Consider the following 144,179-nt stretch of genomic DNA (forward strand, 5'->3'; position numbering starts at 1 on the left):
CTCACCTCTTCTGCACCCATGGACAAGCCTCACCTCCTCTGCACCCCTGGACAGGCCTCTCCTCCTCTGCACCGCTAGACAGGCCTCACCTTCTCTGCACCGCTAGACAGGACTCACCTCATCTGCACCCCTGGACAGGCCTCTCCCCCTCTGTACCCCTGGACACGGGCCTCACCTCCTGTGCACCCCTGGACAAGCCTCACCTCCTCTGACCCCTGGACAGGCCTCGTCTCCTCCGCACCCTGGACAGGCCTCACCTCCTCTGCACCCCCTGACAGGCCTCACCTCCTCTGCACCCCAGGCCTCACCTCCTCTGCACCCCAGGCCTCACCTCCTCTGCTCCCCTGGACAGGCCTCTCCACCTCTGCACCCCTGGACAGGCCTCTCCTCCTCTGCACGGCTAGAAAGGCCTCACCTCCTCTGCACCCCTGGACAGGCCTCTCCTCCTCTGCACTCCTGGATAGGCCTCTCCTCCTCTGCACCCCTAGACAGGCCTCTCCTCCTCTGCACCCCTGGACAGGCCTCACCTCCTCTGCACCCCTTGACACGCCTCACCCCCTCTGCACCCCAGGCCTCACCTCCTCTGCTCCCCTGGACAGGCCTCTCCGCCTCTGCACCCCTGGAAAGGCCTCTCCTCCTCTGCACCTCTGGACAGGCCCCCCCTCCTCTGCACCCCTGGACAGGCATCCCCTCCTCTGCACCCCTGGACAGGCCTCTCCTCCTCTGCCCCCCTGGACAGGCCTCACCTCCTATGCACCTCTGGACAGGCCTCTCCTTCTCTGCACCGCTGGACGGGCCTTGCCTCCTATGCACCCTGGACAGGCCACTCCTCCTCTGCATTCTTGGGCAGGCCTCACCTCCTCTTCACCCCTGGACAGGCCTCGTCTCCTCTGGGCCTCTGGACAGGCCTCACCTCCTCTTTACCCCCTGGACAGGCCTCTGCACACCTGGACAGGCCTCTCCTCCTCTGCACCCCTGGACAGGCCTCGCCTCCTCTGCACCCCTGGACAGGCCTCTCCTCCTCTGCACCCTCCAGACAGGCCTCACCTCCTCTGCACCCCTGGACAGGCCTCACCTCCTCTGCACCCTGGACAGACCTCTCCTCCTCTGCACCCTCCAGACAGGCCTCACCTCCTCTGCACCCCTGGGCAGGCCTCACCTCCTCTGCACCCCTGGACAGGCCTCGCCTCCTCTGCACCCCTGGACAGGCCTCGCCTCCTCTGCACCCTGGACAGACCTCTCCTCCTCTGCACCCTCCAGACAGGCCTCACCTCCTCTGCACCCCTGGACAGGTCTCTCCTCCTCTGCACCCTGGACAGGCCTCTCCTCCTCTGCACCCCTGGACAGGCCTCGCCTCCTCTGCACCCCTGGACAGGCCTCGCCTCCTCTTTACCCCCTGGACAGGCCTCTCCTCCTTTGCCCCCCTGGACAGGCCTCTCCTCCTCTGCACCCCTGGACAGGCCTCACCTCCGCTGCACCCCTGGACAGGCCTCACCTTCTCTGCACCCCTGGACGGCCTCACCTCCTCTGCACCCCTTGACAGGCCTCACCTCCTCTGCAACCCAGGACAGGCCTCTGCACCCCTGGACAGGCCTCACCTCCTCTGTACCCCTAGACAGGCCTCTCCTCCTCTGTACCCCTGAACAGGCCTCACCTCCTCTGCACCCCTGGACAGGCCTCTCCTCCTCTGCACCCCTGGACAGGCCTCACCTCCTGAGCTCTCTCTTCCTCCTGGGTCTGGGGGGAGGTCTGGGGGGGGGGGGGGTGTCTTTGTGGGTCTGAAGATGGAGGTAACTGCAAACACAGACAGGGCTCCTTCCTCCTCTGCAACAGGCTGGACACAGAGCACAAGGAGGAAGTGATGTCAGCACTTGCTGCTGGTGCTGTCTCTGCCACCGCTGACCCGGAAGAGGAAACCCTTCTCACTTTCATCCAATGTAAAGCTCAGTTGGTTTCATCATCAGACAAGGTGCGCCCTCTGGTGGCTGCTGACAGAACCGCCACCTCCAGGCTCTAGGAGTGAATACATTTCACACAAACAAGCAATGGTGCCTGTAAAGACCTGGGATTTCAGGTGTCACAGACGGGAATGTTTTTAAGGGTCAGACAGTTCAAGTACAGGGCCTCACACTTGGCCGCTGTAAAAAAGCATTTATAGCTTCACTTCAGATGAGCATCTTCCAAACACTGATGTAAAGGACTTAAGAGTATTTACAGAAAGGTGACAACTGGAAGTGGCAGTCTGTATTTCAAATCATTATATATCAATCTGTATTTCAATAATATATCTGTATTTCAATTAATATATAGGTATATGGGTCAGTTTTGCAATTAAGCTGGGCAGCTTATTTATTCTTTTAAAAAATGTATTTGCAGTTTTTCAAATCCACAACGTGCTAGATAGCAAAGTAAACAGAGGTTAATACCATGGAGTTTAAGACACCAGATCAGTGACCATGAGACATAGGTCATGTGTCTAAGCGACAATTGAAGGAACAGCTTATTTCCTGTGCCTGTGGCTTATTCCTTATATTTAATACTGTTTTATATCCTTGAACAAGACTGAATTGTAGGTTCTAATTAGGTTTTGACTTTCTGGTTCAAGAGCACAACGGTCTCCTAAAATATTAGGATAGCGGTCTCTTGCAGGCTTTGTTTTTTTTGTTTACAGTAACCACCATCCTCTCTCAACAAAGATTCACTGACAAAAATAAAGCAATATATCTTTAAAACAATTAATTCCTAAGATAGGGCAACCGAGTATGAACAAGAAATTTCTATTTTCTATTTCTATTTCTAGGTTTGGTGAAGCGCAGCAGCTACCCCAGCAATGGGGCGTCCCGGCGCTATGAGACAAGCACACACCAGTAGGACAGAAAAAGAGAGGGGGAGGGGGTAAGGGGGGCCTAGAGAGCAGGGAAGAGGTAGGTCTTGATAGCTTTACGGAAGGCTGAGAGGCAGTCTAGGGAACGAATGCTGAGGGGGAGATCGTTCCATAATTTGGGACCAAGGACGCTAAAGGAGCGGCCTCCAGTTCGGCAAAGCCTAATCCTGGGGACGGTCAGAAGAAGTTGATTGGAAGAACGGAGTGCACGTCCTGGGACATAAGGTCGGGCCAGATTCCGCAGCAGAGGGGGATTTCCTTGTTTAACGATCTTAAAGATCGTGGTAAGAGCCTTAAATTTGACTCGGTGTTCCACGGGCAGCCAGTGGAGCTTACGGATAGTAGCTCTGGCAGAGCATCTACGTGGCAGGCCAACCAACGTTCTGGCCGCCGCATTCTGGATACGTTGGAACCTAGCTGTTTCCGCTTTGTTTGCTCCCAGAAGGAGGACGTTAGCGTAATCCAGGCGTGATAAGATGGTAGCCTGGATAATTAGCTGGCGGGCTTTGGAGTCGAAGAGCCCAAGTATAGGCCTGAGATTCCTTAGGAGACCTATGCAGGTGGCTGCCACCTTTTTAGTGTGGGACTGGAAGCTGAGGTTGGCATCCATCCAGACTCCCAGATTTTTAACACAATTTTTAGGGAGTGGAGTGGCGCCCAGGGATGACGGCCACCAGTGCTCATTCCATAGGCTGGTGTTTCGGCCAAGGAGGAGTACCTCGGTTTTTCCGGCGTTAAGTTGGAGGTAGTTGTCCGTCATCCATTGTGCCACTGCTGCCATACCCTCTTTAAACTTGGATGCCGCTATGGACGGGCTTTCCGAGAGGGTGACAACCAGCTGGGTGTCGTCGGCGTATGAGACCAGCGTGAGCCCCCACTCTTTTGCCACGTCAGTAAGTGGCTGGACGTAGAGATTAAAGAGGGATGGGCTCAACGCTGAACCCTGGGGGACACCTTGAGCTATGGGATGGGATTTAGAGAGAAATGGGGGGGCCGACACCTTGAAGGATCTATCCTTGAGAAAGGATTGAAACCATGCGAGAGCGAGGCCAGTCACACCGGCCATCTCCAGACGTTTCAGAAGGATGTCATGGGATACCGTGTCAAAGGCTGCGCTGAGATCTAGGAGAATCAGCGCAGCACTTTGACCGGAGTCTAAAATCGTCCGGAGATGTTCTGTGGTGGCCAATAGGGCAGACTCAGTGCTATGGCCTGCGCGAAAGCCATTTTGGGAAGGGTCTAGTATTCCGTGATGATCCACATGTTTCGAGAGGATACCATTGACATGGGCCTCAGCTATCTTGGAGATCCAGGGGAGGAGGGATATTGGCCGGAAGTTTTCCGGTTTAGAAGGGTCGAGGGTGGGTTTTTTAATTATCGGTGATACCCACGCTTGCTTCCAAGCTATGGGTACAGATCCAGAGGTGAAGGAAAGATTAAGGATGTTCAGCATGGGGGATAGAAAAAAATCAATTGAGTCCAGGAAATGAGAGGGGCTCATGGGGTCAGCTGGGGAGCCGGACTTCACTTTCTTACACAGGTTGGTCAGGTCAGCAGCAGTGATGGCAGGAATTTTGGAAAGTGGAGTGAACTTAGAGGCTGGGGTCTTAGGTACTCCAAAGGGAGGAGGGATCTGCGGAAAGGTTGCGTAGATTTTTTGGACCTTTTCAACGAAATATGTTGCAAGCTGCTCACATTGTTCGTTGGAAGAAATTTTAGGTGGGGGCACCCTAGGGTTTTGGAGTTCTTTCACTAATTTGAAGATGGTTTTAGTTGGATTCGGGTTGGAGCTAATTTTGTTGGCATAAAAAGAGGCACGGGAAGATCTAATGGCTTGATGATAGATTTTAAGCCTGGATAGATAGTTTGCCTTGTCCTGGTTGTTATAGTTTTTTCTCCACAGGCGCTCAGCTATTTTACACTCCTTACGCATTGATTTAAGGGTATCGTCAAACCACGGATTGGAAGGTGTATTACGTCCTTTGGTCAGTTTAGCCGGAATGAGAGTGTCAAGGCCATTGCTGATCCATGTAGTGAACAAGGTGTAGGTCGCGTCTATATCCTGGTTAGCTTCGAATTGAAACTCTCCAAGGGTTTCATGAAGAGCAGGGGAGGAGAGTTTATGCCAAGGTCTTTTTAAACGCTGGTTGGATTCAGTTTTATACTGACGTTGTGGAGTCGGAACCATCAGTTTAATAAGGTGGTGGTCTGTCCATCCCATCGGGGTGGGGGTATCTGTAACTGCCTCCTGAATGTTAGTAAAAATTGGATAAAGGGTATGGCCTGCTATGTGGGTAGAAGTATGGACTAAAGAGTTAAGTTGTAATGCCGCGAGGTCTGCAAGAAGGTTGGTGATTGTATGGTCACCAGTCGCATCAAAGTGTAGGTTGAGATCACCTAAAATGGTGAAGTTAGCGAATTTGGTAGTAAGCGCTGTGGCCGTTTCGAGGAGGGCGTCAATAAACCTAGTGGCCTGGCCAGGTGGGCGATAAATATATAGGCCGGATAGCGTAAATTGAGGGGTCACGCTGATTTTAAATTGTGCGCATTCACAGTCTAGGAGCGGTTCTTTGGTAAAAGAGCAGGTTAGATGCTTTTTATAGATAATTGCTATGCCACCACCACGAGAGTCACGGTTAATGGCGACCAGTTGGAACTCGTCTGGGAGCGTTAGGTTAGGGATGGTAGTTATGCCGTCTCGAAACCAAGTTTCGCACAGAAATAGGACGTCAGGATTTTCCTCCTGAAGAAGCAAGTTCACCTCAAGGTGGTGTTTAGAGAGGGATCTGCAGTTAAGTTGTAGTATCTTCAGCGGCGGGGTTGTTGTATTGAGACGGTCACCCCACACGCGGGTGGGCGTGTTGGTGGAGAAATGGCAACGGTTGCAGTTGAGTTGCGTGAGACCTAAGATGCCAGTAGCATCAGAACATCTTTGGGTAGGGTTCAAGTGTAAGAGTTCCTTACCGTCATAGCGTATAAGTGGGTATGACCTGGAAGGACCAGGGGGACTGGCGAGAGGCGATGGTCTGGCGATGACGGGCGCAGACGGGCTTGCCTTAGGTGCGCCTTCGGCGCGCAAACGGCGCTCCCGCTGCGCTCGTCCGCTGCACTTCCGGTGACAGCACATGATGTAGGCGGTAAAGGGGGCGTGGCCTGCGAGGTGGGCGTGGCCCAAGGAGTCGCCGATTGGTGTCTGTCAGGTCGAGCGTTGCAGCCGGCGCTGAAGAGCGTTCCTCGGCTGTTTGAGGTGAGCAAGTTACAATAATAACACAGATCAGGTCACAAGAAATCAATACATTTTTTAAAAAGGTGCTAAAAGCGCTCCCGGAGAGATTGCCTGCGGAGTGTAGTACAGGTCTGTGTGGCGCTTCTCACACGGTTTACATTGTGTTAATGTTAATGTTAATGTTATGGGTGTCTTATATAGCGCTCGGCTACTCCATGGAGTGTCCCGGCGCTTTTTTCCAACTCACAACAGACTACAGAAAAGAATGGCAGAAAGGAAGAGGGAAAAGGGGCAGGTTACTGTCCATACAGCCATGTCTTCAAGTCCTTTTTGAAAACCAGCAGACTAGAAGTACATCGAAGTGACAGAGGAAGGCTGTTCCATAACTGGGGAGCCAGGCATTTGAAGGAGCGTCCCCCAATCCTAGCCTTCCTGACAATGGGGACAGCGGCAAGGCCAAGGGAAGCGGATCTAAAGGATCTAGTAGGCTTGTAAAAAACAAGACGCTTTTGAATGTACTCTGCTCCCATAGCATTCAGTGCCTTATGTGCCAGTGTCAATGTTTTAAAAACAATCCGCTTGCGAATAGGCAACCAATGTAAGGAGTTTAGCAGGGCCGAAGCTCTTGCTCGGCGGGGAAGGCAAAAATTCGCCCGTGCCGCTGAGTTTTGGTCCACCTGAAGTTTTCGAAGTAAATAGTCAGGGAGGCCCAAATAGAGAACATTGGAATAGTCCAGCCTAGAACAGATCAGAGACTGGACAGTTGTTTTCCTATGCACTATTGGAAGCAAGGGAAGAAACTTGCGTAGCATTTTGAGCAAACTATAGCAAGTACCAGTCAGACCCAGAATCTGGGACTTAAATGAAAGGCTATTGTCAATTTTGACCCCCAGATTCTTAGCAACTAACAAGGAGGATGCAGGAGGACACATGTTGATAGTCCACCAATCCTACCACTTCGGGTCCGCGTGACATCCAAAAAAAAGCACTTTTGACTTGTCAGGGTTGCATTTAAGGCTATTTCGTTGAAACCATTCGAACACAGCCCGAGGCAGCTCCGAATGCTCTCACCGTCAAACTCTGCTCCCTTATGACAGGTGAAAAGGAGCTGGGTGTCATCGGCGTAGGATATGATCTGAGCACCAAAAGACTCAGCCAGTACCGCCAGAGGGGTCATAAAGATATTAAAAAGAGTCGGGCTCAGGACCGAGCCCTGAGGGACTCCGACCTCCAGAGGCGGCACTGCGGCTGAGTAAGGGGGGGCCCAGACCACCTGTCGGCGACCTGCTAGATAAGATTGAAACCAGCTCAACACCGTCCCTCTCAGACCGATCTCGTAAAGTCTGCCGAGAAGAGCCTCATGAGGGACGGTGTCGAAGGCCGCCGACAGGTCCAACATAACCAACATAGCCCTTCCTCCTGCATCCAACACATCTTTTATGGCCTCATTGACCTCCAGGAGTGCTGTCTCGGTACTAAGATTGGATCGGAAACCCAACTGAGTGGAATGCAGCAGACTATGGGTTTCATAAAAATGAGTGGGTGTTACTGGTCTGAAGAACAGGGGAGGGGCATTTCATTACTCGAAAATATTCTACTCTTTCACATAGGCTCTTATATCACAGTACGCTTGTCATCAATACACCATTGATTACTGAGTGCGCATAGCTGCCAAGGTTTCAGATTGCCTTGTGTGACATTTTCATAACTTCAGTGTAATTATGAGTGACATTTCAAGAACTATGACTGACACTTTCCCATGAGGAAAATCAAGTAAGGAAGTCTAGGGAAACACATAAATATATGAAATGACATCCTTTTGAGCAAGGTAGCGCTAAGATCTTGCCCTAAGAATACATTGCCCTACATAGAATATGGAAACCTCAGTGTTATAAGCGTGGTCGGTCTCTTCACTTATGAGTATTGTGTAATACTTGTCAAATCAGCCGATCTTCATGTACTCCGCTCTGTTACCAACAACTTGTAACTAAAAATCCCTCTATTGCGCACTTGTTTTGGAAGACCATTGCTGGTTTGTACTGGGGTTTCTACATACATTTTTACAGAGCATAAATGCATACAATGTTGGCAACTTTGATATTCTTTATTCTTCAGTGTGGTATTTTAATGTGGATCCTTACTCTGACAATATGCAAATGCTCCACTGCACTGTAGTCCTTTGAATTTTTACTGGTGCTTTGTTACCCTGCAGCTTGAATATTTGTTTGTGTTTTTGAGTGTACGTGGCACAGCTGTATTTCCTTGAATTAAGGAGTAGTAGAAACACTTCCGATTTTGTTTGTTTTAAAATACTAAACCCATTTGCTTTACATTCTTTATTGTTCTTTCTCATTTTGGCCACATGACCCGCAGATGCTAAGGGTCGCAAGGACAGTGCCAGGGGTCGCAAAAGACACATCAGGGGTCACAGATACGACCATTTTGTGACCCGTAAATGGCATCCATGCACACACTGCGGTATTTGTTTAATCTGTCTCGGAAGAATGAAAGGGTATTCATTTTAGAGATCTTAGCAGGATGAAATGCGGAGCTATACACAGCAGAATGTCACGATATGAGGACTGAAGTAGCCTCAAACAAATGCTAAAAAATCCATGATCCAGACGACTTCTCACGACACAATGCTTCCTGTAGGAACAGAATTAGCAGTGAAGACAGCAAAAACACAAGTAAACAAACACAATCAAACACTATAGAAAGGCTCCTGCTTCTTCACTTCCACACTTTAAAACCGGACGTGCAAAAATGAGAGAGTAGGAGGAAGAGGACGACCACAAAAAATGAAGGATGTTGGAGACGGCTTCAAGAGGACGCTGCATAAGAGGTGGAATACGAGGAAAGAGTTTCGGTAGGAGAGACAGAGGTTACCAGCTGCTCTAAGAGAGCTTTCTGAAGCTCGCCCAGAGGGTGTTGTTAGTGTTTTGCTTCAGTTCAAAAGAGCGTAAAAACAGCCCTGGGTGTGGTAACGGTCTTGTTGTTCCCAACTAGCGCCGGAACCAGACCACCTGAACAGGAACCGGAAGGTGGCCATCTTGTGAGGCGCCGACCGGCTCAATGAGAGTCACGCAAACCCGGCGCTCCGGGAAATAAAGTACATCTCGAATACACACCTGGCTCCGAGTTTCCTTTACAAGAAGGGTTCCCACAATGGCGACGAGGCGGGACACGAGCCAGTGCTGGGCATAACAAAAAAAATGCACATGCACGGAGCATCAGGCGCCAATCCCGGAGCGCGGCAGAGGGCGAATGACGGCGCAACGACCGACTGAATTGAAAGTACCCGCTACGCTCAGCGACGCAGGGGAGGTACAAGGAGGCGCTGTGCCAAGGCACAAGGGCACAGAGCGACCAGTGGGCGGCCCATAAGGGAAAGCGCGGGAAGAGAGTGCGCAACGCGCTACGCGAGATCAACGTAGCGAGCCCAGTACCACGCACAGTAGGAGAGGGAAGCACAGCCCGACACGCACTCACCCTCTGGCCACGGCAAGCTGGTGGAACAGCAGAGACGAGGTGAGGGGTCAAGCGAAGTGGACAGGGGCAGACCGCGAGCGAACCCAACAACTGAGGGGGCAACAGGAGGTGCAGAAAGCAGGGGGAACAGTGAGGAAGACGGAGACGAAAGACAAGCGCCAGGCAGCCCGCCCAACCGCACAGTTCCCGCACAGGCAGGCCTGAGGGGCGACAGAAGGATGGCTACACCGTCTACTTCCCTCACCCACATGGTGCCATTCCTCCCAAAAAGAGGAGAGCCCACGATGCCCTGGGAAGATTGGAAACGGTACTTCCTAAATTATTTAGAGGCATTAGAAGAAGGTGAAGCGGCTTACTCGAGCCCGAGGAGAAGGAAGATACTGTTACACACCTGGTCCCAGAGGGTCTGAGAGTATTTGACACCATCGTCAAAGGTCCGAGGGACGCGACGGATGTGTTTAGACATGCCATAGAGGACTTGGATGCGCACTACAGAGCGGTAGTGTGCGTAGCCATAGACAGACACAATTTTTTCCAGAGGAAAGAAGAGAGCAGAGAGACGGTCGATGAGTACGTGGCGGCTCTACAGAAGTTGGCACTGACGTGCAAATTCGGGACCCTCCAGGACGAGCTGGTGAGGGACCAGATCATAATGTACACGTCAAGCACACACATCCAGGAAAAACTATGGGTAAACGGCGATGCTCCCCTGAAGGAGGTATGGGCCTTAGTGAAAAAGGCTGAGATGTCCAAACGATGTGCCCAGGCGGCCAGGCAAGACACAGGAGGAACACAAACGGTCTGTAGAGTCATGACGCACAACAAGAGTGACAAGACCAGACAAAGGGAACCACCCAGGGGCCAAGACACCAGGAGGGGCCCACAGACAGGGGGGGCAACCCCGAAGACAGGAAGAGCAGGACGACCAAGCTGTTACAGATGTGGAAGTACATCGCACCTGGGCAACGACAAGGTGTGTCCGGCGTTTAGTGTGCATTCTGCGGAGTATTTGGCCATTATGAAAAGGTGTGCCGCCGGAAACCCAAGAGCGCCGCCGTCAGATACATAGACCAGGGAAACACGGAAGAAGACAATACACAGGTGGAGGAAGAGGACCTCGAGGAAGTCCTCTACATTGATGCCCAAGTCCTGGACGTAGGATGTAAAGAGTCAGACAAACCAAGACTCAACATGCACATCGGAGGAGTACCGATTGAAATAATAGCAGACTCAGGAGCCCCCATCACCATTGTTCAAAGGCAGGTATGGGAAGAAAAGTTTGTGACTAAAATAAAGGATGAACTGCGTCCCATGGACGTGAGACCAGTTACTTACACTGGCCAGAGAATACCCATGCTGGGCTATTGCCCATTGCTTTTCGAATTCAAAGGGCGTCAAGCCAACTGCAAACTGTACATCGCAGAGAAGGGGCCATCTGTGCTCAGCTGGAAGGATCAAGGTGCGCTGGGAATCCATCTTAACCCAGGAGGAATAGAAAAGGTGCTACTGATGAAAATGGAGGAAGGAAGCGAAGATGAGGCCTGGCACAGAAAATACCCGAAGGTGTTCAATGGACAGATAGGAGAATTGGCCAAGTACAAGCACCTGATACGGTTGAAGGAAGGAGCTAAACCGGTCATCCACAAGGTGCGAAACATCCCTTTCCGATGCAGAGAGGTAGTGCAAGCGGAACTCGACAGATTGGAGAAAATTGGGGTGATACAGGCCATAGAGAGTGCGGAGTGGCTCTCACCCTTGGTGGTAGCTTAAAAGCCGAACAGAAAGGTGAGGCTGTTCGTCGACCTCAGGGAACTTAACAAAAACATCTTGATAGATAAGTTTCCTCTTCCGCGCATAAATGAGAATTTGGCCAGGACAAAAGGAATTAAAACGTTCTCTATAGTGGACTTGTCATCAGTCTACCATCAGGTAAAACTCCATCCATCCAGCAGTCATCTTACATCCTTCATAACATCTTTCGGGTGTTACAAGTTCCTGAGAATGCCGTTTGGGTTGGCATCGGCCGCTGCCATCGTTCAAAAACTGATGCACAGACTCTTTCAGAAGGTGGAAGGAGTTCAGTTCTTCCAAGACGACATCCTTGTCATGGGCAAATCCAAACAGGAGCACAATGAGAAACTGCATACCGTGCTACACACATTACAAGAAAACGGACTCACTGCAGAGTGGAAAAAATGCAAATTTGGTGTACCGTCAGTGACCTACCTCGGTCATGAGGTTATAGAGAAGGGAATAGAGCCAAAGAGAGCCAACATGAAAGCGATAATGGATGCACCAGCCCCAGGGAAGAAAGAAGACGTTAGGTCATTCTTGGGCATGGCCGAATTCTATAGTAAATTCATTCCCAACTTTGCCACCAAGACGCACCACCTACGCCAACTACTTAAAGAGAGAAATGGGTTCAAATGGAACAAGGAAGAGCAAGAGGAATTTGAGACCCTAAAGCAGGAAATGGGCGAAGCCATACCGCTGAAAGGATTTGACCCAGACGCACAATCCGTACTCACCACCAATGCCAGTGACAGGGGCCTGGGGGCAGTGTCAATGCAGAAGTCAGACAATGGTGAAACATCGACAGTCAGCTTCACATCCCGATCCCTGGCGCCCAACGAGGAGAAATTCAGCGTCCTCGAAAAGGTAATGTTAGCTGTGGTGTGGGCGATGGAGCGCTTCAGACAACACTTGTGGGGGAGCCAAGTTCCTAGTCCGCACAGACAATAAGCCCCTGATAAATGTTTTAACATCAAATGGTCATGCACATGCCACTCCGAGAATTGCAAAAATGACATTAAGGCTGCTAGACTTCGTGTACGAAGTGGAGTTCATACCGGGGCCCCAGAACAAAGTAGCAGACTTTCTAAGTAGAGCGGAGGCCAAAGAAGAAGCGGACAAACAAGAGACACCAGGTGGGAAGGCTACATGGTGGCGACGGTACAAGACATGGAGCAAGTGATCAGTGCGCAAGAGTGGACAGAGGCCTACAGACTAGATGAGGACCTGGAGGCGGTAAAGGGATACATTATCCACAGGTGGCCGGATAAGAGGCACCTGAAAGAAACCTTGAGGAGGTATAGGGAAGTGAGGGAGGAACTGTCGCTCGGGGAAAATCCCCTATTCCTGCTAAGGGGCGACAAGGTCATCCCCCCCAGGGACTCATAGACCACTTGATGGTGTTGTTACATGAAGGACACCAGGGGATCACAAAGACCAAAGCCCTAGCTAGACAAGCGTACTGGTGGCCGGCTATTGATGCACAAGTGGAAAGGTATGTGAGACTATGCGACTCTTGCTCCAAGGCGGATAAATCCCAGTCTGTGCTGAGGCCACAGTTAGGGAAGTTCCCGTGCCTGAAGGACCTTGGGAGATGGTGTCTATCGACATCATTGGACCCATCCTGAACACGGAAGGCATACAGAAGTATGCTATAGTATTGATTGACAGATACTCCAAGTGGCCGGAGGTGGAAGTGAAAGACACAGTGGACACTGAAGCGGTCATAACGTTCCTGAACACCATATTTATAAAGGAAGGAATCCCCAAGGTCATAACATGTGACAGTGGACCACAATTCACCTCGGCCAAATGGGAGGCTTTCATGTCCAGGAATGGGATAGAGGTTAAGCACACCCCCGTATACCACCCAGTGGGAAATGGACAGGTGGAATGTTTTAACAAGGTAATAATGGGGACAGTCCAAGCAGCTATAAACGACGGGCAAGATTGGGAGAAGGATTTGCCCAAGATGTTATGGGCCTACCGCATTACGCCAGGCAGCACAGGCTACAGCCCCTTTAAGGTGCTGAGGGGAAGAGAGCCATTCTCTAAAGACAATGTCGCGTGGAGGCAAATGGTGGTGCAGAGCAAATGGTCACCAGCGATAGTAAGAAGAAATCTAGAGAAAGCGCAAGAGACGTACACTGAACATTTCAACAGGAGACGCAACGCGCAAGGAGTGTCACTAGAGAAGGGTGATTGGGTGAGAGTGAAGGTAGCGACCATGAGAAGGGAAGGTGGGAGCAAATTCACGCCGCCCCTGCAAGTTCTAGATCCATATGCCAGATCGGCATTACTCAGCGATGGCAAGGTGTGGTCGCAGGACAGAATGGCAGGATGCAGCAAAATCCTGAAGTGGGGAGCGGAAACAGGTGAAGAAGCGGGAGAGTATGTAGAGATGGCGAGTGAGGAATGTCGAGGAAGGAGACAAGAGCAGGTAGAAGAAGGAACGCAGCAAGTAGAGGAGCGAGAACGCACAGGATGGGAGTAACAGTGAAGGAGAGAATGGATATAACACAAGTAGGAAAGGAAGTGAGAAAGAGAGACCAGAAGGGATAAAGGAAGGAACTGAGACAAAGGGTATGGTAGCAGTACCAGAAGCACAAAGAAGCGAGATGGATGAAGGTGTGGTGAAAACGAGAGCAGGAAGAACTGTAAGAACTCCCAAGAGGTTCAAAGACTTTAATATGGACATTAAGTAAGATGTTTATTCCTGTTTTATGTTGTCAGTTGGATGAAGGGGGGAGATATGTGATAACGGTCTAGTTGTTCTCAACTAGCGCTGGAACAGGAACACCTGAACAGGAACCGGAAGGCGGCCATCTTGTGAGGCGCCGACTGGCTTAATGAGAGTCACACAAACCCGGCGCTCCCGGAAATAAAGTACATCTCGAATACACGCCTAGCTCCGAGTTTCCTTTACGAGAAGGGTTCCCACACTGGGCAGAAAAACGTCACCTAATTATCCGACCCGCAATGCAGGCAGCAGATAGCGTGCTGCCACTAAAAAGCTAATTTAATTAACACAATCGTCAGGTGCACTCACTAAGTTGCGAGGCTGCAAGCCACAGCAATGGGCCCAGACCTGGCTGCTGCAACGTCACCACAGCAAATTCAAACAGAATATCGTCTCACATGTGCAAATCACGAAAATAATTACGTCAAGTTTATAAAACAATTTCAACCACAAATTAATAAAACATTATTTCCTAACATTTTTTGAAGTTTTTGCTCACCTCAGTGTGCAGGAGGACCGCAGGAGATCACATCCGATAAGGGGCAGGCCTCGGCGTCCTGTTGAGTGTGGGCTGTGTGTCAGTTTCACAGCCTGCCGCGTGGTGCCGCGGGCGGGACGGGAACATTAATTAAGGCTGCCTGGCAGGCGCGGCTGAGGCCGCAAATTGTAACAAATGTAGCTAGCGCACTTCCAGCCAGAGCTGCAATCCTTAACTGTTTATGAGCCAGAGAGCGCTCAGCGGCCTGGCGGCAAGTGACTGTTCTGGAAGCAACAGAGCTGTGGTGTGCTAGTAGTAGCACCCAAGACAGTGGAATTAAAATGCGTGACAAAACATTTCAGTGCGGTGAGGCGGAACACCGCACTGAAATGCGTTAGTGTCACACATGATGCATGATACTTGGCAGGACTGAGTGCGTCAACTCTTTGTAGCATTGTCATACAAGCAACCTTGAGTGCCTCAACAGTGACATTAGTTCGGAGATGCATACATCAGAGCCCTCAAGCCTCACTCATCACGAGTGACACTGACACATTTGGAGGTCGGTCTGAAGTCTCACTCAAACCTGGCCCATTCTTCAAAACTATGGGGATTAACTAGAACTTCACAAGTGACTACTCGGCACAGAGCAGGCCCTCTGTCCCACATTTTGGTGGCAAAACCTTTCTCATATTTGACCATGAGTACTGCACACAGTTCAGTGGAATGTTACATTGAATGTCTATTTTAGTGAGACTTGGTTGTAATTTTATCACTTTACATGTGTTCTGATCATGTCTATAAATTCAGTAAGGTCTCTTCCTTTGGAATTGTCAAAGTCAAATGTTAAGTAACACCACTTCCTGTGTCTTTTTTTATATACATTAATTCTCTATTGATTTTTAATATACAATGAGCATTTACAGGGATGGAAGTTTATTGATTCAGCAAGATACTGTGTAAACTAGTACTTGTGAGAAGACATTGATAACAGGAAAAACAATAAATGAAATAACCCCTCTAGATAGAGATGATGTGGCTCAGAAGATCCCGCAGATGACCAGGGAAGGAGGATGAGGGAGAACACGAGGGGAAGGGACATGGGAACAGGAAAAAAAATATGTTAGGGTGCCAGGCCCAAAGGTCGCCACCAAAAAAGATAACTCCCACTATGAAGGCCATAGCCAGCTGACTCTTACAGTGGTTGGTAAATCCTGGAATACTGACATTTTGTGAAGTAAGTTCAGACGGGCGATCAATTGCGGTGCCACCCCTAGGTTGGTTATCAAGGTATCCCAAACTGAGCCCAAGTAGCACAAAGTACTGTACAGTCTGCAGGAAATGTAAAATATCACAGGCGAGTGCGCCACACCTTCAGCACCTCCGGCACTTGGAATCCTCCACTATATGTGCTTTATAGATCCACTCCGGCGTCCAGTTCCAGTGGTATAGGAAGTTGAAATAACTGAATTTCAACCTGACCTCCTGGAGGAAACTGCCATGGTCTTTCCAAAGGTCGTACCCGTCCTGCTCAGACAGTGAGAGGCCCAGCCTCTGCTCCCACAAACAAAGTGTGGGCAGTGGTGCTTGAAAAAGGCTGTCCATAGTGGTAACATATAATCCCACCATAGTCTCCTTGAATCTTTTCCACATCAGAGTATAACTCAACATTGGGGCAGTCTTAAGATCATAAGGGGGAGCACCCAGCATGTGTCACAGGCTCTGCATGAGCTGTCGGTACTGTCAGTGATGCGATTGTGGCAGCGCATAATCACGCATGAGAGTAGCAAAGGGGGCCAACTCAACGTCCCCTACTATTTAGTCAACAGATCGTATCCCTCTGGCCCTCCACTGTGTAATCGGAAATCAGATCATACTTGGCTCCAAGCAGCTCCTTGAGAAGAGCAGGGATCAGCAATGCGTTATACGTCTGAGCCAGGTGAAACGTGAGGCCAGTCAACCAACACTGTTATGCCTCACAGCGGCACTTATAGGCAGCAAAATCATTCATCGGCCTTCCTGCCCTCTCACAGCACCTGTGCAGAGGAGATGTACCCAGCATTCTCTTCCAAGTACTGACTCAGATATTGGAACCGTCTGTGTTTGTTTTCAGGGGCTTTATACCATGCCGTATACATTCTCCAATGGGCCTGAAGGGTTTACAACAGTCGAAGATTATGGTCGAGTTGCAGAAGATCATGATCAGAGGTACTGTTTGCGAGGATCAAGGCGTAAACGTTTACAATGGACGCAGGAGGTGAAAGTATAGTCCACGTCCCTCAGGTGCGTCAATCACCATGGATCCATCAAGGCATGATCATCAATAATGTCAGAGAGGATGAACCGGTCTCGGGGCTGCCTGGTCGTTTGGTTTCTGGACTTGTCAAGGTGCCATATTCCAGCACCCCCCCTCATGAATACCCCGGCTGTCCTGAAGGAGAGCAGGAGTTTGGTCAACCGCCGGGTCATAGATAAAGCCCACACACGAAGACTCATTGAGAATCTGAACCTTGGCAAAAATATATCTGCCCAGGGTGGTCCCACCATGTCCGCAGTGTGCAAACCCCCAGGGATTTGTGAAAACAAATGTCCAACCCACTCTACCCATGTTCCAAAGGAGTAGTTGGCTGTGGAAGGGTAGTCAGGATCCTGCTAGCATGTAGTACCCTACTCATCCAATCCCTTCTGAATGTATCATGTTCACTAGGTGACAGGTGTGTGTCCTGGAGCAATGCTACATCAAGGAGGTGCATCTTCTGAAATGAGAGGGTTTTCTGTCTCTTTATAAAATAGGTCAGGCTGCTGTCATTAAGGGGCATATTTACAAGGAAGTGGTGGAGCACGGCATTGTCCCGCCACTCTCTCCACTTCTGAAATGCAGGACTACACCGTATTTACAAGAATACGGTGCAGCCCTGCATTTCTCCCTGTGCTGGTGCTGAATTTAGCTGCCTAGCGTCAATGCAGACAACCTTGCACCATAGTGCAAGGGTGCCTGCGTTGAAGGGAACAGGCCTGACAAGTACCACGCATCAGGGGTTAGAGTAACACATTTCAATGTGGTGGTCCGCATCACCGTATTGAAATACAAAGTCACACATTTTTATGGCTTCCTGAGCTGTCAAGTGCTGAAGCGCTGCTATAATAATTAGAAGTCAAACTGAGCAAAGTTGGCAACGCACGTTTAGGGGTTCTGGTTTAGCTACATTCAGGCATGTTATGTATTTTGTTATGTTAAGTTAATTTCTATAGCGCATGACTCACCCGGGAGCATCTCAGCGCTCGCTTAGAAATTTGGCCCGAGGACTGAAAGTCAGAACAGAGTTAGAACAGGAATGCTTTTAGTTGTTTCCTAAAGGTGCTGTATATAGAATTTGTTTAGGGACAGCAGTAGTTTATTCCAGTATCTTGTGGCCAGATACGAAAAAGCTTTTCCACCAGTCTGACTCAAACGTAGACGAGGAACCTGTAGAAGGCCTAGAGTACTGGATCTGAGATCTCTGTTCGGTGTATGAAAGGTGAGTTTCTTTTGTAGATAGTAAGGGCCTCTGCCATTCAGCGCATTGTAAGTGAGACAACAGATTTTGAAAAAGGATCTCTTCCTTACAGGGAACCAATGCAGCTCTCTCAGCAAGGGAGCAGAAGGGACGCCAGCAGGGCGGCTCAGTAACCAATGCAGCTCTCTCAGCAAGGGAGCAGAAGGGGCGCCAGCAGGGCGGTTCAGTAACCAATGCAGCTCTCTCAGCAAGGGAGCAGAAGGGGAGCCAGCAGGGCGGCTCAGTAACCAATGCAGCTCTCTCAGCAAGGGAGCAGAAGGGGAGCCAGCAGGGCGGGTCAGTAACCAATGCAGCTCTCTCAGCAAGGGAGCAGAAGGGGAGCCAGCAGGGCGGCTCAGTAACCAATGCAGGTCGCTCAGCAAGGGAGCAGAAGGGGCGCCAGCAGGGCGGTTCAGTAACCAATGCAGCTCTCTCAGCAAGGGAGCAGAAGGGGCGCCAGCAGGGCGGTTCAGTAACCAATGCAGCTCTCTCAGCAAGGGAGCAGAAGGGGAGCCAGCAGGGTGGTTCAGTAACCATTGCAGCGCTCTCAGCAAGGGAGCAGAAGGGGAGCCAGCAGGGCGGTTCAGTAACCAATGCAGCTCTCTCAGCAAGGGAGCAGAAGGGGAGCCAGCAGGGCGGCTCAGTAACCAATGCAGCTCTCTCAGCAAGGGAGCAGAAGGGGCGCCAGCAGGGCGGTTCAGTAACCAATGCAGCGCTCTCAGCAAGGGAGCAGAAGGGGCGCCAGCAGGGCGGCTCAGTAACCAATGCAGCTCTCTCAGCAAGGGAGCAAAAGGGGAGCCAGCAGGGCGGTTCAGTAACCAATGCAGCTCTCTCAGCAAGGGAGCAGAAGGGGAGCCAGCAGGGCGGCTCAGTAACCAATGCAGCTCTCTCAGCAAGGGAGCAGAAGGGAGCCAGCAGGGCGGGTCAGTAACCATTGCAGCTCTCTCAGCAAGGGAGCAGAAGGGGAGCCAGCAGGGTGGTTCAGTAACCAATGCAGCTCTCTCAGCAAGGGAGCAGAAGGGGAGCCAGCAGGGCGGTTCAGTAACCAATGCAGCTCTCTCAGCAAGGGAGCAGAAGGGGCGCCAGCAGGGCGGCTCAGTAACCAATGCAGCTCTCTCAGCAAGGGATCAAATAGGGGCGCCAGCAGGGCGGCTCAGTAACCATTGCAGCTCTCTCAGCAAGGGAGCAGAAAGGGAGCCAGCAGGGCGGCTCAGTAACCAATGCAGCTCTATCAGCAAGGGAGCAGAAGGGGAGCCAGCAGGGCGGCTCAGTAACCAATGCAGCTCTCTCAGCAAGGGAGCAGAAGGGGAGCCAGCAGGGCGGCTCAGTAACCAATGCAGGTCTCTCAGCAAGGGAGCAGAAGGGGCGCCAGCAGGGCGGCTCAGTAACCAATGCAGCTCTCTCAGCAAGGGAGCAGAAGGGGCGCCAGCAGGGCGGCTCAGTAACCAATGCAGCTCTCTCAGCAAGGGAGCAGAAGGGGAGCCAGCAGGGCGGCTCAGTAACCAATGCAGCTCTCTCAGCAAGGGAGCAGAAGGGGCGCCAGCAGGGCGGCTCAGTAACCAATGCAGCTCTCTCAGCAAGGGAGCAGAAGGGGAGCCAGCAGGGCGGGTCAGGAACCAATGCAACTCTCTCAACAAGGGAGCAGAAGGGGAGCCAGCAGGGCGGGTCAGTAACCATTGCAGCTCTCTCAGCAAGGGAGCAGAAGGGGCGCCAGCAGGGCGGTTCAGTAACCAATGCAGCTCTCTCAGCAAGGGAGCAGAAGGGGAGCCAGCAGGGCGGTTCAGTAACCATTGCAGCTCTCTCAGCGAGGGAGCAGAAGGGGAGCCAGCAGGGCGGCTCAGTAACCAATGCAGCTCTCTCAGCAAGGGAGCAGAAGGGGAGCCAGCAGGGCGGTTCAGTAACATTCTGGCCGCCGTGTTCTGAATCACTTGTAATTTAGTAAGCAGGGTCTCTCCCACTTCCGCCAACGGAGCATTACCATAGTCTAATCGGCTGATGACCATGGCTTGAACTGAGGTTCTGCGGTGATTAGTGGGCAAGTAGGGAAGAATTTTGCGGAGTAAACGCATACTATAGTAGCAGGAGCTAGTAGTGGCAGCAATGTGGTCTTTCATGGCTAATGACTGATCTAATTTTAGGCCTAGATTTTTAACACATTTTTTAGGAACAGGAGCTGGTCCCAATTGTGAGGGCCACCATTCATCAGACCAGCGAGCTGAGGCTTTCCCCGTTAGCATGACCTTGATTTTTCCAGGATTCATATGGAGGCAGTTCTGTCATCCAGCTAGAGATTACAAGCATTCTGCTGAAGAACCATTATTTCTCTGCTTCTATCTTTGGGCCAATAGTAAATATAAGCTGAGTATCACCAGCATATGAAATTATCTTAAAACCTAGCTGTTCTACAATTTTTGCCAAAGGTGCCATATATATGTTAAATAATGTTGGGCTTAGGCAGGAGCCCTGGGTTATGCCCCTGCCTAGATGATTGTTTTTCTGACAGATATGGCCCTAGCATGATAGTTTGCATTCTGTCTGACACAAAGTTCTGCAACCACTTCAAGGCTGTCCCTTGAATGCCACAGGAAGCTAGTCTCTCCGCGAGCACTAAATGTGAGATGGTATCAAAAGCCGCGGAGTGATCTAGAAGGATCAGATCCTCCAATGTCTATTTTCTGTCTGAGCAAGTCAGTTACAGCTAGCGTGGCAGTCTCGGTACTGAAGCCCGGTTGAAACTCGGATTGTGATGGATCCAGAATTTCGTTGGACTCCAGGTATAGACTTAGTTGTTTGTTAATTATACTTTCCAGCAGCTTGCCCAATAAGGGTACCAAAGAAATAGGGTGGTAGTTTCTGAGTTCTCGGGGATCCGCAGTCGGTTTCTTCAATATTGGACGTACGAACGCTTCCTTCCATGTTATTGGAATGGTACCTGATTGTATTGAATAAATATTGATATTTAGAATTGCTGGCACGCAACGAGTGGCTAATAGGGCCATTGTCTTCGGAGGACAAAGATCTTGGGGTGAGCCATATTTTGAGAAGGAGAGAGCATTGGAAACTTCCTCAAGCGTGGTTAACTCGAAACAATCTAAGGTGCTAGCTGCCACTTTTTCTAAGCCCTCTGTTCTAGTAGAGGCTTCAAGGTCTTGAGAGGTGATCGATGAAAAGTTAGCATAAATATCAATTATCATTTCTTGAAAATAGATTGCTAACGAATTACAAAAATCTTGTGTTTCCATAGGCAATTGTCTACAGACATGAAGAGATACGAAGTCTTTTACTATATGGAAAAGGGCCTTTGGGACATTACTGGCACGTTCAATTTGGTTAACAATAAATAGACGTCTGGCTTATTTTAAATTCAGATTACAGCTAGACAAGAATTGTTTAAACCGTAGTTTGTTTTGTGGGTCTTTACTAACTCGCCAAAGTCTCTCCAATCTCTTGCATTTGTATTTTTCAATCTTTAGCTCCGAAGTGCACCAGGGGGCTGATGGTGGACAATAGGGAGAATGAAAAACTGTCACAAAGGCGGTATTAAATTCTTCCAACGTCGTAGGAGCATCCTTATCCTTCTTTGGTGATTCCAGGTGAACATCCTCATTAAAGGCTTCTACAGAAAGATTTCGCCACGGTCTTGCGCCACTTGTTTTTTCCCTGCACTTAAGTGAGCTCTTAGGGCATGGCTGTTGGATAGAGAACTTAATCATTGAATGATCAGTCCAAGTGAGAGAGTCTGGGAGGTTACAGGTTAGATGATCAATATTAGAAAAGATTAGGTCTAGCGAGTGGCCAGCTGGATGAGTTGGGCCTGTAACTCTTTGGGTGAGTTCAATCATGTCAAGAGTAGAGAGGAGTTTATTAACCTCAGGGTTCGTATGATTTTCACCATGAAAATTAAAATTCCCCAACAAAAGAAATGTATTTGAGGAGAGCACATGTATAGCAATTAGATCTATCAGTTGGTCCGTGAAATTGGTCTTAGGAGAGCTCTTCCGGGGAACCCTCCCTGCTCCCGGGACCGACGTTACAGAGCCTAACAGCAACCTAGGTCTGATGCCGATGCCAGACACAATTCTGCCCTCCTGCTGCTGGGCCATGGCCGAGCAGGGGAAGGTAGTACAATAGGTTTCCTGTCACAGGGAGGTCGCTCCCCACACTGCAACAGCACCACCTGTCTGCCCGTGTCTCCCAGCTCCCTGCTGTTGCCTCGGACACAAGTTCAAGGCCCTCCTCCACCCGCAAGCTACCACCTGTGCCTCATCCCTGGTGGCCAGTGGTAGGTTGCTTTCTGCAATTGTATTGCTTGGTGTATTGTTTATTTTGTTTGCTTCATTTCCCGTTACCTCTTGCGCTACTTCTGTGTCATGTGCCCTTCTGCCTTCTCGCCGTTCCTCCTGTGGTTTCCCCGCCGCTGCGTCCCCTGCGGCCCTGCCCCCCGCTCGCTACACTTCACCTTAATTTATTTTGTTGGATTGTTAGTTGTTTTCCTTTCCGTTCCTCCTTTTCCTCTTGTGCCATTTCTGTGCCCTTTTTGCCTTCTGTACACTTGCCGTTCCCCGTTTTCCCACCGCTGCATCCCCTGCGGCCCCAACCCCCCGCTCGCCCATTCATGCGCCCCCACCTCCCAGATTCTCCTCCCTCCCATCTTCCCTTCTTATGGCGGCTGCTGCACGGTGAGGAGTACGACCCTTGACCCTTTCACAGGCAGGTGGCTCCCCACGCCGCAACAGCACCACCTGTCTGCCCGTGTCTCCCAGCTCCCTGCAGCTACCTTGGACGCGAGTTCAGGCCCTCCTCCACCTGCAGGCTACCACCTGTGCCCCATCCCTGGTAACCAGTGGTAGGTTGCTTTGTGTAATTGTATTGCTTGTTGTATTGTTAATTTTGTTTGTTTCATTCCCCCTGTTGCCTCTTGCGCTACTTCTGTGCCCAGTGCCCTTCTGCCTTCTCGCCGTTCCTCCCATGGTTCGAAGAGATTGATCTTGAGAACACAATTTGTCACAAGGGTAGGCTGAGAATTAAGAAAAACAACAAATCTCCTGCTTTTATGGATGCCATCTTGTTTTTTAGTGGATGTCACTGTCTATGATGGTGAGACCGGGACTGTTCTTATCATGGAAATGCCACCGAGCTGCCCAGACTTTACACTATTTTGGCAAAGAGGTGAAGCCACAAATAAATGAGTGAGGTTTGTGGCTGCCCAAATCAGTGAACACCTTGTTGGGGGGAGGGAGATTCACAAGGATTTTTTTAAAGCACTCGCTACTTTAACAGAGCCAGTTTCCAAGCAATCAAAGTGTTTACCGACAAGAGACTAAGGGCCAGATGTAGGAAGCTAAATACTGGTCGGTAATGACCAAAAATTGGTGAATTTTCCGTTACAGACCGGTATTTAGCCCTTTCCAATGTAGGAGGCTGTAAATAAGGATTCAGTAATTTACCGATTCGTTATTTTAAGGAATCAGTAAAATACTGATTCCTTATTTTAAGGAATCAGTAAATTACCGAATCCTTAAAACCTATGTAGGTAGCACTTAAGTGAGTGCACTTTTGCTTTAAGGATTCTCTAATTACCACCAACTACAAGTTGGTGGTAAATACCGAATACCTTTAAAAAGCAATTATTTGCTTTTTTCAAAGTGCCATATGGCAGACATACATGCCCTTAGGGCATGTATGTGCGCCACATGTGCACACAGTATCAAAAAACGTGGGAGAACCCAATAGACCCTTGTAGGCTTGGGCAATGAGTGGTTAGTGTAGATGTCCAAAAGGGATTTGTTTTATACGCAATTTCTTAAATCAATATCTGTTATTAACAAGTTCATTCACAAAATTGAACTCAATGTTTCCTTAGGATTACTTGAAGCATTAGTCAGCAGTTAATCAGAACAATGATAACAATCAATGTAAAAGAGAATAGACACACAAAAAGTTGATCAAGACCTCTATGCCTTCAGCATAGAGGTCTTGATCAACTTTTTGTAATTTTGATACATTCAAGATCTAATTAGCGTCTCATCAATAGGATGCAACACACACAGCAGCATTTTTAGGTTAGATTTGTAGGTTTACTTGTAGAGGAGTAGTTGATGCTTTTATTTTGTTTTGATTGATGCATCAACTAATTGCATCTAATTGTCTTTATATAGGGGTTTTTTATTTGATGAAAATTAGTCCTGATGATGGTCTTACAGATGAATACCCACAAGACCGAAACGTCGACATAAAACATCAACTCCTCAGCCTAGTTTTTGTTACATCGAAAGGATACCACACTTCATTTATTTGTTTGGGTCCCCTCATGAAGTTATGGAGCTGATGTAATGTGATGAACTGACGATTGAATTTATATGTATCGCTTTTCATGACTTTTTATCTATTGATTTGTTTCATTTGCCATCCCCATGTAATTTTATTCTGATTTGTGTCAATACAATTTATCTTCAAACATAACCTTTTCTGCTGTGTGTCTATTCTCTTTTACATTGATTGTTATCATTGTTCTGATATAACTGCTGACTAATGCTAAGGATAAATTGAGTTCAATTTTGTGAATGAACTTGTTAATAACTGATATTGATTTAAGAAATTGCGTATAAACAAATCCCTTGTAGACATCTACACTAACCACATGTGCACACATGCACGATTCAGGGGTGTAACAGGGTGTCAATGTGACACCCTGCCACCCTTGAATATGCTCCCACTATTACCAATTCGGTATTTACCGAATCGGTAATAGTGAATGGCTTCCTATTCATTCCAGGGCCATAGGAATAAATGGGAAGGTATTCCTCATAACCAAATTGGTATTACTGATTCGGTAATAAGGAATATTACCGAATCAGTAAATTTTACCTATTTTTTTACCTACATCATATTTACCGATTCTTAAATACCGAATCGGTTAAATTCGGTATTTAAGAATCAGTAAATTGAGATTACCTACATCAGGCCCTAAAGGTATAATAAGGAGATAGCGATGCCTAAGATCTTATTTCATACCAATCAAGTTACTTCCTGTGTAGACTTGGCTCACCAAATGCAGCAATAGCAGGCAGAAAAGGCTTACTTTAAGGTCCAGTACTGTCTAATCTATGTTTCTTCTAAACACTAAGGGATTCAACAAACTTTATGCGGTTTTAAAAATGGAAAAAACCATAAAAGTCATAGAGAGGATGCTTTTTTGCAGCAGGCTGCTGGGGTTCTGGACAAGGAGATTGAACTGGCTATTAGACAATTATCTCGCTCACCTTCCCACCCTTCCCTAGGGGTTTCTTCTGTTGCTCCATATGCTGGTTCCCATACTCAGTCCCCTCAAGTAGGCTCGGTGGACATTCCTCAAGATATGCCTCAAGACCAGGCTGGGGGTATCGTCCCCCTTACACCAGTTGTTGTCACACGGGTCGGTGCCCAGTCTCCTATTTTTAGGTCAGCCCCTGACATGACCCCTGGCAATGGGTGGGGCCCAGGAGGCGCTAAGAGGAAGCGCCCCTCAGTTGGGGGCCCTTGTAAACGAAAAAAAACATTGGATCACAGTCATCTTCAGCAGTCCACCCAGAAGTGCCTAACCTGGATGCTATTCCGTTAGACATGCTCGAAGCAGCCTTGCTGTCAGCATTTGGAACTAAATTGGACTCCATCCTACTCCGACTTTCTGCACTGGAAAGCAACCTGTCTGCACTGATAGCTACTTGCAAAGGGACCGTCTCCTTCTCTCCACAAGTATCCCTCCTAAAAGGCCTACGATCTCGACCACCATTTCCAGTCCCAGTAGTAGTGGCACAGAAGCAGGAGACAGAGCAGTGTCTATCACGAAGAAGCCTAGTCACATGGTAGGAGATACAACGGCACCTATTGCCCAGGACTGACCCTCAGCACCGTCTAGCCAACCGGAGGGGGGCACGGGGCACCCAGAACACAGTATATTTTCAGTCTCTGCAATCTCATGGTTTCAAAGTGGGGGATTGTATAGTTCCGATGATAGGTGGGAAGGGCTGGAAGCCATGCCCCCGGGGACTAGAATAACTATTATCCTAGCTTGGGCTCTATTCATCTCCTACCAGAGTCCACAACGCTTGTTGTGGTGTTAGCAAGAGTACCATGCCTCAACCAAGGAAGACTTTTACCAGCTGAACAATAAGGTGGTGCACTGGCTCAATTAAAACATTGCCCCTGGGCTTAGGGTGGAAAACCAAATTCTCATGGTGCGCCAGACACAGTGGGTTGGTAGCGCCAAGAAATCCTGGCTGGGGGACTGCATTATCATCAATTTTAACAATCCAGTCATGGTAAACCGAATATTAAGCACGATTGCCCAGTCTAACTACAGGTGTCGGAACTCAACAATCTTGACACTCCCGCTGGGATACTTCTACAGACCCAATTATTACCAACTACGGTCCCAGCGCGAGCGGCTCCAAGAGGTGAGTCACAGGGGTCGTGCAGAGAGGATTATAGTGGTAAGCACAGCAAATAGGTTTACTCCTCTGAGCTCATAGGAAGATTGCGATTGATGATGTGTGTGTCCCTCGGACCCTGTGGCACCCGCATCCCAGGGAAATGTATCACCCCCGGAACAGGTATCGAGTGTGAATGGAGGGTGTAAATTTCTTGGAATATCGCAGGGCTAGAGAGTAAGATTGAGAACACCGAATGGTTGGCCCTTGTTAAGAGTTTTGATGTGATATGCCTCCAGGAAACGTGGGCTGGAGACATTAATTAGCACCTGGATGGCTATAAAACACTCTTTGTTCCAGCTACCCCATCCAGGTCAGGGAGAGCCAAGAGGGGGCTTATCACATTTGTTTTTCTAGCTGTCTTTGGCTTCTCTGCTCCCTGTAGGAAGGAAAATGCTACTTACCAGTGTGCATCTGTTCGTGGCATGTAGAGCTGCAGATTCACACTCTGTGCATAGATCGCCATCTGGTGTGGGGCTCGGATGCTTGCACCTTGTTGTCTTGGAAGAAGTCTTTTTAGTCACAAGATAGGTGACTTCTCCTTTGGACGATAGTGCGCATGGGCATCAACTCCATCCTCAGATTGTTTTTCGCCATGTGAGTTTGTAAGAAACAGAGATGTCCATGAAAATGTATCTAAGATAACACTGGAACAGATACAGGTTCCGTGGAGGTGGGGGAGCGTGTGAATCTCTGCAGCTATACATGCCAAGAACAGATGCATACTGGTAAGTAGCATTTTCCGTTCGAGGCATATGAGTTGCAGAATTCACACTCTGTGCATAGACTGTACAGCCGTGTCTCCCCTAGCGGTGGTTGCCTGTATCTGTTGCAGTGGTTTGAAAAAGTGTTTGCCTGCACATCTACACAATAGTGTTTGGTGAAGGTGTATGTAGTAGAACATGTTACAAATGTCTTCTAGGGGAATGTTCCCTAAGAATGCCATGGAAGCCCCTAGATGGCGTGTTGAGTGCGCTCTAGGGGGAATTGTTAACATGCATTTTGCTTTCTGTTAGCATATTTGAATACATTTTACTATCCACCTGGCAATTCCAGCATTGGAAATTGGGTTGCCTTTATGAGGTGGTGAGAAAGCCACAAACAGTTCTTTTGTTTTCCTAAAGGCTTTAGTCCTGTCTATGTAATAAAGTAAAGCTCTTTTGACATCAAGCGTGTGAAGACCTCTTTCTGCTACAGAATCAGGGTTTTGGAAAAATACTGGTAACTCTACTGATTGATTAGGATGGAATGGAGAAATCACCTTTGGAAGAACTGTTGGGTTTGTTCTAAGAACCACTTTGTTGCAATGTATTTGTAAAAATGGTTCTTGTACTGTTAAAGCCGGAATCTCACTTACTCTCCTGAGAGAGGTGATTGCGACAAGGAAAGCTACTTTCCATGTAAGGAATTGTAATTTGTATTTGTGTAAAGGCTCAAACGGGGGACCCATGAGCCTAGTAAGAACATGGTTTAGGTTCCACACTGGAGATGGTGGCAGTCTGGTTGGAATTATTCATTTAAGGCCTTCCATGAAGGCTTTGATAGCAGGTACCCTAAACAATGACAAATGTTGCCTGTTTTGTAAGTAGGCTGCAAGAACAGCTAGATGTAATCGGATTGATGAGTATGAAAGATTTCATCTTTGTAGATGTAGTAAATAGCAAATAATGTTCTGAATTGAAGCATCGAATGGGTCAATTGTGTTGTTATTGTAGTAAATGACAAATCTTTTCCATTTAGCTGCATAGCAAGCTCTAGTTGTGGGGCGTTTGGCTTCTTTAATAATATTCATACAGGTCGTGGGAGGTTCAGGTAACCGAACTCCAAGATTTCAGGAGCCAGATTGCTAGATTCAGTTGTGCTGGATCTGGGTGCCTTATCTCTCCATGGTTCTGCGTCAGCAGTTTTGGGGACAGATGTAGTTTTTGGTGTGGAACTATTAAGAGTTCAAGGAGTGTTGTGAACCATGGTTGCCGTGCCTATGTGGGAGCAACCAGGATCCTCTTGAGAGCCTGTTTGAGCTTGCGTACTACTAGTGGGATAAGTGGGAGTCGCGGAAAAGCGTACGCAAATCTCCCTGACCAGTTCATCCATATTGCATTGCCCTTGGACAATGGGTTTGGGAACCTGGCAGCGAAGGTGTGGCATTTTGCATCTGAGTGTGTGGCGAACAGATCTATGTCTGGTTGGCCCCACATTTGGAAGAAAGGTTGAAGGACTTGTGGATGAAGTTCCCATTCGTGTATTTGTTAAGTCTGACGACTTAACAGATCCACTATCTGATTGTTTACTCCTGGAAGATGTTCTGCTAGGAGATATGTTTTGTGTAATGGCCCACCTTCATATACTTTGCGCTAGGTGAGACAGCTGCAAATAATGTGTTCCTGCTTGCTTTTGTATGTAGCATGTTGCTATCATATTGTCCATCCGGACTAAGGTTGAGAAGATGTACTTGGAACTAGAAATATTGCCAGTGGTTCTAGGTGATTGATGTGGAGCGCTTTTTGTTGAGTGGTCCACTTGCCCTGAATTTTGTGATTTAGGAGATGGGCTCCCCAGCTGGTGAGTGATGCGTCTGTTGTTAGCACTATTTTTGACACTGGCTCTAGGAACGGCCGTCCTTTGGAAAGGTTTTGCTACATTATTGTGTGCCATGCCCACAAATCACTGCCCTGGCATACATCAGTCACCCCTCTTGCTGGGTGCCCTATGCCAGTGGTGAGTGTACAAGTGCATGAGCCCTATATCCCTACAGTGCCCAAGTCTATTCCTGGGCACTGTAAGTGCAGTGCTGCCATTAAGAGTAGATGGTGCTGTGAGTTTGTCATTACGAACTCCACAGCACCATAATGGCTACACTGAAGACTGGGAAGTTTGGTATCAAAGTTCTCAGCACATTAAACCCACACTGATGCCAGTGTGGTATTTAATGTAAAATGCACAACAGAGGGCATCTTAGAGATGCCCCCTGAAACTCGACCAACTCCTAGTGACCTGAGTGGCTGCTTAGGCTGCCACCACTAGACATGTTTCTGGATGCCTGGGTCGAGAGCTTGCTGCTCTTGGGGGCCGGAAACAATACACATCCTGGGAAGAGGTGCCAAGCCTCCTCCCCCAGGGTTCACAAAGGGGAAGCATGCCACCTTTGTGAGACTCTCCAGACCATTTGTCGCTTTCAGCAATGGGTCCCCACTGTTTCTACCCCCCACTTTGGGTGGGAGAACTGGCAGGAAAAACAAGTGAGGAAGAGAGGTGTGCCCACCTCTACCAACTCCACCCCTAAGGTGGGGAAGGCGAGGTGAAGCACAACCTCGAGTCCCCACCATCTTGAGAATGGGGGGACCCAGTCAACTAGGGACAGGCTCCTGCCCCCTCCCACTGGAGAGTGACATAATAGGGGGTGTACCCACCCCAGGGAAGGGACCCATTGGTCCCTGTCCTTTACCTACCTGTAACGCCCCTAAATGTAGTATTTAGTGGCAGCCTGAACCTTCCTTCCTCAGATCCAGCAACAACAAGAAAAGAAGGATGAGAAGCTGTGCAGAGCTAACAAGAGGACGACGCCCACTGACTTGGCCCCAGCCCTACAATCCTGTCTCCCCTTGATATCAAACAAGGGAGGGGAGAGGGTCAGAGGGACATACAAATATTTAAAGACCACTCCTGGTTCGAGTCCCCAAATGAATACATAATACAACAGGAGAACACAGGGGGTCTAATGCAACACACTGGGTGGCAGTATCCTGGACTCCAAAAACATGTAGCCACTAGGGAGTTTGTAGAGATAAAGAAGTCCAGTAGACAGCTCTTGTACTTGTAGTTTATTCCTTAAGTTACAGCTTAGTAAGTTCCAATATAGTCTTAATGTAAGTTCCTAATATATGCCCCACCAGGAGCGGCCTCCTGGCTGCTCAGCCCATCATCTCCAACTGCTCCCACTTCAACTACAAATATCCCAACATTCTAAATGACATCACATAGCTAGAGCATCAAGGCCAGGGAGATTCATTACATAAGAAGGAGATTACTACAGAGTTGGTGCCCTAGTCAACCAGGATAACCTGAAACGTGAAGAACAAAATGACCGTGGGTCTGAGTGCATGAACTACCGTACATACAGTGCCGATTAACTCGATCCCGGAGGCTCATAAGTGGATCACCATCAAAATTAACTTCCTGATCAGTCCTATCATCTGGCTCTCCAATCACACGTGGATAGTCCCTTCTTCATCGAGACCCAAAGCCCACGGAGTTGTGCATCGAGCAAAGATGAGTCCATAGGCACTTATGGACGGTCATTCTGCGGCTGATCATTGATGGTTACTGAATAAGTGAATACGCAGTGCAAACAAACATGTGGTGAGTGTAAAATAGAGTGGTATGTCCTGACTGTTTCTCCTGTGAACAACGGACGCGTTTAAACTGCAGCTTCTGGTGCCAGCCAGAAACCGACAATCCAGCCCACTCCACACCCGCCGAACCCGACCCGAACTAGAGTGGAAAAACACCCCAAGGAGGTCCCCCCGGCGATCCTGACCCGAGATCCGGTGACCCACGACTTTCCTCAAGCCTCCAGAAGACGTCTGTATCCTCAATCCAGAGGAACCCCCTACCGTGACCGGAGCGGGTAAGAAAATCCGATGTCCAAAGGCACCCCTACATCCGACGCCCCACGGCCTTGTGTGCCCAACCCAGCTGTGCCTAACCAACCTACAAGATCCCAACTTACCACTCGAAGTGGTGGTCGCTCCTGGAAGATCCTCGTCCACAAGCCTGCAGTGTTTCTTTGTCCCGGAGAATCTCCATTGAAATCAACAGGGCACCCGACCTCAAAACAGCCCCTGCGCCCAGCCGCCCTAGTGCCGCTGAGGGTGCACCTTTGGTCCCCAACTTGCCCTGAGCTAAACCCTATGAGCTTTGCTCCCACAATCCTGTGGCCTGCTTGCCAGCCGCCACCAAACGAAGCTCCCCTATCTTCCATAGGATAACATTGGGCCTCAACACTCTGCACCCGGCCGTCCTAGTGCCGCTGAGGGTGCAACAACAGTGCATCACTGACCCTAGGAGACCCCCTGAGTCTAACCCCAGAACCTTAACTCCCACAGTCAATTACTTACCTGAGAACCGTTAACCTGTTTTCCCTTCAAAGGATAACATGGACACTTTTTCTCCAAAATGTTTCGAAGTGTGGAGTTTTGAAATCTAAAAATATTTTTTTAAATTGCACAAATAACCAAAACGTGTTTACTTACCTGTTTCAAGGGAATGTCCCAGTGCTGAATCTAGGTATCCAAAGTGATACAAAAGGGGATGATGGACGGAGCGTTTGAGCAAATCAAACCCTCACCCCCAGTCAACTGATCTGGGTTTAATCCATCACCATTCTTTAGCTCACGCCGCTACCCCAGTTCAGACATGGCCATATGCAAATCAGTGTGACCCTGTGCCTCATGGGAACAGTCCAGCCCGAACTGCCAAGCCATGTCTTCCCTGGACTGGAAACAAGTATCCTTGGACCGGTTTCGGGTTCATAACCCTCATCAGCCAGGCTATCTTGAATCCAGTGGCAATGTGAGCAAGGGCCTCACGTCTGAGCATACCCTGCCAACTTAGGGCGAACAAATCGATACAAAAGGGGATGATGGACGGAATCTAGGAATCCAGCACGGAGTTAGAAAAGTAACACGAAAAGTAACTTACCTGCAATTTATTGTAGAAGCCCATTCATTTCAATGTACTGCTCCAAAAAGTTTACAAGTGTGGAGTTTTGAAAACTGAAAATATTCTTTAAAAATCATGCGAATAACCAAAACGTAATTACTTAGCTGTTTCTAGGAAATGTACCAGTGCTGAGTCTAGGTATCCAGCACGGAGATAGAAAAGTAAAGCAAAAAGTAACTTACCTGCAATTTAGTGAAAAAGCCTATTCATATCAATGTACTGTATTTGCTAAGTGTTGCATACTACTTCTTCCCTGTAAATCAAACAAAGTACAATTTCTACTGCATAATTGAACTGTGTTCATACAAGTAAATGATTACCGCAAAGTATTTCTATGCTTACCTGTGCCAGGCTTGAGTGGTTCTAGAAATAAAACAGTATTGCCCACATGCATCAAACTTTTTTTGCGATTCCTAATTTGCGAAATTTACCGAATCGCAAATTCCGAATCGCAAAATGGTTTGCATCATTTCTCGCAATTTTTTTGCGATTCGGTAAAAATCGCAATTTTTACCGAATCGCAAGAAAAATGCGATTTTTTCATTGCGAATTCGCAATTTGCGATATCGCAAATTACGAAATCGCATTTTGATGCATACCAATGAGGACACACCCAGGAAGCCAGTACACTGATTACACACAGCTCAAGCCCAGTTCAAACTGCAGGAGTGGCTTTTGGCAGTTGGAGCTCTGCTTGCAGCTACAGGATGAGTGTGTTTGGTGTGCTCTTGAAGGAGTAATGGCTACTGAAAGTGCTGTGGAAGACCTGCATGCCAGAAAACGAAAATTAAAGTTTAGTGACCAGGAACTTGAAATATTAATAGAAGAGGTCACTCTGAGGCATGATCAGCTTTTTGGCAAGGATTCCTTGAAGGTCCCCGAAGGAGTGAAGAGAAGACTGTGGCTGGCCATTCAATCCAAAGTGAATGCTGTGGGGGTTGCCCACAGAGACATAACAAATCTTCAAAAACGCTGGTATGATTTACGCAGCCGTGCGAAGGACAAAATTACGTGCAGGATTAAAAGTGCAAAAAAAACAGGTGGAGGACCCCCAAAGGATAAACCAAACACCCCACTGGAGGACATGGTTGAGGGCACCCTGCTCACTGAAGCAGTGGTAGGAGTGACCAACATAGACCCCTCTGAACAGCCTGGTACTTCGCAAGGTAAGTGTGTAATCGTTTAATGTAGCTCTGTAAATATGTAACAGATATTTGCCTTATGATTCAACCTCAAATGATATAAGTTATCCCCAGCATCTACTCTCAAACACACACAAAAAGGTCATAGTAATTACTAAGATTCTGCATTGAAGCATTGCATTGTGGGAGATGTAGTTTTTAGGAACATTTGTAAAACAAAGTTTATGAAGTAAATGATTTCCAAATACTAAATAAGTCATACCATATGTGAATACACTAATTTTTTCTCACACAACATGTTTATTTTGATTCACAAATGTAATTTTGCACAATTAGAAGGAAATTCACAGACATTTTAAAAAGTAAACTATACATATATTTTCCTTTTGTAGATTTACTGAAAGAGGGTGAAACCATGGATTTGGACAACACAGTTAATACTGACATAGAGGACACGCAAGTCCAAAATGAAAATATATCCTCACCAACAGTTGTTAAAAAAAAAACTAGTAAAAGGGTTCAGCAACTGCAAGACTCTGATACCGATAAAGAGATAAATACACATGCACATTTGCAACAAGCAGTTGAAAGTAATGTCAATGCAAAAAAAAATGTAAATCAACGCAGCAGACTGCAACAATTTTTCAGAAGAAGGTCGCGTCCTGCAAACCAGAGAATATCCTCACAAGATGAGTGCCAGGCCAGTGTAGTGGAGAAGAAGCTCCTCAAAGTGCAAAGGCTGCAAGGCAAAGATATCAGGGTCATGAAAGGCCAACTAAACCACATTAATAACAACATCAGCACCATGAGTGACAGCCTTGTGAGAATGACTAATGTGATGGAAAATGCACATATGGCCTCAAGTACTAAACTGGAGCGCATGGCAACAGCCATGGAAAGAATGTGTGACGCAATAGAGGCACAGAACATTGCTAATGCCAATAGGCACTTAGGATTATTTTCAAGCATACACACTTATACCAGAGCTATACATCGCTTGTGCAATACCAATGCCAAAATGATAACAACTACACTGTGCATGCAAAAGGATTTAAGGAAATGTTGCAATGCCCTGTCTGAAGAATGCTTGCCAACACAACTTCCAAGGATGTCATGCAGGAAGACATGAGTGTGCGTCCATCAATACATGGGGACAATGCAAACGAAGGTGCTGAAGCAACTTGTGCATCCAAATCAGAAACAGTGGTTGGACGATGCAGCACAAGACATGTCACACTGCAAAGCAACACATCTTCAGCTCTGAGGAATACTAAAAGCAAAGCTTTAGGTGTGAGAGGGAGGAAATAAATGGATAGGCTATTGAAGGATTGACATCTTGCCAATACTGGCCTGACACAGCTGAAAATTAAAAGCTACTTGTTGATTTCATTTCTACATCTTTTGATTTCATGTTACCTTGGTATAGCATTACTCCTCTTTTCATTATGAATAAATGTCAATCTGAATTACTGAATGTAACCTGGCTTCTTACCTCTTTTAAAAATAATGCTCTGTGATTTCTGCTCATATTTACAACAAGGGGTGGTGAGGGACAGAGTCTCTGAATTAAGCAGAAAGCTCTCACCCAGTCAAGAGATCAGGGCTAGATCCAACACCGTTTTTTAGCTCACTGTACCATCCCAGTTTCAGAACCTGGCTGTATGCAAATTAGTCTGTTCCTGTCCCAGTGCATGATGGGAACAGGGCAAACCAAACTACAAAAGCCAATTCTTACACTGGGAAGGAAACAAGCTCCCGGGGACCGGTTTCTGGCATTACAGCCGTCTTCGGCCCGGTTTGCTTGAATCCTGATGGTGCAATGAGCAAGGGTCTCACATCTGAGAATACCCTTCCACGCTTAGGGTGGACAAAAATATTTACAACAAGGGGTGGTGAGGGACAGAGTCTCTGAATTAAGCAGAAAGCTCTCACCCAGTCAAGCGATCAGGGCTAGATCCAACACCGTTTTTTAGCTCACTGCACCATCCCAGTTTCAGAACCTGGCTGTATGCAAATTAGTCTGTTCCTGTCCCAGTGCATGATGGGAACAGGGCAAACCAAACTACAAAAGCCAATTCTTACACTGGGAAGGAAACAAGCTCCCGGGGACCGGTTTCTGGCATTACAGCTGTCTTCGGCCCGGTTTGCTTGAATCCTGATGGTGCAATGAGCAAGGGTCTCACATCTGAGAATACCCTTCCACGCTTAGGGTGGACAAAAATATTTACAACAAGGGGTGGTGAGGGACAGAGTCTCTGAATTAAGCAGAAAGCTCTCACCCAGTCAAGAGATCAGGGCTAGATCCAACACCGTTTTTTAGCTCACTGCACCATCCCAGTTTCAGAACCTGGCTGTATGCAAATTAGTCTGTTCCTGTCCCAGTGCATGATGGGAACAGGGCAAACCAAACTACAAAAGCCAATTCTTACACTGGGAAGGAAACAAGCTCCCGGGGACCGGTTTCTGGCATTACAGCCGTCTTCGGCCCGGTTTGCTTGAATCCTGATGGTGCAATGAGCAAGGGTCTCACATCTGAGAATACCCTTCCACGCTTAGGGTGGACAAAAATATTTACAACAAGGGGTGGTGAGGGACAGAGTCTCTGAATTAAGCAGAAAGCTCTCACCCAGTCAAGAGATCAGGGCTAGATCCAACACCGTTTTTTTGCTCACTGCACCATCCCAGTTTCAGAACCTGGCTGTATGCAAATTAGTCTGGTCCTGTCCCAGTGCATGATGGGAACAGGGCAAACCACACTACAAAAGCCAATTCTTACACTGGGAAGGAAACAAGCTCCCGGGGACCGGTTTCTGGCATTACAGCCGTCTTCGGCCCGGTTTGCTTGAATCCTGATGGTGCAATGAGCAAGGGTCTCACATCTGAGAATACCCTTCCACGCTTAGGGTGGACAAAAATATTTACAACAAGGGGTGGTGAGGGACAGAGTCTCTGAATTAAGCAGAAAGCTCTCACCCAGTCAAGAGATCAGGGCTAGATCCAACACCGTTTTTTAGCTCACTGCACCATCCCAGTTTCAGAACCTGGCTGTATGCAAATTAGTCTGTTCCTGTCCCAGTGCATAATGGGAACAGGGCAAACCAAACTACAAAAGCCAATTCTTACACTGGGAAGGAAACAAGCTCCCGGGGACCGGTTTCTGGCATTACAGCCGTCTTCGGCCCGGTTTGCTTGAATCCTGATGGTGCAATGAGCAAGGGTCTCACATCTGAGAATACCCTTCCACGCTTAGGGTGGACAAAAATATTTACAACAAGGGGTGGTGAGGGACAGAGTCTCTGAATTAAGCAGAAAGCTCTCACCCAGTCAAGAGATCAGGGCTAGATCCAACACCGTTTTTTAGCTCACTGCACCATCCCAGTTTCAGAACCTGGCTGTATGCAAATTAGTCTGTTCCTGTCCCAGTGCATGATGGGAACAGGGCAAACCAAACTACAAAAGCCAATTCTTACACTGGGAAGGAAACAAGCTCCCGGGGACCGGTTTCTGGCATTACAGCCGTCTTCGGCCCGGTTTGCTTGAATCCTGATGGTGCAATGAGCAAGGGTCTCACATCTGAGAATACCCTTCCACGCTTAGGGTGGACAAAAATATTTACAACAAGGGGTGGTGAGGGACAGAGTCTCTGAATTAAGCAGAAAGCTCTCACCCAGTCAAGAGATCAGGGCTAGATCCAACACCGTTTTTTAGCTCACTGCACCATCCCAGTTTCAGAACCTGGCTGTATGCAAATTAGTCTGTTCCTGTCCCAGTGCATGATGGGAACAGGGCAAACCAAACTACAAAAGCCAATTCTTACACTGGGAAGGAAACAAGCTCCCGGGGACCGGTTTCTGGCATTACAGCCGTCTTCGGCCCGGTTTGCTTGAATCCTGATGGTGCAATGAGCAAGGGTCTCACATCTGAGAATACCCTTCCACGCTTAGGGTGGACAAAAATATTTACAACAAGGGGTGGTGAGGGACAGAGTCTCTGAATTAAGCAGAAAGCTCTCACCCAGTCAAGAGATCAGGGCTAGATCCAACACTGTTTTTTAGCTCACTGCACCATCCCAGTTTCAGAACCTGGCTGTATGCAAATTAGTCTGTTCCTGTCCCAGTGCATGATGGGAACAGGGCAAACCAAACTACAAAAGCCAATTCTTACACTGGGAAGGAAACAAGCTCCCGGGGACCGGTTTCTGGCATTACAGCCGTCTTCGGCCCGGTTTGCTTGAATCCTGATGGTACAATGAGCAAGGGTCTCACATCTGAGAATACCCTTCCACGCTTAGGGTGGACACAAATATTTACAACAAGGGGTGGTGAGGGACAGAGTCTCTGAATTAAGCAGAAAGCTCTCACCCAGTCAAGAGATCAGGGCTAGATCCAACACCGTTTTTTAGCTCACTGCACCATCCCAGTTTCAGAACCTGGCTGTATGCAAATTAGTCTGTTCCTGTCCCAGTGCATGATGGGAACAGGGCAAACCAAACTACAAAAGCCAATTCTTACACTCGGAAGGAAACAAGCTCCCGGGGACCGGTTTCTGGCATTACAGCCGTCTTCGGCCCGGTTTGCTTGAATCCTGATGGTGCAATGAGCAAGGGTCTCACATCTGAGAATACCCTTCCACGCTTAGGGTGGACAAAAATATTTACAACAAGGGGTGGTGATTTCTGCTCGCCTTCGCCTTCCTTCAGCTGCATCTGGTCCATGCATTCTTGCATGTGGTTGTTGTGGCTGGTTGTCATTGTTTGGTAGAATGTCATCTACATCCAGTTCCAAGCCTCTCCGTGTGGCAATGTTGTGCAGGATGGCACATGTCACTACTATTTTGCAGCACAAATCAGGGCGATATTGCAGTGCTCCACCGGTTTTGTGCAGTATCCGGAACCTAGACTTCATGACCGCTCTACTACATTTCTAGTGGAAATATGGGCATGGTTGTAGTTTTGCTGTTTACGGGTTGTTGGATTGAGGTATGGTGTAAGTATATATGATCTCACACCATATGCACTCTCTCCTATGGGTGTGTAAAAAAATAGAATGGAAGTTAAGTTATCATGCAACAGAATGTGATTGAAATGTACTTTGGAAAACAGAGCATTATTTACCAAGCAAATATCCATCTCCAAATTCACCAGACAACAGTCGCCCATTGATGGCACTATGTTTGAAAATATAGGAGTCATGGGCACTCCCAGGGTAAATTGCAACTAAGTCTTTGATTATTGTTTTGGAATTACAAATTACTTGGATGTTTAAAGAGTGATACTTGTTTCTGTTCCGAAAAATATACTCATTTGTAGATGGGGGACAGATGGGAATATGGGTTCCATCTATGCAACCTATAACATGAGGGAAATTAGCCATGTTATAGAAGTCCAACTTTGTTTCCAACAACTCTTGTGGATTTCTAGGGAAATGAATGTGATGCTGTATCAGCGGCGGCTGGTGACATTTGAAAGTGGTGCGGCGTAAAATGATAATCATACTGCACCGTAGCGAGCGAGCGTAGCGAGCGAGCCCAAACCCCCTAAGGAGGGTTCGGGGGGAATCCCCCCCCCCCCCCCCCCGAGAAAATTTTGAAAAAATAGCGGAAAAATGGTGCATTTTCAAGCAAATTTGAGAAAGCAGAAAGGTTAATAAAGCAATTGTGGAAGTGCAGGTATTACATTATTAAAAGAGATGTCATATAACATAGGTAGCTGCTTATTCAGTATAACCACAGAGCTTCATAACAGACTTATTCCTATAGTAATCTGTTCTCAATCTCACTATGCCAGGATTAAGGCGTTGGATAATTTTTAATGGTGGTGAGGTTCCGTGAATTCTGAACCTGGGTCATAAAGGTCGTGGTTCTGTTACGATTTTGGTAACAGTGAACCGTAAACAGTGAGTTCAGCAAGTATGAGTGTTTTCATCATGTTACACCGATGGATTTACTGTGTATTTGAAGATTTTGTTCTGAACCATGGGTTCCATTTTGTGCATGGCAGCCATTTTGTAGGTGCCCTCACATAGGCTGATGACTTTAGCTGACTGCTGGATGACCTGAGTGAACTGGCCCTGTTGCCTGAAGCTGACCTTGTTAGACCAGTTTCTTGCCCAGTAGCTGATCAAGATTAAGGATCAGAGCACAGGAGATTGTAAAGTTTGGTATACACATGCACACCCAGTATCCTACCTCTCATCTGTTTCTGTTCCTTCTTTTTATGACCTGTTTACGATATGGGTTTGTCCAGCTTGTGTAAGAAGGAATGTTGGAGTTTTTGCATGCTTGCAAAAGCTAGGACTGCCCTTTACTTTTGTGCTGAGTCATGTAACCCTAAAACATATAAAAGGCCTCTGTCCTCTGTATTCCTCAGACTACCTCATTCAGTTACTACGGTTTCTGTGTGACGTGGCCTCATTTATTAAATTTAATAAAGATGTCGTTTCATATTTCAGCTTCTGTGCCAAGTTCTTTATTGATATTAGGAAGACCCCTGAGAATGGAGATTTCGGATTTCCTCAGCGCTGCCATTTCTTTAATGGGGCTGTGAAAGTCCCACTGGGGTCCCACTGTGTCTGCCTGTGTGTTTATATTGGTGTATATATATATTAAACACTATTAAAAAATCAAGCTTGTTTTCATCAAAAAACACTCACTTCCTCCTATTTGTGAGAATATTTAAATGAATGGATTAGCACGACTGGCTGCTTCTGGTCACAATGCCTTTGCAATGCAATCACATCGGCCTTGTTTCACTAGATCATGGGTACTCACAAACTTTCTCTCGGGGGCCAAATTTACAGTGTGGTTTGTGTCTGAGGGCGGCACTGGTGGGGGGGGTCAGTGGGGGAGGGGGCGGGCTAGAGGGAAAAAAACTGACCATGAGGTTGATCACAGGTCCCTGCAGCGGACGCCTTCGTCCACTGAGCCACCAGACCCGGCATACATACATTTCTCTCTCTCTCTCTCATTCTTTCTCTGTCACTCTCTCGCTCTCTGTCTCCCTCCCTCCCTCTCTCTCTCCCTCCCTCTCTCCCTCTCTCTACCTCTCTCTCCCTCTGTGTCCCTCTGCCTCACTCACTCTGACTGTCTCACTCACTCTGACTGTCTCACTCTCTGTCTCCCTCTCTCTCTCTCTGTGTTTCCCTCTCCCTCTGTTTCCCTCTCCCTCTCTCTGTTTCCCTCTACTTTCCTCTATTTCTTTCCCCCTCTCTATCCTTCCCTCTTCCTCCTCCCCTCTCTTTCCCTCACCCTCCTTCCCTCTCCCTCCCTCCCTCTCCTTCCCTCTCTGTCTCCCTCTCTCTCCTTCCCCCTCCCTCACTCCGAGGTCTCCCTCACTCCGATGTCTCCCTCACTCCGATGTCTCCCTCACTCCGATGTCTCCCTCACTCTGATGTCTCCCTCACTCTGATGTCTCCCTCACTCCGATGTCTCCCTCACTCCGATGTCTCCCTCACTCTGATGTCTCCCTCACTCTGATGTCTCCCTCACTCTGATGTCTCCCTCACTCTGATGTCTCCCTCACTCTGATGTCTCCCTCACTCTGATGTCTCCCTCACTCTGATGTCTCCCTCACTCTGAGGGCTCCCTCACTCTGAGGGCTCCCTCACTCTGAGGGCTCCCTCACTCACTCTGAGGTCTCCCTCACTCACTCTGAGGTCTCCCTCACTCACTCTGAGGGCTCCCTCACTCACTCGGAGGTCTCCCTCACTCACTCTGAGGTCTCCCTCACTCACTCTGAGGTCTCCCTCACTTGCTCTGTCTCCCTCCCTCGCTCTTTCTTTCCCTCGCTCTACCTCTGTCTGCTCTGTCTCCCTCCCTCGCTCTTTCTTTCCCTCGCTCTCCCTCTGTCTGCCTGTCTACCTCCCTCGCTCTCCCTCTGTCTGCCTGACTCCCTCCCTCGCTCTCCCTATGTCTCCATCGCTATGCCTCCCTCGCTCTCCCTCACTCTGCTTCCCTCGCTCTCCCGCTGTCTCCCTCGCTCTCCCTCTGTCTGCCTCTGTCTCCCTCCCTCGCTCTCCCTCTGTCTGCCTGTCTCCCTCCCTCCCTCTCCCTTTAGCTGCCTCCGTCTCCCTCTCCCTATGTCTCCCTCGCTATACCTCCCTCGCTCTGCCTCCGTCTCCCTCGCTCTCTCTCACTCTGCCTCCCTCGCTCTCCCTCTGTCTCCCTTGCTCTCCCTCCCTCTGCCTCCCTCGCTCTCCCTATGTCTGCCTGTCTCCCTCCCTCGCTCTCCCTCTGTCTGCATGTCTCCCTCCCTCACTCTCCCTCGCTCTCCCTGTCTGCCTCAGTCTCCCTCGCTCTCCCTCGCGCTGCCTCCCTCGCTCTCCCTCTGTCTGTCTCCCTCCCTCGCTCTGTCTGTCTGTCTCGGTCTCCTTCCTCCCTCCCTCTCCCTCTTCATCTCATCATGCCTGTGTGTGCCCGGGCTGACACTTCTTCTGGGCACACACACACTCAGCCAGCCAGCCGCACCCGAGCACTTCACACCTCTTTAAGAGACCATTTGCATGCTAATGAGGCTTTGTTCAGCTCCTAGGCCCCTGCAGCCCCACTCTGACGGAAATCGCCCAGCCCTCACAGAGAGTCTCTGCAGCGCGCTGCCGCAGGGGTGTTTGCTGAGATTCTTAAAAAAAAAAAAAAAAAAACACGGGTACGATGTCTCGGCGGGCCGCCAGGGAAGGCTTGCCGGGCCGGCCCTGGCCCGCGGGCCGTACTATGAGTACCCGTGCACTAGATGAACCTATGGTCATGGACTCCAATTGCAGTGGCGTCACTCAGTCTTTAATCCTTCATAAATCAGCAAAACAAGCATAAGTGCAGGAACACAACGAGTCAGTTATCACCGCAAACTTACTTCATGTTCTATACAGTTTCAATTAAGTCGCTCTCATTGCAACATCCTTTCACATTTACTCAGTCTGACAGTAATCTGCACCTTTCATTCTTGGATGCATAGTCTCCTCGTCTACCCAGGTTTCAGACTACGAATCACCACAAAGTGAGCTGGAACTGGGGAGACAGCTAACGGAAAAGGAATGGGGCAAGATATATTTCAGAGCTAGATAATTGAGAATACTGAAATATACTAAAAATACTGTAATACTGAATATTTAAAATAAATATTTCATTTCAGAACCGGAGTGTTGGACTTGGACCCCTGAGCCCGTAATATAAGCACACTGTGACTCACTGCACAAGAGCACGTTGCAACTTACTTGGCCTGATATATTTTTAAAAGGGCTGCGATCAGTCTCTTAGACAACTTGGAGGCAAAATTAACAAGCATTGAAATGCAATAGGTCGCGCCTTTGATTAAGTTAAAGCCATTTGCTGGTATTTTATAGCAAAGCAAATGGCTTTAACTTAATCAAAGGCCTATATTAATGCTGCTGTGCAAGCTGCAAGGGTGTACAGTGCGCCCCTCTATTAATTTTACATGTAAGGTAATGAATGATTCTAATGCTGCCTTGCATGCTGTGCATTAGTACACACTGCTTCTTCATCAATATAAAAGTTAAACTAATGGATGAATGATTATTAATGCTGCTCTGCAAGCAATGGAGGGCCCCTCCAATAATATTCCGATGGGGCGTGTGGGGAATCGAGATATGGTAGGGTGCCATGCTGAGGCATGGTAAGCTGAGAGTGTGGTGAGAGAGAGTCTGAGCCAGGGAGTGTGAGTGTTTGTGGAGGCGAAACTGCCTGTAAGAGAATGGAGCAGTGTCTGAAAGCATGTGTGTTAGACCTGGCACCTTGGCGTGAGTCTCCCTTCCACTTTTTGCTGATGTGCCTCCGATGTTTTGCTGGTTTTCCGATACTCAGGGCACTGCGCCACGGCTGATCCGTGCCGCAGTGCAAGTGCTCCCTACTGTAAACTGTACATACGATTGGTATCCATGATTGGTGCATTGGATTTACTGTTAGTCCCCAGTAAAGCGCACGAGAGAGTGCCGGGGCGTGTAGATGCCGATACTGCTGGTGGGCTTGCAGCGCTGGTTGCGCCACCCACCCGAGCAGCCGTAAACTTGTGTCTGGGAACTGCGACCGCAGAACCCGCGTGCGGTCTCGTACTGTCACGCTAGCTGGGCAAGTGTCCCCACTTGCCAGCCCCGACCCTTCCCTTGACTACATATTAGTCACCCCTATGGTAGGCCTGCGGGCAGGGTGCATTGTAGGTGCGAGGTAGGACAAGCCCTGATGTGCGTGGCATGTCCTGGTAGTGACTTACAACGAAGACCGTATTTCACTACTGAAGGCTACCTGCTCCATTAGGCCAGACTGAGCTGCGAGGATTATTACAACCTATAACCCCCGCAGGCTCAAGGAGCATGGTAGTGAGTCATGTTTAGTATGCCTGGACTCAGGATGATGAGATATTTCTTGTAGCCAAGTTTATTTCGTTATCCTGGGTTTGCAAATGCTACTTTTAGAAAGTTAGCATTTGCTTGCCTAACCATTTCAGTTGCCTCTGCCAGTATGTGTATCCGACTGTCTGGGATGTGTGAGTGACAGGGCTGGAGGGATGACAGGTGGTGAATGCGCAGATTACACCTTAGTGGGAGGTAGGAGTGCCTCTTGACTCGAACTGTCACTGTGCTCGGCCACCACAATGCTGGCTCCACCCTCCTGGGGAGCGGCGGATGACTCTGCCGGCACCTGGCCCAGGAAGGGCGAAGCCCCATCAACAAGGTACTCTGGCCACTCCTGTCCGGACAATGCTGGCTCCACCTCCTGTGGGGCGTCTGATGCGCCTGCCCCTCACACTGAAAGCAGAAGCCGGAGTACACCCGCCGGGGTACTCCAGAACTGAGAGTGGCTATGCAAAGGCCCCCCTGGCCTGCGAGAACAAAAGAATTGGCCTATAAAAGATGGAGCCCTGCTCCTTGAAAGTTAGATCCAGTTTGGGCCACAGAACGACTCTGCCCTACGAGAAGGACCGCGAGAAGACAAGGAAGGGTGCTGACTCTTGCCTGTGTCTGGTGCCTTGCTGCTGAAGGAGAGGAAGACAAAACGACGAAACGACTTTTGTGCTACTTTGTGCCAAACTCTGCAAAGAGATCTCCGAGGGCTTGGAAACTGAACTTGCCCCCTGACCAGCGTCCCAGGACCAGTGGACGCTAAACCCCCCTTGGAAGAAAGCGACTGCGGGTGCTGACCATCGCCGCAGTACCGACAAAGAGGAAGCTCCTCTAAGGCATCTACTCCCTCCCGACCACCGTGACCGGGGCCCAAAGCTACAGCGGAAGCACAGTGAGGACCAGCCGCCGCTGGCCCGAACATCGTGACCACACCTGCGCTGGGAAGCCCGAGAGCAAAGCGAAGGAGGACCCGTCTGGTCCGAGCTATCGAGGCGACTGCATAGCGAGCCGTCCCTCACCTGCAAGGACAGACTATTGCCCTGCGAGAATCCACAAGGTCGGTAACCTGCCCGACAGCCCAGCTGTGAGCCCACAGCTGCACCGACATTTGGCCGGGTACGTCCTGCACTTGAGGACCGTACTGCCACTTGTCACCGCCACACAGCCGCCGACTCCAAGGTCGGAGCAGACGACGAAGAGAGGACCGTGCCGCCACAGAGCACCGCTGCCCCGGACGACCAGTGACCTGCTCGGCCGAAGAGCCGCAACGATCAGCGACACCGGGAAGGCAACGCGACGTGGGACAGATCCCCTGGAAGCCGCTGGCTCCACCAAGAACTTTGTTTAACGCCGGCCTACGGGCCTCACAAGAACTACGATAAGAACTGTGGTAACCTAAAGCTAATATCCTGCAACCGTATCCGTAAAGTTATTGACTGTATTCACAAGCCTGCGTAAAGTTTATATAAAGAGATATATTTTTACAAGAATACAGTCTGGTCTCGTTGTGTGGGGGGTTGGTTGTGAAGGTGTACTGTTGCAAGTGTTTAACCCTATGTGCCCCAAAGATTAGCCTAAGACTGCTTAAGCCACACTACCTAGAGGGTAAGCAGAGGTTGTCTGGAAGGTAACCCTCAGCCCTGACGAGGAAGAGAGAGTCCCTGCTTGTCGCTAGTGCTTGCACTGCGCCAACTAGAGTCTCCCCCTTCCTACATTGGACGCAGCGGTGAGGATTTTCGAATTTACACTTGCGATAGTTATACCTGAGCTTCTGACCGCTACACAAGGATTACGGTACGGTTACTAAACCACAGACTTTGCTTTTTGAAAAGAAGATTCCGAGTGCAGAAACCATGCCGGGCACAAAGAGCCTGGATGGAGCGGAGTCCACGACCTCCGAGGTTTTGGAGGTAGAGTGGGACCCCGCCAAAGTGGATAAATATTCCAGGGACGAACTGAAATTCTTTTGCAAGAAACTCAAAGTTCCGCACGCTGGCTGCAAAAACAAAACGCAGCTCTCCAAGGCCCTGAAAGCCTGGATAGAGTCCCGAAAGACCCCGGAAGAGCAAGACGTCCTCGCCGAGCAGAACGCAACGGAGGAGCAGAATGCGCTTGGGGATCTGATCGATCTCGAGCGGCAGGACAGCGAACACAGCTTTGGAAAAGGCCTGTCGCCAGAGGAGCTGGCGGACAGGAAGGAAACCCGGAATCACGAAAGAAAGTTGGCAGAATTGAAAATCCAGCTGGAGCTTGAAACGAAAAGAATGGCGCTGGAAGAGCGAAAGCACCAGATGGATTATGAGGTGAAAATGAGGGAGATAAGTCTCAAGGAAAGAGGCTTGGATCATCCTCCCTCTGGTGGCAGCACATCGCCAGTGCAGGTAGAGTCAAGAGTGCATATCCCGAAGGACGTAGTCAAGGAGTTCTTTAAGGGGGATGATATAGGACAATGGTTTAGGGCATATGAGGTAGCCATGTCCTCCCACCGGGTCCCTGAGAAGGATTGGGGAGCGGGGTTGTGGGGAAGGTTCCTTAGCGAAGGGAGAGATACCTTGCTAGATTTGCCCGTCGAGAATCAGAGGTCCTATACCCACATGAAAGAAGCTTTGTTGAGCAGGTACGGGCTTACCCCTGAAATGTATAGACAGAAGTTTAGGGGATGTACTAAGCGGCCTGGGAATACGTATGTGGAATATGTGACTTACTTTTGCAGAGCACTGGATGGTTGGGTGAAAGGTAACAAAGTGAATGATTTTCAAGGTCTCTTTGATTTAATTGCATGGGAGCACTTGTCTGATCACTGTTTTCCTGAGTTACGCCAACATCTGATCGATAGCAAGCTGTCCAACCCGAGGAAGCTTGCTGAGGAGGCGGACCGCTGGCTCAGCACCAGGGTCCACAAGGGTCCCGTGGGAGATTCCGCCAAGAGTGGGCAGGGTCCCCAGCAGAAGAGTGGGGGGGACAAGGGGGGAAAACAGAAAGGGTTCCAAAAAGGCCCCCAAAGTAGTTCCCAAGGGAATCCGCAGCAGGGTTCTCAGCCTCCCCCACCCCCGAAGCAGAATGGGGCCCCGACAGGTAAACCTGTTCCAAAGGGGCCCTTCAATTGTTTCAAATGTGGCGAGCCTGGGCACATATCGAGTGACCCCAAGTGTCGCCTATTTGGAAAACCCGCACCCACTGGTGCTCCGCCCCGACAAGTGACTAGCGTTCACCTGGGAGAAGAAATGATGGTCCCGGGGGGTGGAGATCCCGTTCACATGACCCTGGTCTCGTTAGGAGACAGCGAGATGATCCCTACGAACTACCTGCCCTCTAACACTAAAAAATATGGGCAGGTGGTGATCATCAATGGTAAGGAAGCCGAGGCTCTTAGAGACACAGGAGCCAGTGTGACTGCAGTGAGGCAGCACCTGGTGTCTCAAGAGCAGGTTGTACCCCATGCCTACTGTAGGGTTATCAACGCTGATAATTCTGAGAGTCAGTGTCCGATGGCTCAAGTTCCCTTCGAGTGGGGGGGGGGTCTCTGGTACTCTGCAGGTCTGTGTGAGAAAAACCATGCCTGTTGACTGTTTGCTAGGGAACGACTTGGAGCACTCCCCTTGGGAAAAGGTGGAGAAAACGACTCACCTGCGGATGGTGGGTCTGCCTGACTGGGCGTGCGTGACCACACGGTCGATGGCAGCCAGTAAGGGTGATCGAGAGGTCCTGGGGCCTGATGGAGAGGCCCAGGAACCGGCCTTAGGGAGAAGGCGCAGGGGGCGCGGGAAACCGGCCCCTGAAGTTCCTACGGTCCAGGAGGAGGCAGACCTTGAGGGGGATGCCCTGGAGCCTACAGGGGAACAGATCGCTGAACTGGGGGACCTGCCTGAGCTGACCCATTGGCAGCAAGAAGGAGGACCCTCCAGGGAAGAATTCTGCAGGGAGCAGAAAGAATGCCCTTCTCTCGTAGGTATGCGGCAGCAGGCTGCAGACCAGGCCAATGGTGTTCAGGCCAAAACACATTACGTGTACTGGGAGAACGACCTCCTGTATTCGGAGCCTAAGGCTGCTGAACCTGGGTCAGCCCGTGTGCTGGTGGTACCCCAGAAGTTCAGAGCCTTCCTACTGGGTCTGGCTCATGATGTGCCTTTAGCAGGACATTTGGGGATGGACAAGACCTATGACAGGCTTGTCACCCACTTTTACTGGCCCCAAATGCATAAGAGTTCCGATACTTATTGCAGAACCTGTCCGACTTGCCAGGCAAGTGGGAAGACGGGAGGGAAGAACAAGGCTCCCCTCCAACCCTTCCCTGTCGTCGGTACGCCATTCCAGCGAGTGGGTATTGACATCGTCGGGCCTCTGGACCCCAAGACAGCCATGGGCAACAGGTTCATCCTGGTCTTGGTGGACCATGCCACCCGGTACCCTGAAGCCATACCTCTGAGGACAGTGACGGCTCCCGTGGTGGGGCGTGCACTGATGGGAATTTTCTCACGAGTAGGATTCCCTCTAGAGGTAGTGAGCGACAGGGGGACCAATTTCATATCGAAATATATGAAATCCCTTTGGCAAGAGTGTGGCGTAACGTACAAGTTCACCACACCTTACCATCCCCAAGGTAACGGGTTGGTTGAAAGATTCAACCGAACCCTCAAAGGCATGATCATGGGCCTGGAAGGTCCGATGAGGCGTAAGTGGGACGTCCTCTTACCATGCCTACTGTTTGCATATCGCGAGGTGCCACAGAAGTCCCTAGGGTTCAGTCCCTTTGAACTGCTGTACGGCCACCCCGTGAGAGGACCGCTGAGTTTGGTAAAGGAAGGCTGGGAGCAATCTCCCAGGAAACCTCCCCAGAATGTATATAGCTACATGCTGGCCTTCAGAAACCAGACCAGGCGCTTCAGACAACTTGCCGAGGCAAATCTGGAAGCGAGCCAGGAAGAAATGAAGCGGTGGTACGATCAGAATGCCACTCTGGTCGAGCTTCAGCCTGGACAAGAGGTGTATGTCCTGGCCCCGGTGGAGCCCTGTGCCCTTCAAGATAAGTGGACAGGACCATTCGAGGTTGTGGAGCGGAAAAGCCCCGTGACATACTTGGTGGACATGAAGACGGCCAGGAACCCTTTGCGGGTCCTACATGTCAACCGCCTCAAGCCCCACTTGCGAAGGTCCGAAGTGGGCATGTTGTTGGCAACCGATGACGGAATGGAGGAGGAGTCAGAGCCTCTACCGGACCTCTTGGTGGCCTGTGAGAAGGATGGGTCAGTGGATGGAGTTAACCTCTCACCCTCCCTGACCGCCGAACAACAGGAGGATTGCCGCCAGTTGCTGGGGCAGTTTCCAGACCTGTTTTCCCTGGTTCCGAGTGTCACAGATTGGTGCGTCCATGATGTGGACACTGGAGACAGCTTGCCGGTGAAGCATAAGGCTTACCGAGTGACTGACAGGGTACGGGCCTGCATCAAGGAGGAGGTCTCCAAGATGCTTGCCCTCGGGGTGGTTGAGTCTTCCAGCAGTCCTTGGTCCAGCCCCGTGGTCTTGGTTCCGAAGGCTGCTGCGCCGGGAGCCACACCCGAACTCCGGTTCTGTGTGGACTACAGAGGACTCAATTCAGTCACGAAGACTGACGCGCACCCCATCCCCAGAGCTGACGAGCTCATCGATCGGCTAGGGGCTGCCCGGTTTCTCAGCACGTTTGATCTGACGTCTGGGTACTGGCAGATCGCCTTGACCGATGGGGCAAAGGAGAGGTCAGCATTCTCTACACCAGATGGGCATTTCCAGTTCCGGGTCATGCCATTTGGAATGAAGAATGCCCCTGCCACCTTTCAGAGATTGGTCAACCAGGTGTTGGCTGGGCTGGACGAGTTCAGTGCCGCCTACCTGGATGACATCGCGGTGTTCAGCGGCACCTGGCCCGAACACCTGCGACACCTCTGGGAAGTGTTGATGGCCCTGCGCAGAGCAGGCCTCACAATCAAGGCAAGCAAGTGCCAGATTGGGCAGGGTTCCGTGGTGTACTTGGGACACCAAGTTGGGAGTGGCAAGGTAGCCCCCTTGCAGCCCAAAATCGAAACCATCCTGGCTTGGGAACCCCCCAAGACCCAGACTGCAGTGAGAGCCTTCCTGGGGCTCACTGGGTATTACAGGAGGTTTGTCAAGGGCTATGGCACGATCGTGACCCCCTTGACAGAGCTGACTTCGAAAAAGCAGCCCAGGAATGTGATTTGGACTGACACCTGTCAGAAAGCTTTCGACACCCTGAAGACTGCCATGTGCACGGCGCCCGTGCTCCTGGCCCCTGATTTCTCCAAAGAGTTCATTGTGCAAACAGACGCTTCAGAGCATGGTGTAGGGGCTGTTCTTTCACAGATGACTGAGGAGGGCTTTGACCAACCCGTAGCCTTCATAAGTCGGAGGTTACTTCCACGGGAAAGTAGGTGGAGTGCAATAGAGCGTGAAGCATTTGCTGTGGTCTGGGCACTGAAGAAGCTAAGACCCTACCTGTTTGGGTCTCACTTCCGAGTTCAGACGGACCACAGGCCCCTCAGATGGTTGATGCAAATGAGGGGTGAGAACCCGAAACTGTTGAGGTGGTCCATTTCTCTACAGAGTATGGACTTTACGGTGGAACACCGCCCTGGCACCGATCACGCCAACGCTGACGGTCTGTCCAGATTTTTCCGCCTTAGTGATGTGGAACTCCCTGGGGAAGGGTAGTTCCCCCCACATTTCAGCTGGAGGGGACACATGTTAGACCTGGCACCTTGGCGTGAGTCTCCCTTCCACTTTTTGCTGATGTGCCTCCGATGTTTTGCTGGTTTTCCGATACTCAGGGCACTGCGCCACGGCTGATCCGTGCCGCAGTGCAAGTGCTCCCTACTGTAAACTGTACATACGATTGGTATCCATGATTGGTGCATTGGATTTACTGTTAGTCCCCAGTAAAGCGCACGAGAGAGTGCCGGGGCGTGTAGATGCCGATACTGCTGGTGGGCTTGCAGCGCTGGTTGCGCCACCCACCCGAGCAGCCGTAAACTTGTGTCTGGGAACTGCGACCGCAGAACCCGCGTGCGGTCTCGTACTGTCACGCTAGCTGGGCAAGTGTCCCCACTTGCCAGCCCCGACCCTTCCCTTGACTACATATTAGTCACCCCTATGGTAGGCCTGCGGGCAGGGTGCATTGTAGGTGCGAGGTAGGACAAGCCCTGATGTGCGTGGCATGTCCTGGTAGTGACTTACAACGAAGACCGTATTTCACTACTGAAGGCTACCTGCTCCATTAGGCCAGACTGAGCTGCGAGGATTATTACAACCTATAACCCCCGCAGGCTCAAGGAGCATGGTAGTGAGTCATGTTTAGTATGCCTGGACTCAGGATGATGAGATATTTCTTGTAGCCAAGTTTATTTCGTTATCCTGGGTTTGCAAATGCTACTTTTAGAAAGTTAGCATTTGCTTGCCTAACCATTTCAGTTGCCTCTGCCAGTATGTGTATCCGACTGTCTGGGATGTGTGAGTGACAGGGCTGGAGGGATGACAGGTGGTGAATGCGCAGATTACACCTTAGTGGGAGGTAGGAGTGCCTCTTGACTCGAACTGTCACTGTGCTCGGCCACCACAATGCTGGCTCCACCCTCCTGGGGAGCGGCGGATGACTCTGCCGGCACCTGGCCCAGGAAGGGCGAAGCCCCATCAACAAGGTACTCTGGCCACTCCTGTCCGGACAATGCTGGCTCCACCTCCTGTGGGGCGTCTGATGCGCCTGCCCCTCACACTGAAAGCAGAAGCCGGAGTACACCCGCCGGGGTACTCCAGAACTGAGAGTGGCTATGCAAAGGTCCCCCTGGCCTGCGAGAACAAAAGAATTGGCCTATAAAAGATGGAGCCCTGCTCCTTGAAAGTTAGATCCAGTTTGGGCCACAGAACGACTCTGCCCTACGAGAAGGACCGCGAGAAGACAAGGAAGGGTGCTGACTCTTGCCTGTGTCTGGTGCCTTGCTGCTGAAGGAGAGGAAGACAAAACGACGAAACGACTTTTGTGCTACTTTGTGCCAAACTCTGCAAAGAGATCTCCGAGGGCTTGGAAACTGAACTTGCCCCCTGACCAGCGTCCCAGGACCAGTGGACGCTAAACCCCCCTTGGAAGAAAGCGACTGCGGGTGCTGACCATCGCCGCAGTACCGACAAAGAGGAAGCTCCTCTAAGGCATCTACTCCCTCCCGACCACCGTGACCGGGGCCCAAAGCTACAGCGGAAGCACAGTGAGGACCAGCCGCCGCTGGCCCGAACATCGTGACCACACCTGCGCTGGGAAGCCCGAGAGCAAAGCGAAGGAGGACCCGTCTGGTCCGAGCTATCGAGGCGACTGCATAGCGAGCCGTCCCTCACCTGCAAGGACAGACTATTGCCCTGCGAGAATCCACAAGGTCGGTAACCTGCCCGACAGCCCAGCTGTGAGCCCACAGCTGCACCGACATTTGGCCGGGTACGTCCTGCACTTGAGGACCGTACTGCCATTTGTCACCGCCACACAGCCGCCGACTCCAAGGTCGGAGCAGACGACGAAGAGAGGACCGTGCCGCCACAGAGCACCGCTGCCCCGGACGACCAGTGACCTGCTCGGCCGAAGAGCCGCAACGATCAGCGACACCGGGAAGGCAACGCGACGTGGGACAGATCCCCTGGAAGCCGCTGGCTCCACCAAGAACTTTGTTTAACGCCGGCCTACGGGCCTCACAAGAACTACGATAAGAACTGTGGTAACCTAAAGCTAATATCCTGCAACCGTATCCGTAAAGTTATTGACTGTATTCACAAGCCTGCGTAAAGTTTATATAAAGAGATATATTTTTACAAGAATACAGTCTGGTCTCGTTGTGTGGGGGGTTGGTTGTGAAGGTGTACTGTTGCAAGTGTTTAACCCTATGTGCCCCAAAGATTAGCCTAAGACTGCTTAAGCCACACTACCTAGAGGGTAAGCAGAGGTTGTCTGGAAGGTAACCCTCAGCCCTGACGAGGAAGAGAGAGTCCCTGCTTGTCGCTAGTGCTTGCACTGCGCCAACTAGAGTCTCCCCCTTCCTACAATGTGTGAAAGAGAAATGTGTGTGTGCAAGAATGTGTGTGTGATAGGCTATTTTAGAAAAAGTTTATGAGTGTGTGTGAGTGCTCATGCAAAAACTGCGGAACCGCCTCACCATACACATGCACCCCAATGCTGCTAAGTCATAGCCGTCCACCCCCTCACAAGATAATTGTGATGCTCCTTGGTTAAGAGCGGGTGGCAGTTACAAGTCGTTGGCGCCACTTCTGGAGTCTTAGCTGAGGAGCCAATAATCCTGTATTAGCAGGTGCTCAGTATCTGCCCCTAGGGGTGGCAGTACTTTAATTATTAAAGTACTGCCAACTCTAAGGGCAGATACTGAGCACCTGCTGTAGGGCGCTGCTGTCACCCTTTCACAAGACCTGGCGTGGTTATCAGGGGGCAAGGGTCAGGGAGTGGGGGTAGTTGAAGGGCAAGATGCACTGACAGTGCACACAAGGGTGTTCAGCTGTCCTCTCAGCCTTCGGCACTGCATGGTTGGAAACATAGTATCACTGAGAAGAAAAGAAAAACGAAGGAGCACTGATAATAAGTATTAAAGATGAAATGTTGAGCAGTGAAGGCGAGGGGTGTGAGGCACACGCATCTCATTGGAGAGACTGAACTAATACCTGCTTAATAGCATGTATGTGAGATTGGGCTCAATTCGGTTTTTCCCCACTGATTTTCTGTTCCAAATGTAATTATCCGAACTTGTTTAATTCTGTGTTCAATGAATACCAGGTGTTGTTATTGCCCTTATGTTCATTCATATATAATGACTCACAATACCATGCCCCTGTTGCCGCTAATGGAGAACCACAATCTATTAATATTAAGTATCATATTGCTTTCCTAACAGTCAAATCATGAAGGAGATTCTGCCTCACAACGCAATACTTGACTTAGGTAATTAGTTCCTCTGTGACCTAAAACACGGTCATTTAAATATTGGCTCTTGGGGTTGGGGGGCGATGAAGGGATCTCTTCAGTTTTGCTATTCTGATGATTAAAATGCTGCTGTCACAAGTGTCATCTTCTCAACATTCTCTCGAGCTCTTACGTCACCACATCGTTAGAAGGGGTATGAGCATTCTCACGAATTATCCCTGAGCGTGCAACATTTCTTTTAATATTGTCACATAACGATACGAAAAGAAAGGCACGCACGCCGCCAGCTGCACCTCGCATAAACCTAAAGCGTTTCCCAGACTTGACCGGTGGTGGTGGATGTGTTGTGTAGGTACAGCCCCCCCACCCCTTCTGTCTGTATTGGCCAGGCCACATCTGGTAACAGCAGCTCGTGGCTTTGCCATTCATCAGTCTAAAAAACCACAAAGTGACCTGCCTTGAGGAGGCCTGGCCGAGACACCCGGTCAACCAATGCCTGCTGTCAGTAACAAACTCGCCCCAGTCACGCAAAATACTGCCTGCTGTCGGGGTGGATTATGCCAGTCTTTTAAATTTATGCCGCCGGTATTGCATACCGTCGAAGGTATTAGGCCAGCAGCACGTTATCCTTTCATTGCACTTGTCACGAAATTCACCAGTGACCCTAACATGGACAAGTGTATGTTAAGGGGCAGATGTGATAAATAAAGGCGGGGGCTTACCGTGCGTGTTCCAGTGTGGTATTGCCCTGGCCCAGTGCTCGCTCAGAAAAATCCCTGGATCATTCATCGGCACGAAGCAAGGGAATCCCAAGCAGCCTCCTGCAACTCCACCCCACCCCTTCCCAGGTCATCAGAGGGTGGGGTCAGTGACGCTTACCGACCCCACCTCATCCTATGACGACATGGGAAAGGGTGGGACGGTGATGCAGTCTCAGCAATGATTGACAAGAAGCTCCGGGAAGTACAGGGCTGATGCCCTGCACGCCCGGGCTGCTTCTAAAATGTGGCGCTGCTGCGCGTCATAATTGGGTGGTCCCAGAGGACCCTAATTACAGCAGACCAGGGCCTGCGCTAGGTCCGCCCTGCGTAGCCAAAAAAACTAAGAAGTTTGTCGGGCACATGCGCACAGCGTGCATGTGTCACACTGGAAAATGGCCTGGTTGCCTGACCCTGCAGTTTGTGAGAGTCAGAGTGATAGAAAGGTAGGCACGGCGGAACTGATTTGTTTTGTTAGGCATGTGGATGGATGGTAATTGCTTTTGCTTTAAGCAGTTAGAACATCCACATGCTTCACAAAATTAGGAGGGCGGAGCCCAGACGCCCAGGCACAGGAACCGCCACTGTGCTGTATCCTTAGCAGCATTGCATTAAGGAAATCATGGAAAAATCTAGAAAGTGCACTCTGTGAAACCCCCCCAGCAATTGCTATTAGTCCCTGGAAGGAACCTGAGGCTAGAAGGTGTAGACAACATAAGACCTGCACATGGGTGGGTATGGCTAGGGTCATACGTGTATCTCTGTGTAAAATTGGGTCTAATTCAGCAATGAGATCTATTATGGAGTCGGCATTCAGCCTATACTTGTCATATATTTCTGCCTGTGTCTGACCAAACAAAGTGATGCGCAATCTAAATATCCTTTCACTGAGCATCCTCCTTCTCCTTCCTGCTGCTCTCAACCTCCAGCGACGTGCCAGGACAATGGCTGCTGCCATCCTCAAAGAGGTCTACTGCAACTGTGGAACCCCTTAAGTACCCTACTAATTGGTTTCACATGTTTCCCTTAAAAAAAAAAAAATTACCACCTGCTCCCACTACTTCTAAATTCAGGAATTCCTAAATGCGATTCCTTAAAATCGCAATTAGCGATTTTTGATGCATACACTTTTTTGAGAATTTTTTGCGATTCCTTAAAAATGCGACTTTTTAAGGAATCGCAAAAACAATTGCGAATTCGCAAAATGCGAAAATTAAATTTCTTCTTGATGCATCTCAAAATATATTTTTTTATACAAAAACAATTGGCCTAGAGTTCAGTTCTTGAGTGTGTGAATTCTTTTGCTGACTGAGTGTGTACATCAAATGCTTAACACTGTCCTCTTATACTGCCTTACTGCTCGACCAAGCTACCACTTTAGAGAGTAAGGTTCTATCTAACTTTAACCTCTGCCTACCTCTGGAGACCCTTGGACTCTATACACACTATACCCCACTTTGGTGCAGTATACAGATCAAGTTTCTTACAATACCTCATTGTATGTCTCTCTCAATTTACATGTGATGTTGCCCAGTGGAAGGAGCAAGCTGCTCTGGTAACTTCTTCAATGCTGGAGTTACACACCCGCATGAGGGAAATATAACTGCTGGGGTCTGTACTTCAGCATAGCATCTTAAAAGGTCAGAGTTATCAGAGGAATTTAACACTCATGTGTAGGGACATCATGCAAGGAGGAGTGGAAGCTATGGGCTGTGCACGACAAGCAGGCTTACACATGGAACATACTCCCAAGGGTGTTGAGCTTAACTTCATCTTGCTTGATCTAACATCTGTAATAAATAAGCTGCCTCCGGGGAAAACAGACATTACTCCCACCTTTATTGAGAGAGGGTGTGAGACCGTTATTGATTTCACCTTTGTATCTACCCCCTTTTACTCTCTGGTTACCGCTTTTCCAGTGCAGGCGAGTGAATGCAGTGACCACAACCCCATTTGTGTCTCAACTTGCTGGACCCTAACACTAGGACAAACCAAGATGGGCACGGGGCTGGTGTCCCCCTTAAAGAGGTGGAAGCGGGAAGGAGCGTAAAGTGGGGGTGTATTGTCCCAGAGCTACTCAACGAGTCCCTTTTAACTCGGTGTTGCAGCGAGTTTGCCACCTGCCTCGACGATGAGGCAAGTGCTCCAGACATCATGGGTGCATTTGGATCCAGGTCTACTGTCATAAGGAACTTTCTACGGGGCCTGTTAGAAACCAGGTTCACGATGGTTTGACTTGGCGTGCTCCCAGGCTTCGAGGAACCTGAGAAAGGCCTTGGGTGTTAAGCCCCGAGACTGGGTGGCGGTCAAAGGACTACGAAGAGCATATAAGGCACCTCTAGCAACTCGCGAGTCTGTCCTGAAGGAGGAGGCCTGGATCAATTTAGTGGAGGCTAGTACACTGCGTAATAGCTCAAAGTTCTGGGGCATTATTAACAGCCCATTTCTATCTGGAAATAATGCTAATTTACTGGATGCCCAAATCACAGAGGATGATTGGGTACATAATTTCGAGGGTATCTTTCAGTCGGGTACCCCTCCAATTGAGGGGCAGGAAAGGGTAGAAGGCAAGTCGGAACGTATTTTCACCACGCAAGAGGTGAGTGCCGGTATTCTGGGTCTATCTAAAAACAAGGCCCCCGAGCCAGATGGGATCCCAACAGATCTCTACATCGCCCACTTAAAAACCTGGGTGCCTGTCCTCACAGCTGTCATCAATACTGCAGTCCAGATTGGCCGCACAAATTCTTGGGCTTTATCGATTATAGTCCCTGCATTTGAAAAGGGATTAACGGGACAGTACCTATTGTTATAGGCCCATTTCCCTGCTGGACTCTGTGGTGAAGGTGATGGGCCGCATGGTACTTGACACACTTGTATTATGGTTTAGGTTCTCTCTTTGTTTAGAGGACTACACCGTGCGGGAGGCTGGATTATCCCAAGCCAAGTTAGGGAGACCTTGGTCCCGAATACTCAACACCTCCCCACTACCGAATATCTTAGGGAAGGACTTTAAGCTTGGCAGCTCAGCGGAAAAGAGCTACACTCTCTTTAGCCAGTCCATCTCGAGCTCGTTGGATAAGTTGGCACCCCTCCGGAAGTCACGAGGGAGGGTGAACCGAGCTAGCCCTTGGTATACGAGCGAACTACGCCAGCTTAAACTTGGCTGCAAACGCGCAGAAAGAGCGTGGAGGAAACAGTATTTAGACTCGGAGAAAACTGTGTTCCGGACCGCTTTACAAAAATATAAGGCACAGATTAAGATGGCTAAAGCGGCCTATCTTGAATCCACCTTGAACCAGGCCCCAAACAAGGCACAGGCCCTCTTTAAGATCGTCAGGGACCTCGCCCACCCTATGTGTGCGGCCAACACCGTCCCCACATCGCAAGCTCTATGTGATTCGCTTGCTGATGCTTTTGAGGAGAAAATCTGCAAAATCCTGGAGGGTTTGCAGGATCCAGTCAATCCTACTACTGGCTTGGGAGCTCCGGAGGCGATGGCCAGTCGACCCCTGCAGAGGGTTTCTCACCTCTGTTTGGAAGCTCCGGCCACGCCTTCCAGTCGACCCCGACCAGAGGATCATGCACTCAGCCTGGGAGCTCCGGCGATAGAGTCCAGTCGACCCCAGCTGAGTAGCTTTCCCCTCCCCTCCTTGGAGGAGTTTGGCAGCCTGGCTCTCACGATCTCATCTGGCTCGCCTCTTGATCCTTTCCCTCCAAAATTCTGGAGGGTGTTTCAGGAGGAACTTTTCCAGCCTCTGCACTCCATCTGCTGCCAGTCGTTTGAAACAGGGACTGTACCGGACTGCTGGAAGAAGGCAGTGGTATCTCCGCTCCTAAAAAAATCTACGCTTGACCCCGCTTGTCTTTCCAACTATCGGCCAATTTCCCTGCTTCCTTTTCCAGTTAAAATCATGGAAAAACTGGTCACCCGCACTCTGTCCGGCTTCTTAGAAGGTAACACCTGGTTGGATGAGACGCAATTCGGTTTTCGCCCAGCTCATGGGACGGAATCCGCGCTAGTGACCGTGTTAGACAATCTGCGGGCGCGAGTCGACAGTGGTCGGGCAGCCTTTCTGGTGCTGCTCGACATGTCGGCCGCGTTTGACACGGTCAGCCATCCTACCTTGATCATGAGGCTGGAAGAGTGCGGGGTCAAAGATAAGGCCAGGGACTGGCTGATTTCGTATCTGGACAACCGTCAGCAAAAGGTATCGCTCCCTCCCTTCAGCTCAGAGGAGCGGAGAGTAGGACAAGGAGTACCCCAGGGCTCAGCCATCAGCCCCATACTCTTTAATATTTACCTCCGCCCTCTGGTCCAGCTTATTAAATCATTTGGGATCTCCGCATTTAACTATGCGGACGATACCCAGCTGGTCTTTTCACTGGAGGGACAGGATGCAGTCCCATTGGAAACCTTCCACCGGTGCATGCAGGCTACAGCGGAATGGCTCCGATTGAACTCGCTGCAGTTTAATGGGACTAAGACAGAGGTCCTGTACTGTTCCAACGACAGAGTCCCCCGGGATCTCCCAGACGACTTCTGGCCTTTGTCATTTTCAGAGACGGTGTCAGCTGCACAATCGGCGCGCAACTTGGGTGTCATTTTCGGGCCCAACTTGCAGCTAGATCTGCACGTAAATAAGACCACCTCAACGTGCATGATGCTGATCCGCATGCTGCGCAAAGTTTTGCCCCTCCTCCCTGAGCAAGCCAGACCCGAAGTAGTGCGGAGTACCATTTTAAGTCGTCTCGACTATTGTAACGCACTACTTCTGGAGGCCCCGATAACACTACTGGGCAAGCTCCAAAGGGTGCAAAACATGGCTGCCAAACTCGCCCTCTCCCGCCCCTACCATAGCTCATCCACGGCAGCGCTACAGGAACTTCACTGGCTGCCGGTCCATCTACGCGTTCGCTACAAAGCAGCTTGCATTGTGTTCAGGGCCATTCATGGCCTGGACCCGGTCCCCTTGCGGAAAATGTTCGCCTGGTACCTTCCACCCGAGCCTTACGCTCTTCTTCATCCAGGCTACTTGTAGTACCGCGTTTTCAGAGAGTGAGGATGGGCGGCCGATCGTTCAGAGTAGCGGCGGCCAAACTCTGGAACTCCCTGCCGATATCTCTAAGGAGTCTTGAGGATCTCTCAGCCTTTAGGAAGGTGTTAAAAACCCACCTTTTCCCCAGGATAGGCTAAGTCGCTGAAATTGTTGGCTCATCGTTCGAAGCGCCAGGATGCCCTTGGGGTGACAGGTCTGCGCTCTACAAATATACCACGATACAATACGATTTGAGGAAAACAACTTTTTATCCGATATCCAAAACGGCATTCACCCAGGTTGTTCCATTGTGGAAGTGTTTAAACCTGTACATGGTTCTGAACAAATACACTGTGGCTCGTTCCAGCCCCATATACCTAGCCTTCATGGACCTGTCGTCAGCATTCAACTGTGTTAATAGGTCCAAGCTGTGGCAGTTGATGTCCTCCATTGGCATTGACAGTAAGATCATTTTATTCACCGTGATTAAACTGTGGTTGTCCGCTATTCAAAGGACCTGAACGTGTCCTGTCAGCTTGACATCAAGAGAGGGGTGCATCAGGGGTGCATTTTAGCACCCTTTCTTTTTAACCTATATATTAATTCCTTAGAGAAGGCCCTTTTGGCCACAAATGCGGATTGTCCCCAGGTAGGCAAGCATAGCCTGCCAGTCCTCCTATATGCTGACAACGCAGTCCTCTTGGCGAGGACAGCTAAGGGCCTGCAACTTCTTCTGAATTCTTTTGCCCTTTTAATGGAGGACTTGGACCTGTTTCATCATGCCAAGTCGTTCATTATGCAGGTGGGACCTCGTAAAGCTAAGCAGTTCACTTTTAAACTCGGACTTTCATTAATACCGAAGACCAATGTTTTCTCCTATTTGGGAGTTGTGTTTGGCGATTCCTTGAGTTGGTGCCCTTTGCTTACTTGGAAGAAAGGGGATCTAGTGAAAGCTTTTGCAGCTGTTTTTAACTTTGCCAGCAGAGGGGGAGGGAAGCCAATAGGGGCTCTTTTGAAGACATATGAAGACAAATATATCTCAAAGGTTAGTTATGGGAGTGAGACTTTGGGCCACATTGGGGTAGGAGCAGTGCAAAGTACTGAAAACTCTTTCCGGCAAAGGGCCCTTTCTGTCCCACAAAGCACTTCGTTTTATGTCGTGCACAAAGAGTTGGGAATGCCTTTCCTCTCAAATGTACTGGCTTTCCGTCCCCTGGCTTTGTGGCTTAATATTTGGGCTAAGCAAGAAAATACACTTAGCAAAGACATCCTACGGGAATGCCTTTCACTTGACAGTGTCTCACGCATCCGATGGCTTCAGTATATAAGAGTTGGCCTCTCCAGGGTAGGTGGGAACTATTCGCTAACCCTGAGCGCAGATGTAAGAGTGACTTTTCACAGGTCAAAGAATGTTTTTAGGAATGAGCCACTGTGATAGAGAGGGAAATGAGCTGTGTAAGCCTAGTGCGCGTATGTACATCGTGTTAAAAACCGTACCAACCAGCGAACCTTATCTTCTAGGGCTTAGAAGTATCCATAATAATTTTCAATGACCCGGTTTCGGCTCAACCTCTTCCATTACCTTATGGCACACCCCCGTGGCTTCCACAGAGGCCAGGGCCTCATGCCCTGTAGCTGCAACAGTGAGTCTCGTCAGGACATGATGCACTTTATAAAGTTTTGTAGTTTTTATGCTGTCTCTAGAAAGTTATTTATTATTCCCATTCTCAAAAAAACAGGTTTTAGGAGAGTGAGACCAGCTCTTATCTTTTTACAACTCCTCTCTAAAGACACTGTTTTAGATATGCTTTGCGTTTTACGGTTCACTGTTAGACTCAGGTCAAGCTGCGATTAACTTCGGTACTGTAATTCATTAATTTTTATCTTGTGTTTTGATTAACTTGTACATATTATATGTGTCAATCTGTAACTTGGAAAATGTTTTATCATTTTATGTATGACTTTTATGGTTTTCTTTTATAAAACAGAATAAAGTTTGATGATAATAATCACTAGGGGATTCATTTACAGGGTGGAGTGGTATACCTCACAATAACTCCAGGAGTCACAGTCCACACAATGTACATGTGTTATTCCCCCTGCTTCCAACTTTACATGTATCCCCAATCACCTGCCCAAACCTCTCCCTCGTGATGCCAATGTGGTACTCCGTCAACCCGCAGACTCTATTTTTGGCCTTTTTGAAAGTGCCCATACGATAAAAATGCTGCAGTTGTAAATACATATCAACTACCATTTGCTGTGTTTGAAACATTTTATTGAATAATAAAACCTAATAAACATAAGCTGATTATTAAAGCAAAACAGAACATCAGTTGCCATACACATAAGAGACGAAAGTTGTACATAAAAATCAACAAACTGTAACACAGCAAAGTTATGTAGAGCACAATTCTTAATTTCGGGCAATCTTTAAAGTTCAACAATTGAAACATTCATACATAACAGGTTCAGGAAAGAAAGAAGGTGGGATACAGTGGTTTCATTAATGTAATGTTTCCTACATATAAAAAACAAATACTAATTATTTTCCTTAAGCAATAAAGTCCTCACATTAAAATACTAAGAGAAATATATTGAACAATGAACATTTCATGTGTAATTAGAATTCAATTTGAATATTGTAACCTTCTCAGCATTATTTGACTCATGATTACAACCTGAATGCTTTCTGGAAAGGAACCGCCTCATGGGGTTCAAAATCATATATTTTGCAACAATAGGATTCAAATGATAAACTTGAATTTCAATTTGATTTATTGATTTAGGCCTTCTTGGAGATCAACAATTTTAAATATATACAAAATCCATACACTTTTGTAAAATTGTCACCTAAACTTGAATTCAATCCACCTTTTGATCAAACACTTCCCATTCCAGCAAGCATCACAGGACCACTTGTTATTATCTTCCCAATTAGTGATAATGTGTCAGATGGCAACCACAATAAATATGTTTAGAATTTTACCTCCGAAAGCAAAACCATGCCATTTCTGAATATGGTGCACAATAAAATGTAGGAACAGAAGGGCATCTTTAGGTATAGCATTCATTAAGGTTTGACCAGGCTTGAAACTAGAATTCCTGAACTTTTGGACATTTAAATGTCATTTTAAAAGAATTCACACAGACCCAGCATGAGCTCCGTGAAAAATTGAAGATGATTGAATTGTACTTAGACAACATGTGCGGATTAGTAATCTATTGATGTAAAATACAGTGGTCAGGCAATGCTTGTGGATTTAATCTATTCATATTTTAACTCCATAGTTTGTTCAATAAATTGACTGAGCATAATACTTGAAGTCCATCTCTCAGATCAGTTCTATTACAGTTTCATTTGCGATAACAATAAAAGAGATCAATGATAAATAGGTTTTAAAAGCCATGGGTGGAATTGATCCTTGGTCTAAATCTAGATCATTGTCTGCAATAGAAACCAGTACAAACAGATCAAATTTAAAAGCATTGAATATGTTTATTATAGTGGTTTAAAGTAAACACAGATGACACATTGTTGCTGAAACTCAGAAAATGTATCGAAAGATTATGATTACAACCTATTTTATGTCCAGAGACCGGTTTAGATGCTTTCCTGTTTAAGTGACAACATTTGCAAATATATTTAACAAAACATTAAAGATGGATGTCAGAAATTCTGTCTTTAAGCATTGTGCAAGAGTTATGTGTGATGGTTTTTATTTGATCTGAAGCAACACTAAATAGGTACGTGCACCGGTTATCATTTAACTAACATTAGGGAGTCACAGTCCACACAATGTACATGTGTTATTCCCCCTACTTCCAACTTTACATGTATCCCCAATCACCTGCCCAAACCTCTCCCTCGTGATGCCAATGTGGTACTCCGTCAACCCGCAGACTCTATTTTTGGCCTTTTTGAAAGTGCCCATACATTATAAAAGCAAACTTAATTTGGAGGGAATTGAGAAATATTGACTCATGTACCAAGGGTTTTATTGTTAAAAAATCCACTGGTTCGGTAATTCACAGAGTTTGCAAATGTCTTTTTGAAATGTACTAAGCCCATTTAACAGTTAAGAATTTGGAAGGGGAATGTTAATAGTGTACCTTCTAAATACGTTATACCTCCTTAAGGTATGTATTAAGCTTTGAAACCATACGTGGGCTGAAAAACAGTAACAGGAGGTAGTAACCATAGGGGGCATTCGTGAATCTGAAAGTAAAATGGGGTGCATTAAAAAAGCTATCACAGACACAGTAGTGTGCTGACTCCACAAGCAACCACTTTTACCAAATGGATTATTAATACATGAACCTCAGTATTTCCTATATTGCTGAAATGTAGTCTCTAATATTTTTGTCGTGTGGTGTAAATATTTGTTTCTATTATTTTATTTCCCATTTCAATATTGTCATGAAATGTACCTATTCTTTTTGTCAAACATATTGAAATATCTTTATCACAATTTTTGGGGCATTCTAAAAAGTGTTTTCACTCTCTAACTTAAAGCTTTCTAAGAAAAATACTGATGTGCAGACCTGGTTTCTTCTAGATCATTTAGCTTTCTAACTAAACCGAGCACAATATTGATTTGAGAGAGGTGGTTATTGTAGTCATACGCACTGGGGTTAGTTTAGAAAAGACAAATATAGAACTTCCTTTATCTTTAGAAATAATACTTGCAAAAGTTTGTTCAATAATTTCAGATCATTTACTGATAAAGATATCAGATAAAGATCCCCTAATTTCTTATACCTTGTGGTATCAAAAATCTGCTAGAATTAACAGACTTCTCTTCTAGATAAATCCAGGTATGAGAAGGTATTTTCTGTTTCCGGAACTGGTCTACCAACAAAAACTCATCATAAGCCGACAGCTAAAAATAATCTACTTGAGTTCAGCAGCTTCCATCCCCGCCCTCTGAAGGAGAATCTTCCCTATGGGCAATATCTTAGGCTGAGAAGAAATTGCAGTAAACTAACAGACTTCAAAGAACAGTCCTCTGGTCTAACTGAAAAACTGAGAGATAGGGGGTACCCAGCGTCTACCCTTAGCAATGGCTTCAAGAGAGCAAGAAACCAGCCAAGACAGGCGCTACTGGAAGAAAAAAACAATAACCGAGAAGCAACACCACTCGCGTGTGTAACCACATATAACAGCCTTTCCAACCTCATGAAGAAAACAATAAATAAACATTGGAAGATCATAACATCTTCTAAAGAGGATTGGGAAAAACCTCTCTTCTCCTTCGAAAAGGGTCGGAGTCTGAAGGATGCCTTAGTTCACACCTGTCCAAAAGAAAAGCCACCCCCCAAAGTCCCTACAGTCACTGCGGCATGGGGTTTGCCTCAAATCACCGGGCACTACCCCTGCTCTGATTGTAGCGTGTGCCACATAACGGAGGCTTCAAAAACACTTTAGTTGGAACAAGGTAAAACCTGGACACAGAATGCACACACTAACTGCAATTCAACGAATGTGGTTATTTAATCACATGTCCTTGTTCTTTACGTTATGTTGGCATGACTACACGCAAAGTGAAACAACGTATCTGTGAACACCGGAGTAATATCAGGTGCAAAAAAGTAACAACAAAGTTGAGTCGTCACTTTCTGGATTGCAATCATACAACCAATGATATGAGATGGACAATTATTGAGGCAATCACTGGCACAACTAACGTAACTAGCAGGCTCTTTGAAAAGGAGAAGCGCTGGGTGTACCGTTTAGGTACCAACACCGTTGGGCTGAATGATGACATCCCGTGGAATACGGTCCTGGCTTAACAATGTGGTCACCAATACCCTATAGTCTCTATTATGTTCATGTACAAACTACATCTGCAAACCAGACTCAGTACCTCTTTCAACATTCATGTGTGACTACCCCACCACTGTACTGTTACACTGTCTGTGTGATTATGCACTCTGTTATTGTGTGTGGGCAACTATGGCCATGTTCATGGTAATCTACACCAGCCTGGCACAGTACTTCACCCTAAGTGACTTTTGTTTGAATGTCCATTGACAACTAAAGGTTTCCTTTTTATAAAAAGCTCTCACTGAAAAACAGCTTCAGTGGCACAAGACTGTAACTTTGGATGTAATCCATGTCATTACTCATGCTCTGGGCAATTGTGATACTCATGGGAACCCCTATTAGCCTCTATACCCCGAAGGCTTTATAACTATGCTTATTGCATTTTCTAAACAATTCATACCTTGCAGCCTCACCCAACTGGCTGACGATAAGCGGATTAGTGCTTGTTTACTTTGTGATCGGAGAATGTTCCTTTACATAAAGCTTCCGATCATCATTGAAGCCGTTTAGGCTCCCCATTGGCCATTAAATTCAAGCCTCTTTGTGAACAACAGCCGCGCCCCTACTTCCAGGGCCGGCGCGTTCCAAGCCTCTCCTTGGCTATGGACACGCCCACCCGGAAGAGCGCGGCAGAACAAACAAACGCTTTTAAACTCATTTACCGGCCCCGCTCGCCATCGTCGGGGTCCGGTTTTGAGGTTATGCACAGGTGCAAAAGCGGGCTGAGAGTGTTGAGGGCGTAAGTGACACCACCATCACGATCGGCCAGCATCTACAAAATCAAGCTAAGTTAAAACCCGATCCTGGGTATTTTAAGCCTCTTCTTTCTAATTTCAGGATGTGCCAGGTACGCTCCAACCCCCCTCCCGAGACCCATGGTGCCAGTAGCGCCACATTGTAAAGTGAGATATGATTTGTAATTAACCGTTCAAGGGGGTCACAGACCTTTGGTCCATTGATCCCTTCAAAAGGAGTACATGTATCGTGTTTTTAACCCTTGCTACTATGTACGTTTTAGAACACCTTTTCCACTTCACTCCCCAGAGTTAGTGGTATCATCCCTATAGGGCTATATGGAGGGTGTTAAATTTAGTGTTTATATGGGAACACTATCTATGCCACAACTATGGAGCCCCCTGAACAAACGCAATGACCTATATTTACAATTAATTGTGTGTATGTCTTCTGTGTTTGTCTGTGTTATTTACTTTACAGGTGCAGAAACACTCGGCAATTTGGAGTATTTTTGGAATGAGCAATTTGCTCTTCCCCCTTTTTTATGCACTTTATCACCTTTTTTGACTTTTCACTTTCACGTCCCCAGGTTAGGGTGGACGATTAGAGAGTCCATACCGCCGGGGTATAATTCTGTCCTGATGAATGCCTAGGTAAATTTAAACCACCTCTAAGGCTGAAACATGTTGACTGACTTAATTATTTTCTGAATTAAACCAATCCATAACCTTGGCAGTAAAATTCAGACACATAACTCTTTTATCTGTGTCCTAGGGATCAATCATTAAACATTTTTTAGATACCCATCAGGCACCTTTAATTTTAAACCTCACAGCACGCCCTTCTCACACAACCAGCTCCGCAGTCTTTCTGGTGTTGTAGCACACCAAAGAGCACTCGGCCTCTTTGGTGGGGCCCTATGATGAAGCATGACACTGACTAGGTCGGTGTGAGGGCTTTCTTATCCACCCAAAGTGGGTGTGTGATTCCCAGTTGTTTCGCTCCGTCTCTGTGGCTTTTTGAGACTGATTTGACCTCTCTTTTCTTGTTTATTCTCAAATGAATTAGTCCATAGGGAAGTGGGCTTAAACTACGTCAAGGATCTAATTGCCTTGCGCCCGCTTGCCCTGTGGCGATCGATCTGGTCAAAAGAGGAAACAAAATTTACACAGGACGTGATTAATGACTGTTTAAGACTTGACCATCGCTCCAGTATACCTTGGCTCTGCCCTATTCAATTGTGGTATAAAACACTTTATGAAATTGACATCTTCATGGAACCTGAAATGGGTGCGGGAATATCAAAAAAAGAGCTTAAAGTTTCATTCCTGAAACATAAAAGAAGTACTAGACTGATTGAATGTGCAAAACAAAGTATGTTTAACTTTTATCAGGAGCATAATGTTAGTGAAGGCTTCCAAATGTACCTTACTGTTGTTAGCAGAAGCTCTCATCGCTTTGTTTTAACTCGTTTACGTCTAGGAATTGCACATCATTTAGTAGCATTCCCATTGCCTAAGCAGCATGGTACATGTTTATGTCCCTGTGATGGTATTTCTAAGCAGAGTAGCTCCCATTTTATGCTGTTTTGTAAATATTATATCCCTTTTAGGAAATTTTATTTAAAGCCCATCTTTTTCAAATATGATACTCGTAGCACTAAGATAGCGATGCAGCTGATGTTTAACCTAGGGAGCCCAGATGTATGTTTTTATGTGGCTACATATATTTTAAAATGCATTTTTGCACGGAAATCGATAATTATATGAACTTATCGTATGGTTTAACATAAATGCACTTTATTATTATTGCCAATTGCACATGTATCAAAAGAGGAAGGTGTACATTGAATTTTTACTCAAATGCACTTTGTTACTGCCAAATTTGCACATGCACAGGAAGATTAAGATTGCACTTTGCGATTGCCAATTTTGCACATTGTTTATTAGTTACCGTTACCATGTATTTTAATAAGGATTATTGTTGCCCTATATTGAATTGTTATCATATGTTACTTTTAAGAATTAAGTTTGTATAATGTGTAATTTAGAACTAAAATGGAGTTAATCCCTGCTCGTACCTGTTACTTGTCAAATTAGGATGTGATGTAAATTAACGATGTACATGTAATTTTCTTTGTTGCTATATGGTTATATTTATATATACCGAATAAAGCACTTTTGAATCAAAACCGACTTTAGACACTAAGCTCAGGGGGAGCAGGAAGACTACGCCAGTGTCTGTGCAAACAGCCACGTTTTAAGTAGTTGCCTGAACTGGAGAAGGGATGTGGAAAAACGAATATCCAAGGTAAGGGTATTCCACAACTTGGTGACAATTGTGGCAAACCTGCGTCCTCCCATACGTTGGAGCCTAAAGCGAGGAACGGTCAAGAGAACTTGGGAAGCAGACCGAAGATTGCGTGAGGGTATGTATTTGGGCAAAAGTTCCTGAATGAACCTGGGGCTACGTGCAAAAAGGGCTTTAAACGTCATGCAAGCGACCTTGAAAAGGGTATGTTGTGCAACAGGAAGCCAATGAAGTTGCCTGAGCAATGGTCTGGCAGATTGCCAGCGAGGAAGACGGTAGATAAGTCTAGCTGCTTGGTTTTGTGCCAGCTGCAGACATTTGCTCAGAACAGCCGGTAGGCCCAGGTAGATGGCGTTGGCATAGTCTAAATGCTACAGCACCAGGGCCATTACAACCTGGGTCAGAGCAGAGTGGGTGAGCAATCGGCTGATCTTTATTTTCCGAAGTTGGAAAAAGCACGATGACACCACAGTATTGACTTGAGGCTTCAATGATAGCTCATCATCAATGAGTACCACAGGCTCATCACCGATTTGGAGGGGTTAGGAGGTGAACCAAGTTTGGGAGGCCAGAAAAGCTTACTTTTACTGAAGAGAACCAACTCTGTCTTTCCGGGATTCAATTTGAGATGATTACTGCCCATCCAGTGACCTATGAAAAGCATGGTAGATTGGAATTGGTGGACAGATTCTGGGGAGTCGTCAATAGTGAAGGTGAGTTGCAGATCGACTGCGTAATTAAAGGTGGTGACTTTAAATGATTTTAATGATTGTAGCAGGGGGAGCATGTAAATGTTAAACAAGATAGGAGATAAAGAGGAGCCCTGAGGGACCCCACAAGTAGTGAGTAATTTGGGCGCGGAGAAAGGGGGAAGACCTACTGCCTGGGAGCGATCACTTGAGAAGGACCTAACCCACTCATGGGCAGGGCCCCGTATTCCGGCTGATTTGACATGGTCGAGAAGGATGTCATGGTCGACTGTGTCAAATGCCGCCGACAAATGGAGCAGGACCAGGGCTTGAGGGACGCCCAGGTCCGCATGATGGCGTAGGGAGTCCAGGACAGCAGTAATGACTGCCTCAGTAGAATGAGCTGGACGAAATCCAGCTTGAGCAGGGTCCAAAAAATCCGACTGCTCAATAAAGTTGGAAAGGTGCGTGGTGACATGGGCCTCCAGGACCTTGGCCAGATAGGGCAGTAGCGAAATAGGTCTATAGTTCGACAGAATGGTAGAGTCCACTCCCGTTTTTTTTGCAGGGGTATTACCACAACCTCCTTATATGAGCTTGGTACCCTGCCTGATGTCAAAGAGTTATTGAGAAAATTCAGCATGGGCAAAGGAAAGGCAGTGACTACCTTTTTAAAGATATGAGGAGGGCAGCAGTCACGAGGGGAGCCTGACTTAAACCTAACCATGAGAGCAAGCAAGGCTGAGGCATCCAGGGGGGGGGAGGGAAGAGGTCAAGGGAGGACTTATTAAGGGAAAGGGTGTTATCAAGAGGAATGGGAGAGGTAACAGGGATACTAGTCTTGATGAGCCTAATCTTGTCTTGAAAATAATTATTAAGGGTATTGCAGAAATCTTGAGTAGCTTTGGGTCTGGGCTGAGTTCTTGCAGGATTAGTAAGCCTATCCACAGTGGAAAATATATCCTTTGACTTATTAACAGAGTTTTCAATGGTGTTGGAGAAAAACTGCTTTGGCCAAAAGAATAGCCTTCATGTAGGCAGAACGAGCAGTCCGATATTGGGTCTTTCCGATGGGATCGTAGTTCCTTCTCCACTCACGTTCCTTCTGGCTAACTGCAAGTTTCTTGGCCCGGAGGTCCGAAGAAACCCATTTATGAGCGTCAGATTGGCGCAGTGTTTTTGATGTTTTCAAAGGGGCATGTATATTGCTAGCTTTTACAAGCCATTCGGAAATATCCGCTGCAGATTGATCAAGATCGTCATTAAAGACGGGGATAGAATTCTGCAAGCTGTTAAGGAAGGCTGGGGTGTCCAGGGATCCCCACTTCCTAATCATGCCTTTCCTAGTATCAGTAGTCCTGATAGGCTTGGAGATGGAAATATAGAATTGAACCAGAAAATGATCGGACCATATGCACGGCGAGATCATGGGCACGGAGACGCTAAGGTTGGAGCTCCAAATCTGGTCCAACGTGTGCCCTTTAATATGGGTGGCTGAGTCAATATGGTGATTAAAGTTAAGCCCTGTGAGAAGGTCCCCAAGTTCGCTTGCTGACGGGTCTCTGGTCCTGTTGTCCAGCCAGTAGTTGAAGTCACCGATCAGCAAGATCCTAGTTTAATCGGTGACCAGCGTGGCTAACTGGTCGCATAAGGAGAATGGGAAAGAAGTTATGGTCTGGGGGGGTCTGTACATCAGAACACAAATAAATGTACCTGGACCGGAGTCAAACCTAATTACCATGTTTTCGGCTGCTGAGAGGTCGAGTGACGTCAGTTTAGTGAATGCTAATTGTTTGTTAATAATGGCAGCAACCCCACTACCTATTTTGCCTGGGGCACGGTCTACCTGTAAAATATAGTAGTTCTCAGGGAGCGCCGCGAGGACATCTGGTGAAGTCTGCATTGAGCCATGTTTCCATGAGCAGAAGGATATCAGGCTTATGATCCGTTAATAGAAGGAAGATATCCAATTGGTGTTTTATTAACGATCTCGTATTGAGATAGAGGATTTGTAATTGTTGAGTGTCCATAGTGATTTGGCTAGGTGAGGGAGGTCTATGAGACGTAATAGAGAGATGGTTGGTAAATGCCAAGTCGCCTAAGGTGATTAGTAGTGGGGGGGGGCTGAGGGGTCCAGCAGTGCTGCGAATCTTCAGCAGGTCACTTGAGGGGTAATTTAGGAAAGACGTATAAACAAAAGAAGAGAGGTTAAATAGGTCTCAAAAAGCCACAGAGACGGAGCGATGCAACAGGGGAATCACACACCCACTTTGAGTGGATAAGAAAGCCCTCACACACCGACCTAGTCAGTGTCATGCTTCATCATAGGGCCCCACCAAAGAGGCCGAATGCCTCTTTGGTGTGCTACGACGCCAGAAGACTGCGGAGCTGGTGGTGTGAAAAGGGCGTGCAGTGAGGTATAAAAGTAAAAGTGCCTAAAGGGTAGCTGCAAATATTATTTTAATGGTTGATCCCTAGGACACGATTAAAAGGGTTATGTGTCTGAATTTGCTGCCAAATGTAATGGATTGGTTAATTCAGAATTTTAGTTAGTCAGTCAACATGTTTCAGCCTTTACAGTGGTTTAAATTTACCTAGGCATTCATCAGGACTAGTGTATACCCCGGCGGTATGGACTCTCTAATCGTCCACCCTGCCCTGGGGGCGTGAAAGTGAAAAAATCAAAAATGTGATAAAGTGCATAAAAAAGGGGGGAAGAGCAGGTCGCTCATTCCAAAAATACTCCTAATTTAGGAGTGTTTCTGCACCTGTAAAACAAATAACACAGACAAACAAAGAAGAAATACACACAATTAGTTGCATGTATAGGTCATTGCGTTTGTCCAGGGTGCTCCATAGTTGTGGCAAAGGTAGTGTTCCCAAATAAACACTAAAGTTAACACCATCCGAACAGCCCTATAGGGATGATACCACTAACTCTAGGAAGTGAAGTGGAAATAAGTGCTTAAAACACGCAAAGTAGCTAGAAGGGGTTAAAAACACAATAAAAAGCACTCCATAGGAGGGATTAATGGACCAAAGGTCTGTGACCCCACCGAATAGTTCATAAATTCAAATAGATATCTCACTTTAGATTATAGCGCTAACTGCACCTTGGGTCTCGGGAGGGGGGTAGGAGCGTACCTGGCACATCCTGTAAGTAGAACGCAAAGGCTTGAAATACATTGGATCGGGTTTTACTTAGCTCGATCGCGTCGATGAAGTCAAATCGTGGTGGTTCAGCAACTCACGCCCTCAACGCTCGCAACCCGTTTTTGCACCTAGCATAACCTCAGGACCGGACCCAGACGATGGGGAGCGGGCCGGTTTCTGAGTTTAAAAGTGTTTCCTCGTTGTTTCTCGCTCTTCCGGGTGGGCGTGTCCCGCATCAGAGCGAGGCTTGCAACGCGCCGGCCCGGGTTAGATGGGCGTGGAACGTCTCAAAGGGAGGCTTGGATTCAGTGGCCAATGGGAGCGGGCATGTTTCCACGGCAGCCCGGCGGTTTCAATGTTCGGAATGAAAACTGTAAGCGATCCATAAGCCGCCCAACTTACACCGCAAGCAGCGATGCAATGATGAAATAAGCCATAAGTCAATTGCGGGGCAGACTGCCCAGAGTGTAAAAGGATAGTAAGAGTTGCCAAGTCATCCAAGTACATAAGCTAAGGCACGGGGCATAAGTATGCAATCAGTGTGACATCAAAGCTACACAGGGGTGGGGGTGTCACTGAATTGAGAGTAAAAGATAGGTAGTATCAAGGGAGGAGAAACCTCTTAAGTGAAAAAATGGTGGTGGAGAAAACCACTGCATTTGGTATGCAAAAACTGTTGTACACGAGCCCAACAAAGACTACAGGGTAAATAATGGTGACAGCTGCTGTAACATGTGTCATGGACCACCTTGTTACCCCAGGACTGTATTCCACGGGATGTCATCATTCAACCCAACAGTATTGGTACCCAAACGATAAACCCAGCGCTGTTCTTTTTCAAACAGCCTGCTCGTAATGTTAGTGGTACCAGTGATTGCTTCTATAATTGTCCATTTCATGTCATTGGTGGTGTGATTGCAATACAGAAAGTAACGACTCAGCTTCGTCGTTGCTTTTTTGCACCTGATATTACTTCGGTGCTCAGATATGCTGTTTCACTTTGCGTGTGGTCATGCCAACATAGCGTAAGGCACAGGGACACGTGATTAGATACACCACATTGGTTGAGTTGCAGTTCGTATGTGCTACCTGGGTCCAGATTTTTCCTTGCTCCAACGAGAGTGTTTTTGATGCCTCCGTTAGGTGGCACACGCTGCAATCCGAGCAGGGGTAGTGCCCTGTGATTTGAGGTAAACCCCATGCCGCCGTGACTGTAGGGATTTTAGGGGGTGTCTTTTCTTTTGGGCGGGTGTGAACTAAGGCATCCTTCAGACTTCGACCCTTCTTGAAAGAAAAGAAAGGCTTTTCCCAATCCTCTTTTGAGGATTTTATGATACTCCAATGCTTGTTTATTGTCTTTTTCATGAGGTTAGACAGGCTATTGAAGGTAGTTACACAAGTGAGTGGTATTGTTTCTTGGTTACTGGTTTTCTCTTCCAACAAGGCCTCTCTCGGCTGGTTTCGTGCTCTCTTGAAACCCTGGTTTAAGGTTGATGTTGGGTAACCCCTATCTTTCAGTTTCTCAGTTAGCCCAGAGGACTGTTCTTTGAAATCCGCCAGAGTACTGCAATTCCTTCTCAGTCTTAAATATTGACCATATGGAAGATTCTCCTTCAGAGGGCGGGGATGGAAACTACTGAACTCTAGTAGATTATTCTTGGCTGTTGGTTTGTGATGAGTTTTTGTGGTTAGACCTGTGCCAGAGACTGAGATTACTACATCGAGAAAGACAATGTCAGTTTTGCTGGTGGTGTGAGTGAACCTAAGGTTGTGGTCAAGGGTGTTGATCCATACCAGGAATGACTCAAGGTCACTGTCACTGCCTGTCCATAGAAGCAAAATATCGTCAATGTAGCGCTTCCATAAAAGCATGGAAGGCGAGAATTCTGCGGATGGCGGCAAGATGTATTTTGCTTCAAAATCAGCCACATAGAGTCCAGCCACACTAGGGGCAAAAGTGCTGCCCATAGATGTACCTGAGCATTGGAGAACAACTTGTTCTTGAAGGAGAAATAATTCTCTTTGAGTGCTATAGTAGCACACTTGATGATGAATGATTTGGGTGTCTGATATTTCCACTCAATTGAGTTCAGTGACTCTCCCAGGACTTTGATTGTGTCGTCCTGGGGGATGCTCGTGTAGAGACTTTCAACATCCAGCGTCACCAAAGTGACTGAGTTTTCCGCGAAGGTGATGTCTGAGAGGAGCCGTAATAGGCTTAGTATCTCTTAGATAAGTCGGGGTGGACTGCACCAGTGGTGACGCTGGATGTTGAAAGTCTCTACACGAGCATCCCCCAGGACGACACAATCAAAGTCCTGGGAGAGTCACTGAACTCAATTGAGTGGAAATATCAGACACCCAAATCATGTATTAGCGTGTTCCTACCAGTGACGGGGAGTAGGTCCAAGGTTTTACGAAGTCTTTTTAGAATGCTATAGCACTTGCCTGCAACCCCTCTGATATGATGTTCAAAGGAAAGATTGGCGTCCAGTCGTACACCAAGGTTTTTCACCTGCTCAGAGGGGTTGCGAGTGGGCCCTAATTCGGGTGGCCACCATGCTGAAGACCAGATTGACGGTGTTTCCCCATCACTAGAAGCTCGGTTTTGCTCCCATTGAGGCGGAGGTAGTTGTTATTCATCCAGCCTGCTAATTCCCCTAGACAGGCGCCGCCTCTTCCGGGAGTTGGATAGGGTCATCACCAGCTGAGTGATGACCCTATCCCAGGACCCAAGCTGTACCCTCCCATGACAAGAGTGGCAAAATCCCTGTTTGAAGAGAGGGCTGCGTAGGTCTTCCTACTGCAAGCCTACAAATGGGCAAGCAGCATACAAAACAAGCCAGGGTCATAGTGGAACTGGAATCTTGCAGCAGCCCCACCCCATCACCCACCCTTCGGGGGAGCCTTGCTGCACGGAGAGTTGGCCCTCGCCTTGAAGAAAATTCCAGTAGAACTGTGATTGGACCCTGCTCTTGCCCTGATGACAGAGGACAAGGTGATCTGACCCCAGAAACACCACTAGGACCCAGAGTTGGCTTGAACTTCAATAGAACTAACGCCCTACACTGCCAGTGTCGGTGTTGGTGTCAAGGCTGCCGTCCACAGGAGATGAGTGAAGCTTGTGTTGGGAAACTGTTGAGCTGCAGCGATTCCAATGGCGTCCTCTGCTGTTGGCTCAGCAGATCTGTGGGGTGTCTGCGAGGGAGAGGGAAGCTGATCAAAGCTGTCTGGTCGGTTGGTGGAAGGTCAGGCGTTTGTTGAGGTATGCTGGTCCTTCGTTGCGCAAGGTCTTGAGGCATGAGTCAGCATCTTCCACTGGCATCTCTTCTGAATTGGGAGCCAGTGTAGTTTCTTGAGATGTGACGTGTGTCATTCTGGGAGGTTGAGTATGAGTCTTACCACTGAGTTCTGTATTGTCTGGAGAATCATCTGGAGGCATGCAGTGATTCTTACGCAGAATGGGTTTCCAGTGTTCAGTCTGCTAGTGATGAGGGCTTGCATGATGGTCCTTCTGGTATTTGCCGGGAGCCACCTGAAGCTCTTGTGGAGCATGCGAAGGGTGTGGCAGCAGGTGGATGAGACTGCATGGACTTGTTTCTTCATGGATAGCTTGCTATCCAGAATAATGCAGAGGTTGTGGGCATGGTATGTTGATACGGGGGATGGGTGCCGAGATCCATGGGCACCATGGGTCATTCCATGGTGAGGTGTTGTTCCCAAAAGTGAGGACTTCCATCTTGTCTGTGTTGAGTTTGAGACAGGTGTACTTCATCCAAGCCCTTGATACAAGCCCTGGCAACGCTGAGTATATGGGGTGGGAACTTTAATTCTGCCCATGACACCTCCCTAGAGAGATCCTTCCACCCACCACAAACCGGGAATGCAATCAGAATGACCCATGTATTGTGGACGGGCTTATGCTTACTCAGATGTGCAACATCTGGTGACAGATGAATCCTTGTACACAAGAATACTAATTGTTCTCATCAGTACACTAACTGCCCACCAGAATCGGCTTGCTCCTTGTAATCCCTCTGTGGCTTCCTTGGTCTTGTGACCTGAATGTCTAGGCCACACATTTTTGGACCACAACCACCTCAAAATGATGATTCAGTGGGGCAGATGACATGCACCAGTACCTACTAGGAGGCTGTATGCCCCGGCCCTACAGGACAGAGTCTTCTGTGATACTGAAGGTACACATATCGCCATCTTTCAGGAGAATGAAGGGACTGCCTCTATGACAGTGATAGAGTGGGATACCTTTAAGGGTCTCACATAAGGCCTGTGCATCAAGATGTAGCACGGTGTAAAACATACCTTGCGAGACAGACCCTCTCCTTTGAACAAACAATATGAATAACGGAAATATATCTGGGGTAGCTGCATGAAACTAGACCAGAATCAACCCTCTCCAAAAGGAGTAAAGTGAGGCGGTGGTCAGACTAGGAACACTACACTATCAAACACTAGCATGGCTTCTAAGCTTGTTGACCCCAAAGACCTCCAGAATAGCCAGTAGATCCCCGGTGGGAGAGATATTGAATGTACAAACAGATATAAACCAGGCTTTCCTGTAGTACCAGACGTCTGTATACCAGGCTGTGTTGGGAGTGCAATCTCAATTAGATGAGTATTTGAATAGACTGACGATCCCCAGACTTAACCCCCTTCAGGGACATACACCAGTTGAAACTCTGACCACTGAGGAAATTGGCTTAATTATTGACTAGATCACATGCAACAAAACTCCTGGGATGGACAGGTTCCCGTTGGACTTTTACTTCACCTACAGAGCAACTCTCGCTCTAAAACTACTTCAAATGTACCAACCAGCCCAGCAGGAGGGCACACTGCTGGGATCCCTATGGGAGGCTATGATATTGGTCCTGCCTAAGCCCAACAGGGACCCCCTGGAGCTACGCTCCTACTGGCCACTGTACACCGACCACAAAATTCGCAGGAAGGTCCTTGCAAACAGGTTGCTCCCCTGTCTCTCTACATTGGCTCCAATGCCAGAATGGTTTCGTACCTGGGAGAACAACGTGTCTAAACCTATGGCGCCTCTCCGGATGATGGGAAAGAATCTTCATGAATTTGTCTCCATAAACAGCACTCGCACTAGATATAAAGAAGGCCTTCAACACCCTGAGGTAGTTTTACTTAACGAAAGTGCTGATGTGCATGATACTAGGTGCAGAAATACTGCACTGAATAAATCTCCTCTACACCAACCCACTGGCCCACATCCGGACAGGCAGAGATCTCAGTTTCTTTTGAAGGATGTGGCAAAGATGCCCGCTGCCAATTACTTTCGCCCTAGTCATGGACCTTTGTCTGTAAGAAAACTTTATCAATCAGTGACACTTATAAAGCGCGCTACATACCCGTAGGGTCTCAAGCCGCTGGGTGGGGGGGGGGGGGGGGGGGGGGGAGCCGCTACTGCTCGAACAGCCAGGTCTTCAGCTTCTTCCTGAAGGAGAGGTGGTCTTGGGTCAGGCGCAGGTCGTTGGGAGGGAGTTCCAGGTCTTGGCGGCCAGGTAGGAGAAGGACCTTCCTCCTGTAGTCGCTCTTCGGATGCGGGGGACGGCGGCGAGGGCGTGGTTGGCTGATCGGAGGTGGCGTTTGGGAGCGTAGAAGTTGACTCGGCTGTTGAGGTAGCTCGGGCCTTGGTCGTGTAGGGCTTTGTGTGCGTGGGTGAGGAGGCGGAAGGTGATTCTTTTGTTGACGGGGAGCCAGTGAAGGTCTCTCAGATGTCCGGAGATGTGGCTGGTTCGTGGGATGTCGAGGATGAGTCTGGCTGAGGCGTTCTGGATCCGCTGGAGTCTCTTCTGGAGCTTGGCGGTGGTACCGGCGTAGAGGGCGTTGCCGTAGTCCAGTCGGCTGGTGACGAGGGCCTGGGTGACGGTCTTCCTGGTCTCGGTGGGGATCCACCAGAAGATCTTCCGTAGCATGCGTAGGATGTTGAAGCATGCCGAGGAGACGTTGTTGACTTGCCTGGTCATGGAGAGGGAGGAGTCCAGGATGAAGCCCAGGTTGCGTGCATGGTCTGTCGGTTTGGGTGCGGTGCCCAGGGCAGGAGGCCACCAGGAGTCGTCCCAGGCGGAGGGAGAGGAGCCCAGGATGAGGACCTCCGTCTTGTCCGAGTTCAGTTTCAGGCGGCTGGTCGTCATCCACTCGGCTACCTCTTTCATCCCTTCGTGCAGGTTGGCTCTGGCGGCGGCGGGGTCGTTGGTCAGGGAGAGGATCAGCTGGGTGTCGTCGGCGTAGGAGATTATGCTGAGGTTGTGTTTGCGTACGATGGCCGCGAGGGGGCTCATGTAGACGTTGAAGAGGGTGGGGCTCAGAGATGATCCTTGGGGGACGCCGCAGATGACTTCGGTGGCCTCTGACTTGTACGGTGGTAGGCGGACTCTCTGTGTTCTTCCGTCGAGGAAGGAGATGATCCATTCCAGCGCCTTGTCCTGGATTCCGACGTTGCTGAGGCGCCGTATTAGGGTGCGGTGGCAGACCGTGTCGAATGCCGCGGAGAGGTCTAGGAGGATGAGGGCCGCTGTTTCTCCGTTGTCCATCAGGGCTCGGATGTCATCGGTGGCGGCGATGAGGGCGGTCTCGGTGCTGTGGTTGGCTCGGAAGCCGGACTGTGAGGGGTCGAGGGATCCGTTCGTCTCGAGGAAAGCGGCCATCTGCTTGTTGACGGTCTTCTCGATGACTTTGGCTGGAAACGGGAGGAGCGAGATGGGGCGGTAATTCTTGAGGTCGGTGGGGTCCGCTGTTGGTTTCTTGAGTAGAGCGCTGAGTTCGGCGTGTTTCCAGCTCTCAGGGAAGATGGTGGTGTCGAAGGATGTGTTGATGATGTCTCGCAGGTGGGGTGCGATGACAGCGTCGGCCTTGTTGAAGACGTGGTGAGGGCAGGGGTCGGTCGGTGATCCGGAGTGGATGGAGTTCATCGTGCGGATGGTGTCTTCGGTGCTGATCGGGGTACAGGAGTGGAGGGTGGTGGTGGGGGGTGGTTGTTCGGTCATGGTGTGCGTTGGTTGGTTGTTGAAGCTGTTGTGTATGTCCGCGATCTTGTTGTGGAAGTATGAAGCGAGGGAGTTGCAGAGGTCTTGCGATGGGGTGATGTCGTTGTTTCCTGCGCTGGGGTTGGAAAGCTCTTTCACGATGTTGAAGAGTTCCTTGCAGTTGTGTGCGTTGTTGTCCAACCGGTCCTTGAATGCTGTTTTCTTGGCGGCGCGGATCAGCTGGTGGTGTTTCCGGGTGGCAAGTTTGAAGGAGGTCCTGTTGTCCGGTGTCGGTTCCCTTCTCCAGACTTTCTCGAGGGCTCGGCAGTTCTTCTTGGAGCTCTTGAGTTCGTCGGTGAACCATGGGGCTTTCTTGCTGCCGGGTCTGCTGGGCGGGGTCCTCAGTGGGGCGAGTTCGTCCGCGCAGTTGCTGATCCACTTCGTGAGGTTGTCGGCGGCCTGGCTGGGGTTCGCTTTGGTTAATTACAACCTTAAAAGTATACCCTATACATAAAATTACTGTTAAAACTTGAACAAGATCCTATTAAAAACATGGCATTTGTACTTCCCATAAAATAGTACATTCCTTCGTACTAAATACAAAAATACCCATAGGGGTAATTAAGTCAGGTAATTTCCATCAGCATCAAATCAATTCCAAAGGTTCCAAATCATAACGTTAACCTTTACATGTACAGGCTCATCCTCCCCCCATGAGCGCCGCCTAAGATATTTACTCTGAACACTTTAGAAACAACTTGACTTTACACAAAAATTTCCCCATAGCACAAGCAATATCTAGATACCTCATTTCAGCTATAAAGCTAGCAGCTTGCATCCTATTTCTGATCCTGTATTTTTTAAAAATCGGGCATAAAATTTCTTTTCGTAAATCTAAAAACATCATACAATCTAATAAAATGTGTACAATATCGCAGTGGGTACCCAACCCACAAGTACAGGTTTCAATATTATTCAACATAAAATTTTTGGCGTCCTTGTAGTCATGGACCTGTTCACTGGCCTGTTTCGTTCGCAGGACTCAGCAATCTGTATACAGAGTGGGCCAAATTGGGAGGTCATTTCACTGTATGCTGATGATAAATTTGTGTGCCTCAGGAACGTGCATTCGTATCTACCGCAGGTGATGGAGGTTCTAGACTATTTTGGTAGAGCTCCTAGACTAAGGCTAAATTGGACCAAATCCAGCTTATATCCCATGCGCCAACTCACAACTTAGAACAGGAAGTGCTGCCCCAATTAGCACTGGGGTGGCACCCTGACATCTTGAGGTATTTAGGGGTGAACTTACTACACCGAACAACAACTTATACAGGGCAACTTAGGTGATGTCCAATGTTAGCAGATCCCTGTAGTTTTGGGGCTCCCTGCCACTATCAACCCATGGGTAGAGTGGCAGTTGCAAAAATGCTGTTAATACATTTATACTGCCTCTCGACCCCTCTAGTTTACCTGCCTCAGCACTTCTTCAGGAAATTGGACTCAGTTTCTGTTCTTATGGACTTAATCTGGGGAGCGGGCCACAAGAGAGTCGCACTTCGCAAACTATACTCTACCTTGGAACGGGATAGGGGGATGTACATTTAAAAGACTAGTAAAGAACTACAAACTACTGTGTGACTTGGAAGATGATTATTTCACAATACAGCCCTTGTTTGTGATCTCGTTACCGTTCTCACATTATCACAGCACTAGAAGAAATGGGAGCCTGGGGTGTCTGATCACAGAAACTCATTTACATACAAAGGGGGTGAAAGCCTGTTCACAACGCACAGCACAACTTGTTTATGTAGCAGGTAAAGGGATTCAGGTAACAGTGGGTGTGTTGTATGGCAGGAGCAAGCAGTCTTAGTTGCTGAGACATGAATCTCTGGCGGGTGCATTATTAGCTCTTTCAACTGTTTGAGAGAGGGCGGCAGTCTCAAATTCTGGGGGCACAGATACCAACAGCTTCCCTCATAATCTTTGCTTTTTGCATCGACAGGTGGTGCAGATGCCACCTAACAAAGTAACCTTAGTGTGCTTTCTGGAGTCAGCCTGCTTTGCTTTTCCCAAACTTTGGTCAGCAAAGGTAAATGTCTCTTCTCCTAAAGTGTTCTTAGCTCGCTTTTGGTACCGTGGCTTGAGCAGTATGGCCTAAGGCACGCTCGAAGGTAAAGCAAAACAGTGGAAGTCAAAACCAAACAAAAAGGAAAATGAATTAAAAAAAAGAGCAGATCCACTGAATCAATCAGGAAGTCACCTACAAAATTGTAGCTGACTTTGGTAGCTATGCTCGAGGGGACAAAGGTAAGTTTAGTCTCTGGTGATGATTAACACTGGAATTTGATGCAAGGTTTTTGGCTGAATCAGTATCAGAAGGTGACGAGCTGCACAGAAGTGGCTTGAAGTGCAAAATTCCCACTGAGTAGAGTTGGGTTATCAAGTTGAACCTGAATCCACGGCCATCAAAATGTGGGAAACTTCAAGCTGTGAAGTCTTCGGAGCTTCCAAGTTATGGAGATGGTTCAAGGTTGATGATAGGAGCCAAAGCATGGAACCTGGCAGGCCTGAGGCATGGTTAAAGGGATAGCAGGTTCTATTTGAAACAAAAAGAAGATTGAAAGAGGCCACTCGTGTGGATCTTTGTAATACGAGTATGTGTGAGTAAAATACCCAGGCAAATTTTTGGAACCAGCTAACACATAAAAGGTGGCTTAGACCACGTAGAGAAATGATATTCCACTACTGTTTGTACACATTAGGATACAAATGTAATACTTATTACACTAACATGATATTTGATAAAATTGATACATAATTGTACACAAAAGATAAAAAAGTTTTTTGTAGCATTACATCATATGCAAAACTTCAATCATTCAAATAATTCATAAATATAAAAACTGTTGGATGGTTTCCTGTCTCCTGTCTACGCGTTTCAACACTATTTAAGTGCCTTCCTCAGGACTGTACCATCGTGCTGTAAAAGATATTTATAAAAAATATATTTTTACAATATTATATTTCTGTGTACAAAACAGCTAGTGTTCTGGCTTTTATAACATGTGCTAGATACTGGTTATCAACACGATTTGATAATACCGCTTCCAAACATAATAGTGTCTATCCTATACATAGTTGCCATGGACTACACAATTCACGAAATGTAACCATATCTTTCTTTTACACATAGACAACAGTTCTTCAGTTGCAACTTATTTCATTTGGATAATAGCATACTGTTCATCTCATTTACTGGTTGTGATATATATATAGACAACCTAACTCTGACAGAATAAAACAGAGGATAAAGGGGAAAAAAGAATTACATAACCAGGGTAAACAGCCAGGTTAATAAGAAAGACAACAGAAAAAGATATAAGTGTAGTAAGGTTGGGTATTTGGCTCGCAAAATGGCTGTTCACTAGAAATCATTAGCTATTATTGCTTTCCTTGATTACTATGTTAAGATATTAGCCTAATATCAGTTGCACTACATGCAATATAAATTGTTGTACCTAAGTTCATTTTTAGCATACTGTCAGGGTGTAAAGAGTCTCTTTCACATTTATTAAGATTTTAGTATGGACCTTTTATACTAATCATTCATGTCTAAAGGCATCAGATAAGCTTACCTATTTTAAGGACAGAACAGGATAGATATCAAGGGTCAGGACAGAATAAATGCCAAGATACCGTGGAGATTAATATGAGTATCGATGAAGGCCAAATCTGCAATGTGAGAACATTATTCACTGATTATATGCTGAGACTAAATAGTAGTAATCATTTGTCAAATTAATTGAATATGCTTACCCGACTTTTAAGGAAGCTCAGATTGACTTGGATTTCAAACTCTGTATGTAGATATAGTGGTCACCTAGACTCGCTAAACATCCAGTAGGCTACTTCATTCGCGGCACGGGATTGTTATAGTCAGGCCAAAATATTAAGATCACTGTAAGTGAATCAGGTGAACCTCATTATTCAACAGGCAGTATTTTTATAAGTTTATTTTATTAAGGCAGGTATTACTTATTTATAATTTCTAACATAAACTTTGACTTACTACCTCTGATTACCCTATTCATATTTGTCCACTCATATATGGTTGGTTTTACATTTCCTATCATTACTAGAGGCACAGAAACGAATACCTGCCACTACAAAAGTAACTGATCTGAAAACTCTATTTAATACAGTACATGCTCTGTAAAAATACCACTGTTTTAGCTTTTATATTACAGTTTTAGTCTATAGAGCCGCTGGTAGTATTGCAGTAGGTAAAGTTTGGTTTTATACTGCATGCGTTTTATTTATCTGAAGCATAAGTTATAATAAAGCACATTGATTACTTGTTTACTGTTTGCATATACATGTCCTTAATCAAACCACATCCTTTCCTTACCGCGTTTACCAGAAAATCCTTAGTTTTCGCTGTTTTTAGGTGCCATACTCTGTATGTATCCGATACGAATTAAAAATACATGTGGTCATACATCTATAAAGAAAAAAGATTTTGTTCACCGGTCATATTAAATCTTTGAGGTATGTTACGGTTTTACTATTCAAAGGTGACTCTATTGTTTACCTAAATCGTCTCTCGGGGTGGACGACCTGCTGCGATAAATGCCAATGGTTAATCCCAGCATTTATACGGCATATGTGGTCTGAAATGGCAAAGCGAATGCAGCAAACGTTATATCATGGCCAGCATATTTACAACTAAGAAAAGCTTAACGCGTTTGGTGCAGAGCTGCAGAAGTTTTACCTGTGTTTGTATTATCTGAAACAGACCGGCTAAGGCGGCGTCCTGGTGGTATCTGATGTTCGGGCAAAGAGTTTGTTTAGCCCTTTCTTATTGGTCTAATATCAAGGCAGCTGAAACGATAAAAACGAACGTAGCTAACGTTATATCGTGGCCAGCCTGTTTAAACTAAGGAAAGCTTTACGCGTTTGGTGCAAGGCTGCAAAAGTTTTACCTGTGTTCCTGTTATATGAGACGGACCGGCTTGAGCGGTGTCCCGGCGGTTCCGATATTCGGGCAAAGGATTTGTTTGGCGCTTTCTTATTGGTCTATTTATCAAGGCAGCTAATTGGTTCACCTGGTTTTCTCGTGCATCTTAAAGCGACAAGACTTCATATCGCTAGATGCCCAGTATTGACCAGTCATGAGTATTTAGCTTTTCTAATGTTTATTTTTGATTTGTTTACTGTTTATTTATCAAAGAAAAAATGAAAAATGAATAAGTGAGTACCGTAAATAAGATGGGTATGCCTACTGCTGGTGTCATATATGGAAAGGTCTTATTATACGGGGGACTATATATTATTTGACTAATCCTATCATTTGCCCAAATTAAAGAGATATAAAGACAGAGGCATCAATCTTTCTTGTTATAAGATAGCATTTATCCACGGTAGGTCATTATTTAAGCCATGGGTAAATGTATTAAGAGTAAAGATCCAATAAAGCTCTCTTTTTTTCCTAATTTTATCTCCGCCGTTGTTGTTGGCTATATGAATCTTTTCTAGGATGCACCAACGGATCTGAGACGGAGAATGATGGAACTCAGAAAAATGGGATGCCAGTGGTGCTGTCAATTTTTTTGTTTTAATCGCAGATCTATGCTCCGTTACGCGGAGTTTCATAGTTCTTGCGGTTTCTCCAACGTAACCTAAATTACATGGACACAATATCAAATAAACAATATTGGTTGTATTGCATGTCCATAGTTCCTTAGCCTGTATTTGTACTTTGTTGAATGTGAATGTCTTACCTGATATTATGCCATCGCAAGATTGGCATGTGCCACATCTGGAGGTGCCCTTAATGGCATTTTCTCCATTTAGTGATTTCTGTACAAAAGGGACAATATTGGTAGTTCCACTGAAACGTGATCTAACCACTAGATCTTTCAGATTTTTGTTGCTTCGATGCGCAAACATGGGTTTTGGTAGTTTTGGTTGTGTCGGTTCTATATTTAATAGATGCCAGTTTGAGTTGATGATCTGTCTGACTGTGGCATTTAGAGGAGAGTGCTTTGTTATGCAGACCAACTTTTGTTCTTTCTGTTGTTTATTTGAATTCAGAAGAGCATCGCGATCAAAGTATCTTGCTCGCTTATATGCCTCACGTATTAAACGATTCGGATATCCGCGAGCAAGAAATTTCTCTTTCATTTTTACAGCCTGAATATCATAATCTTTAATGTTTGTGCAGTTTCGCCGCACTCTCAAAAACTGCGAAAATGGTATCCCATCCTTCTGATTTCTCGGATGGTAGCTACTAAAATGGAGTAGCGTGTTCCTTGCTGTTGACTTAGTATATAAGTCAACCGTCAGATTCTTGGATTCATTTTTGATATATATGTCAAGGAATTCCACTTTTGTAGCATCAACTTGTGCAGTGAAACGGAGATTACTATCTGCTAAATTAATCCATTCTAGAAATTCTTGTAGAGTCTGTTCCCCATTGGTCCATATAAAAAATATATCGTCAATAAACCGGTACCAATGGGAAACAGACTCATAGAATGGTGCCATCTCGTTGTGTATGTGATGAAATTCAAACCTAGCCATATAAATATTGGTTATCGATGGGGCCATTGCTGCCCCCATGCTTACGCCTTTTGTTTGTTGGTACATATGTTCTCCAAATTGGAACACATTTTCTTCAAGTGCCCTGACCCAGGAAGTTGAACTGTATCAGGGGGTCCTTGCTGTCTCGCATATCTTTGTAATACGAGGCCATGTCCCATTGGAACAGAAGTCATTAGGATTATTTAGGGTGGAGCCAAGAATGGTTTGCATATGGCTGGCCTTGTCTGTAGTTACACAAAGACTAGAGAATGATGTGACGGGATGTTGCCGAGATGAACTACCAGTTCATCCATCACCTTTAGTTTTTCTCAATTATCAGCCCTACGTGGCACAGAACAGATGTTGGTCCTTATCTAGACCTACGACAAAGGGACTCCTGCTGCAGCCCCCTGGTGAGGCTTATTAAGGCTGGAAACAGTTTGAGGTTACAAACATTCCTGAATCTAGCAGCGTGGCCTCAAAGTTCAGGATCAATGGCCTTTGTGGGTCAGAGCCATGGCTTATAAACACTCAGGGAGCAAAACACGCTGAATGGAATGAGGCCACGAATAGTTACAAAAGGATGAGGTTAATTCAAGCATTTCCATCCCTCGCTGTGTGCTTTTCTCAGTAGACGGTTTGTTGGACAATCAATGGAGTGGAGTCTTTGTGGCTGCTTCATGTAAATGTTTTGCGATGCTGAAAGCTCCTCCTCAGGGTTGACAGTGAGCACCTTTTATTCTCCCACATTGTCTCTTATGTAGAAAGGTTACATTTACAACTGAAGTTTTTGTCACATTGAGAGCACAGGTAATTTCCTTTCTCGTTGTGCTTTCTCTCTTGTTGACTGAAATTGAATCTCCAGCAGACGCTTCCCAGGCATTTAGAACAATGACAAGGTTTTTTACAGGTAAGTTCTCCCAAATTGAGTGAGACCAGATTTCCGACTGAAACTTTTCCAGCATTCAGAGAGCTAATAAGGTCTTTCCCCAGTGTGAGTTCTTTCATGTCTAGTGAGAGTCTTTTTCAGTTGGAAGCTTTTCCAGCATTCAGGGCACTGATACGGTTTGAGCCCAGTATGGATTCTCTCATGTTGAGTTAAACTGGATTTGTCACAGAAACTTTTCTGGCATTCAGGGCACTGATGAGTTTTTGTCCAGTGTGGGTTCTTTCATGAGCAATTAAACTGGATCTATACTTAAAGTTGTTTTGGCACTCAGAGCACTGATACGGTTTGTGCCCAGTGTGGGTCCTTTCATGTACAGTAAGGTTGGATTTCTGATTGAAGCTTTTCCGGCATTCAGAGCACTGATAAGGTTTTTGTCCAGTGTGAGTTCTCTCATGTGTAGAGAGATTTATTTTCTTACTGAAGCTTTTCCAGCATTCAGAGCACTGATACGGTTTGAGCCCAGTGTGGATTCTCTCATGATGAGTTAAACTGGATTTCCGACTGAAACTTTTCTGGCATTCAGGGCACTGATAAGTTTTATGTCCAGTGTGGGTTCTTTCATGAACAATTAAACCGGATCTATCCCTGAAGTTGTTTTGGCACTCAGAGCACTGATACGGTTTGAGCCCAGTGTGGGTCCTTTCATGTACCGTAAGGTCAGATTTCCGAGTGAAGCTTTTCCAGCATTCAGAGCACTGATACGGTTTGAGCCCAGTGTGGATTCTCTCATGTTGAGTTAAACTGGATTTCTGACTGAAACTTTTCTGGCATTCAGAGCACTGATAAGGTTTCTGTCCAGTGTGAGTTATTTCATGTCTAGTGAGAGTCATTTTCAGTTGGAAGCTTTTCTGGCATTCAGAACACTGATACGGTTTATACCCAGTGTGGGTTCTTTCATGCCGAGTAAGGCTGAATCTTTGACTGAAGCTTTTCCAGCATTCAGAGCACTGATACGGTTTCTGCCCAGTGTGAGTTCTCTCATGTTGAGTGAGAGTTATTTTACGACTGAAGCTTTTCTGGCATTCAGAGCACTGATACTGTTTGAGCCGGGTATGTATTCTCTGATGTAGAGTTAAACCGGATTTCTGATAGAAACCTTTTTGGCATTCAGAACACTGATACAGTTTATGCCCAGTGTTTGTCCTTTCATGTTTAGTAAGGTTGCCCTTCTGACTGAAGCTTTTCCAGCTTTCAGAGCACTGATAAGGTTTTTGTCCAGTATGAGCTCTCTCGTGGTGAGAGAAAGCTGATTTACTACTGAAGCTTTTCTGGCATTCAGAGCACTGATACTGTTTGAGCCGGGTATGTATTCTCTGATGTAGAGTTAAACCGGATTTCTGATAGAAACCTTTTTGGCATTCAGAACACTGATACAGTTTATGCCCAGTGTGGGTCCTTTCATGTACAGTAAGGCTGGATTTCTGACTGAAGCTTTTCCAGTATTCAGAGCACTGGTAAGGTTTTTGTCCAGTGTGAGTTACCTGATGTTGAATCAGACTGCCAATAAAACTGAAGCTTTTTTGGCACGTGGAGCACTGATATGGTTTTTGTCCAGTGTGGGTTCTTTCATGTGCAGTAAGGCTGGATTTCTGACTGAAGCTTTTGCAGCATTCAGAGCACTGATATGGTTTTTGTCGAGTGTGGGTTCTTTCATGTACAGTAAGGCTGGATTTCTGACTGAAGCTTTTACAGCATTCAGAGCACTGATACGGTTTATACCCAGTGTGGGTCTTTTCATGTACAGTAAGGTTGTATTTCTGACTGAAGCGTTTCAAGCATTCAGAGCACTGGTAAGGTTTTTGTCCAGTGTGAGTTACCTGATGTTGAATCAGACTGCCCCGAAAACGGAAGCTTTTTTGGCACGTGGAGCACTGATATGGTTTTTGTCCAGTGTGGGTTCTTTCATGTACAGTAAGGCTGGATTTCTGACTGAAGCTTTTCGAGCATTCAGAGCACTGATAAGGTTTTTGTCCAGTGTGAGTTCTTTCATGTATAGTGAAATTGAATTTGCTACAGAAGCTTTTACAGCATTCAGGGCACTGATATGGTTTGTGTCCAGTGTGGGTTCTTTCATGTACCGTAAGTCTGGATTTCTGACTGAAGCTTTTCGAGCATTCAGAGCACTGATAAGGTTTTTGTCCAGTGTGAGTTCTTTCATGTACAGTAAGGTTGGATTTGAGACTGAAGCCTTTCTGGCATTCAGGACACTGATAGGGGTTTCGTCCAGAGCTAGTTTTCTCATGTTTAGTGAGGTGGGATTGATAACTAAAGCTGTTCTCACAGTTATTGCTCTTATTCGAGTTGTTTGTTTCTCCAAGTTGGGTTTGTTCCTGAATACACGTCATTTTAAGACTGAATCTGATTTCTGATTGTGTACATGTTTAAGTTACAACTCAGCATTAACTTCTAAAATACATTTCAGATGCTCTTCTTAACATATGTATTTAACTAATGATAGTTTTTACCTGGAGATCATTTTCCTACCTTTAAAGGCACTGATCTAACTTGTCCTATTAACTTTCACTGAGGAGCCCCTTGAATTGATTAAGAGGCCTCTCATGGATTCATTTTCTCCAAGTTATGCCCGGGTGAATTTTCTCTTGTTTAATTAGTCTCATTTATTGATTCTGTTTTATCACATTTGATTTAGGAGTTTTAAAAGTACTGATAAGGTCTTTAGGCTTTAGTGTTTGCCTGGTAGCTATGTTTGTTCATACAAGTAATGACAGATGATTAGGGCATGCCAGGGTGGTTTAAGAATTATCAATAGCGTAACACTTGCCCCTTTTATACTTTCAGTGCCAGTATATGCTTTTTTGCTCAGTGGCTAAGACCGGTACATGATCCACTTTGGAGTTACAGGATCCTTTGAAACCACTCGGATCAAACTCAAGAGACAGAGTTGGTGGGGGAAAATCTTCCTATATTGGAAATGATAATCCAGCATCTTTGGTGAATCAACATCTGAGAAAGAGCATTTACAATGACTTTCTTTTAAACAATCTTTTCTTTCCTCTGAATCACAGGAGATAGAGACAAAAGCTTGCGCTTGTAAACCGAGGATATTAGTCTTCTTGACGGTTCTTTCACATCACGTCTACGGATACTGATCTGTTGGGGAGGGTTTGCGTCTCCAAAGCATTTCTCATAAACCATCAAACAGAATTTACATCACCGAGTTTTCTCAAGTGCACTGTGTGGGGATCAGTTGTGGCCAATGTTCTCCTCAATCTCAGTTACTGGCACTTGGTAAACATTTATGGTAATTTTCCTTTAGGGATTTGACAACTTTCACATTAACCAGTTTCTTCAGCTCCAACATCCTCACCATTCCTGGCACATAGAATGTGTTTCTTCTCTAGAGCGCGAGAATGTTTTAACTTTCCTTGAAATAATCCTTTTCGTTATGTTTCACTAAATTTAAACCTTCTTTTTTCTGTTCATGCTTCAGTCACCTGTAGAAACGGAGTCAGAGATTGTAAATGAACACAAAGAAAAAATATTTGTGACCTTATACTTTGCACAAAGAATGTATTGACAAAAACAAGCTAGGAAATCAGTTTAGTATCATTTCTGATAGTGGTGAAACAGCTCGGAACACTGTAGATCGGGAGCTTTGGATCACCGGAACTCAAGGATGTGAGAGCAAACGTAATTAATATTTAAGAAAGAAACTCAAGTTGCACATATATTGTGACACCGATTCTCAGAAGCAGCCAACACTATCAATTTACAATTTCTGTGGCAAAGGCTGGCATCAAATGAGATATTTGTAATACTTTTAATGAATTATCAGATGTTATTTACTAACCCTGCCCACCTAGACTCTTCATCTATTCCTTTTTCCAGTGATCTAGGAACAAAGGAATTGGCCTTGTTGCACTCAGTGCTTTAAATGCCACCATAGACAGACGCTGTGTCCAGTTAGCTCAGTGGAATTCACCCTTTCAAATTGTGCGGATGATAAGGACTTACTTGGTGGCCCAGAGCTCATCATGCTCCTTCGACAGGACCAGGGCACTGCAACACCTGAAAAAGAGAAAAAAACAGCACAACAGTAAAGGAAATGAAAAAGGGTCTAGATAAGGAAAACACAAAACAGAAGAAAGAGAAAAAGGCTATCTTCCACTCTCACCACATGTTCCAGCACAGGAAACCATAAGTTACATCTAAACACAGTGCCCCCAAGGTCAGCACCAGGTGCAGCTCCACCGGCCACACCACCCTAAAGCAAGCCCTGTGTGCATGTGTGTCCACACACATGTACTGTGTCTTTTGCTTGTAGTAGATAAGACAGAAAAGGGTAGGATGGTAGGATGTAAAGAGATGGAAGTCAGATCCAAAGAGAAACAACGCTGAAAGACAAACAGAGGGATTATAGTATCACGTGCTGTAGAGGAGGAGACAAATGTGCCAATAGTTAAGGAACTGGGGGTCAAAACTGACCTAAAAAGGAACTGGACCTGCACTACACTCCCAACACGTTCCAGGAGGAATGTGGCTCCATCAGGTGATTATCAGAAGTTTGATAACAACAAGAATAGTGCACAGAGGGAGTAAAATATTGAAGCTGAAGAGACAAAAACAAAAAAGAGATCAAGAAAGGTGTAGAACTGGCTTTTGGAGACCCCCCCCCCACTAGGGAAGTCAAAGCCAGTGGCGCAGGGAAACGCCTTGAATCTACGGGTCCTTCTTGCATCAATCATACATTACCAAAAGAGACCAGGACAACCAGCCGTGGAGGGAAGCAAGTCATTTATTAGCTCGAGCTAAGGACAGAGGTCCCAGAATGGTACAAAGACAATTCTACGGAGACTGCTGTTTTCCTTCACAGCTTACACATATTTATAGTACTGGCAACCCCCCTTACACAATGCAAGTTTCTCACCTGTCCAGTTTTAGTTAGGCCTCGTGTTTCATCAGCCTCGGGTGGCGCACTCGTGGTAAAGGAGCATGTCCCTCAGGTGGCGTTGGTCTGACTTCCGTGCTCACATGGCGTAGTCACAGAGCATCTGTTTCTGTTTACACAACACACACAGCCTCTGTCTTCCGTCACAAGGTGCAGTCACAGAGCGCCTGCTGCTGCTGGCGCAATACACACAGCCTTTGTTTTCAGGACACAGATGGTGGTCACAAGTCACAGTGGCTGGTCATGAGAGGCTGAATTACCAACAGCTGACAGGAAGTGGCTGAACCTCTGATGCAACCGGAGGACAAGGTGCACGAGCAGCTTTTCAGGAGGCTCAACCACAAGGAGCAGGGGGTTAAGCTAGGTTCAACAGAGTCACAGAAAGCAATTCCTTATCAGGTTTGCCGAGAGCATGGCAACACAGAATGGAGTCTTGATGGTCATTTTTAAACACAGTTCAACAAAGGGAATAGAGAAAGAAGAAACAGGGGAAAAGGAAACTTACAGTTATAGGAATCCTTACCTGAAAGTTATATTATATGTTGTTCCTCCAAGGGTGGCAGTCACGCTGCACTACTTGGTGATCCCAGAATACCTTGAAAGGAAGTAAAGAAATAGTTTTGCTTCAGACGATCATACTTCATCCCGTCTTCCAAATAACCGTCCTGAACTTCCAAAACAAAAGAATCTCTTGTTCTCTGGAGGCCATTGTCAAGCAACTCTGGTTATGAATAAATACTTTTTTTGGTTCAACAACCACAATACTCAGCTGGAAAAGGTCTCTGTGAATATAGAGTACACCCACAGTCTCAGAGAACAAACCCCAACAACCCAGTCCACGTCTTCATAACCCCCATCTTTCCATTTAGATCCCATGAAACTTGCAAATCAAACAATCTGGTTCACAAAAGGCATATTAAATTCTGTCCACCGTTCATAGATAATTCAACGAGACTCTTAGATTGTTCCAAACCATGTTCTCTGAACAACTACAATTCAAGCTCAAGCTGATGCAGAGTTCAAATGCTGAGCATTGGAAGCAACACGGCATCAATGTGTTGGCGCTTTCAATTTATAAATTATTTAAAGGTTGTGATACGGAGGGTCAGTGTCTTGTGAGCCCTATAGGACGGCAACCCAAGAACTAGACCTCTCCGAAATATATGGATTGGGCAGGAGAAGGCAGAAGATAGAGCCTGCAGGGCACACAAGAGCCTCCCCCCTTCCTCCTCCCGTAGCTCGCAGTGTCACTGGCGTCTCAGAAGGAGGGGCCAGAATCAGAAATAACTATCTGTAAAGTCAATTGACAGACCACCACAACAAATGTGTGCTAAGAAATAAGAAAACGTTTTTCTATAATATCAAATAGCAAACAGACATAGAAACGGCCTAGTTAAAAATCAAGGAAACGTTCTTAAGTACAAAATCAGTAAGAGGATTGACATGTAGTCTGACTTTAGGAAAAGTGTAAAATAAAACAATTCCAGCAAATATCCCAAAACAGTACAGTTTATAAGTTTTTAGACAGAGAGAACACATTATTGACATGGTTCATGATGAGGTAAAAATGACAGCAACCAATGAATATTCATGAAAACATGGCACAACAAAATGTAATTTAATAAACCACACCTACAAAATGAATAATGAATTGTGACTCTTCCCCTAAAAGCCACAAGTTATTTTACAAGGTTATTCCCTAACATAATAACTGGCTCTTAATCACAGTTTATGTTTGTGCCATTCATCATTGACCCAATTTGTACGGGAACATTTTCTGACAGCCTATTAGTTATTTATTAGAAATGCCTACAACTTGGACTCCTTTCCCCAGAGGGGTGGGTTGGGCGCTCCCGTCAGTCTGACTGTGGAACGGGAGGCACATTTATTGATTAAAAGAGATGCTGGATTCCCATTTACTTCTTCTACAAAAGGGCCACTCTGGGTGACCTCTAGGACTGCCCCAAGCATGCAATCCTTCCCCCATCTCAGGCACCGTCATTGTGTCTGATTCACTCCAGTAGAAACTCCTAGTGTGTATGAAAGTTGTGGAAAATCATTATTAATCAAAAAAGGATTTTATTGAAGTCTTAAATTTGTTGAGAACTTGGCGTTCTATTCTGCACTGGGCTGTGGCACCATCTGAACTGAAGGCATGTTCCAATATATCTGCCTTTGATTCTGCATGCTCGGCACAGAGGCCAGTTGGGCTGGAACCATTGACTGTGACGGATGTATGACATTACAACGCATGCTTTTACCACGCATGCCTTTATATCGCAGGTTTTACAACGCATGCTGTTACAACGCATAGCGTTGAGGGGTGCTGGATAGTGAATAGTTTAATTTACTATTCCAACTCCAGTCCCCGTGGATAGTAGGGAAGTTGTTGGATAGTAAATTAAATCGAATCCCTATCCTAGAGCGCCCCCCAGCGCAATGCATTGTAATGACATGCATTGTAATAGTTGCGATGTAAAGGCACTGCGTGGTAAAAGTTGCGTTGTAAAGGATGTTTCCCACTGTGACATCCCATTCTGTGCCATCTGATTCATGTTCCAGTTTCCCAGGTTCCTGCAAACATTGCAAGGAGCATCTCATTCTGCACATTAGTGTTTGAGGTATTTAAATTGCCACTGTCAGTAAAACCTATACCATAAGCAGGGCCGGACCGGCCGCAACAGGCTTCAGGGTTTACCCGGGGGGCTGGAAGAGTGGGGGACGATTGTTCAGTTCTGGGAAACATATTGGTCACTGGGGGCTGGTTTTGCTGTGGTGCTGCTATTTCACCCCCTGCAACAAAAGAGGTAGGGATCTGGGCCATCAAAATTGTCAGGCCTGGTTTGGGTTCCCAGTCTGGCCCGGCCCCAGAGGGACAACATTTCCTCCTTCCACATACTGAACATCATTACTCTGCACACCAACACCGTGCATATCCAAATTCACACCTCAAACAAACCCAGAATCAAAACGAGAATGCAATCCGTGAGAACCAATTTCGTCACCAGTTTGGAAAAATGTTGTCTGAGCCATCATTATTTTTATTTTGATTTTCTTCTGCTTAGTAATAAAATTGTCACTACAGAACTTTGGTTACAACAAAATCTCATCCAGAATGTTAGTCTGCAGCTCTCACATTTTGCTGGATATATGCAGTACCTCGGAATGCAACCCTAAAAGATGCACCCTCTTTTACCCGGTCTTTGCTTTTGCAATATTGTCACCCTTCTGGAACATTTTTGTCTGAGCGCTCATTTTTTCTTTGATATATTTTTCTACTTAGTAACACAATTGTCACTACAGTTCTTTGCGTAAAACAAAATCTCATGCAGAATGTTATTCTGCAGCCCCTCACATTTTGCTGGATATGTGAACTAACCTCTGGATGCAACACTAAAAGATGCACCCTCTTTTACCCGGTCTTTGCCTTTGCAATATTGTCTGTAAATCTGCATTAATCTCTTGTGTATATATAATAAAATATTTTGAGGCACTTCACTCCGTGGCTCTTCAATTGGCCAGTTTACAAGCAACTTACACTCATTACACAAATCTCATGGAGCAACAATAAACAAACTTAAACTCAGCTCTCGACAACCCCGCCTGGACGAACAGGCCTCCTCTCCACTGCATCCCTCCTGAAGAGGCGCGACCTTCTTTGAACCACCCAAGAACAGGACAGGCCTCACCTCCTCTACACCCTCCTGGACAGGCCTCACTCACCTCCTCTGAGCCCCCTGGAAAGGCCTTGCTTCCTCTGCATCCCCCCCCCCCGACAGATCTCGCCTCCTCTGTACCGCCCTCCAAACAGGCCTCACCCCTTCCACATCACATGGACAGTCCTCTCCTCCTCTGCACCCCTGGACAGGCCTCATCTCACCAGCACCCCTGGACAGCCCTCACTCACCTCCTCTGAGCCCCCTGGACAGGTCTCTCCTCCTCTGCACCCCAGGACAGGCCTCTCCTCCTCTGCACCCCAGGACAGGCCTCTCCTCCTCTGCACCCCTGGACAGGCCCCACCTCCTCTGCACCCCTGGACAGGCCTCACCTCCTCTGCACCCTTGGACAAGCGTTGCCTCCTCTGCACCCCTAGACAGGCCTCACCTCCTCTGCACCCCTGGACAGGCCTCACCTCCTCTGTACTCCTGGACAGGCCTCACCTCCTCTGCACCCCTGGACAGGCCTCACCTCCTCTGCACCCCTGGACAGGCCTCATCTCCTCTGCACCCTGGACAGGCCTTGCTCCTCCTCTGCACCCCTGGACAGGCCTCACCTTCTCTGCACCCCCTGGACAGGTCTTCCCTGCTCTGCACCACCTTGGACAGGCATCACCTTTGCTGCACCTCCCAACCCCTTGCCCGACATGCCTCATCTCCTTTGCACCCATGTGGATACATCTCACCTACTCTGCCCCCCCCCCCTCTGGAAATTGCCTCCTCGTCTCTGCATCCCACTGGCCAGGCCTCACCTCTTTAGCACACCCCGCCCTCTTCATACAGGCCTCACATCCTCTGCACCCCCTCTGGACAGGCCCCACATCGTCTGCACCACCCAGTAAAGGAAAAGTCTCACCTCCTCTGCACCCAATGGACAGGCCTCACCTCTACTGCACCCCCTGCACAGGCCTCACCTAGAATGCAGGTCCCTGGACAGTCCTCACCTCCTCTGCACCCACTGCACTGGCAGCACCTCCTCTGTACCATGCTGGACAGGCCTCCCCTTCTCTATACCTCCCTGGACAGGTCTCACCTCCTCTGCACCCCTTGGACATTCCTAACCTCCTCTGCACCCCACTAGACAGGCCTCACCTATTCTGCACCCCCCAGCTCTGGACAGGCCTCACCTCCTCTGCACTGCATTGGACAGGCATCGCCTGCAGCCCCCCATCGTGACAAGCTGTTATATAGTCCCAAAGTACATGTGATTGAAAACCCTGAGGGAGAGAAGGAAGAGGAAAATAATTTTATTTTTCAGATTGAGGAAGGAAACTTGGAGGAAAAAACACAGTATCCCACATGTGAGATTAGTCTTGATGAGGAAAAATTCAAGGTATATGCAGACTCATGTTCCCTTTTACTCTGGTGGAAAAGTAAATATTTTACCGAGAAGTTTACTAAGCATAACATCAAGTTGGAAAATGCTGATATAAGTCCATCTGGGTACAATAGAGAACCTATTCCCTTAGAAAAGATGGTGAGAATGAGAATTTCATTTCCAAATAGACACACAGTGGGAAAGATTTATATAACCAAGCAGGGATCAAGTCTTCTGGTGTGGAAACATCAGAAAGAATTAGGAATTACCCTGGACCCCAATAATCATGACCTAGTTTTACTTATTGATCCCCCAGAAGTCGGAACCAATCTCACTATAGAATTTCCAGATGTAATGAAAATTTGGCATTGTTAAAAACTTACATGCATAAAATTGTTCTAAAAGAAGGTGCTTTCCCAGTAGTTCAAAAAACACGTTCTATTTCTTTACTTATGAGAGAACCTTTAAGATTGGAAATTGAAAAATTCGTCAACCAAGGTGTAATTCAAGAAATACAGAGCTCTGCTTGGTTGGCACACAAATCACAACCAAGGATAGTGGTCAGAGTATTAGACTATGTGTGGACTTAGGGACCACATTTTATCAATCAACCAATCAGAGTACTTGTAAAGCGCGCTACTTCCCCGTGAGGGTCTCAAGGCGCTGAGGGGAAAGGGAATGCGGTTACTGTTTGAAGAGCCAGGTTTTGAGGAGTCTTCTGAAGGAGAGTAGGTCTTGGGTATGCCATATGTGGGTAGGGAGGGTGTTCCAGGTCTTGGCAGCGAGGTAGGAGAAGGATCTGCCGCTGGATGTCGTACGTTGGATGCGGGGCGAGGCTGGCGGAGCGGAGCTGGCGGGTGGGAGTGTGAAAGCTGAGTCTGCTGTTCGGGTAGGCTGGTCCGGCGTTGTGGAGTGCTTTATGTGCGTGGATGAGGAGCTTGAAGGTGATCCTCTTGTCGACGGGGAGCCAGTATAGGTTTCTCAGGTGGGGGGTGATGTGGCTGCGTCGGGGGGCGTTGATGATCAGTCGGGCGGAAGCGTTTTGGATGCGTTGTAGTCGTCGTAGTTGTTTGGCTGGGATTCCTGCGTAGAGTGCGTTGCCGTAGACCAATCTGCTGCTAATGAGGGCCTGTGTTACCGTTCTTCTTGTTTCGGTCGGGATCCACTTGAAGATCCTGCAGAGCATGAGGAGGGTGTTGTAGCAGGAGGAGGATATGGCTTTGACCTTCCTGGACATGGAGAGGGAGGAGTCGAGGATGAATCCTAGGTTGCGTGCATGGTCGGTGGGTGTTGGTGCTGTTCCCATCGTGGTCGGTCACCAGGAGTCATCCCAGGCTGAGGGGGTGGGTCCGAGGATGAGGACCTCCGTCTTGACAAAGTTCAGTTTCAGACGGCTGCTCCTTATCCAGTCTGCGACGGCCTTCATTCCCTTGTGGAGGTTGGTTTTGGCGGTGTGTGGGTCCTTGGTGAGGGAGAGGATGAGCTGGGTGTCATTGGCGTAGGAGATGTTGAGGTCGTGATGGCGGGCTACTTGTGCGAGGGGTCCATGTAGATGTTGAACAGTGTCGGGCTGAGGGATGCGCCCTGGGGGATGCCGCAGATGATGTTGGTGGCTTCGGATTGGAAGGGTGGGAGGTGGACTCTCTGGGTTCTGCCTGAGAGGAAGGACGTGGTCCAGTCCAGGGCCTTCTCTTGGATTACGGCTTCTAGGAGGGGTGTCTTGAGTGTGCAGTGGCATACCGTGTCGAAGGAGGCCGACAGGTCCAGGAGGATGAGGGCTGATGTTTCACCGTTGCCTAGTTGGTGCCTGATGTCATCTGTGGCGGCGATGAGGGCTGTCTCAGTGCTGTGGTTGCGTCTGAAACCAAACTGGGACGGGTCCAAGATGTTGTCTTCCAGGTGACGGGCGATTTTCTCAATGACCTTTGCCGGGAACGGGAGCAGGGAGATGGGCCGGAAGTTCTTGAGGTCCTTGGGGTCCGCTTTGGGGTCTTAAGGAGGGCATTGATTTTGGCGTGCTTCTAGCTTTCCGGGAATGTCGCTGTTTCGAAGGAGATATTGATGACCTTCCGTAGTTGTGGTGCGATGGCTGCGTCTGCTTTGTTGAATACGTGGTGTGGGCACGGGTCTGACGGAGATCCTGAGTGGATGGAGTTCATGATCTTGCGTGTCTCGTTGTCATTGATGATGGACCAGGAGGTCAGGAGGTTGGTGCTGGTGGTGTTCGCAGGGGAGGTGGTGTCTGGCGTAGTCAAGCGGTCATGGTGTTGAAGCTGTCGTGGATGTCAGCGATCTTGCAGTGGAAGAAGATGGCTACTGAGTCGCACAGTTCTTGTGAGGGCGGGTTGTCGTTGGTGGTGGCGCTGGTGTTGCAGAGTTCCTTTACGATGCTGAAGAGCTCTTTGCGGTCATGTGCGTTGTTGTCCAGCCGGTTTTTAAAGGAGAATCTCTTGGCTAGTCTGATGAGGTGGTGATGTCTTCACGGTGGCGTCCTTGTGGGCTGCGTGGTTGTCCGGTGTGCATTCGTGGAGCCATGTCTTCTCCAGTTTCCGGCATGCGCGTTTGGAGGTCTGGAGCTAGTCTGTGAATCAGATGGCTCTATTGCTGGCATGGCTGTTGGAGGGTTTCTTGAGCGGGGCGAGGGTGTTGGCGCAGTCGTCGATCCACTGTCTGAGGTTGCGGGCTGCGGCGTCTGGGTTGGTGGGGTTGCTGGGTGGGTTTCTGGGTGAGGGTGAACAGCTGGTCGTCGGTGGCTTTGCTCCAGCAGCGGCGAGGTAGTTGTTGGGTGCGGTGGTGTGTGGTTGGTTTCTTGAAGGTGAAATGGATGCAGCGGTGGCCGGTCCAGTGGAGTTCGGTTGTGTGGTGGAAGGTAACATGGGAGCTTGTGGAGAAGACGGGGTCCAGCGTGTGCCCGGCGGCGTGGGTGGGTGCGGTGACGAGTTGTCTGAGGCCGAGGTTGGCGATCAGGGTGGCGGAGTTGGCGTCGTTGTTGTTCTCAAGGTGGAAGTTCAGGTCCCCGAGGAGGATGTAGTCCGTGGAGGCGAGTGAGTGGGTGCTGGCGAGGTCGGCGATGGAGTCGCTGAACTGAGCCTGGGGTCCAGGGGGTCTGTAGATGAGTGTTCCTCTGAGGGTGGTGTTGGGGTCGGTGTGGATCCGGAAGTGCAGGTGTTCGGCGGTGTTGAGACAGAAACCCAGAGAGATAGAGAGAAGAAAGAGAGAGGGAGAGACAGAGAGAGAGGTGAGAAAGAGGGAGGGAGGGAGAGAGAGAAATGGGGAGAGAAAGAGACCCTGACCAGGACAAGCACTGTGCTCCATCAATACTACAACCATACTTCAATCCTCCTCTACCTCTCACTTTCTCTTTTTCCTTTCCCGCCGCCGGGGGGACAGACAATCAGGGGCCGCATGAACGACTAACCATCGGCCACACGATCTAATACGCAGCCCAACCGAACCAACAGGGTGGGACAGGGTGGGGGGAATGAGCGGGAAGCTGAGACATGAACAATCGAGAACAATCGAGATCATGCGATCTTTATATAACTATGTAACCGGCCCGGAATGCCAGTACTACACTTGCTATGTCTCCCCCCCCCCTTGGGCGTTTCTTCTTGTATATCCCTTTGTACCCCTGTATACATACTGTACCTTGTATATATATACTCTTCTTTCAATAAAAAATTACAGAAATTAAAAAAAAAAGGAAAGTCACCCCTTTGTTAGACCTCAGTGGCCACGATCCTGCCCCTATGAATAGCTCCCTTCAAGAACCACAGCGGGGTCTCCGTCCCACTGAAGCTGCCCCCACCTGAGCAGGTGCACTTACCACTCACAATCACGGAAGGGGCGAGAGTTGTGAACTCATGAAGGTGGGGTCAGACTGCGCCCCCGAAGAGAACAGAAGCGCACAGAAGGTCCGGCAGCAGCGTCTGGTGTCAGGTGGTCCCACAGTGGTGCATCCTCCACTCGAAGACCCTCATCATATTAGGCCCAGGAGGGCAAGCAGCCATTACCTGCTCTGCTTGGACGGAGGACGCTGGTGGATTCGGAACCCCAGACCCCCGTTTACTGAAAGAAATATTGCCCCTTCGTAGACTGCTGCCATTAAAAGACATCCCTCTTAATTGAAAAAACCCTCGGTTATTGAAGGAGCAGGGGCGTAGCTAGAGCTTGTGGCGCCCGGGGCTATCCTTCAGATTGCCGCCCCCCTGGGAGGGTGCTCGGGAAAAAGGACGGCGAGCACCTGAAAGAGGTCCGAGAGACACGTAGTATCGCCGCTAATAGTTACCTCGATCATGCAAGTTACATGCACATACATGACACGGTCCAGGTCTAGACAGCCCCGTCCCCAAAATAGTGCCGCCTGGGGCGGACCAACCCAACCTAGCTACGCTCACACTCACTCTTCTCTCCATCCATCCTTATCTCCATCCAGCTATTCATCTCACATGTTAACACGTCAAAACAATATGGAAAGAATCCTTTTTCTTCCTCAAGACCCTACTGAATAAAAACCTTACATAAATTTCCAGGATTAAGATCTCCACATATTACCCAGCATAGTGACAGAAATAGAAGAATCCAGTGGACTGTATGTAGGCCTTGCTCTGTTACTCAAGTGCAAAACCCAGCGTGTACAAAAGGCAGCAGTAAGGCTTCTTCTACATCTTACAGCCACAGAGCTTAGTAACGTATGTCACACCTCCAATAGCCCCAAGTTTCTCAGAGGATTTTCTTCGAAGGGCTTGGCATAGTCCACAAAATCACCTACTGAGCTTACATGAGACATGAATGTCCCTGACCAAAACCTAGAGTCAGTATCTAGACACCTCCCCTTTCCACAAGAGGGGAAATGACACCCTTCTCACTCCAAGCAGCTAATATACCATGAGACATGTTTCCTAGATTAATTTACAACTTTTTAGAATACCTAAGATTTAGGAACGATCTAAAATAAGGCACTTTCCCACATCTACTAAACAATACGCAAATACTAGTGAAATGCCATCTCACCCTTTATGGCTGCTTACTAAGTTCCCACTCCTGTCCACCTAGGGACTTTAGATTCCATCAACGAGCCTACAATCACCTACTACCCCTATGCATCATATATCAAAGTCCAACAACAAATCATGATTGAATCACCATATCCATCTATCTTCTTTTACTTATTTTGCTATCTTTAATTTCTTTCCTATATTGTCTTATGAGGCTGAGCTCGTGCTTTTGCTTATATTATGCTCCTGTAGAACCCCTATATCATTACCGGTTGCAAAGTATGCTGCTTACTTACTTATTTCCAAAATTCATTTTAATTTAGCTGCTTGTGTATACTTTTGTAATAAAATGTTCCAAAAACCACAGAAAAAATAATGAGGCAAGAGGGTAATGTGCAGATATAAATACAAATATACACATGAGCAGCCGTGCAGCAATAGGGGGATCTACCCACTTCACAAAGGGAAACAATAGTAAAAGGAAAAAAAACATTAAACTAGAAGGACGCATTGGCTGTTGGCAGAAGCAAAATTTGAATGACACTACAATAGACCAAAGGATGAAGAGAGCCAACTGAAAGCCTCTGGCTCAAAAGTATTATATAGGAGGTCAATGAACTTCAGGGGAGCATGCAGCAGGCTGCACTGATGTATGCTTCCCTCAATGCCCTCAGGCCACTTTCCCAAAGTGGAAACTGTCTCTCCAGGACAGCTTCCACTTTGCAAATGTATACCACCAATTATGCGGGTGGTATCCTTTCAATGCTTTGTGACTGCAAATGGGGGCAGCAACCATTGCTATATGACCTTCTGAGTCACAAGGAAGTGGAGCGTCATGTTTATACACCGTTTTTTCTTGCAAACTGCAAGCAGTTGCAAAACGGGCATTGCGAAGTGCAAATCCATTTGTGACTCCTGTTTTCAGTACATAATGACACTGGGTGGGTTATGCACTTGGATTGGCTCCAGTTTTGTTCACCAAAGCCCTGTGAGTGCAAAACGCGTTAGTACATCGAGACCTAGGTCATGTTTCTTTAAAACCTTTGCAATAAAGGAGTAGGGGGTGTGAGTTAGTGATGGAGCATGCATGAAAGATTCAGTTTCTGATGACAAAATATCAGTCACAGGGGACTATTTTTACTCCTCGCCATTCAGTCACAAGAAAGACAAATAAAGATTTACTTTCTGTGTCTTCAGCTTGTGGCGGCATGGTTATAAACAGCCCTGTGACTGATGGATTGTCAGGGATAATTCCATACATTAGCTACCAAAATATATCGCTATAATCGGAGGCCACAAGTCTAGTTTCCTGTCAGCCTGCAGCGTGTCATTTCAAGCCGCATATGCATCCGTAGCCCCTCTAGCAACATCCCGACCCGCGCGCAGCCCTCTCCAGCTCCTCGCTACCCTTTGCTTCATTTGCGCCTTATTTCGGCGCTCTTTTAAGTAACGCACTGACTTCCTGCTCGGCCTTCTAAGCTATTTTAACGTTTCCATACTAGTTGCCCGTGGCGTGGCCTCCTGCACATTTAGCGCCTACATATGTAATTGCATTCCAGTGGTATGCCAAGCACTTTACATCAGCTAGATGAGATTTAGTTCAGGCAAGGTGAATATAATGCATTTAGTAAGTGCCAATATCACAACCTTCAGCCCTAATGCGCCGGTTACAAGATAAGCCTCGGCAATTACCGTTTTACAACATTGCGGTGGTTTTCATTGCACTACTAGGTGCATCGACTGTACAGTAAGTGAATAATTTGCTGCTTAACTCAATAAGGCTCCAGTTGAGTGCAAATGGTACCTCTTCACACCCAGCAGGAGCCTATGTGGACCACAGAGCTGTGCGTGAGCAAACAAAATAAATGAGGTAGCAAACAGTGCATTACAGGAGGAAAAAGTGACAAGTGTGCAGGTTACAAGAGAAAACAAAGTACAATTTGAGGTATAATACTGCAATATACGCTACAGTGGCGTAACGAAACTTGAGGGGGCCCCCCTGCAACGCACATGGAGGGCCCCAACAGGATATGCATATGCGAGGCCCCAACTGCAACTACAAACAAATGGCTGACCGAAAAACAAAACACATATTGCCAGGCAAAGTGTGGCCTGCCTGACGGCAAAATCAATCTGGATAATAACCTCAGGACGACTCGGGCCTCTCTCCCTCTGTTACGTGAGGAAATGCCAGTTCCTGAAACTGAGTCTAAATGCCCACCTGCAGCTGCAACCACCGACATTAATAAAGCAACAAACCTTGCCTCAATTACTTCAAAAGTGAGCGTCCGTTCGTTCCCCAAGGAAACCTCAAAGTACACGCAGAAAACAGTGTCTCCTCTGTGTGTGTGTGCTACAGAGCCGATGGGGCCCTGGAGCACGAGGGCTGCTGCGGGGCCTAAAAATGACGTTTTAATGACCCCAGGATGCATCCCACCCCACCCTCTGAGGCTCGCCTGCCCTGCAGCTCCAGTGGTAGGCGCGAATGGGTGGCAGGATATTAAGTGACTGCCGGTGGCCACGCAATCTCTCAAGTCATTTCCGGGATGCCTCACGCGCGCACTTTTAATTCTGCTGAAATGCGCTTCACAATGGTTACCAGCCCCATGCCCCCACCCTAAAAGAGCGAAGACCCACGGAGCACTATTGAATTTGTAAAAGAGGCCACCGCGAGGTGTAATGATGGGGAACCGAACACAAGTTATGTAAGCACTTCACATCCCAGACGGATGGGAAGTGCTTACTGGCTGCATGGGGGGGGCTGCGTGGGCCTGTGTTACGACCCTGATATGCTAGACACGCAGGTATAAGAACAATCGTTACGTCAATTCGGCAAGTGGGTTGCTGGATAAAAATTCAAAATGGAATTAATTATCGCTTTACCTTAATGTGGCCGTCGGTGTCGGTGTCTCTCTCGACTCGACTCGAGGCGGCACAGATGGCAGGCCAGTCCCAGTGCATGCAAGCACCAACAGCCAAGTCAAGAGAGCGCACTGCGCACGCGCTAGTCTGCGCCACTGCTACAGCGTGGGCGGGCGGGGGCTGGCCAAACAGATACCCAGGGCCGTCATTGGTAGCGCTTAAGGCTCTCCAGCCCACACTCCGGGGCAGAAGGCAGTGTCTGTACTCTGCGCATGCGCGGCTGTAACCCAGCAGGCTCTCTCCAACCCACACTCCGGGGCAGAAGGCAGTGTCTGTACTCTGCGCATGCGCAGCTGTTAACCCAGCAGGTTCTCCAGCCCACACTCCGGGGCAGAAGGCAGTGTCTGTACTGTGCGCATGCGCAGCTGTTGACCCAGCACTCCGGGGCAGAAGGCAGTGTCTGTACTCTGTGCATGCGCAGCTGTTGATCCAGCAGGCTCTCTCCAACCCACACTCCGGGGCAGAAGGCAGTGTCTGTACTCTGCGCATGCGCAGCTGTTAACCCAGCAGGTTCTCCAGCCCACACTCCGGGGCAGAAGGCAGTGTCTGTACTGTGCGCATGCGCAGCTGTTGACCCAGCAGCCGCTCTCCTCAGCCTACGCTCCGGGGCAGAAGGCAGTGTCTGTACTCTGCGCAGCTGTTGACCCAGAAGGCTCTCTTCAACCCACGCTCCGGGGCAGAAGGCAGTGTCTGTACTGTGCGCATGCGCAGCTGTTGACCCAGCAGCCGCTCTTCAACCCACACTCCGGGGCCTTGGTCCCTCCGGGCATGAGCAGGGGCTGCCTCGAGTGCCCCCCATCCTCCACGCAGTCCTGTTCGCCATCTTGACTTGGGTAAGAATCACCTTGGTTTCTTCTTGAGTTTGCATCTTGGAATGACGGCACTTTCAGTTTGCTGCTTGTTTTGAACACAAATGATGTCATGAACTCTGTGGCTCGACACATGTCGTCTGTAGGCGTTTTTCAACGAGCTGGCACAAATACTAGAATGCAGCATCATACAAGACTCATGAGACTGTTTTTTTACTAGTGGTTTCAGGCTTATGATTCTCTCTTGCAGGGTTTGGAATCTGCTTATAACTTGTACCTTTTTTACAGGGTTTTTTAAAGACTGTTATTCTTGGCTAAGCGGCACAGTCTTTCATGCACTAAGATTGTGTTTGTAGTTTTGTTGTTGATGTGCATTTTCATAAGTTATGACGAAGGACCTTTCTGGTCCGAAATGCATTGCAGTAGTTGGCAGGGGTCATTCATGTGTGCACTGTGATAAGGTTTCTGAAAATTATCACTATAACTTACGGTCCTGGTCTGACTCTAAAGGAATGAAGTTATGATGCAATGCCTTGTGTTTGATTCGAAGTGATGATGCAATGCCTTGTGTTTGATTCGAAGTGATGATGCAATGCCTTGTGTTTGATTCTAAAGGAATGAAGTGATGATGCAATGCCTTGTGTTTGATTCGAAGTGATGATGCAATGCCTTGTGTTTGATTCGAAGTGATGATGCAATGCCTTGTGTTTGATTATAAAGGAAGGAAGTGATGATGCAATGCCTTGTGTTTGATTATAAAGGAATCAAGTGATGATGCAATGCCTTGTGTTTGATTATAAAGGAATGAAGTGACGATGCAATGCCCTGTGTTTGATTCGAAGTGATGATGCAATGCCTTGTGTTTGATTCGAAGTGATGATGCAATGCCTTGTGTTTGATTATAAAGGAAGGAAGTGATGATGCAATGACTTGTGTTTGATTCTAAAGGAAGGAAGTGATGATGCAATGCCTTGTGTTTGATTCTAAAGGAAGGAAGTGATGATGCAATGCCTTGTGTTTGATTCGAAGTGATGATGCAATGCCTTGTGTTTGATTCTAAAGGAAGGAAGTGATGATGCAATGCCTTGTGTTTGATTCTAAAGGAAGGAAGTGATGATGCAATGCCTTGTGTTTGATTCGAAGTGATGATGCAATGCCTTGTGTTTGATTATAAAGGAATGAAGTGGTGATGCAATGCCTTGTGTTTGATTCTAAAGGAATGAAGTGATGATGCAATGCCTTGTGTTTGATTCTAAAGGAAGGAAGTGATGATGCAATGCCTTGTGTTTGATTCTAAAGGAATGAAGTGATGATGCAATGCCTTGTGTTTGATTATAAAGGAATGAAGTGATGATGCAATGCCTTGTGTTTGATTCTAAAGGAAGGAAGTGATGATGCAATGCCTTGTGTTTGATTCGAAGTGATGATGCAATGCCTTGTGTTTGATTCTAAAGGAAGGAAGTGATGATGCAATGCCTTGTGTTTGATTCTAAAGGAAGGAAGTGATGATGCAATGCCTTGTGTTTGATTCTAAAGGAAGGAAGTTATGATGCAATGCCTTGTGTTTGATTCTAAAGGAAGGAAGTGATGATGCAATGCCTTGTGTTTGATTCTAAAGGAAGGAAGTTATGATGCAATGCCTTGTGTTTGATTCGAAGTGATGATGCAATGCCTTGTGTTTGATTATAAAGGAATGAAGTGATGATGCAATGCCTTGTGTTTGATTCGAAGTGATGATGCAATGCCTTGTGTTTGATTCTAAAGGAATGAAGTGATGATGCAATGCCTTGTGTTTGATTCGAAGTGATGATGCAATGCCTTGTGTTTGATTCTAAAGGAATGAAGTGATGATGCAATGCCTTGTGTTTGATTCGAAGTGATGATGCAATGCCTTGTGTTTGATTCGAAGTGATGATGCAATGCCTTGTGTTTGATTATAAAGGAATGAAGTGGTGATGCAATGCCTTGTGTTTGACTCTAAAGGAATGAAGTGGTGATGCAATGCCTTGTGTTTGACTCTAGAGGAATGAAGTGATGATGCAATGCCTTGTGTTTGATTCTAAAGGAAGGAAGTGATGATACAATGCCTTGTGTTTGATTCGAAGTGATGATGCAATGCCTTGTGTTTGATTCTAAAGGAATGAAGTGATGATGCAATGCCTTGTGTTTGACTCTAAAGGAATGAAGTGATGATGCAATGCCTTGTGTTTGATTCGAAGTGATGATGCAATGCCTTGTGTTTGATTATAAAGGAAGGAAGTGATGATGCAATGCCTTTGGTTTGATTCGAAGTGATGATGCAATGCCTTGTGTTTGATTCTAAAGGAATGAAGTGATGATGCAATGCCTTGTGTTTGATTCTAAAGGAATGAAGTGATGATGCAATGCCTTGTGTTTGATTCGAAGTGATGATGCAATGCCTTGTGTTTGATTATAAAGGAATGAAGTGATGTTGCAATGCCTTGTGTTTGATTCTTAAGGAATGTAGTGATGATGCAATGCCTTGTGTTTGATTCTAAAGGAAGGAAGTGATGATGCAATGCCTTGTGTTTGATTCTAAAGGAATGAAGTGATGGTGCAATGCCTTGTGTTTGATTCTAAAGGAATTAAGTGATGATGCAATGCCTTGTGTTTGATTCTAAAGGAATGAAGTGATGATACAATGCCTTGTGTTTGATTCTAAAGGAATGAAGTGATGAGGCAATGCCTTGTGTTTGAGAGAATGCAGTATAAGATGCTCCACTTTACCTTCCCTCTGCAGTGCACTGCAACTTCGCCCACTACATGTACTTGTGATGTACCGGAAGCATATACATCTTGGTTGATACATTGATCACGTTATTGTATGTCAAACTACATGTAGGTTACTCCCAGTTATGTGTTTGTAAAAAAAATGTCAAAACTCCAGTGAAAGTTCATTGTCAATCTTTAAGCCATGGCTCGCTCCTCATGAGTTGCGTGAATCAATCAATCAATCAATCAATAATATCACTTGTATAGCGCGCTATTCACCCGGAAGGGTCTCAAGGCGCTTGGGGAAGGGGGCCGCTACTGCTCGAACAGCCAGGTCTTGAGTTGTCTCCTGAAGGCGAGGTGGTCCTGGGCCAGCCGAAGGTGGATGGGAGGGAGTTCCATGTCTTGGCCGCCAGGTAGGAGAAGGATCTGCCTCCGGCGGTGGCTCTTCGGATGCGTGGTGCGGCGGCGAGGGCGAGGCTAGCGGATCGTAGCTGGCGGATGGGCGTGTGGAAGGTCAGGCGGTCGTTGAGGTACTTGGGGCCCAGGTTGTGGAGAGACTTGTGTGCGTGGGTGAGGAGCCTGAACGTGATCCTCTTGTTGACGAGGAGCCAGTGCAGGTTCCTCAGGTGGCCGGAGATGTGGCTGCGTCGAGGGATGTCTAGGATGAGTCGGGCGGAGGCGTTCTGGATGCGTTGTAGTCTTTTCTGTAGCTTGGCTGTGGTTCCGGCGTAGAGGGTGTTTCCGTAGTCGAGCCGGCTGGTGACGAGGGCCTGGGTGACCGTCTTCCTGGTTTCGATCGGGATCCATCGGAAGATCTTGCGGAGCATGCGAAAGGTGTGAAAGCATGAAGAGGAGACGGCGTTGACTTGTCTGGTCATGGAGAGGGAGGAGTACCAGGATGAAGCCCAGGTTGCGTGCGTGGTCTGTCGGCTTGGGGGCGGTGCCCAGGGCAGGGGGCCACCAGGAGTCGTCCCAGGCGGAGGGTGATGGTCCAAGTATGAGGACTTGTCTGAGTTCAGTTTCAAGCGGCTGTTCTTCATCCACTGGGCGACGTCTTTCATCCCTTCGCGGAGGCCGGTTCTGGCGGTGTCGGGGTCTCTGGTGAGGGAGAGGATCAGCTGGGTGTCGTCGGCGTAGGAGATGATGTTGAGATTGTGTCGGTGTGCGATGGCTGTGAGGGGTCTCATGTAGACGTTGAAGAGGGTGGGGCTGAGTGATGATCCTTGCGGGACACCGCAGATGACTTCGGTGGCCTCGGAACGAAACGGGGGGAGGCGGACTCTCTGTGTTCTTCCAGCTAGGAACGAGATGATCCACTTCAGTGCCTTCTCTTGGATGCCGGTGTTGCTGAGGCGCTGGACTAGGGTGCGGTGGTAGACAGTAGCGAACGCGGCGGAGAGGTCCAGGAGGATGAGTTTCGCTGTTTCCCCGTTGTCGAGAAGGGCTCGGATGTCGTCGGTGGCTGCGATGAGAGCGGTCTCGGTGCTGTGGTTGGCTCTGAAACCGGACTACGAGGGGTCGAGGGATCCGTTCGTCTCGAGGAAGGCGGCAAGTTGTCTGTTGGCGATCTTCTCGATGACTTTGGCAGGAAAAGGGAGGAGCGAGATGGGGCGGAAGTTCTTGAGGTCGGTGGGTTTATCTCTTCATTTGTTTGCAGTTTCAGCATTAAGTAGTTGGTCAGTGTAGTAAACTAATGTGCTGCATGGTGCTGTTCAGCACTGAGTTTATTGTAAGTCTTGTCCATTTAATTGATCTACGTTGTTAAGTCTCGCCTAAAACAGCGCTTTTGTTAGTTTCACACATTTCCAAGCCCCACCACATAATTCGACATCAGACTACATAATTCTACTCAACACAATTACACAACACACCACATACATCCAATCCACACCACAGAATTCCACATCATATCACAAACTTCACAGCACACCACATGATTAAACTCCACTACATGCCACTCCACAACACCAAATACCATTCCACATTATTACACTTCATAACCCAAATCCCACTCCACATAATTCTAGCACATTCAATATCACATAATTACTATTCACATAATTCCACAGACACACTATGCCACATAATTCCAGTACACAAACCCACTGCATACCACACAATTCGACCCCTGTTTCCCGCCGTGGAGGTTCTTACTAAAACACGGTGTGAGGTCTGCATAACTGGGAAGAGAACCCATGGAAAGAGGCGTTGACCATCCCAGCAGGTTTGGATTTTTCAAAGTGCATGCAACTTCAGTACTTGCACAGAGAAACAACGCATGCTACCTCAACCAAAGTATAGTTGTGCACAGAGTCACAAGACCTACAAGAACCCATTCAGACAAGAGAATGAAAACCTTTGCTTGTGCAGAGTCTGGAAATTGGCAGATTAAATGAACCAGCAGTATTTCGCAATGCAATAGGCCTTGCAAGTACACAATTTTGAGCTATTGCCATTGTAAATGGCAATACCTTTTATTCATGTTTTGGTTTTTAAAAACATAAATAAAAAGCACTGTCATTTTAAATACCAATAGCTCAAATTTGCGTAAATGCTACACCTATTGCATTGCAAATGCTTGTTTTTTGTTGCACGTACTTTAGAGCAGACTTGTTTGCTTTTTTAAATATGTTTTACCAGCAAACACAAGGAGGTGATGGACAGAGTGCTGAAACTTTTCAGACACTCACCCCAAGTTACAGATTTAGCTCACTTTGCCACCCTAGTTTAGACCCAGCCATCTGCAAATCAGTCTTCACCATGTGCATCATGGCAACAGTCCAGACCAAACTGCCAAGCCAGGTCTTCCTTGGACCAGAAACAAGCATCCTGGGACCGGTTTCGGGGTAACACCCCTCATCAGCCAGGCTAGCTTGAATCCCAGGATGCTTGTTTCTGGTCCAGTTGAGACCTGGCTTGGCAGTTCGGTCTGGACTGTTCCCATGAGATACAGGGTCAAGACTGATTTGCATATGGCTGAGTCTGAACTGGGGTGGCGAAGTGAGCTAAAGAACGATGATGGATTCAACCCAGATCTGTGACTGGGGGTGAGTGTCTGAAAAGTTTCACCGGTCCATTCAAATCTCCTTGTGTTGGCTTTGTTCACCCTAAGTTGGCAGGGTATGCCCAGACATGGGTCCCTTGCTCACTTTGCCACTGGATTCAAGTTAGCCTGGCTGAAGAGTCGTATTACCCCAAAACCGGTCCCAGGGTGCTTGTATCTGAAAGAGACTATTATTTATAGATTCCTTACCTTAGAATAACCTCCAGGCTTCAGACTGGATCCGGAGAAATTTTTTCTTAGCAGTACCCTTGCACGTCGGTAGGTGGCGTTGGTCGACTCCGTGTCCGTCATTGTGGTCGCCATGATGACGTCGCGGTGTCTAGATCAGAGAGAGCGTGCCCCTTACTCAGTTTTTGACTAAACCCTTTTTCGACTTTTGACAACCTCTTTTTTTTTTTTAGTCTTCAACTTCTGATAGCAAGAGGGCTGTCCCATTGTCGGACTAGCTTCAAGCCCTGTGACTCCTGTCACAAGTTGATGCTGGTCACCGATCCGCACCTCGTGTGCCTTTGGTGCCTGGAGCGCAACCACGATCCGTAGTCGTGCTATGACTGCCCGGGCATGAATCTGAAGTCTTTGTGGCAGCGGTCCCGAAAGCTTGTGGATGCCCGGCAGTCCGCTCTGCGTCACTCGAGGGCCCCTTCGAGAGGAAGGTTGTGGGACCAGTCACAGAGGCATCATCATTCCTCGTTGAAGTCTTCGCACTCCTCTGGTAAGTCGAAGCACAAAAAGAAGGCGAAGAAGCATTGTTGCTCTTTGCCTTCTCCCCGTCCGTCGGCTAACGCGATGCGGGACCCAGAGCCTCGACGCTCTCTGGCTCCTTCCTCAGAGCACGCTTGGACAGCTCCGCACTCCCTGCCCAGCTTCGTCAATTTAATGAAGCACTGCACAGCATCTTTGGGCAGCCAGCCTCCAAAGGCGTGCCTTCGGGCCCCACAGACTCGGCTGGGGGTCATAGGCCTTCGATGTCAGCTGCTCCGGCCCCAGCTCCAAAGGGTTCCCAAGAATCCAGGCCTGGTTCTCGATCATGCCGTTCACCTCACAGTACTTTCCCCGGTGCCTTTTCTAGTGGTGACACCCCTGACGCAGGTTGTGCCCCCAACCGGTGTTGATCCCAGCCTCACCCTGACGTGGACACGGTTCTGTGTGGAAATTTGTCAGAGATCAGTGTTAGCATTTAGTAGAAGCCATCTTGTTTCCAGCAGCCATCTTGTTGACCATGTGCTCGCCATGGCTCTTTCCTTCTTCACTGTTGTTTGCCCTTGTGCTGTGATCAAACACTGACTATATTTACCCTCTGTTACTTTGCACATGCTCAGAAGAGTCTGTAGCTGCCCATGCACCTGTTTAGGTTTGTTACTGTCAGAATATCTTTGCTAAAGTCAGCAACTGTTGGCTCCTCCTTCTTTGTTGACTGCATTCTCTGTATGACCATCTATGTATATAACTTCCTATGTGTGCTTGTACCGCCTTCTTTTGAGCCCTTGTGTGGGTATAAAAGGCCCATGGTTCTTCTACTCCTTGTGCTACTTCATACACTGCCGAAGGGTGTTGTGTGAATGTAGTTCCTCCTCCTTCCTTGTGTTCAGAGTAGGGCGAACCCTTAGCACCGGTAGGCCTTGCTGAGGTCTACTTCTATAAATTGGTGTCCAACCAAGTGGGACTTATCGGTGACTCGGATGCCCAAAGGAGTGGTCGAAACAGAGGATTGGAATCTCGCTACAGACGATCACTGCCCGATCACTTGGCAAACACGGCGTTTTTCCTCCCTTCCTTATCTGACCCTCCAGGCGGTGCCGGTCCTCGACTGAGATTCCTTCTGGTGTTCACCTTGCAGAGACCATTTGGTCGATTCAGAACTTGGCACTTCGAATCAGGAGACTTTTGCTTGGTAAGGTTGTTTGTTGCGATGCTTTTTGGTTTTGGAATTGTATGGAAATTGGCCAATATTTGGAATTTGGATATATATGAATTGCAATTTATATAGACAGGTAATGAGGAGATTTTTCTCTACTTTTTATAAAATTTAAACTGCACACCGTAACGTAAGTGCTACTTTGCATATAATATTGCATATGCTGCAATATTTTTGGCATGCCTGTTCTTAGCACACTTCGTGGAATGTGTTGCTTTCTTGGGGGTACCAGTATGGAACTTGAACGGAATCAGCCGGTTCCCCTGGAGGGGACACCAAATAGAGACATGTATATTAAAATGGTATTTCTTCTAAAATGTACAGCACGTTCTGGAATAAATATACTAGTAAGGGTGGCCTATAAATGGGTCATTTGATCTTAAAAAGATTCAGTATGTGGAGCAATGGATGTTTAAACGTAAAAGTAGACAGGATATATTTGATTGTGTACGAATGTGAGAGTAAGAAGCACGTGAACAAGTGAAAAAAGAGCAAGCTTTATTAGAAAAAGAGCAACGCAAAAATATCCACGCAAAAGCGTTGGAACTGAAGAATAAAGAAATGAAGGAAATAAAAGAGAGAGGATAGGGAGCATCGTTTACAGGTAAATGGCCAATACCCTGTCCCCCGCCCCCTTCACCATCTACTCGATAAACCACAGGACGATTCCATTTTGTTAGATCGCTCCCCGCCTCCATACACTTTTCCCTCTGCTACTACTATTGATTCTGATGATGATATTTGTCTTATAGATCAGGATCAGTTAGGAACCGATGCTCAGCGTCAGACTCACTCAATTCTACCGGCTGATCGTGCAGCCGCTCTTAGATCAGCTGCTCACAAAGCAGCTTGTGATAACATTTCTGCTACAGATCTTTTAGCCAATGTACAACAATGGCAGGATAGGGAACTGTTATATTTTGTCGAAACGTTTACCACAGAACTAATTGCACGGTTTAGAAATAATTAGACAGAGTTAGAGCCTCTTGATATAGCAAACGATAGTAAATAATTGCGTGATGGTCTTTTTCTCCCTTTCCAGGTGGCTGACCTGATTAGACGCATGGTTAAACTATGAGCTGATGCACTCCATTTGCGAGAGGAGAAAAAGGCAGCTGCTGCAGCTGAGCAAACAATTCAGACCTCCGTGCCGCAGGATGCTGCTTCAGGGACAGATAAGAATATTGTGGTTCATGGGAAACCTATGCGGGAAGCCACACCCTTGTATGTCCTGCCTAAGAGTACGGGATCAGATGATAATAAGGATTCCACTGATGCGAAGGGTTATTTTATTTATAATCGGGTTTATGCTCCCAGGAGTAGAGCAGATGTCATGGCTCTTAAAGCTGCTTTGCCTGACCCACGGAAAAATCCGTCCGTCTTTTATGAAGAAGTTGAGGGAGCTATTAATTCTTGTACAATGACTTTGTCTGATATTGATATGTTTTTTGGGCTTATTCTACCCCCTGATATGTGGCGATCTATTCGTAAAATCGATGATCATGTAACTTTTGGGTATGTTTGGAAGGAATTAGAGAGGATCGATTCCGAAAGGGAACCCGCACAGAAACCGCAACAAGTGATTTTAGATCTTCCAAAGGCTATAGTAGTTAAATTGAAAACTCTTATTCCAGCCAAAAAGATAGATTGGACTATGTTAGCATCCTGTAAGCAAAAAGCAGATGAATCGGTCTCTGACTTCTTTACATGTTTTGAGGAGGCATTCCACAACTTTAGTGGCCAGTCATTGACAGATGACACGGGCAGGCATCTGTTTGTTGATAAATTTGTCGCAAACATGATGCCAGGAATAGCTAGTCGCCTGAAGGCCAGCGAAAGTTCATGGACTACGTCTTCCCCAGTCTCTCTTTTGACTATGGCTCAGTATTATGAACCACAGGAATTGGAAGCTAAGGCCATGAGGATAAGAAGACTAAGCAGTTCAAAACAAAGGTTATGCTAGCTCAGGCTTAGGGCCCGTCCTATAGCGGCGGTGGCAGAGGCGGACGTGCGTCTTATTGTCCGAGCTTGCCCACTTATGCTAGACCAACTCTGTCTTCTGATCAGTGTGCGTATTGTAGGAAGATTGGACATTGGCCTGTTGATTGTCAAGCATTGCATGCTCAGCAGTATCCGCTTGGACGGGGGCAAGCGAGAAGTCATCTGGGGTATTCAGGGTATAGAGGAGGCATGGATGACCGCGCTAGGTTTGACACTGTTGCGCATAATCAGACTGCTTTCAATACCTTTGATAGACGGAACCAATATCATATGTCTGATGGTACAACCTCAATAGTGCCTCTTTCCTTATTGCTCCTAAGCATCCTATCCAAGAGCCAATATACCAGGGTCTTGTCCCTAAAATGAACAATAATGCAATCACCACAAGCACACACAACCACACACACACAGCCACACACAAACACAACACACACAACCACAACCACACACACTCAGCCACACACACAACCACACACATATCCACAAACACACATGCAACCACACACAGCTTCGAAATTCAACTGCTGGTGGAATCACAAGAGCTCGATGTTCTGTTCGTGACGGAGACTTGGACTCGCCCTGATCGTCAGGTTGATCCTGATTGTGTGTGCCCGCCTGGTTTTAAAATTCTCCACATTCCGAGGCTTAATGGAAGAGGTGGTGGGGTGGGGGTCATATATAGGGCCTCCTGGCATATTGGGACCTTGGATATGGATTTGGTTAATGGGTTGGAGCTACTCGGCCTGTCCATAAAAAATGACTCTGGACTCATTTTAACTGGGGTTATCTGTTATAGACCCCCTGGAGCCTTCAGCGTTCAGCAGCAACAATTCTTCTTATCCACCCTTACTAACATGGCAGCCACTCACAATAAACTGATAATTCTAGGTGATTTTAATTTGTGGTCAAATGGCTCCCTCGACTTTAGGTTTTTTAACTTACTTCACTCATGTGAAGACCTTGGCCTCTTCCAGCAAGTCGCGGAAGCCACTCACAAGGAAGGCCATCGCCTTGATTTAATTTTTTCTGTCCCCCATCTGCTTCATATGGGGGAAATTCTGCCTATGGATTGGACAGACTACTGCTTAATTAAATTTTACATTAACACTAATGTGGCCCAGTCTCGGGCGCCGCATGCTACCATGGAATTTCTATGTAGAGATTGGAAGGCTCTTGCTCGGCAGAGGACCTCTAACTTGGTGTTCAAGGTTGGAGATTGCTTCTCCTTGGACAAGTGAGTCGATGAGAACTATGCCTCGCTGTGCCTTAAGATTACCTCGGCTGTGGACTCTTACGCCCCCCTCAAAGAACACAGCTGCAAGGGTAGAGTTTCTGCCCATTGGTTTAACGACTCCTTGAAAAATCTGAAATTAGCTTGTAAACAGGCTGAGAGAAGATTGAGGCGGGGATATAATGATTCAGACAGGGTGCTTTGGAAGCGCAAAATCCTGGAGTATAAGACCTTGAATTGGAAATCCAAAGCTGACTATTTCTGCTCCGCGCTCTGCAACGCTGCGAATAGCTCCAGGAGCATCTTTACCATACTGAATAGTCTCACCAGAACTCGATACCCCCCTCGCAGGAACTCTGTGAGAACTTGGCTAAGTTCTTCAGAGAAAACATTTAATTGATCATCAAGGATCTTGAGGGTTCCTCTAAGTCCAGCAGCTCCCTGGCCCTGTGGGATCGGGCCTCGGAGGGTGTAGACATTGGCCCCATCTGGCAGCTTGCTGATCAACTATCGGAGTTTCTGCCTCTAATGGAGGAGTGTTTCAGCTCTCTGGCACGGGGTATCTCCTCCGGCTCGCCCATGGACTCGGTCCCACACAAGATCTGGAAAGAGTATGAGAGGGAACTTTTCCCTACTCTTTGCCTGATCTGTAACCAGTTACTGGCCAGTGGTATAGTCCCCTCTCACTGGAAGCAGGCCCTGGTATCCCCACTGCTGAAAAAACCATCCCTGGATCCCGAGTGTTCAAAAAACTACAGGCCGATCTCCTTACTACCTTTTCCTGAAAAAATTGTTGAACGCTAGGTTAGCATATCTCTCTCTAAACATCTGGAGCAGCATCAGTTGCTGGAGGAGTTGCAATTTGGATTTTGGCCTGCCCACGGGACCGAGATGGCCTTGGTGACCGTTATGGATGAGCTTCAAAGGTGTGCAGACAGGGGACAGGCAGTTGCACTGATCCTGCTCGACTTGTCTGCTGCTTTTGACACAGTTAACCACGAGATTCAACTGAGAAGATTGAGTGAGGCTGGAGTGAGAGGCTGTGCCCTGCGTTGGTTTTGATCATTTTTGCAGGTTAGACAGCACGCGGTGTCCCTCCCGCCTTTTCAGTCTGCTTTCTCTCCTGTGCCGCATGGGGTCCCTCAGGGTTCGGCAATTAGCCCTATTTTGTTTAATCTTTACTTAAAACCCTTGATTACGGTCATCAAATCCTATGGGATTAATACCATAAACTATGCGGACGACACTCAGTTGATCCTCTCCTTTGAGGGTGAGGATTCGACACCTTTGGAGGTGTTTCATGAGTGTCTGCGGGATACGGCCGGCTGGCTACAGAACAACTCCCTTCAATTTAACGCGGCAAAGACCGAGGAGCTCTTCTGTGCAGGGAGTAGGATTACTCGACATTTCCCTGATGATTTCTGGCCCCCTGAAACATCGGTAAAAGTTCGACCAGTTAAAGCTGTCCGCAACTTGGGCATTATGCTGGACAGTAGACTTACAATGGAAGGTCAGGTCGCGAAAACAAAAACTTGCTGTTTTGCAATCATTAGGTCCCTTCGGAAGATCCTGCCTCTATTACCTTCTCATGCGCGTGCTCTTGTGGCTAGATGTACAATCTTGAGCAGGCTTGATTACTGTAATGCCCTCTTACTTGATTCCCCTAGCTTCCTGTTGGACAGGCTTCAAAGAATTCAATCAGCTGCAGTTAGATTAGTTTTAGGGCTGCCTAGAAGATCGTCCGCGTAAGCAGCACTGGCTGAACTCCACTGGCTCCCTCTTAGGCCGGGAGTACAATTCAAGACCTTTTGCCTTGTCTTTAAAGCCCTTCACGGACTAGGACCCCCAGCAATGCAAACAAAATTTGCTTGGTACTCTCCCACTAGACTGCTTCGTTCTTCATCGGCTAGACATACTAGTGAGAGTACCTAGATTTAGAAAAGTCAGGTCAGCGGGTAGATCTTTTGGAGTGGCAGCGGCCAAACTGTGGAACAGCCTCCCTTGGGAGATTAGGCAAATTAGGGAACTTCTCCTTTTCAGGAAATGTGTGAAGACCTGGTTGTTACCAAAGCCATAGTCTCTTGTGCTCGCCCGACTCATATTTTCGCCTCTCATGTAGCCACCAGCGCCAGGATGCCTGTAAGGTGACAATGCGCTTTATAAGTTGATTAAGTACATAAATAAAGTAGATAAATAAACCACACACACACACACACATACACACAACCACACACACACCACACCCAACCACACCCACAACCACAACCACACACAAACACACAACCACACACACAACCACACCCAAACAACCACAACCACACACACACAGCCACACACACAACCACAAACACAACACACACAGCCACACATACACAACCACAAACACAACACACACAACCACACACACAACAACACACAAACCACAAAAACACATACAACCACACACACACAACCACACACAGACATACACACAACCACACATACAACCACACAGACAGCCACACTGACAACCACACACACAACCGCACACATACAACCACACACACACACACAACCACACATACAAATTACACATCTTTAAATACGCTAAAATCCATCATAAAACGCATGCACTTATAAAAGCCTCCGTTGCCCCAATTAAGGTAACATTATTTTACTAGAACTCATTGAAAAGGACAGAGATAAGTACCTTCACTCTTTGCATAAATTCCCCAATAGCAATGGCAATATCTAAATGGATCATTTCAGTCACCAAAGTTACAGCCTGGGTCCTAGATTTAATATCATATTTCTTAAATATCGGTTTTAAAAACATAATTTGTACATCTAGAAACTTCAGGCAATCTAATAAAATATGTAACAAGTCACATGATTTACCCACAGTGCAAATGCATGTTTCCGTCTTGTCAATCATTGAGCTTTTTACCACATTATTTCCATAGCACGGGTCCACCCTGATTCTTACCCTGAAAACCTCTCTTCGTAATTGACAATCAGGTAACCTATCAATGTAGGGAGAACATTGTTCATTTTTCCATGTGTCAATCATAAAGCGCACTGAGATCTTATTAGCAAGGTGATTTGGGTCATGTGCCTTAGATCTTTCCTTCCCCAACGTTCTAAGTGCTTTCTTATCAATACTAATCGTATAGGTGATGGAGCACAGTTTAACCTTCATCATACCACATAGCTTCTTCATGATCGCCTTAGTCTCTCTTGCCCCTTTTAATTCGCTATTCTGTATTTTGTTTTTACACCACTGTGATATTTTGGTGTTCTCGCCTACTCCTAGGCGTTGCCAGAAGCGGAGTAGGGCTATACTGGCTAGAATGCCCTAAGATGTCAGACCTAATTCAAGTCTTATGGCCCATTGTTGACAAAGGGAGCGTGAATAGGTTTTTAAACTTTTTGCCTTCCTCTACATCCCAGCACTCTTTGCCGCTCAAATATAACAGTTCTGCGTCATACAGAAATTGCTGGGGTACCATGGTCGAGTAAGCTTTTAGCACTAGTCTATCTGACATTGCCCCATAGGCTTTATTAAACAGTTTCAGGCCGCTAATCGATGCTGACGCCTCTAGGTGAGTATACCATTTCATACTTTTTTCAAGCCATAATCCCAAATATCTATATTCAGTGACCGTTTCTACTTTCTCTGACCCCATCCACCATGTGAACCCAGCTTTCCTCCGACCAAAGCTCAGGGCTTTACTCTTGTCCATATTAATCACAAGTTTTTTCTTGGTGCAGTAATCCTTAAATATATTTAGTTTCCTTTGCAAGCCAACTTCAGTCTAATCCATAATCACCAGATCATCGGCATAGAGCAAACATGCAATATGCTTACCATCTTGTTTCGGGCTTGCCCCATTGACATTCTCCAGGGTCAACGGCAAATCTGCTAAGAACAAGGAAAACAGCAGGGGGCCAATACACATCCCTGCCGCAACCCATTTCCAATCTCAATCCTCCCAGATAAACTTCCATCTATATCTAAAATTATCTGGGCCCAGTTCTTAGTATGGAGTATTTGAATCAGACTTAACAAATCTTTTGGGATACAGTAGCTAGTTAAGGCCTCCCACAACAGCTCCCGGTCCACCAGATTGAAAGCTGCGCAGAAGTCCACAAAACAGCAGAATAAACCTCTCTGCTTTTCAATCGACTTCCGCGCTATGGCCCATAGAGCAAAGCAATGGTCTATTGTGGAGTGGCCTGCTTTAAACTCCCCCTGTTCCGTGGGTATATTCTGATTTTCCTCTGCCCAATCTTTAAGTAAACCCAATATGGCTTTTGCAAAGACTTTTTCCCATATGTCTAGGAGATTTATTAACCTATAGTTCTTCGGTAGTTTTAGGTAGTTTTCTTATGTATTGGTCTTATAATTGCACCCCTTCAGCTTTCTGGTACAATTACTGTTTCCAAGATTCCTTGGAACATCTTTGCAAAACACTCAGCCCACCAATCTGGTCTAATCTTTATTATCACTGCCGGAAGATTATCTGGGCCTGCAGCGCGGGTAAGCTTCAAACTTGCTATAATTTTTTTTATATAGCTTGAGGTAAAGTCTTCTTTGATGTCAACCCTCACCTGTGGCCAAACTGGCATCCTTGACTCTTCTTGTATAGGCCATTTCCCATATATTTCTCCCAGGTAGCCCACCCATTCATCTTCAGGGACCATACAGTCTAGAGAACCTGCTTTTCTGCCCACACTTTCTTGAACTAATTTCCAAAATCATTTGACATCTCTAGTTTCAATGACCTCCAACATATTTGCCCAGCACTTATCTTTATAGTTTTTTTTTTGTTCTGAATGAGTGTTTTGTATTTTAACCTTAGTTACTGGAGGGAGAGATAATTCCACATTAAACCTGACCCTTAATCTTCTCGTCTTCTGCCTGATCTGTGCCTTGGCTTTCGACTGCTCCCCCTGGAACATTCTTGGCGAAGAACACAGCCCTGGATTCAAAGAAACCCCAGAGATATTAAATATGTAAATGTAAATGTAGATGTATTTGTAAAGCGCACTGTTACCCCGGAAACCAGTGTGTCCTGGCGCTGTACTCATACCGCCAGGGAACCCATCCTGGCTTTTCCCCGTGAAATGTCCACTCCTGGGCATCCCCGGGGTGCAGCCAGGCCTCCCTAGCGCTGTAGGGGGCCGTTGTGGAGACTAAGCAAGCTATTGCCCAGAGTTGCAGCGTGGGACTCATGCTCAGAGTAGGCACCGAGGTGAGAAATCAGGTCCGAGGAATTATGAGCCCAAGATCCGCCGAGATCAGCCGAGGTCAGCCGAAGCGGGAATCGAACCCTGGTTCCGGGCCAGACCTCTGCACCAGGGACTGCCGCTCTAACCATTGAGCCACACTTCTCCACATATGGTCTGGTTTGGAGAGGCTAGACCAACCTCGTCCATGGACTCAGAGGTTGGGTAGGCCACGGCAATTGACTCCTTGTCCGTCACATCCTTCCCCTTGAAAGGTCTTCCCAAAAAGACTTTGAGTTAGACACTGATGAACCACCTTTTGCAATTTTTGGTTTTGCTGATTGCGGTGTTAGCGTCAAGGATTGTACATTCCTTGCTACTTGTTTTTTCCTTCCAGTTGGCTCACTAAGCACCCCTTTTGATTTACCTACTCCACTCCCTTCACCTGCCACTGGAATGTTCATCCCATTCTTTTTCCCGGTTTTTATAGTCTTACGGGTTCTTGCTTTGGCCGGTGCCATCTTTTAGATTTCCTTCTTAGTTACTTGCACTCTGGTCTCAGGTCACCAATACTATAGCCTGTTTTAAATGCTACTTCCCTATTCCAATCCTCCGCTGGGATTAGATCACAAGTCCCCTTTTGCCAATACCAATTCAATAACCTGTACCCATGTGACTAGCGCAGTCGTTTTTGGGTTAGTTTTAATGTCGTTGATTATTAAGAAAAACAATCACAGCCCTTCCATATTTTAACCCTTTGGCTGCTCTGAACATTCCGCGCCAGTTCGGAACGTTCTAAGAAACAGGCGGGGCCACGTCAGCCAACAGACGTGCGCAGCACTACTTCGGTAGTGCTCGTGACGACTGTTGGCCGACAGCAGCAGCTAACGGGTTAAACTTATGTAGGGCAACTGCTCCTCACTTACCTCTGTTTCACGGTTTGCCGCTGCGCACTCCACTCTTCCAACCCCCTGCTACCATCGGCTAATTGTCAGCCCATGTGCTGTCACCAACTCTAACTCAGCTGGTGCCTACAGCACTTCTTAGGGCCTATGTTTTATTTTAAGTTTAATGTTAAGGTTCATGTACCAGTGCCGGGTGCCAGGGCTTCGCCGCCTCAAGCTTCTCCGCTAAACTCTGAACCTCCCCCCTTTCCTCCGGCTGCAATTCTCGGCCTCCAGCAGGGCCCCCGGGTTTGTGCCGTTCTGCCCTCTGTTCCACTCGTTTTTAGTGCCCTCTTGCCCTCTGTACAAATTATCAAAAAGGTCCACCTGGGACTGAAGTCCTGTGTGTCCAGATGTTCCAGGCATACACAGTATTTGTTAAAATACCCTTCACACACCAAAAGGGCCCTTGGTGTCATGCTTCATCACTCCACTCAACCAGCGCTCTCAGAATTTCTGATGTAGTAAGCTGAGAAGTAATGGAGTCAATGCCCATGAGCCAAACTGGACAAAGGGTAATTAAAGGGTCCACTCAACCCCATGCAGCCTTCGCATCCTCCCTCGTCCGTGGCTTCCCATATCACGGAACAGGAGAGCAAGCCCATTAACTAGCTTTACCTCTCCGCATCACCCCTTTTAACAATACCAGCCAGTGACTATTAAGTAATTTTTTCTATCACCAAGCCAGGTATTATTTTAACTTCACTTTTTCTATCACCCCTGACCCTACTGACACTCACACCAATACACTCACATAGCGCCCACAACATAAGGTGCTCCAGCGTAGTCGCTTGTCGCAGCACGCCCCGTCCCGCAGCGGGGCGGGAAGACCCCGATGATGAAGCATGACGCCAAGGGCCCTTTTGGTGTGTGAGGGGTATTTTAACAAATACTGTGTATGCCTGGAACATTTGGACACACAGGAATTCAGTCTCAGGTGGACCTTTTTGATAATTTGTACTTACAGTAGAGGAGGATGCGCGCACCTTGGTGCCCATGAGCACCACCTCTTCACTCCCCATTTTTGATGTTGTTTAGTCTTCTGCCCTCTGTGCCACTCGTTTTCCCCTCGTTTCTGTGCCCCTTTTGCCTTCTGTTCCACTCGTTTTTGTGCCCTTTTGCCTTCTATGTCACTTGTCACTATGTCATCTTGGGTGGGGGCTGGGGATTGGAGCGGTCTAGTCGTCACAAGGACGCTAGACCGGCATATAACGCAGCCATGCTGACGCGCAGCGGGCACGCGCGGCGGGCTCGCCGGAGCACCGCCGGAGTCACGCCAGAGTCCAGCCCGTCTGCCCCCGTCCGCGCACGGACGGGCCCGGGGGCGGGGACTCTTGGCCAACGGCGTCTCTACTCCAGGGAGGAACTATACACCCTTAATAGAGGTGAGCAGCTTGCAGATCAGGCAGTCCTGCTGACGCTTAAGAAACACGCTATACTACATCCCGATAAGGCTACGCCCCCGCCGGTTCTGTATCCCACATTAAAGATAGATAGCCTTAACACTCGCTCGCTCCATTGCCATCACCTGGAGATCTACAGCATGCTTCAGGATAATGACATCGATATCCTGACTCTTTCAGAGACCTGGACGGGTGAGAACTCAATGCCGGATATCATCGCCGCTCTCCCAAGCGGATATGATGTGATGTGGCACAACCGCCCAGGTGGCGCACGGGGAGGCGGGGTAGCTATCTTCTATAGGAAGACCCTGTTAGTTGAAAAGTTACTATCTGAGACAATTGACCTGACTGATGTGATTGGGGTAAAGGTCACTGTGCACGATGTGTGCTGGGTGATCCTGTCAGTCTACCGTCCGCCCAATTCAACTCCACTCTTCAATGATCTATTTTGCCCTATTATATCCGACTTATGTTCCAGATATATGAAAATCCTGGTAACTGGAGATTTTAATTTACATTGGGATAAACCCAACTGGGACCTACCCACGCGCCAGCTGGACACTTTAATGTCTGCGGTGGGTTTTAAACAAATTGTAGATGTTCCCACACACGAAAAAGGTCACACTCTTGACCTCGTGTGGACCACAGATGCCAGTCTAACCCTTAAAGACGTAGCCCCTTGCATCTGGTCTGACCACCACCTGATATCCTGTGAGGCCCGCATTAAAGCCTGTATCACCAGCTGTCCGCCTGGTATCAGGAAAACCCGGAAATGGGCCGAGGTTGATCTAGCATCCCTGACTAAAGCGCTCCCGGTAACATCCCAGGCCGCTGATCTGGAACGCAGCCTGGACCGTGAATACTCTGATCTAACCAGGAGCATGACCCGGGCCATTGATCAAATAGCGCCGGTGAGATTACAGCAAATAAAGCGATCCAGTAAAGGGGCTCCTTGGTTTACGCCAGCCTTAAGGGAAACAAAAAGAAAGCTTAGAGCTTTGGAAAGAGTATGGAGGAAAACCAAACAGGACACTGACAGGAAACGCTATAAAGCTTTCCTTCAACAATATAAAAACCTTATGACCCAAGCCAAAGCGGACCACTTCGAGTCCCGCCTAAGTAAGGCAGTGAATATTCAGAAAGAGACCTTTAAAATATTGGCAGAGCTGAGTAAAAAAACAGATAATTCTAGGGCTCCTATTGACTGCAACACCTTTCAGGCCTACTTTTTAGAGAAGGTGAAGCTCATCATCCAGGAGATAAAGATTGGGGACTGCTATAACATCAGCATCTGAGATCGTGACCTTGAAATATTTCCAGAGATGGATGTATTGATCCTAGAACAGGTGATGAGTAAAATCAAATCTGGCTCCCCAGCTGACCCATGCCCACCTGAGATCTTCTGTGTGGCGCGCCCCTTGCTGGAGGAGCGTATCATCTTCCTCCTTAATAGATCTTTAGACACGGGGTACTTACCGGCTGAGCTTAAGGAGGCGCGTGTAAGACCTCTATTGAAAAAGTCTGGATCAGATCCTGCGGTGTTAAAGAATTACAGACCTATCTCCCAGTTGCCCTTCCTTTCAAAAGTTCTTGAGCAGCATATATTAAAGTCCCTGTCCCTCTATTTAGAAACTCATCATCTACTCCACGAGCGACAGGCAGGCTTCCGTGCTCATCACAGCACCGAGTTGGTGATGCTATCGGTGTTGGATGAACTAAGAGGCATGGCTGACTGTAAGAAACCGAGGGCCCTGATTTTGCTGGACTTATCAGCGGCGTTCGATACTGTCAGCCATGCCTTGCTTTTGGATAGACTGAGGGACTTTGGGATTAAGGGCCAGGCCTTTCAATGGTTGCAATCATTCCTTACAGGAAGGACCCAAAAGATACAACTGGGGGACGAAACATCTGAGGTGGGGATTTTAGAGTGCGGGGTGCCACAGGGGTCCGCCCTGTCCCCGCTTCTATTTAATCTCTACCTGCAACCATTGATTGCTTCTCTGGCCACTATGGGCTGTAAAGTCTATAACTACGCGGACGACACGTAACTGCTGCTAAGTGTCGATGACACCACGGCCGCACAACTCCAAGCTCAGAACATCTTGCGGTTCACAGTGCAATGGATGACTGATAATCTGTTAAAAATCAACCCTGACAAGACTGAGGTACTAGTGATTCCATCTACTGCCTCACCTTGGTGTGATCTCTATTGGCCCACAGAGTTGGGCCCGGCTCCAAAACCAAGTTCATCTGTAAAGAGCCTGGGGATCAAACTGGATGATGATCTGTCAATGGCCCCTCAGATCTCTGTGGTTGTGGGAAGTTGCACAAACATCATTAGGCAACTGCGGAAGTTAACTCCTGTTTCTCACAATCCATGATGCGATCAATAGTAGCGGCCACCATCATCTCCAGAATTGATTACGGTAATGCCCTTTACCTTGGCTTACCGAAAACTCTGACCAGTAGACTCCAGGTCATAATGAATGACGCTGCACGGTTGATCTTCAGATTACCGAGGAGATCTAAAGCCACTCCCCTATTACAAAGCTTGCACTGGCTCCCCATTAAAGAAAGAGTGGAATTTAAGAACTTATGCACGGCCCATAGGGCAATCTATGGAAAAGCCCCAACTTACATCAAAGATCGTCTGCAACTTTATTGCCCTACGAGAACACTTCAATCCTCAGACTCCCAACTACTGGTCTGCCCCAGCTACAGGCTAGTGACCAAGGGAGGGAGAGCCTTCTCAGTGCTAGTCCCTCAGTTATGGAACAGGTTGCCGGAGGCACTGCGTCGGAAAGGGAACCTACTACGATTCAGGAAGAGCCTAAAAACATTCTTGTTCAGAAAAAGCATGAGCACAGTATAATCCAGCTTCCATCTTGCTAAGTTATTGTTTACTACCATCTTTCCTGGCGCTTAGAGGCCTGCAGGTGATTAGGCGCGCTATAAAATCCCATTAACAATAACAATAACAATATGTCAAAAGGGACGAAACTCCAAATGTTCTTCAAAACCCCCACCCCCACTTCAAATAAACACACTGTGGGTACTTGTACCTGTTATTGTTGTAATCGAATCTAGGACCCTAGTGTAATTGTCCTGATTCATGCCCTTATATAGGTATACTTTATCAGACCCTTATATAGGCATAGAAATCATTACCATATTTAGGCCTGAACCATACAGCCCAAATACGGAACGGCTACTTCCACTAAGTTCCGAGAATCAACAACGATTTCTTGGAAAAACCAGCCTTCAGCAGCTAGGGACTTCCCCCTGCTTGAATATTAAGTTATCCAAGAAATCCTGGAGATTTTGAGGAATTGGGTCTTCGAATGACGTTATTAAGTCCAATGTTACGTCAAACTCAGCACCTTCAAGGTATACATATGCCTATATTTGCCCAGACAAACACACAGTGGTTTTGGAGCAGATTGACTAACTACTTGCCCGACGCCCTGCAGCTGCAAGTGCCGAAGGAAGCGACCCTCCAGCAGACGCACTGAGAGACGCTGTCTTTTCTCTGGCTGAGAAATCCAGCTCCAGTGTTTCCGGACTACCCTTGCGGGTATCTGTGAAATCGAGTCCTGAGAGAGAGATACAAGACCTCCTTCATTCTAAACCAAGGTACAGAGCTGATTAGACCCTAAGAGAATTCTTGCTTAGATTCTTGGCAAGGAAATACTAAACTTAAAGTACTCCTCACTTACTCCTTCCCTAGTGCGAGGCTTAGGTCAGGTACACCGGGGTAGGCGTATTTTAGAAACACCAGTTGTGTACTTTTAGCCATTCTTTTATCACTGTATGTATTTTATATATTTTAGTCAATTTATGGCATAGAAACCATACCATGCTTTTACAGTACTACTTTATAATACTGTTCGTATTATATGCCCTGTACTTTATAACCAGTATTACTATTGGAGCAGTTCATTTCTTATGCTTTAGAAAGAAGACTGTTCAATAAATACTTTATATAGAAAACGCCTGTCTCTCTATTTTCTCAGCACCTCTGGTGAAACGAAGCATGCACGATTGACTGAGTGAAATAGTTATCTATTGTTTCCGCGACTCTAGAGATTGATTTCTTATTTCATGGGAAACAAAGTTGTCATGTTTATGCGGTTGTCAGAAACTAATCCCTTCTTGTGAATTTGAGAAAGTTTCTAGTGACCTCTGAGCTAGCTGGCACTCACAATTAACTTTAATATATTCGGTAGAGACCTAGTAGACCTCAGTCCTACGTCTAACCTACAGTATATATTATTCCAATGCGCAGAGCCTATTGGGAATATAGGAACTACACTACATTATTAGAACATTGGAATGTTGGGAGCTCCATGGAAGCAGCTCCGGGCTTGTAATTGCTGGTATAAGTCTGGAGCTCCCTCATTCCAATGTTTGTCTTCATGTTTTTATCTTTTTAATTTAATACATTCTACCCTTAGTGGGTGGAATATTCCAATAGCCTTATAGCCCTTCTGCCTTTGGATATACCGCTTGTTAAAGGCCCTGAAACCGTTATAGACCCAAGACGTAGTCCCTCGGCAGCGGGCCATAAGGCTATATTAAAGCCTGCCTGACCAGAATAGTATGTTTGCCAATCATGTGTTTGATTGCATTCTTAAAACAGTACTTAACTGCAATGTTTAAATAAGTCTAGACATACTTAAACATTGTCAATTGAATAGAATAATCGTGAAAAATTCTGAGGGGAGCCCGGCGATCGCTGTGGGGTTGGGGGCGTGGCATTAAAAGGTTTTAAGACCACCGGTCTAGGGTGTTCCTCATCAAAGAGGTGTGAGGGGCCTGATGTAACACTATTGGTTGGTCAAATCTCAAAGGAGAGGGCACAGATACTCAAAGCCGATGGATTTCAATGTCAAACCTGTTCATCACCACTTAATCATCCTCACAATCGCAATAAGTGACTGGATCAGGCCCCCTCCAATCATGTCCAGATGGGCTGCTGGCTGAGTATATTCAGCACAGGTTTGGAAATCAAGGTTTGAGATGTAAAACATGAAAGTAATAGAAACATGTACACTTTACAAAGGAACGATGATGGTGATGCCAAGCCATATGCGCCACTGTTAGTACTGCTAGCAAGAGTGTGTACATGTATCTGCTAACTGCGCCGCTCCATGGCCAATGCCAAGTGATGGGCTCTTTTTCAAGTCTGAGATGTTTATTAGGTCCTTGAGTAGATCTGATTTAATGGAGACTGTCTTAGAGGCAAAGAAGGAGGCAAATTCATCACAGTTGGGAAGAGAGAGTGGGCTGGCGTTGAGGATATTAGCTAGGCTCTTAGTTTGGGCTTTGATAAGATCGAATAGCTTTTTGGGGCGGTTCTTGGCTGGGTCTAGCTGAGACCTGAAGAAATCGGTTTTGGATTTTCTGATCTTTCTAAAATAGGCGTTTCTGGAAGTTCTTAGAAGTTTGAGGAGGTCGGCTGAGGGTGTAGCTCTCCAGCGTCGTTCAATTACTCTAAGCGAGCGGCTGTCAACATTCAGTCTCCCATCATACCATGGTTTTGAGTCTTTTGCGGATGTTCTTTCCAGTTGCAATGAGGCCATTTTGTCTAGCAGGTTGTTCATGGAGTGAATAGCCCTAAAGTTGTAGGGTGCTTCATAGGGTTAGCATTAGAGTTGGAATAGGAATGTCCCCTGCATTTATTTCGGTGTTTCATTAAGCTCGCACTCGACCCAGAGGTATCGGGATCATAGTGCTTTATATGAGCCCCAGTTGCATTACAGATCGACACATTCATTTTTGTTAGGCACGGGGATATTAAATGATTTGCCCAGAATCACAGGATGTCTCATGTGATGGATCGGAGTACTGTGCCTGAATGTAGCTAAACCACAACCCTTAAATGTACGAGATCAGCTTTGCTCAGTTTGACTTCTAATTATTATAGCACCGCTCCAGCATTTGACAGCTCAGAAAGCTATAAAAATATGTGACTTTGCATTTCAGTACTGTGATGCAGACCACCACATTGAAATGCGTTAGTCTAACCCCTGATGCACGGTACTTGTCAGGCCTGTTCCCCTCAACGCAGGAATCCTTGCACTATGGTGCAAGGCTGCCTGCGTTGACACTAGGCAGCTAAATGTAGCATCAGCACAGGGAGAAATGCAGGGCTGCACCGTATTCTTGTAAATACAGTACAGCCCTGTATTTCGGAAGTGGAGAGCGCGGCGTTAAGCCAAGGAGGCCAACGCCGTGCTCCGCCACTTGATTCTAAATATGCCCCTTAATGTCAACAGCCTGACCCATTTTATCAAGAGGCAGAAAATCCTCTCATTTCAGAAGATACACCTTCTTGATGAATCTTTGCTCCAGGAAACACACCTGTCACCTATTGAACATGATAATCTCAGAAGGGATTGAATGAGTACGGTACTACATGCCAGCAGGATCCAGACTACCCTTACACACCCACCTACTCCTTTGGAACATGAGGAGAGTGGGTTGGACATCTTATTTTACAAATCCCTGGAGGTTTGGGACCCCCCAGGGCAGATATATTTTTGCCAAGGTTCAGATGTTCAATGAGTCTTTGTGTTTGGGCTCTATCTATACCCCGGCGGCTGATCAAACTCCTGCTCTCCTTTGGGACAGTCAGGGTAATAATGAGGGGGGTGATGGAATATGGCACCTTGAGAAGTCCAGAAACCATACGACCAGGCAGCCCCGATACCGGTTCATCCTCTCTGACATTATTGATGATCATGCCAGGATGGATCCATGGTGGTTGGCGCACCTGAGGGACGCAGACTATACTTTCACCTCCTGCGTCCATTGTAAACGTTTACACCTTGATCCTCCCAAACAGTACCTCTGATCATTATCTTCTAGAACTCAACCATAAACTTTGACGGTTGCAAACCCCTCAGGCCCATTGGCATATGCATACAGCATGGTATAACTTGAACAGTTAGAATTGAGAGTTGCTTCTGTTGCTGACTACCATTTTGCACTCTGCATCCTTTTAATTTTAATGCCTCCGTGATTTGTTACCTTTTAAAAAACTGTGGGAAATATTGCCTTTGAAATTTTTATATTTTACCTGTGTGTACTTATGGGACTTTCATCTTTGCTGCCTCGTACTGGTGTGGCATCGTGCACATTTTCCTCTGCCCCCCCCGGTCCACCGCAGTCAAGAGCGGACTGTTTGAGTGGAGGGAGGCCAAGGGGAAACTTTGCGTGCTAATTTTTTACCCACTTCCGGGTTGTTCCATTTGCTGCCATCATCTTAGGCAAGGGACGCTCTAGTGCTTGCGTCCCCTGCCCTGGCGGGCTCTTTAAAAACAGCCCATGGAACTAGCGGGTAGAGGACGCGCGCAGCGGGTGTGCCGGTGGCGCGCCATAGGCAAGCCCGTCTGCACCCGTCTGCACCAGGCCGGGACCTGGGGCCCAAATCCCTGCCCCTGGTAACCCTCAAAACAACACCAAAATCAAGTTTTCCTCCACTCAGCTACACAACCTTCGCACTTACACCCGATCAATGTGCGTCTGTTGGGATGCTAACACCAACTCCTCAGTCTGTCAGGCTGTAGCTTTCTTTTTAAACCCCCCCCCCCACTGACTTCAGTCACACCACTACACCCAGCACTTCTGCCTACATGCCGACCCAATTAGCCAAGAAATGTAAGCCAGCTCCCCCAAATATTTTTCTTTTTTTTAGCATTAATTGTCGATCCCTCCCCAAACATCAGGCAGACATCTTTGATCTCTTGGTGGATCTCCAACCCGATGCCATATTCTTAACGGAGACATGGCTTAGCAGTTAATCGGGACCTGATGTGGCCAGAGCCCCGCCCCCGAACTATGTGATCGTAAGAAAAGATAGAGGAGACAGGGTGAGCAAAGGAATTGCTATTATTTTTTTAAAAAATCTGTGCTGCAAATTTGATGAACTATCAATTCCTGATTGTGAAGCTGCAACTTTTAAGCTAACTCTGACACCACAGTTCACCCTGTCTGGGCTACTATTGTATCGCCCTCCAAGCCCTGCTGGTTCATGGGCTTCTAATTTCCCTGACGTTGTCGCCCCGCTTCTGTTACGCTCAGCTAATTTCACAATCATTGGTGATCTCCACCTCCATCTAGAGGATCCCAATTGCACTACTGGTAATACCTTGGTTTCGGATCTAGCAGCTTTGGACATTTTACTTCGAAACTGGGGGCCTACACACAAAGCTGGCCATCTCCTTGACCCTATTCTCTCCAATTTGCCTTCTTTACATTACCCAGCGGCCATTCCACTTAGTTGGACTGATCACTTTTTAGTGGGCTTTACTGTAGTTGCCCCCCACCTTGCACCCACAAATAGCAGCCCCATGGCTATACCCTTTAGGAATTGGAAAAACCTGGACATGACTAAGTTTAATTTATTGCTGTCTAATAATGTCCCTAAGCCCTATATAATCTTACTTTGGATTTGTTAGCGTTCCGCAACTGGATATAGACTACCCTTGATATCTGCCTCCCACTTTTGACCAAGAAGCTAAATATTCACCGTCCCCCGCCCCCTGGTTCAATGATGAACTAAAAAGGGAGAAAACTAAATGTAAAAATTCTGAACGTCGATGGCGAAAAACGTATTCATCTGAAGCTACGTTTGCTTATCTTACCATAAAGCGTTCTTACCATTCCCACTGCAGGGCTGCACGCGCTAACTATGTCTCCTTGACTATTACGCAGGTGAATAATTGTGCTAAAACCCTATTCAACCTTGTCAAGGATCTATCGGGCGCTACCACCCTGCCACCACCTCCTATTCTCAATACCACACAATGCGAAGAGCTTGCTCAATTCTTTCTTAAAAAAGTAGGCACTATATATTCGGCCGTGGCTAGCACTGCCACCCCCCCTGTCCCTTCCTTTGCGGAGTCCGCTATCTGCTCTTCCTTAGCGCCTGATAATCGCTCTGTTTCAACACAGACAACAATTAATCTCGACTCCTGGCCACTTCTGGACATGAAATCTTTCTTTCAACATCTCAGCAAAATCAAACCTGTCTCTCCTTGTGATCTATTGCCTATTACAGTTTTGCGACAAATTGAATCACCTTCTCTTGACCATATTCTTCAGTTGCTCAACTCATCTCTTATGAACTCAACTGTTTCCCCTGACTGGAAACATGCTATGGCTGTCCCATTATTAAAAAAGGCTAATGCAGACCCCTCTCTTCCTTTCAATTTCCGTCCTATTTCACTTCTGCCTTCTCTCTCTAAGATCCTGGAGAGACATATCAAATGACATTTATCTAAGTTCATTGAAACAAATGGGCTCCTACATCCTTCCCAGTCCGGATTCGGGTCTGGCTATTCTACAGAGTCCACTCTCCTTGGAGTTACAGAAATGCTGCGTCATAAGATTGACACAGGAGAAACCATGGCCTTGATACTACTTGACCTTAGTGCGGCCTTTGATACGGTTTCTCATACCGTACTCATTAAGGCCCTTCAATCGTCGGGTATCACCGGGGCAGTCTTAAACTGGCTTAGCTCTTTTCTCACTGGCTGCACATTGCAGGTCTTTTCCACCACATCAAAATCAAAGCCTCGTCCCTCTCCTCACGGAGTCCCCCAGGGTTCGATTCTCAGCACTCTACTATTTAACATTTATGTTAAACCACTGGCGGCTATGGCAGAAGAGTCCGGTCTGTCGCTTTTTTCCTACGCCGACGATACCCAGCTTCTCTTCTCTCTTTCAGCAGGTAACACCACCCAGCCCTCTGCTCTTAGATCCGGCCTCTGTAAAGTGGGAACCTGGATGAATGCCAATTTTTTAAAGCTCAATGGCGATAAGACTGAGGTCCTGCTCCTGGGTAAAGAGCGAGACCTCTGGGGCCCCCAACATTGGCCACCTGAGATGGGTCCACTCCTTCAGCCGTCCACCCATGTACGTAACCTGGGCTTCATTGTGGATGACTCTCTCTCCATGCGACAGCAAGCCACCAAGGTTGCTGCCACATGTTTAACCATCTTGAAATGGTTGAGTAGGATTGTGTGGATGCTCCCGTCTCACGCCCAGTGTACCGTAGTCCAGGCCCTTGTCACCTCTAGGCTGGACTATGGGAACATACTCTACCTGGGCATTAACAAAGAGGTAATACGAAAACTACAGCGAGTTCAAAACTCTGCAGCTAGACTACTCTGCCGCGCTCCCAAATTTACTCCCACAGCCAGACTGCTGGTTGACCTCCACTGGCTGCCTGTGGAAAAGCGGGTCAAATTCAAGGCCCTAACCTACATGTTCTGCATTAAGCACTCACAGTCGCCCAGCTATTTGCAACTTTTAGTTTGCCCTTATGTTCCCTCCCGTAGTCTTTGATCCTCCACCCAAGAAAAATTTTGAATGCCAAAAATCAAACTTTCTCGCTTGGGTGGGCGCTCTTTTGCCTACTTGGGCCCCTCCGTCTGCAACCTAATCTTCTTTCATTTCGCAGATCCTTAAAAACATGGCTTTTCAGCCAATAGACTGCTCTACTTCTCTGCTGTTCTTGTACAGCGCCGGGAAACCCTCTTGGGTAGCTGTGAGCTGATATACAAATTCAAAATAATAATAATAAAGCCCCTGAAGACAAGCACAGATGGTACTAATATCTGAGCCAGTACTTTTTTTTTAATAGAGTTTTATATAGTGCGAACTTCACCCGAATAGGGTATCAGAGCGAATTACATAGCACCAGTTGGGTTACATTAGGACACATTCATTTTTGTTAGGCACGGGGAGATTAAGTGATTTACCCAGAATCACAGGATGTTCAGCGTCATTGTCGAGACTCGAACCCATTTCCCTAGGTTCGAGGTCGACCGCCCTAGCCGTTAGGCCAACTCCTCTCCCCTAACTTGGAGGAAAACGTTGGGTCCATCTCCTATGCACCGGTGCTGTGAGAGGGCAGGAAGGTCCTTGAAAGGTAATTCGATGAACGATTTGGCTGCTACTGTGAGGCATAACAGTGGTGGTTGACTGACCCCCGGCTTCACCTGGCTCAGACGTATAACGCACTGCTGACACCTGCTCTTCTCAAGGAGCTGCTGGGAGCCAAGTATGGTCTGAACTCTGATTACACAGTGGAAGACCAGAGGGATACGCTATGTTGACGATATAGTAAGGGACGGTGAGTTGGCCCCCTTTGCTACTCTCATGCGTGATTATGGGCTGCCACAGTCGCATCACTGACAGTACCGACAGCTCCTGCAGAGCCTGCGACACATGCTGGGTGCTCCCCCTTATGATCTTGAGACTGCCCCAATGTTGCATTATATCCTGATGTGGAAAGGATATAAGGATACCATGGTGGGATTGTATGTTACAGCTGTAGACAGCCTTTTCTCGAGCACCATTGCCCGCAATTGATGCTGTTTGTGGGAGCAGAGGCTGTGCCTCTCACTGTCTGAGCAGGACAGGCACAACCTTTGGAAAGGCCATGGAAGTTTCCTCCAGGAGGTCAGGTTGATATTCAGTTATTTCAAGTTCCTATACTGGATGCCAGAGTGGATCTATAAAGCACATACGGCAGACGATTCCAAGTGCTGGAGGGGCTGAAGGTGTAGTGCACGGCATGTGAAATTTTGCATTTCCTGCGGACTGTACAGTACTTTGTGCTACTGGGGCTCCATTTTGGATACCTTAATCATCAACCTAGGGGTGGCACCACAATTCATGGCCCGTCTGACCTTGCTTCACAAAATGTAAATATTCCAGTATTTAAACCCACCATTGGAAGAGTTAGCTGGCTGTGGCCTTCGTAGTGGGAGTTGTCTTTTTGGGGGGCGACCATGCGGCCCGGCACCCTGACATTTTATTTTCCTGTTCCCATGTGCATTCCCTTGTGCTCCCCCTCATCCTTCTTCCCTGATCATCTGCGGGATCTTCTGAGCCACATCACCTCTATCTAGAGGGGTTATTTCATTTATTGTTTTTCCTGTTATCAATGTCTTCTCACAGGTTCTAGTTTACACAGTATCTTGGACTCTGCTGACTCGATAAACTTTCATACCTGTTACATGTCATTGTATATGAAAAATCAATAATGAAATGAGGTATAAAAAATAGACACAGGGAGTGGTGTCACTTAACATTTGACTTTGACAATACCAAAGGAAGAGACATTACTGAATTTATAGACATGATCAGAACACATGCAAAGCGACAAGATTGACAACCAAGTATCACTAAAATAGACATTCAATGTAACATTCACGGAACTGTGTGCAGTACTCATGGTGAAATATGAGGAAGGTTTTCCCAACAAAATGTGGGACAGAGGGTCTGCTCCGTGCTGCGTAGTTACGTGTGAAGTTCTTGTTAATCTCCATAGTTTGGAAGAATGGGCCAGGTTTGAGTGAGACTTCAGACCGACCTCCAAATGTGTCAGTGTCACTCATGATGGGTGATGCTTCAGGGCTCTGATGTATGCACGTCCGAACTAATGTCACTGTCGAGGCTCTCAAGGTTGCTTGTATGACAATGCTAGAAAGAGTTGAAGCACTCACTAATCAGTGGTGTACTGATGACGAGTGTACTATGATATAGGGGCCTATGTGAAGGAGTAGAATATTTTTGAGTAGTGAAATGCCCCTCCCCTGTTCTTTAGACCAGTAACACCCACTCATTTTTATGATACAATGCAAACTGTGTCAGAAACTTCTGGTTCATACTTGATATCACTATCTTAGGAATTAATTGTTTCAAAGATAAATTACTTTATTGTTTGTCAGTGAATCTTTTTTGAGAGAGGATGGTGGTTACTGTAAACAAAACACCAAAGCCTGGAAGAGTCCGCTATCTTAATATTTTAGGAGACAGTTGTGCTCTTAAATCAGAAACTCAAAACCTAATTAGGGCCTAAATGTCAGTCTTGTGCAAAGATATAAAATCATATCAAATATAAGGAATAAGCCACATTGACAGAAAATTAGAAATAAGCCGTTCCTTTCAGTCCTGCCAAGTACCACGCAGCAGGCGCTAGACTAACGCATTTCAGTGCGGTGGTCCGCATCCCCGCACTGAAATGTGAAGTCACGCATAAAGCGCGGTACAGAGCAGGAATATCGTCGTAAAAATATCGACTAACATAAATATCGCTGCAAAAATATCTACAGGAAGAAATATCGATGACAAAAATATCGTCTGACCAGAATATCGACAGACAGGGTAAGTAATATCGTTAACATTAATATAGTTGTAATAAATATCGTTTACAAAAACATAGTTTACAATAATATCGTTTTTTAAATAATTATAAGTAATGTAGTGTTTTAATGATTATTTTTAGTCAAAGTAGTATTTTTAGTAGTATATTATTATTTAATAATGTATTTTCAGTTGAATTTAGTATTAATAGTTCCGTAGCGGGTTGTGGGTTTATAGGGGAGTAGGGTGGGAAGTAATTTAAATATAATGAAATAATACATTAATTAATGTTTTAAATGAATATAAATAGTGTAATAAATAATAGTTAATTAATTTCAATTAGTTAATTGAATAATAATTATGTAATTAATTATACTAATTTTTTTTATTATTTTTAGGTGTGTGTACAGGATTTTTTTAGTGAAAATGTTTTTGGGTAAAGGGGTATTTTTAGGGTTCAGGGTCAGTTTTCAGTTTTTGGGTAAAGGGGTATTTTTAGGGTTCAGGGTCAGTTTTCAGTTTTTGGGTAAAGGGGTATTTTTAGGGTTCAGGGTCAGTTTTCAGTTTTTGGGTAAATGGGTATTTTTAGGGTTCAGGGTCAGTTTTTAGTTTTTGGGTAAAGGGGTATTTTTTGGGTTCAGGGTCAGTTTTCAGTTTTTGGGTAAAAGGGTATTTTTAGTGTTCAGGGTCAGTTTTCAGTTTTTGGGTAAAGGGGTATTTTTAGGGTTCAGGGTCAGTTTTCAGTTTTTGGGTAAAGGGGTATTTTTAGTGTTCAGGGTCAGTTTTCAGTTTTTGGGTAAAGGGGTTTTTAAATATAATGAAATAATAGATTAATTAATGTTTTAAATAAATAAATAATAGTTAATTAATTTTAATTAGTTAATTGAATAATAATTATGTAATTAATTATGTTAATTTTTTAATTAATTTTAGGTGTGTGTACAGGATTTTTTTAGTGAAAATTCAGATTTTGGGTAAAGGGGTATTTTTAGGGTTCAGGGTCAGTTTTGGGTTTTTGGGTAAAGGGGTATTTTAATTTTATATATGTATTATTGTTGTTATATAAAGTAATGTGTAAAATTAATTTATATGTCCACATTTATTAAGTTTATAATTAAAAAGTGTAGTAAATTTTTTTGAAATAGTTAAAAAATAAAAGTAATGTAATGTATTTTGTTAATAGTACTTATATTTATTTATTATTTAATGTAATTTTAATTATTTTAAAAAGTCGATATTTTTTACATCTATATTAATTACAACGATATTTTGGAGTCGATATTTATGTACTTACCTGTTTAAGTATAGGGTGTCGATATTTTTGTAAACGATATTTTTGCAACGATATTTATGTCAGCTATATTTTTGTTATCGATATTTTAACACCCTACCATAAAGCGCATGTGCCAGTCAAGCGCCGTGGACCGAGTGGAGGCTGGTCTTTTAATAATACTAGTGTTAGTGGGCGAGGCAGGCAGCCCGCGCTATTCAGAAGACTGCTTGGGAGCTGGGCTCTGAGCTGCCTGCTTGATACAATGTACAGACTGGTTTGAATAACTGCGCAGTAACGCAGCTTACTTTCACTTGTCGTGGGCTGCCTCCCTTGAAACGTGCTCTCTGCTGCTGGTGTGGTAATGAAACTCGGCGGCTCGCTGCATTGCGATTGACCAACTCTCAGCCGGTCTCACCACATCCCTGGGTGGTGGTGGAGTCACTTAGAACATTCGGACTGACTGCAGTTGATGGAGTGGTTAGTTCGAGGTCCCAGATCACTGGGACCCATGACTGTGAAGTTGAGTCCACTGCCCGAGAGAGGGAAGCCAGGTGGCAGGCATCACGTGAAATGCAGCTGCTCCTGAGCTGGCCACCACTGAATTAATTTCAAGTAAGTGTTTGCTTAACCCTGCTAGGAGTCAGTGAGGGCCATAAAATAACAATTGCTGCCAGTAACCAATTTCCAAACCTGTGCTTGACTTGCCTTCTGACCTCCATGTGCCACACACACACGAGTCACACCCAAACTTGCAGTCAAACACAAACTTTCACCTAGCAGCCAGTCAGTGACACGTACACACAACATGTATGGCAGAACATCTTTCTCAGGCCGGCTGATTTAACATGATTTCTCTGGCCCGAATGCTCACTTGACACTGTTTACTAATGCCACTACACCTGATCTATCATCTTCCACATAATTGCCCACTGGCTCCACGAGGCTGTGACTAAGGGGGTCATTAGGATGGCGTGCTGACCTGAGTCTGCCAGCCATCCCTGCGGTTTTGGGACTGGCCGCCAGACCTGCGGCGGTCCCGCACCGCAAATTAGTTTGCGACCGCCACCTTGGCGGTTGCATTCCCCAATTTAACATTGCAGCTGGTGCTGCTGACAGCAGTACCCACTGCGATGTTAAAATCGCATGTCTAACATTTCCCTGCACCACATTACAGGCACCACACGGTGCCTGGCACCAGGTGCAGCGAAATGTAGGGGGGTACTAAAGATACCCCCAAGGGCACCCCACCTCCCCCAGATACATGGGGGGCCCTCAACGGGCCCCAAGACCCAATCCCCGATGCCGCCATGGGAAGGCCTTTAATATCCCACATCCTAATACGGCGGACGGTGCCTCATAGGCACTGCCATCATATTAGTGCCCCTGCTCCGTCTGCCAGACAATTGTGATGACTGCCACCAGCAGAAATGCAGCGGACGGACTTTCCGTCCACCACGGTACCCATCGCCATCATAATTTGGCGGTGGGTAAATCAATATTTGAAGGCGGAAGGATCGCTACTGTCGTCCCGGAGGTGGCGATCCTGCCGCTATCATAATGAGCCTCTAAGGGTGTGCTTCAAAGAGCCTGAGGCTGCCTCGACCAAAATGCCTGGGGTGCGTGTTACTGCTCCAGTCTGTCCCCCCCCCTTAGTTTTCACTTGACTTTATCCTGGTGAGCCAACAGCAAAATTGTGCTTTACTTGGGTGATGATAGGAAATTAAATTCAGCGCTCTCAAGAGGCTGGTAGGTGTCTCTCGAAGGTAGTGCCCATGTTTGTGAGGCAGCTCGTACCCGGAAGTATACGTGTGGTACATGAATGCTAGCTAAACTAAAGTGCAGCAAAAATACACCAATTATTGGAGCATGTGGATGGAAAATAGAACAGGTAGTTTATTTTGTATATTTACTAATTCGTGCTGAGCTGCCTTGAGTTGAACAAGCCCTTCCTTGAAATACTTCGAAACAGATGTGTAAATGTTGAGGGAGACTCATTTATAAAATTATAAACACTACAGCGCACTAGCTGTTGGCTTTGCCTGAGACTTCTCTGCGCCTCAGCCTGAGGCTTAATGCGTTTCAAGTGCTTTGCAGCAGTTTAAAGATTTTTTTGTTGCTAAAATTTAATTTAATTAAATATGTTCCCCTCGTCTTCATTGCTTGATTTTTTTCTCGCGAAAAAAGTGTCACTCATTGTCATTGAAATGTCACTCATAATCACACTGAAAATATGAAAATGTCACACATAGCAATATGAAACCTTGGCAGCTATGTTCTTTAATTGTCGCTTTGATACATGACCTGTGCTGCATTGTCACTGATCTGGTGTTTAAACTCCTTGGTATTTTCCTCTGTTTACTTTCCTACGTACCACGCTGTGGATTTGAAGAAAACTGCAAATAAATAATGTAAAAAAATGAATACGCTGTCCAGTTTAATTGCAAAACTCCCCAAAATACTTATATATTCATTGAAATACTGATATATTCATTGAAATACAGATATATTCATTGAAATACAAACCATCACTTCCAGTTGTCACCTTTCTGTAAATACTCTTTAGTCCTTTACATCAGCGTTTGGAAGATGCTCATATGAAGTAAAGCTACAAATACCTTTTTACAGCAGCAGCCAAGTGTGAGGCCTGTACTTGAACTGTCTGACCCTTCAAAACATTCACTCCTGTGACATCTGAAATCCAGATCTTTACAGGCATAAATGCTTGTTTGTGTGAAATGTATTCACTGCTGGAGCCTGGAGGCGGCGGTTCCGTCAGCGGCCACCAGAGGGCGCTCCTCGCCTGCAGATGAAACCCACTGAGCTCTCATTGGATGAAAGAGAGAAGGGTTTCCTCTTCCGGGTCAGCGGCGGCAGAGACAGCACCAGCAGCGGTGGTGACATCACTTCCGGCCTCTCCTGGTGTGTCCAGCTTGCTGCAGAGGAGGAAGGAGCCCTGTCTGTCTGGTGGGCTGATACCTTCATCTTCAGACCTCCACAGACCTCCCTCAGACCCCAGATCTGCCCCCCCCATCACCCCAGCCCCAGGGGGAGGAGAGAGCCTGGACATGGCTGCACAGGTCTCTGCTCAGGTAGGAGATTGTCAGCACCTTCTGCTGTGTTTGAAGAAATAGACTGAATAATCCTGGGGGGAATCTCTGCAGGAGCCCGGCTGAGCTGGGCTCTTCTATCGGGGCCCATGGGGCTGAGCTGGGCTCTTCTATCTGGGGGCCCCTGGGGCTGAGCTGGGCTCTTCTATCTGGGGCCCCTTTTGCTGAGCTGGGCTCTTCTATCTGGGGAACCTGGGGGCGCTGAGCTGGGCTCTTCTATCCGGGGGCCCCTGGGGCTGAGCTGGGCTCTTTTATCCGGGGGCCCCTGGGGCTGAGCTGGGCTCTTCTATCCGAAGGCCTCTGGGGCTGAGCTGGGCTCTTTTATCCGGGGGCCCCTGGGGCTGAGATGGGCTCTTCCATCCGGGGCCCTGGGGCTGAGCTGGGCTCTTCTATCTGGGGAACCTGGGGGGGGGCTGAGCTGGGCTTTTCTATCCGGGGGCCCCTGGAGCTGAGCTGGGCTCTTCTATCCACGGGGCCCTGGGCGGCTGAGCTGGGCCCTTCTATCCGGGGCCCCTGGGGCTGAGCTGGGCTCTTCTATCCGAGGGCCCTGGGGCTGAGCTGGGCTCTTCTATCTGGGGGCCCTGGGGCTGAGCTGGGCTCTTCTATCCGGGGGCCCTGGGGCTGAGCTGGGCTCTTCTATCCGGGGGCCTCTGGGGCTGACTGGGCTCTTCTATCCGGGGGCCTTTGGGGTTGAGTTGGGCTAGTCTATCCAGGGGCCCTGGGGCTGAGTTGGCCTCTTGTGACCGCCCGGACTTGTTCCTGAACGGTCGCTCCCTCCCTCCCCCGGTGGTCTCACGCACTGTGGACGCTGCTGATTTCATTTGGTATCGTTACCTTGATTCAGAAACTGACTCGATTGCCTTCCAAGAGCCTCTATATTTGAATAGCGCTGTGCGAGGGGCTTGGTAATTAACTCGCTTGTTTTTCAAAAGCCACTATATTTGTAATTGAATAGCGCTGTGCGAGGGACTTTGCTTTTGACTCGCTTGTCTTCCAAGTGCCACTATATTTGTAATTGAATAGCGCTGTGCGAGGGACTTTGCTTTTGACTCGCTTGTCTTCCAAGTGCCACTGTAATTGACTAGCGCTGTGCTCGTTCAGCTCGTCTTCCAAGTGCCACTATAATTGTAATTGACTAGCGCCGCTCTCTCAGCTATATCTTCTGTAGCACGACATTTGCTCTCTGTGCCTGCTGGCGCTTTAACAGAACAGTAGGAGCGCTGGTCCATTTGCTGCCCCTGCCTCACCTTCCCTTTGACCCTCCATTTTGTCTGTAGCAGCTCCCTGACCCGCCCCTCCTCCCCGCTACCGCCTCCCAGCTGCTGCCCCTCCCACGCTCCGCCCCCTCCACTCTCCATTTATGTCAGATGTCCACACGCGCAGCGTCCACGCGCTACGGCCACGCCGAAGGTGCGCCAAAGGTAAGCCCGTCTACGCCCGTCCGCGCCTGGACCGCGCCCAGTGCCAGACCCCCTGGTCCCGTAATGCCCACCCGTCCCGCATTACTTACGATGCCACTACCCTCCTAGCCTTTAACCCCGGCCGTTCCCCCAACTGCGTCCAAGCCGCTCCTGGACACACCCACGGTCCCTTCTCATGCAACTCCTGCAAGTATGACGGCACCAAGACCAACTCCTCATCCACTAATACCAAACAGAGATCCGACACCAACCACCTTAAATGCATCCTGCTCAACACCCGCTCGGTCCACAGACACGCCATCGACCTTTGGAACCTACTAGACACCATCTCTCCGGACGTCGCCTTCCTAACAGAAACATGGATGAACGCCACCTCAGCTCCAGACATCACCATTGCCATCCCGGAAGACTATAAGATCATACGCAAGGACCGTACCGGCCACACAGGAGGAGGTATCGCTATAGTCCATAAGAAATCCTTCTGCATATCAACCAGCTCAGACGTCAATCTCGCCAACTCTGAACACCTTCACTTCCAGATCCACATCGACCCCTAAACCACACTCAGAGGCACCCTCCTTTACAGGCCACCAGGACCCCGCGCACAGTTTAGCGAAGACATCACGGACTTCATCACTCCACACGCGCTCCCCTCCAAGGACTACATCCTTTTGGGAGACCTCAACTTTCACCTTGAAAAGAACAACGACCGCAACACCTCCACCCTTTTGGACAACCTCGCCAACCTCGGACTTAAACAACTTGTCACCACCTCCACCCACACCGCAGGTCACACACTCGACCCTATCTTCACCTCCAGCAAACATGTCTCCTTCAGCCACACCACAGATCTCCTTTGTACTGACCACAGCTGCGTTCACTTCACCTACAACAAGCCCACTTCTAAAAACCACCCCCAACCCACCCTGCAAAGAAACTGGAACAAAATCACCATCGACCAGATCTCCTCATCGCTTCTTCTAAACCCCCCAGCACAGTCTTCTAACCCAGACCAAGCAGCCACCAACCTCACCCAATGGTTATCCAACAGAGCCGACATCTTAGCACCACTGAAAAAACGACAAATCAAACTAGGCAGCAAGAAGGCCTCCTGGTTCAACGATGATCTTAAGAAATCCAAGAAACTCTGCCGCTCCCTTGAGAAGGCCTGGAAAAAAGACCCAACCACCAGCTCCAAGGACGCCTTCAA

General features: G+C 47.3%; 1 protein-coding gene and 1 long non-coding RNA gene across 2 annotated transcripts; both read right to left on the reverse strand.

The window, feature by feature from the left end:
- Positions 1 to 33,855: 33,855 nt before the first annotated feature.
- Positions 33,856 to 104,695, reverse strand: LOC147737313 (uncharacterized). Its single transcript, XR_015296418.1, has 4 exons — positions 104,658 to 104,695; positions 92,267 to 92,338; positions 90,810 to 90,863; positions 33,856 to 34,217 (listed from the first exon to the last, which is right to left on the reverse strand). It is a non-coding gene; the product is annotated as an uncharacterized LOC147737313 (long non-coding RNA).
- On the reverse strand, positions 86,710 to 89,610 carry LOC147737314 (uncharacterized). Its single transcript, XM_086924667.1, has 2 exons — positions 87,084 to 89,610; positions 86,710 to 86,988 (listed from the first exon to the last, which is right to left on the reverse strand). The coding sequence occupies exons 1-2, from the start codon at positions 89,177 to 89,179 to the stop codon at positions 86,859 to 86,861; spliced, it is 2,226 nt and encodes a 741-aa protein (XP_086780793.1). The 5' UTR covers positions 89,180 to 89,610; the 3' UTR covers positions 86,710 to 86,858.
- Positions 104,696 to 144,179: the final 39,484 nt, after the last annotated feature.

Source organism: Lissotriton vulgaris, chromosome 1_1 (genome assembly GCF_964263255.1).
Source record: "Lissotriton vulgaris chromosome 1_1, aLisVul1.2, whole genome shotgun sequence".
NCBI lineage: Eukaryota > Metazoa > Chordata > Amphibia > Caudata > Salamandridae > Lissotriton > Lissotriton vulgaris.

Coding starts and splice junctions, on each gene's coding strand:
- LOC147737314 (XM_086924667.1), bottom strand. CDS start 89,179: ATGACGTGTATTCAGGAACAAACCCAACTTGGAGAAACAAACAACTCG. Junction 86,989..87,083: donor GAGTGCCAAAACAACTTTAA/GTATAGATCCAG, acceptor TGACAAATCCAG/TTTAACTCAACATGAGAGAA.